We start from the raw sequence: 141,367 nt of genomic DNA on the forward strand, positions 1-141,367 counted from the left end.
GCGTCACCAGGAAGGCCCGTCTATCGTCTCGCTTGTACATAAGGTCTACGCCGGGCGTCGAAGACAGGTCGACAGTCAGGGCATCGGTCCGTCGCAGCCGTCAGGAGGCGGGAATCTTCGCAGGGAAAAACTTCGGGCCACTTATTTCGACAACAGGATCGATGAAGCGGGGTGCACCTTCCCTCGGAGATTTCACACGAAGTTCCTCACGATCATCAGGCTTTGGACCGGTACCGCTGAAGTCGCCCCACGTTGGGCGCCAACTGAAGGACTGGACTTTTTAACAATACCAGCGGTGCCAGGGAACAACACCTATAACCTTCATGGGATACCTGTTTCGGCGCACAAACTACAGAGACACGGGACACTTCCTTCGGCGTCAAAGATTCAAGGTTTATTTACTGCAGGGAACACAGAAGTCACAACAAGTACAACCCGTGCAACTTGGGGAGACTGCTTCAAATTGGTTCTGTGGAGCGCTCCTTTTATACAGAATTTACTCATAGGACAACATGGTACACAAAAGTTTACAACCTGGTTCCCATAATTATCCCCCAGAGGGGTCGCTTTGGTCACTTTGGTACACATAAGGTCCGGAACATAAGTGCGGAAACATTTGGCGGTTCCCAACTGTAAAAACCCATCTTCCCAACATTAGTGAATTCCAATCGGCAGTAAAACAGATCGAAATAGGGACAAAGACAGGTGCAGAGGAAGATGGAGACAGTGGGAGATTGAAAAGGGTGAAAAAGGGGAGGTATCGGGAAACACGAGATACAGGCATCAAAGGGACGTGCCTAATGAGATGCACGGCTGAGACAATAAACCGGCACGGCAGAAACGGGGCCATCTGCCTTACAGTATCATCCCCCTCATCGTAAAAGATACTTACAAAGAACATGTGTCTTCCACAAATATCTTGAAAGTCCCAGGGTAACGAAGCGGACAGTGTCCGTTCGCTGGCTACTTGAGGGCAAGAGACAAAATGGATGCCGTATCTAAGATGGAACCCGTGGGTACAGATGAAAAACCCACATATCAAACGAACGGTTTAAGTTAGCACAGCGAAACTGCGCATACTTACTAAACTCGTCATTTGCGGTTCTTAGATACCAGACTCGACCATATTCGTGCGAGTCGAAAACATCACTTACAATTGTCACGGAACCTCAGTGCGGGTGGCGTGACACTGGTACCACCACCACCACAGGTAACTACTACACCAACACGACCTACAGCTTCCATATTTTCTCTTCAGAAGGGCCGACACGGACCTCCGTCCAGCTCGACCTCCATTACCTCAAGTAGTGGTGCTGTAAGTACACAACAGAGTCAAATTCTCATCTCCCAGTTTGGGACTTCTTTAGTATTAGCAAAAAGGTGGAAAACCAAGTTATTTGTTCAATTTGTAAACAAGTAGTTAGTCAGGGTAAGCTTGGTACCAACTATGGTACCGGAGGCCAGAGAAGTCATCTCCAAAAACCCCACATTATCCAGCGGGAGGCGCACCTAAGTAACATCCGGAAAGCCAAAAGTACAAATCCAAATGTAGCTATTGATATTGCATCTGATGACGAGGAGCTGATCATTTAGGGGGGAGGTGAAGAAGCGAGAGACATTTTTTCTGGTACACACAGTACCCCTGGCAGCAGCACTACTGCAGTGGAAGCGCCCACATCCTCTACCCCAACAACATCCAGGTGGCACAATTTTTCAAGCTACTCGGAAACATGCAACAGTAGCCATGTTTGCCATAGAGAAATCTCATACATTTTAGAGGAGTTTAACAGTACGATCTTTGAATGGCTGCAGCCAAGAAGGCGCATGATTGGTTATGTTTCCATAGATAATGGCAGTAATATAGTTAAGGCCATGGCTGATGGTGGCTATTTCAGAGTGCTGTGTTTGGCGCACAGCATTAACATTATTGTTCAAGTTTTCTTGAAAAAAGAAAACACAGTCAGCAAGTTACTGACCACCTGCCGAAGAATCTGCACACATTTCAGCCATTCTTTTAAGGCCCGGAAGCAGCTGAGGAGCATTCAACGTGACCGTAGAGTGCCAGTCAGAGTACTCATCCAGGAGGTGGCAACACATTGGAACTCAACCTTCTACATGCTTGAACGTCTGTTTGAGCAGTACTTGAGCAGTACTTGATAATAAATGAGTATGTCTTTCACGCACAGGGTGCTTCTATGAAAGACATGAGGCTAGAGGTGGAGGAATGGGACCTAGTTAAAAGCCTGACAGACATGCTTCATTCTTTTGAGGTCTTCACGCGTGAAGTCAGCAGGGAGGACTGTACTTTGGGCAAAGCTATCCCATTGTGCTAGAACACCAACTGAAGGTGGTGTCTTCAACGTTCCGAGTTGATGCTGAAAAACAAGACGCTTTTCAGGTGGCGGAGAGCTTATTAAGCCGCCTAGTTGACAATGCAAGGCTTAAAGCAATACATTCAGAACAACATGACATTTGTGCCACTATTCTGGATCCACGGTACAAAAAGGCACTGGCCAGCAATACATTCATTCCTTTTTCTGAAGCAGATGTTTCCAAGTACAAACATTGGCTAGCTCTGTTAGCCACTCGGTTAAAAAAAGAGCGGCAGGAAATTGAAGGAACCACCACAAGTACTACTGAAGCAGTAGGCCATCCGGCGTCACGGTCCACTTCTGTGGCCGAAGGCAGTCACTTTCCCTCAGAGCCGTTACCGACACCAGCAACCGTATCATCACCTGCACCAGTCCCAGCCATAATATTGTCTGAAGCAGATTGGATAACTCATCAAGGGTTTGCTCGTTCCAGTGTTGATGCAAAGGCAACAGATGGTATGCAAAGAGGAGCACCCCTGGAGGACCTTGAGTGGATGGTGCAGGCCTATCTGGATGACCCAACAGAGGTCTTCTTTGATCAGAACCCATTGGTGTATTGGTATGGGAAAAGGCCTCAATGTCCACTGATCACCAAGCTGGCTATAAATTATTTGGCTTGCCCACTCGCAAGTGTGTCTTCTGAACGCGTTTTCAGTGCCGCTGGTGCCATTGTAACTTCAAAAAGGACCCGCCTCTCACCCAAAAATTTGGAGAGGTTAACAATGATCAAGATGAATCAGCACTTCATACCACCAGATTAAAAAATATGTGATTCCACGCAGGAAGAAGAGGACACCGACTTAGGTGACGAAAGTTCTTCTCTGTTAGATGACCTACTCCCGGTTAAATTCACAGAGTTTGAGGACGAGCTTTACTTCCCTGACACCTAGGCTTTAAATACGTACTTTTTTTTTACCGTCCTTATTCACTTTTATTTCTGTGTGTCTTTCTTTGTTTTGCAACTTTTAGCACAACAAGATTTAAACACAACAAATCCAACAGCAGCACTGTCTTTGTCTTATTTCCATATTGAAGGTGCCGCTGTCTTAATTCCTGAAGTTCACAACTCAGTCATGCTCGTCTATCCTCTTCCTCCAGACTCCCCCTATCCATTTTCCCTCAAGGCAGATGCCCGGATTACGCAGAATCAAAAAAACTGTCGCTTCGTAGACGAGTCCCCTCAAAAGAAGTGGGACTGGAATGACTGACTATGCTGACTGTTACTTTTGAAATTGACAGGAGAGGCTGCCCTGTGGCCCTTCACTTAACAATAAGATGCTGACAAAAAGTGGAACAGGTAATGAATGATGAGATGGCATGCAGTGGACAACACTGGCTGTCTGGCTCTGATGAAAGCAATTGCTGTTTGTTTGTTGTGCATGAAATGGATGTATGACCTTACAACGCACACTTTTACAACGCCTACCTTTACAACGCATTTTTTACACCGCAACATCCATTACAACGCACACCATTACAACGCATACCATTACAACGAATACTTTAAAACTACTTTTACAACGCATTCCACTACAACGCATAGTACATTTACAACGCATACCATTACAACGAATTACACTACTTTGCATATAAAGTAAGTGTTGGATAGTGTAGGGGTTAAAATTACTATTCTAACTCCAGGGGGTGCAACAGTAGGGTAAATATTGGATAATGTAGGGGTTAAAATTACTATTCTAACTCCAGGGGGTGCAACAGTAGGGTAAGTGTTGGATGGTAAGTTATGCGTTGTAATGGTTTGCGTTGTAATGACTGTGTTGTAATGGTATGCGTTGTAGTGGTGTGCGTTGTAGTGTCATGCGTTGTAATGACTGCGTTGTAAATGCATGCGTTGTAATGGATTTTGCGTTGTAAAAGTTTCGTTGTAATGGTAGTGCGTTGTAAAAATTGCGTTGTAAACGTTGTATACCGCATGAAATGAATCCTATGTGGTCTGTTATTATTTAATCTTTTACACACTAAATTTAACTCAAGTCTACTCTGTTTACCTTGTTTAATACAAATTATACTTCTACTGCAGGGGCCACTACGTTGCATTTTTTAATATGGAAAAAGTCCTTGGACTCACTTTGTGTAGACTGTGACTGCATGAACAGCATTGAGTTTGCCATCACCATGATGATGATGAGTCATGATGACCAAAGTTACATAATATCTTCACAGTCACTCACTGGGATGGACGGATCATCATCGTCGATTATCAGAAGAACTAGTGCCATTTTGTGAGTGGCAAACAGGTAAACAAGTCAACAACAACCACAGAAGAACTACATGTCTGTCTAGTCGTGGTATTGGGTGGTCGAGCCAGTGTAGTGTTATGCCAGAGTCCAGACAGCGGTTCATGTAAAATTGCGGCTATGTGGCTTGCTGTATAAAATTAGGTCTGCTTTGTCTGTCTGTGTCAAAGAGGTATGCTACATGGAGGTTGGTTCACTCAGTGGTGCCTGCCTTGACTGTCTGCATGGCCCTGGCCGGCTGTGTGCTAATTATTATCCTGGAAACAGAGACTCATAGTAGGCACTTTAGAAATGATGCATGTATGTAATACTGTCGCCTCTGAAAGTGAAGATGTTATTTTTGCACTACACACCGTACCTTATATTTTTCCTCCGGGGTGTTTTAATATCCTTTTCTGCTTTTCCATCGACAATTACAGACCGGCACTTACCCTGTGCGATGGGAAAAACATTAACTCAGGCTTACCATAGCAATCCGCAATTCCGTATCCGCCAGGCAGGCAGTGGACAGTGTGGTCACCAACATTGATCACGGAGCACCCAATGGAATGGAGGAGTAGCGCGAATTGGAGGAATGGCTGGATGCATGCAACTTCCCAATTTGACCAGGACAACTACATTATACAGTTACAGTATCCACTTCACTTGTCCTTATCTTTTAAATAATGTTATTGTTGTGAACTTCTATGAGTGCGACTCTGTGCGTTTGCTCTCTGCTTCAAATTCATCGTTACAGCTATTTGATAAGTTTCTTTGCGATAGTATTTTTAAAACTAATGTAATGTACTACTAAGTGTTTATTCTCTCTGAGGACAGAAAGGCAAGTGAAATTGCGTAATTACTGCAGCCCTGTACTTTCTAATTGTTTAGTACTAGTTAGTAAGTTGTAGTAAGTACTACTTTTCAGTAACCTAACCATCCATTTAGCAAACAACTTTATGCATGCACTTCCTTTATGTCCCTTAAAAGATTTATGGATATCTTCGTATCCAAAGATTTGTTTTTCTTCATTTGTTGTTTGTCCATGCGTACTGTGGTTTTTTTTCTCTCTCCAAAAAACTTTCCCAAAAACTCCCATTCCCATCCATTTTCAAACCCTAACCCTCTTCCCCCGAGCTGTGTGGGTTTCATTGAGGTGTGACTAAATGATGCCAATAATTCCACAAGTTTGCTGGGGAGGATAAAGTCAAAAGCAACAGAAAATCAATTTCAAGGCAGGTCAAGGAAATCCAAGGATATATTCTTATTCTGCTTGACACAAACCCATGAGTATTTGCAAATCAATTCAGAATTTCATGTCCGCCATCGAGTGGATTCATCATCAACAACATTCTCCTAGACGTGACTAAAGCTTACGCTGCTGTGTCCTTCAGTACTAGTTCTTGTAGTAGCCATAATCCACGTAACTAGTAGTTAACTTTTGATTGAATACTTTAGCATTGCTTAGGCTACAATTTGTGGCACTGTTCTTGTGTACTGTACTATCGTACTGTTCTAATGATCCTCTCAGGCCACTCAATGTCTCATTTCCTTTTTTTTCCTATGCTGCTACTGCCAGTGTGTACCACTACTACCACCACAACAATGCCATTTCATCCATCCAGGATTCCATAGCCAACCTTAAATCGCCATTTGCCATGCAGCCAGCCCCGTGCCTAGCCCTATTCTCAAACACGAATCACAGGCAAGATATTCATTTTGGGGGAAGAAGAATAATGGAGTAGGAGGAGAGAAGAGACTGACGGTAGTACTAGTAAAGTAGTAGGACAATTGAATTCACTAACTCTGTCAGTGGCACTTTTGTACAAATTTGGGCGATTACTTAGAAAATTTGAATCAACCAGCCAGTTAAGTTTCAGGAAAACAAACGTACAGTTACCCCCCCCCCCGGCTCCTCCACAAAACTGTAAAAATGCATATGCTATGTTTAGGTGGAAAATAACAAAAATAAACTATCCCACAAGACCCGACCCAAACCCCCTCCCTAACCCCAACCAATGTCCATGAAATAAATGTCCCCAAAAGTTCAAAAACCCCAACTCCCAATTCCCACCCCCCCAAAAGTCTTTAAAAAAAGGACAAGGGACAGTCTCTACTTTGGCCGGCGGTGTCCTGCGGCCAGGTTTTCCTGCAGCTCTCTCCAGAGGGCCTTGAGCAGGACTTTCTGCCTCTCCACCTCCTGCTCAAGGTAGGCCACTCGCAGAGTTAGGCGGTGCACACGCGCCTTACAGGTACAGTGGGGGGCAGCTGTTGTTTGAGCTGTTCGGCGGCGGCTGGTGGCTGCCGGACCACAGCGCTGTACCACTGGAGGATTGTGCCGGCTGTATGACCCAGGGGCAGTGGAAGAGGATGCAGCTGTTGTTGTTGACTGAGATGACTCCTCCTCCTCCTGAGCCACCAGCGGCCGATATTCGGCGACAATTGCCTCCAGCTTCCGGCACCTGGCCCGGATAGCCAACTCTTTCCTCGATGGTTTAGAAGGAGTATCAATATGAAGAAAGAAAAAAATACTGTAACCAATACTCTTTAAGATTAACACAAAATATTTCAACAGAAAGTTGTGTCACAGTAGCACTAGCAACTTGCAAGCCCAGTACATAACATTTGTGGCATGTATCTATCTAACCTCCCACTTCGTCGGCCTCTGCTCTAACATTAGTGGGAGTTTCAAGAATTCTACTAGCACTTTGGACTCACTACATTAGACTCAGACAGTACACCAGTCTTCTTCTTCTCTCTTGTTTAGCAAAATTAGTACGTAAACTTGTGGAAGCCATCATAATGCCAGCGCAGTCAGCTTGCCCCCAAGAAAAACAGACGCAAGCCATGATGACGCAGACTCGGGTTACTGTTACCAGTACATGCAGGTGGGGAAGCTCTTACTTTTCTATTACGGGTGGCACTGGCCATACTCTGTTACAACAAGGGCTACTGCTCAATTAATTTAACTTTCACCCTGCCCTGCCCCTGACTACTACAAAAGGAAAATGAAAGAGATAATATGATCATCTATCCCTTCACTTGATATTTGCTTATTTAAGGGATGACTTTAGGTGCTTTGTTTTTATTGATTGAGTGAACACCGATAGGCCACACATGAATGACAGAGTTGAAAAAAAATTATCAACATAGGTAGTGAGTGGTCCCCGTAATTGCCGGAGGAAGGCACTTGTGAATTGACTTGATAATGTAAACTATACAATATAGATATACAATATATGCTGTGCTTGGAAACTACTGTTAGTCAAGGGAGTATTCTGAAAAATTACAACTTCTACTTTCCTCGGCTTTGCTACTCTGGCACGGACGTGGGGTGTTACATGCTCTTCAAACTAACACTCTTCATCAAGTGACCATCTACTCTGTCTACTCTACATACACCTATGCTATCTATGAGGAAGATACCATCCAGGCATCCATTCATTCAAAGTAAATGTCAATCATTCTTCTTAATGTCTCAACTGGACAAACCTTATTTTTTCTCACCAACGAACACCCTTTTTATTTTATGTTGTAAACCACCACCCATGCATCCGTGCTTGACTTGCATTTGAATTGACCCAAAGGATATATTGCGCACACATACAGTTTCTGTTTCACCCACCCAGGCAGTCCTCTTTTCTTTCTCCTTCCACCCATCCTTGCTTCAACCGGCCATGCATCAGATTCCTACCAGCCACCTCTACCTGCATTCTAAAACACATATCATTCTTTGCCAGTCATTAATTTAACTTGCTTGTCCTTCCTCCTTCCTTACACCCTTCTTTCCCTTTTTGTTCATCCCATCCATCAAGTTCATCTCTGATCTGACTTGGCTTCTAGATAAAACTTTCACAGCTGAGTTGAAGTCAAATTTAGAGGAGGCCATTGGTTACACGTCAACTCCCGCCGCTAATGCTATTGCTAATGCAAAGTCAAGGGTGACTGTCTTCTACCTGGTTGACAAAAACTTAGTTCTAAATTTGTAAGTCTTCTTAACAGTAAAGTGTACTTGTACTGTACAACATACACCCCTGCAGCGAGCCTACTCTGCAATCTCATGAAGTAAGGAATATAATAGCTTACTACTGCCCGCCACAACCGAGGCATCCCCCACAGCAGTTCCTGCTGGCACTGGTGGCACCGCATCCGCCCCTGGAGTGACCACCTCCGCGCTGGCCCCGGCTCTGGTGGTGGTCTGTGACGATGGAGTTCCACCTAGAAAATACATTTCATATTTTTAGATGCCATATACACCACTCCCTATTTTGTCTAGGAATGAAAAAAATGTTTACTACATAAACAAATGTAATTATTTGTGACTCTCTAGTCTAAACTATTCCCCTTTCGGAAGTGGAGGGTGTTTTTATTTATGCTTGACCATAACATGCTACACTTTTTGGCACAACTGATGAATGCTTGCTTTTTAACATGCACCATTTTTCTCATAACAGACAGAAGATTCCCTTCTACGAACAAGAGCAATATGTTACTCATCATCATCACCACCAGTACTTTAAGTTCCAACCAGGTGAGGGGTTTCTCACAATTAATGAGCAAATCAGCCGCTGTTCAGTTTTCATGAGTTCACCGTTTCTCTTCTATAAAGTTGATTTTAATAAATGTTTTTATATAATGCATAATTGAAAATTAATATACAGAGTACACACAGAGCTAGACTCTGTGGTTTTTGGTCATGAGTAAGTGAGCCAAAGGGTTTGCAATTTGTAAGCATGATTCCGTGACTCTGAGAGGCCGGGACTCTGATTCCGTAGTCTTATGTTCTGGGTTGTATAATCATTGTTGATCATCGCTGCATTCGGGAGCTAAATAATGACTCTGACACACTAGCTAGTCAGTAAGGAGATTGGGGGTTCAACTTCTGTTATGACTGAGGTATGTGGAAAGTCTAACTGTGCCTATTATCACCAATGCCCTATTTCTTGTCCATAGTTCTGTATTTGCAGAATAGTCCCTGCAACAGTAGTAGTATGTCCTCCTATCCAATCAAAAAGTAAACTAGTATCTTATTCTTGGTGGCCATTAACATTTTATTGTTGGGAATTGTCAAAGCATAAACATTAAGTAGACTTCAATAAACATTATGGACAACCCAGAGGACTGCACTCAGTGCCTAGAGCTATTGCTGATTAGGAGTTTTGTTTAACACCTTTTGCCAACTGTGCAAGCTTAGCTAGCTGCACAGACAGACTAATAATAATAAATAGTAGTAGCACAGAGAGTCATAGTAGAGGCAGGATAAGAATTTAGAAACAGCCTACAAGAAGATCAAAGACGATTTAGGAAAAAATAGAATTATGATAAACGTTTGGAATAAATAGGTGCTGTAAAAGTTAGGGAAGTATAATTATTAATATTAACAGGAAAACTTACTGGGGCTAGCAGAAGAGCCCTCGGTGGACCGATCCTGGGCTTCCTGCTCCGCCGGCGCTGCCACCTCTGTCCTCATCCCCCTGGGAGGTGCTGATGTACATGAAAGAAAGACACAAACATGGATGATTGTTGTCAACGAGATCAAACATTTCAAACAAACAATAACAAATTATTTCGGGGAAATAAACAACAATTGCACTAAATTTATTGACCGATCTGATGTGGTCTACTAGGATATTAGTATTGCTGGATTCGCGGACCATCTACTTGGAAAGTTATGTAACTCACTAAACCAACTACAAAAAGGTTCTACTAGGACTGGCAGCACTCAGCAGCAGGCGAAGTGACAGACATAGTCCGTCATGATTGCAGACCACTAAAAAATGTCCAGCTAAATAACAAGTAATAATATACTCAACCTATCAATCCACCACCACTATCTCTTCTTAGTGGCAGGAGTACAAAGGAAGGGCTGGACTTGAGTCTCTAGTCTCTAGCATTACACAGTTCTGTAAAGTACACTCATACATAATCACTCAGGCCAAATGAGCACAAAATGTAAAACAAGTATGCATAGTAGCACCGCCACTGAGCAGGTGAGCACCTGCAATCACAGAAGCTTTTGAAACATAATTTACCTGCAATGTAATCTGCAGCATTCTTGCTCTTCGGAAAAAACACATATTTGCAATATAACACAGAGCAGAAGAAAACAAAGTAGTTATTAAATAGCTACTAGTACTCACCAAGCCCAGGGATCTCGACGCCAAGCAGGTCGAGCAGGGCTTGTTCCCATTCCAGTATGTCAAACCACCGGTGCGTCACCTGGTTGTAGGTGCGCCGGACCCCTGACTCCCGATACATGGCCCGGCACACCTTACCCCATAGCTGGTGACGCTCCTGGAGGCCGTACCTGGTACCAGGCCTGCCACCTGCTGCGATGGTCTTGGGGAGATGGCGCTGCACAAAGAAGACAAGTGCGGCCACCTCCACTGCGCTGAAGATCTACCTGGGACTTACAGACGCCCCCCTTAAACGCCCGCAAGGGAGCCGGCTGCGGGGTGCGGCACTCTTCCCCTTGGACTTGCTGGCTCCCTTTGCCATGGTCCTGGGTTAAAGGAAGGAAAAATAAATAGGAAAGAATAGGGAAAAAGTAAATAAAAGAAAAGAGTTAAAAAAGTAGTTATTAAAGTAACGAAAAGTAGAAACAAACACAAAATATAGATATACAAAAATAGAGAGATAGATAATTAGTAAAAAAGATTTTTTAAAAGTTCAAACAAACAAAGGATTACAAAGATTGAATCAGGATAGAAAAGGCATGCCCAGAACCATAGCAATGAATGAAAAACAAGATGGCCGCGCCCATTGCAACCACGTGGGTAAGTTCGTGCAATATTTTCGTTGCGAGCAAGCAAAAACAGACGCGAACACGCAACTGCGACCCAGAACAGGAAATGCGCAATGCGAGCATGCAACTTGTGGCCGGAAACGGAAATACGCAACTCGAACAGTGAAAAACAGATGGCTGCGCCCATATAAGACCGCATGGGTAACTTCGCGGTAGCCACAGTGAAAAAAATCCTGTGAACTTGCAAAAATAAAAACATTCGCAATCTCACGAAAGTTCGCGTACTTTGCTAACCGCAAGTACGATTTTCCACAAATTTGCGTACCACGAATTCACAAAATTCGCCCATACTTTGCGTCCTTTAGTTCCATTCTGTCCAAAGCCTTTCTTGACTCCAAGCAGGCACCCAAATATGAGGGGTACTGGGACATAATTTCATCAACCAGAGACAGGAAATTATTCCATCAGTTTATGGTGGGAACATTACCCACCAAAGCTTTCACTGCAAAATGGTGTAACTCCAAAACATGCAATTGCCCCTTCTGTCTGGACATGACTAAAAGAACCAGGTCATATTTTCTTTGTTTGTCCAGCATATTGTAAACCCCGATCTAGATGGATGAAACATGTTCTAACCTGGGTACCAGGTCCAGCAGTGAGGCTTTTAGAATCCTCAAAGCAACAGTGGATGGACCGATTGTGGTTGCTATAGCAAAGTTCCTAGGTTGGGTGTGGGTGATTAGATGGAATGAAAGGAGGCATAGGTAATTGTCTATGTTATGTCCTGTACCCCTGCTTTCTGAAACTAGCACTATGCAGTTTCCTGTATTGACATGATGTTCCCATTGCATACTCAAAGTTTAAAGCTGTTTCCCAATGTAGGCTGCCTAGCATGGGTGTGTTTTGAAGTTTTTTATTCTATTTATTGTTTTATCATGAACATCCAGGATGCTCGTTCTTAAACCAAACTACTCTACAACTCTCTTCTTATAAAAACATGTTGGATTGTCCAATTGGAACTTTATGTATATGTTGTTTTAACTTTTGTGATTTTTTAAAAATCGAAATAAAGTTTATGAACTGAACTGAACTATTCCTCAAGTATAGCACATACTGGTTGGCTTTGGCACAAGGGTGAGTGAAAGGTTCCAAATGTATATTTTATTAACAAGAGATTGCACTAAAAATAAATGAACTGTTAATAATTGAACGGTCAAACCAACAAACCATTGACTCACAGCTCTTGAGCTGTAAAGCCATGACTAGGCACCAACCACCTTACAGGCTATTCATCATCTTTCATACGGGACACACACAAGGCCATTCAATTCATCACCCGCGGGACCAGCACATTACAACGTTCATTGCAAGAGACAATGTATACCCTGGCATAGAAAGAAAGGAAAGGACGATTATTATTGCACAAACATATATTCATCAAGTAATCACACATACTGGTTGGATTTGGCATGAGGATGAGTAATGATTCCATATATAACATTTTATTAACAAGAGATTTCACAATAATGAAATACACTGTTAATAATTGAAAGGTCAAAAAACTGAGCCGGCTACTCACAGCTCGTGAGATGTAAAGCCACGCCAAGGCACCAACCGATTCAAAGTCCAGTCACACACCTTTCAAAAGTGACACACACAAGCCAATTCACCCTGCCAGCCACGGGCCCAGAAAATTGTAACACAACAACAGACAGGGCCATTCAAGGCCCCATTCCTTTCATACGCCCAAATGCCTGACACAGCAACCACACTGGCTGATGGAGTGTGCAGACTGGTTTTTGGCTAGCATTGTGTGTAGTGACCAGCAGCAAGTCACTACTCACACACTACCGGCCAAGCACCAGCTTATACACTCTTACAGCCAAGCACCAGTCCACGCACACCGCCAGCCAATTATCGGTCCATGCACCCTGCCTGCCAATCTCCAACCTACACACTGCCAGTAAATACCGAACTATAAACACAAAAACTCCAACTAAATACATCCCACTAATGCCAACTGTGAAACTGAATTAAAAAAAAGTAAAACAATACAGATTTAATTATATGCTCATGGTTACACCCAAAAACTCTTTGCATGTGGTACATTCTAAAACAAGCAGGGACACACAGCAGAGGTTAAGAAGGACAGTAGGGGCAGTACATATGACTCTCCTTCTGTGCATCTCTTTGCATACAGATTATACATCTCTTACGGGGAAAGTCTTTTTTGGGTGTGGGAGTAATGTGATCAGTAACATGGCAATCTTTCAATCCAGCTACATCCTCCACCACTCCAGTCCTAGGAAGACGTGCCTGTTCCACTACAACAATGCTGCCTAACACAGACTCCTGAAACTTAACAAATGTGATCTATGACTCTGGAGAAAAATTCTTAAATACAACAAAAGCATTAAATGTTGCTAAGTGTAAAAGATGTACAGCCAAAGTGTTATACCAAATGTAAGCCTTGCGAAGAGCAGTATAAGGTTCCAACATCTGATCTGATCTGCTCTGTCAGCACCACCCATGTGCTTATAGTCTAAAAGGCAGACAAGTTTGCTCACTTCCGCTACCTGACCCCAAACAGTCACAGGTGAAGTTCTTTCATCATGGATTGTAGTCAGCATGTAGACACGTCTTCTGTCTGCAAATTTCGCAGATAGAAGTTCATCACTACGCAACACACTGCACTGTCCCCTTTCAAGTGTTTTACAAACAAGTTATTTTGGGTAACTTTTACAGTTAGAGCGGATTGTGCCACAAGCAACAGTGCCCACTTTGACCGATTGCCTTAACAATTGCACACCATTGTAGAAGTTATCTACATATAAACGGTGACATTCATTAAAAAGGCTTTACCAAGTTCCCACACAGTTTTCTCACTAATGCCGAAAGTGGATGGACAACCAGGTGGGTCAATCCTGGGTACACCCTGAAATTATAGACATATCCAGTACTACTCTCAGACAGCATATACATCTTAATTCCATAACGTGCCCTCTTGCTAGGATTGTACTGCCTAAAAACCAAACGGCCCTTAAAAAGGACCAAAGAATCATTCACAGCTATTTCTTTCCCTGGAACATAGATCAGTGCAAACCAATCTACAAAGTGATTAAGGACAGGCCGACTATCACAATCAGAGTGATCTTGTGGCAATGTTAAACCATTACCAACAAAATGCAGCATCTGAAGCAGAAGCAAATACCAATAATGACTCATGATTAGTGGAAATATAGCTGTTGCCTTCAAGGGACTAGTAGACCAATACGAAGACAGCCACAGTTTCCTTATCAAGTCCATCAAAAAAGTTAAACCCAAGAACTTCTTCAAATCATCCAGATTTGTGGGACTCCACCAGGTAGCTCTAGAGTGGGGCTTCAGTCTGTCACTTTGTCCCTCAAATACTGTTTTGGCTACAAATTAGTATGCTCAACAATCTCATCCATAAATACATCATCCATCAACAATTGAAAACATGTATAGTAAAATGTTTTCAGTATTCACCAGTAATGGCAGGCAGCACTGCCTGCACCATGTTTGGGGCAACCAGGGGTTCAGCTCTTCTGAAACCACAGGCTGCAATCCAGATGCCTCTTGCTGCACTATTGGAGCATCAGTGTCTCCTCTAAAAGAGACACTTCCTATGCACAGAGAGTGGCTTTATCATCTTAGGATTCCTCTCAGAGAGAAAATTCCCTGCCAGAATCTTCCACTTCCTTCTCTGCCTCACATGCAGAGTCAATTTCATAATTATGGTCAGAGGACGACTCGAAAAGCATACCAACAACCTGCAGAGTAGTCATCCAGTGACTAGGCATAATCCCTACTAAAAAAAGTTACTTGAAAAACAAGTCAACAACAGCCAACACTGTGTAAAATACGTAATACACAAAGTGAGGTTTAATCACAAAGACCTACATACTCAAAAACAATACCACTCAGTTGCCAGAGACTGCTAGACTCAGCAGCACCTACTCTGCACCAACACAGCAAGCACAAGCGATATCCCACTAGAAAGAAAATAAAAATGTATTCACAATGCACAACATGCACACATGCAATGAGAATTTTACACACAATAAAAGAGAAGCTAAAGATGCTGCTATTATTACACCATTTACAAATTACACCATTTACAAAAAGCACATTCATGCAGTTTAATGATACTCATTTAGAGTACATAGTAAGAAAAATAATTCTTACCAAACATGCAACTACACAAATTGCAGTGAAGATACTGCAAGCAGAAATCACAAAGCTTTGACCTAAAATAAGAAGGTGTAATAAAATATTACAATTACAAACGCAAATGACCAAAAATAAAACAATTAACATTATAAAACGCTATTTCACTACTTAAATGCTAGTACACTCACACCATCAGCCAAACGCTACTTCACACACACTGACAACCGAACTCCAGGCACAAAAAAATCTTTCCCTGGTGTCTAGTGGATTTCTGCCCCCCTTTGGGGCAGACAGGCTTAAATATAGCCAATCTGTCACCAAGATAGACAGAAAAATACCAAAAAGTAAATAACACATGCCTCCCCAATTGGGGCAACCTTTACCCAAGTGGCCATCCCCAAACATACATACGTACATATCCCTGGTGCTAGTGGATTTTCAGCCCCCCCCCCCCCTTGGGTCAGCAGGACATCCAAAGATGGCCGATCTGCCACAGGGCAAAATAGAGCAAGAAGTAGATAAACAATGTCATCCCCAATTGGGGCAACCCCCAATGATTAATATATAAACATCCATGGTGCTAGTGGCATTTCTGCTTCCCGGGGGGCAGATAGACCTCCCAATAGGCTGATCTGCCTCCGTGGGTGTTTAAAACAGCCAAAAGTAATAAAAGAAATTAAAACATTATTATCCCCAATGGGACAATCTTTACCCAAGGGTCTTCACTCATATATCATATAAAGATATCCTATTTGCTACTCTGTTTTCATCCCCCCACTCCCCTGAGGGCAGATGGTCCTCCAAATAGGGCCGATCTGCCCTCAGGGAGGGCAGAAAAAGGACAAAAGACATTTTAAAAATCATCGCCAATAGGAGCAATCCTTGCCCAAAGGACGCCCCCAAACATAATATGAAGACATCCCTGGTATTAGTGGGTTTTCTCCCATCCTCCTGGGGGAAGATGGGCCTCCATATATGGCTGATCTGCCCCCGGGGGAGCATAAAATGGCTGAAACAATTCACCAACTATTTTGGAAGCAACACTTGCCTAAGGGGTTGCTTCAATCACCAAAACCATATCTCTGGTGCTAGTGGTGGCCTTCCTGCTGCACGATTGCGACCCCATGCATGCTCATGCAGCAAGAATGTCCTGCAAAGAGACATCAGGGGAGAGGAAAAACTCTTTCCTCTCCCCCAGTGCCTCTGTCCATGCTACAACCCCCCCCCCCCATTGCAGAAAATGGCTTCCCCCCATCCAGTGGCTTTTCATGATGGCACATGCTGACGTCATCTGATCGCTGAGCGGGACCGCGGGGTGGCAGCAGAACCACTTCTGCTGCCATCCCTGTTTTGGGGGAGAGGTTACATGGGCGGCCCATGGGGGAACACCAGTGCTTCTCCCATGGGTGGGCGTGAGGACGGAATGGTTCCGTCCTCAGTACACGCCCACCAGTGCTCATGATGAAACGATTCCATCATGAGCATCAAAAGAGTTAGGTAAGTTTCTTTAATATATAAATATGATTATGCGCAAAGTAGGTATAGGTATCTCAAAGGTCCTAATAATACGAGATCTTAAAGGGAAGGAACTGCTAATATACCGGCCTCCATGTTCCTGCCTGCTCCAGGACAACCAACAGAGGAACTCTGCTCCTGGAGGCATGCGGGGAACATGATTTCATTATCCTCAATGTGAGATTGCAGAGTGGCATTCCAGCCCACCCCACCCATGTCACAGCTATTTCAACTGCCATAATCGACTATGTTTTTTCCCCTGTTTATCGGAACTAAAGGTGATAAATGATATTTGGAGTAATCACAATATCCAACTTCTTACTATCAATGAGAAGCCAGTTGACGTACACTCATGGCAATTCTCGAAGAGTGATTACTTAGTGCTATGAATGGAAAGATTCTATGGACTAAGAAAGATAAGCTGTCACTATCAGTAGAATTAAAGAAAATTACTGAAACCCTTTCTCCATCAGGTTGGTTACCTGTTGACATATTTGAGGAGCATATGGAACATTTGTGAGGGTAAGTCCAAATATGGTATGTAGCCAATGTAAATAATCCATAAGGAAGTCTAGTAATTTCAATAAATCTTTTACTTTCAATGAGATCCTTATTCGTTGACAAAGAAGACAATACAAGTTTTATTCAAAAAAACGTAAGAGGTGGATCTCTCAACTGAAAATAGGAGGGTAAGAATTCAAACAAGATTTAACTCTGATACACCTGGGTAAAAATAATAGAAGTGGTGAAATGTAAAAATCAAAAAGCCTTCTGGAAAATTATAGGGGAAAATACTGGCTTCTTCTCTAACCCCAAGATAAATAATATTACTAGCACAAAATGTCAGAAATATATAACTTTGCTTTATGCTTTGAATAAACACAGATGGATAGTTACACTTCCTTGGTGAGATATCAGATGGACGTTGTTCTCCCCTTCCCCTTCCTTCTAGATAAGAGGTGTAACAATATATTAAGGCTCGCAGGAACACCGGTGTAAGAGGTCATAATCAATTACAAGTTATCATCATAAAACTGGATCTGTACCTATGGGCCTCTTACTTAGTGGCATTCTTTAGTTACTGCTATTATACAAGAGTTGTCCCTAGCTCTTGGAGGGGTAGTATTATTCTGCAGCTACATTAAAAAGGCATCTTAAACAAACCAAGAAATTATAGGCAAATCACCCTGTTGGATGACACACAAAGGTTTTTTTTCTAAATGTGTATTATTCAACCTACTTGAATGGGTAGAGGAAAAAACATTATACCACTGGAGCAGTCAGTGTTCAGAGCAGGCCCTTCGACTATGGATACTATAACTGTAATACATCTGATATTGGAGAAATGCATGACATGGAGGCGGATACCTGTCTATGCAGCCTATGTTAATTATTTAACTGCTTTTGATCACGTAGACAGGCAAACCCTCTGGAGGAAGTTGACTGCCATGGGAATCACAGGGGTCTTTGAAAACTCATTATTGCTTTTTAAACCCCTACATGGTGTCATGTTCTATTATGAGGTAGGATGGATATGACCCTAAAAATCACCACCAGAAATGGTTTGAAACAGGGATGCCCGTTGGCCCCCCTTCTTTTCTCACCACACATGTAGTATTTGCCCAATGTATTGACTAAGGTAACCGGTGATGCCCCCAAATTAGGCTCTTTCCCTTTAGGTACACTCCCCTATGCGGACTATATCGTCCTGTTAGCCTGACTCCTAAAGGCCTCCAGAGACATCTCAATACTCTTTCATCAAACTCAGAGACTCATTTCCTGAAGGTAAATATAAATACAGCTACGATTATGAGGTTTCTTCCAAGGTGTGAGATAAACACAAAGAATAAGTATTTTTTCAAAACATCTATTATGGATGTAGTAAAATAATATCCATAATGTTGGAAAATGGCCCTCTCTGAAGAGTTACCATAAACCATTTGCCTTCCTCCTCCTCTTTTTCCAACCTTGTTTTTTTTGCTTTAGGACTCTGAGCACTTTATCACTGCTAACCAGTGCTAAAGTGCATGTGCTCTCTTCTCTAAACATGTGTGCAATTTATGTACACCTGTTTGGCCTATTTAATTTGCTTGTGAGTCCTCTGTAAGATGGTATGTCATATACAGTGAAATAAGAGAAATCCCATGGGGTAAATTTCTGTAGCAGCACTCGATAGTCTCCCACTCTCACTCCACTCTACCAGCTTTCTCTCCCTACACACCAGTAGATTGTGCCATATATATCAGAAGGACTCCCATAAAGAGTAAAAATTGCACAGTTATTTTTATTTGTTACATATACAAAAATACAGTTTTCGTAAAAGTGCATAGACCTAACACATTTCTAAAAAGTCCAGGGTTACAAAACAGTAATACTACAACAAATAAATTAGCAAAATTAAAAACACATGTTCTAGAAAGTTCTAAGGTCAGATTGATGGGAGTCCTTCTGATATATATGGCACAATCTACTGGTGTGTAGGGAGAGAAAGCTAGTAGAGTGGAGTGAGAGTGGGAGACTATCGAGTGCTGCTACAGAAATTTACCCAAAGGGATTTCTCTTATTTCACTGTTCAAGTGCCCTAGTCCCACGGGTTGAGTAAGGGGCTCCTCTTAACTTCTAACGGTATGTCATATACACCCTTACAAGGGATGTACAATTAAGGGCTTGTAAGTTAAATGCTACTAGTGGGCTGTAGCACAGATTGTGCTACCCACAGAGGTATGCCCTGTGTGAACAGGTTACTGCCACTGCAACTTGGCATTTAAAACTAATTGCCAAGCCATAAACTCCCCATTTATTACACATATATCACTCCTAAGGTAGGCCCTATGTAGCCCTAAGAGCATAGTGCTATGTAAGTAAAAGGTAGGACATATACTGTGATGCTTTGCATGCCCTGGTAGTGACAAACAGCTACATTTGTTTTTCACTACTGTGAGGCCTATCCCTCTCATAGTTTAACATTTGTAATTCCCTTATACCCTTTTAGTGGTAATTTCTCATCAGAGAGGAGTAGCCTTTTCATGTTTCACATGTTTTGAGTGGTATTGATAAATTCTGCTCACTGGTGAAGTTGGATTTAACAATGCTATTTTAAAAATGGCACTTTTATAAACAGCCGGGAAGTAGGAGGAAGTAGCAGAGTCATGGAGAATAGTACAATGGGCTGACCGCTTTTTGAAAGTAACCCCAGACGAAGAGCCAAGAAGGCTCAAAATGCATTGAGTATTTCCACAACGGGTCAACTTCAAATTGTGATTAATTTGCGCGTACCAATGTATAAAGCCTGGAATGGTATACAACTGCTATTGAAAGAGTTAAATAAAGATTGTAGATTCCATTACACTGTCTCCGCTGTGATGAAGACAAATAGTGTACAGATTTAACATTGGATTTTTAAAACAAAAGGTTATGTTTACAAGAGTTTACATTGAAGTACTTGGATTAATAAAATACATTAGCAGGATTGATTCCCACTTTTTGCTGTACGACAGTGAGGGCGCGAGAGGAGTGCTCTTTTTCGAATACTTGAGTATTGACTGTGGTTTGGGGCCATCCACGGACACTGGACGCACGCATTTACAAACAAGATTTTGAGCTTGGTTTACAAGCAAGGGAAGGAGTACATGCTCCATTACATATCTTCTTGACTTTTATAAAGTGGACATTTCTATGCACATACTGTTCTGTGTGCTTGACTGCCTGTCTCCAATACACATTTGGGGTGGGTGACAGCTACATTTTGTGCATTCCCTTCAGACTGCCACAACACAAAAAGGATAGGTGTGTCTGAGTACCCATTTAAATACATCTGCATTCTGATTGCCTTGCCTGGTTTGCATGGAAGGGAGGGGCTAACGCTTAACTTGAATAGGCTGTATCCTGTCCTCATATAAAGGAACTGACTATCCCCCACAGATAGCCTGGCAGACAAGACTGGGTTGAAAGGAAGGGATCTTTGTGCATTTCAGAGAGTTGCCTTGAAGTCACCCTGCACATTGAAGGAACATTTGTGTATAAGTACTGGTTTGCTGATCCCTAAAATCAGACATTACTGGACTTGTAACTGAAGCTCTGCCAGAGGAAATGCTGTGCTGCCTAAACTGGGAATCTTTTCTGGAAGGACTGCTATTTTGTTTGTTGTCCTGCTGCCTGCTTCTCTCTGACTCTGTTGAAGGAGAGCTAGACTCTGCCATCTGCCAGGAGAACTCCAGGAGCTTATTGGCTTGCCTCCTGTTCAACGATTCTCAGGGACAACAAAGACTTAATTTTCCCTAGACTCTGGCTGGGCACTGTCCACATGCCAGAGTGACTGTAGAGCTTGTCTACGATTAGCACTTCATCCCTGAGTGACAGCGGAGTTGATCTACGACCAGCACTTCATGCCCAAGTCACAGCAGAGTTTGTCTAGGATGAACGCCTCATGTCCTAGTGACAGCAGAGTTTGTCTACGATCAGCACTATGTGGACATTTCTATGCACATACTGTTCTGTGTGCTTCACTGCCTGTCTCCAATACACATCTGGGGTGGGTGACAGCTACATTTTGTGCATTCCCTTCAGACTGCCACAACACAAGAAGGATAGGTGTGTCTAAGTACCCATCTAAATACATCTGCATTCTGATTGCCTTGCCTGGTTTGCATGGAAGGGAGGGGCTAACGCTTAACTTGAATAGGCTGTATCCTGTCCTCATATAAAGGAACTGACTATCCCCCACAGATAGCCTGGCAGACAAGACTGGGTTGAAAGGAAGGGATCTTTGTGCATTTCAGAGAGTTGCCTTGAAGTCACCCTGCACATTGAAGGAACATTTGTGAATAAGTACTGGTTCGCTGATCCCTAAAATCAGACATTACTGGACTTGTAACTGAAGCTCTGCCAGAGGAAATGCTGTGCTGCCTAAACTGGGAATCTTTTCTGGAAGGACTGCTATTTTGCTTGTTGTCCTGCTGCCTGCTTCTCTCTGACTCTGTTGAAGGAGAGCTAGACTCTGCCTTCTGCCAGGAGATCTCCAGGAGCTTATTGGCTTGCCTCCTGTTCAAGAATTCTCAGGGACAACAAAGACTTAATTTTCCCTAGACTGTGGCTGGGCACTGCCCACATGCCAGAGTGACTGTAGAGCTTGTCTACGATTAGCACTTCATCCCTGAGTGACAGTGGAGTTGGTCTACGACCAGCACTTCATGCCCAAGTCACAGCAGAGTTTGTCTAGGATGAACGCTTCATGTCCTAGTGACAGCAGAGTTTGTCTACGGTTAGCACTATGTGTCTGAGTGACAGCAGAATTTGCTTATGATCAGCGCCTTATGTCCAATTGGCAGCGGAGTGTGTCCAGGAGCAGCACTTCGTAGCTGCGCTCTAACTGAAGTCACCACACTGCCGTAGCCTGCCTGTATAAGCAGAATCCACGCTCTGTGTGTGCTACACCGGTGGCTCCCCTTCCACCCTAGAGGCTCGATGACATGGGCCCTGCATCTAAGGTACTGTGTGCTGCAGGACCTGTGGGTGCCTGTAGCCAGCCTTCATTCCCTCGTGGGCGGCAGTACTTGTAAACGTACCTTGGTCTCAGTGAACGGAATTAATCATTGAATCACTCATTACTTTTGGGCGCATGGTTTCATCGCAATTGGGATCAAGTCTCTCTGATGAGTCTCTGAAGGATTTGTGTCATATTACCCCAGTTTGCATGACTGCAACTAACCTTTTTGAAACATTAGAGACCTTGAAGCAGTGTTTCACAATTACACTTTAAAGAAGCTTATTGTGAGATCCACTGGTTAGATTTTTGACATGTTGGTATTATTTTGATGAGAATATAACAATCTATATTTCCAAACCATGTGGAGTCTTTTGTACTGTATTCATTGTGTGTGTGTGTGTGTGTGTGTGTCTGTGTGTGTGTGTGTGTGTGTGTGTGTGTGTGTGACAAATGCTTTACACATTGCCTTTGTAGATAAGTCTGACTGCTCTGTGCCAAGCTATCAGAGGGTGAGCACAGGTTATCTTATCTGTATTTAGCTTACCCTGACTAGAGTGGTGGTTCCTGCCTGGCATGGGAGCCTTCCTCAGTCAACCAGGAATCCCAGTTCTAACACATATCTTAGAAGAATTATTTCAGCAAACTTGGGTGATATCGATCATATTGCACATATATCATACTAGCAGCCCGTCCAGAAGTTGTCCGGGAGCAATCAGGCTTCTGGGCCCCCGCCCGCCCGACGTTGTCTTAGGCTTCAGGGCCCCCGCCCACCCCGACATTGTCCGTGGGTCCCCCCGAGCGCACCCACCACTTTCAGGGCCCCCAATGAGCCGCACACGGACCGCTTCACCTACCTCAGCCGCCACTCCACCCCGCCTCTCCGCCGCTCCTCGCCGCTCCTCACCGCTCCTCCACGCCAGTCCGCCGCTCCTCCGCGCCTGTCCGCCGCTCCTCACCGCTCCACCCCGCCTGTCCACCGCTCCTCCCCGTGCTCATGTCCGCCGCTCCTCCTCGCGCTCCTGTACACCGCTCCTCCCCGCGCTCCTGATGTCAGCACGCACGTCGCGGCCGGCGCTACTTCCAAGGGACTACTTTTTTTTTAATCGTAAAGATTTTAAAGAACGTATATTTTATTTTTTTATATAGCCTATGTCCATCTGCAGACCCTGACAATTACAACGATGTATCGGGTGTTTGGATTGGTGCTGTGGTTCCCGAGTTTACCCGCCTCAAAGGTTCAAAGTTCTTTCTTTATAATAGTAGTATAGATTAGGCGTTTGCCCATGGAAATGCACTAAAGCCACTTTATGTAGCAAAAGATCACAGGAACTTTAGATATCTCTTAACAGTATATACTATGAATATTCCATCAACACTTTATATGCTCTTGAGACAATAAAAATTAATCATGGGTGCTTTATGCATAAGGTGGAGGGGAAGGTTCTTAACAATATTTGCACTTTAAATTCCATTGTGTTACTAGAAGCTCTAAAGTTAGAATTAGGTCAGGTGACCACTTTCATAGGACGTTTGGCTGCTATATTACAATTGCATGATTGTCTATTACATGCTAAAGAAAAGTCCTTAAAGAGTCTAACGGCTTCGGTATGTGTTGCTCCAACTATAGAGACTGGATCATCTTTTAGCTAATTTCATAACTGCACTTCAACACTATTGTTTGACTAGATTAAATACTTAGAATATAGATTATGTTCATCATACAAACAGTCTAAAATATACTATGAAAATTTGCTCCATGGAAATTAAGATAGAGATATGTAGAGCAAAGCATTGTTTCTGTTATTTTATTCAATCTTGAGGGGCAGCCGTGCCTCAGATGTATTTGAACTGGAACTTGGAACATAGAGTGCAAAGATACATAATGCTGTGTAGAATGAAATGTTTACCATTAAAAACTGTGATGGATGCATGGTAGAATTTAATATGGGAGGAGGGAATGTGCACCTTATGTAATAATGATGTGCAGACCAATGAACATGCTATATTTGCTTTTCCTGCCTTAAAAATGCATCAACAGAGATTTTTAAGACCACTTTTTAATAAATATGTTATTACAATGGCAAATGATGCTTTGGAGATAAATTACACATTTAATGAATGAATGTGTGATAAAATGCTATAATTTTTTTTTTCCTTTTTAAAGTTGTAGTACGGGATGTAATTCTATATATTGTGGTTCTCATTGTAAGAACAAATCTCAAATAAAACCCTTGAACATTGACTCTGGCACATCATCAGAGCTCTAAAGTAACTAAGGGGCTCATTAAAATGGTGGGCGGAGACACAACCACGGTGTTGGCAGTGGCGGAAAATCACCTTTTCCGCATTCCAGTTGCGGTCCTCGCTCCTGCCATATTACAATGGACAAACATAGCCCATTTTCCCTCTGCCGCAGAGCGACGTGAACTGGCAGAAATTTCTGCCTGCCACCGCGGTGGAGGGAGCCAATAGAGACCCACTGCCGTGCGGAATGATGTTCCATCCACTGTACAAATCACGATGCCCTAACCAGCCCATCACACCACAGCGGAGAAACCACCCTCCCTGAGATGGTGGAAGCACAACACCAGAGCGCGAAACCAGACACCCCGTCCCTTCCACCCGGTCCAGACCGCAATGGATCCAGCACTTCAAGCCTTTCCGCTGCTGTACCTCATCCACAACCAGCAAATAATGCACCATCACGGACAACACCGTAGGTACGCATTCACACAGCTCCGCACACAACCACAACACACAACTACTGGGTTTAAATATGGTTCCTGTCCACATCAGACACTCTGGTCGGGACAGGAAAATATCCTCCAGTGCACCCACACATGTCCCACCTGTCAGAAAATCCCCCTTCCGCACCCGGGTCACACATCAACTGCAAAATCACTGCAATGTCCTGGTCACGTCACAGCAGCAGTGAAGACACGGGAAAACCTGCGCACAAAGTAGTAGGCAGGGCCGGCACCAGGCATGGACAGGCAACAAAGATTCACAGGGCTCCACTTCCACCATGCACACACCACGCTTCCCATACCTATTTGGGAACATGCTGTGTGCTCCTCCTGTGCCCACCTGCACAAGTCATCTTCCAGGTGTACCCAGACCCTGCATCTCACACACCAAATGAAAAGGGAGCCTGTTTTGGAAGGTGGGGGTGAAGAGGAACACCCTGCACAGAAGCTCAGGGGCTGGATAACCCTCCACCTCATGCCTACCTCACACTCATGTGAAGCAAACTGAGTATAATCACAAAATGGAGACTCACACTATACATGAACATCCAATGAACTGCCTGTCAAGTCACCCACATACACACCCCACACTGACACTCATACCATAGGTCAGCAGCAAAGGAGGATAATGAATGGGCCAGCCAAAAGTGACGTGGACAGTGCTAGAAAACCATGGAGCAAGCCACATAGCATCTGTACAACACATGCAAGAGAGGGAACATATCAGCACACACTTGACAAGTGTATGTCATCTGCACAACAATCATGGCTCAATATCACACTCCATAACTGTCAAACACAAGTAGGACCTTCACACACACCCCTCCTCCACCCACCTCACACGTGCAACACCCAACACAGTGTTAAACACACAGAATGGTGCAAATGAAGATCTGTGGGTTCACTGACAACCAATCACAGTTCCTGGGGTGCATCCACAAACATCACACCCACACTCAGGGATGCATGAACCAATGCAGACACAAAAACAATGGCTAAACACAAAGCTCACAAACAACATACACAGAAGTCCAACAAGCCCACATATGGCCAGCCAAACAATGGAAAGGCAATGGGCCCCAACAGAACAGGAGTACACAACATTGTCGCTCAGGACCAGTGCACAGACACCATACCCCAACACACACAAGATTTGCAATATCAAAAATCAATCATGAACACTAATTAGAATAAACACGACAATCAGCTAACACAGATAGAGACACCACACCACCAATCAAGTCAACATGGTGTCATAGTGTACCAAAAGCATGCACATGCACAATCCTTACAAGTGACAGGTCAAAAATAGAAGGACAAACCACCAATGTGCACTCAAAACAAAATCAGGCACAAGAATCCACCTTGCTGCATGTGACAGGCACACAAGTAATACACACTACACTTGCAACACACATCAGAATGTATCACAATGCACAAACTACTCACAGACAATGTCATGCAAATAGAACATCACACACATAGAGCATCTGTCAGTAGAAAGGGCCATCACAGGCCAAACACTGCATACATCCACAACAACAAAACAACAGATGCACAGACCAATCCATCACATTGCAAACTCAGCTGGACATCAGGGGGATGAACAACAAGCAAGAACAAGGCAACATGCACTGACAACACTGCATTCTCAACAAGCAGTGTGTGCACACCAACAAAACCAGTAGCACACACATCTGAGTGCCACATCATGTACTCCCACAACACAAATCATCACAGCACACAGAGGACATCACACTCAGAAAGGGTAGCAGTACCTCAGCAAACACACATACAGCATAACCGTCACCCACAGATGCGCAACTCAGGGACACCCAGGTGCAAACAACATGACCAGAGGACTGTGCTACACAAACATTTGCAGTGCACATGACTAACCATGACTGAAAAACAGTAAAAGAAAATAGCACATAACTAATTGGGAAACTGCCCTAAGTAGCACAGTGGTCCTGTGCACTGATCAGCACCACAAAGCCTAGTGTAACAAATTAAGTGGTGGGGAAGCTCACACCCAGGCAAGACATGGGGTAGGTGACATGAGATTGAAGTGGTGTGTACATCAGTACTGGACAGGTGAGGAGTGTACTGTACACAAATACATAGAGGAGTCACTCACAATGGATAGGCATCAGAAGTATAGATAGGAGATGGTATGACTCCACATCCCACATACCATACCTTTTGGCCCACAAAGCCTGTTGCCACAAGCTGTCCAGTAGATGGGAAAAGGTCTTAGTGGAACACTTTAAGGATGCTCACCAGTAGCAAAGGGATAAATCTTGCAACAAGCCGAGACAACTTGAATGATGTGACAAATGGGCAAGCATGGCTGGAATAAAGAAAACCTGAGACAGCACATCACAGTATCCAGTGAGCAAAGGACTTTCCTTAACAAGCATAACCTAACTGTGATTTTAAGCGGCAATGAATTTTCTACCTTTGGCTTAACTGTTTTTTAACAAAGATGTTCTGTAGCAACTGTAAGAACTAAAAAGGCAGTTAAGGTGGAGGAAAGTATACTGAATGTCTACTTAAAATTTTGTATTTTATTTATTCTTTTAAGTGTATTATTGCAAGGGTTTTAGTTAACTATGCAAAAATAAAATAAACTTAAACTTAAACACATACCACACTGGATCCAAAAATGGATCAAGTGACAGCAATGCATGAGAAAACTCACACATAATGTCAGTGAGGCTGAGCGGGTCTGCACAGTAAGCACAAACAGTAACAAGACACATGGCTGATCAACAAAACACAACACAGACATTGCAGTCAAACACTCTGCATACTCACAACTGGCAGCAACAACTAGTAGGTGCCCCCCAGGATTGCAAGGACACACCAAATCTACAACTCCTACATGTGCCCACAATCAGAAGCACATGGCAGACAATTCAAACAAACAGGCACTCAGCTTCTGGTTTATACATGTATGCAGTTGGCATTGAAGGGGCACACACACATCAACACTACTGACAAAGTCACCCCCTTCACACGTCATGACCACTCAAGTGCACACATACAAATGTACCCATGTGACTACAAAGACAGGCCATCATAAGATGACCACGCATCAACACTGCTGTTCACCTATCAAGAAAGATCACACAGATATGATGGACCCTGGCCAGCCTGCAAGTAATCCTGTGTTTAGAATTCCCCTCTGTTCTGGTATTGCATCCTAACATGACATGTGTACAATTTAGCAAACATGACCATAGAAAGATTAGAATAACAGTAGATCATCACAAACAAACATCATTGCACCCTCAAGCTTTGGAGTCCAGAAGAACTAAAGTGCCTGTCACCTCTGGCAAACTCTGAAAAAGTAAAACGAGCAATGTTAAAGTGGCATACAGAGCATGTGTCACATGAAACCATACACATAAAAAACTTTTTATTTAGCAGGCACATTGACAAAGCAGACAACAAGAGTAACTGTCTTAATTACATATCACCAAGATAGGCATTAAAAGTAGACAAGAGCAAGGGCATTGGCCAGTCTATCAATCAATCATGGTAATTTGTATAGCGCGCTACTCACCCATTAGGGTCTCAAGGCGCTGGGGGGAGGGGTCCGCTACTGCTCGAAGAGCCAGGTCTTAAAGAGCTTCCTGAAGGAGAGGTGATCCTGGGTCAGTCGAAGGTGGATGGGGAGGGAGTTCCATGTCTTGGCTGCTTGGTAGGAGAAGGATCTTCCCCCGGCGGTGGCCTTGTGGATGCGTCGTACGTCAGCGAGGGCGTGGCTGGTCGATCGTAGCTGGCGGGTGGGCGCGTAGAAGGTCAGGCGGTTGTTGAGGTACTTGGGGCCCAGGTGGTGGAGGGCCTTGTGTGCGTGGGTGAGGAGCCTGAACGTGATCCTCTTGCTGACGGGGAGCCAGTGCAGGTCTCTCAGGTGGCCGGAGATGTGGCTGTGTCGGGGGATGTCCAGGACGAGTCGTGCGGAGGCATTCTGGATGTGCTGGAGTCTTTTCTGAAGTTTGGCTGTAGTTCCGGCGTAAAGGGTGTTTCCGTAGTCCAGCCGGCTGGTGACGAGTGCCTGTGTGACCGTCTTCCTGGTTTCAGTGGGGATCCATCAGAAGATCTTGCGGAGCATGCGCAGGGTGTTGAAGCATGATGATGAGACGGCGTTGACTTGTCTGGTCATCGAGAGGGAGGAGCCCAGGATGAAGCCCAGGTTGCGTGCGTGGTCCGTTGGTTTGGGAGTGGTGCCCAGTGCAGGGGGCCACCAGGAGTCATCCCAGGCGGAGGGCGATGATCCCAGGATGAGGACTTCCGTCTTGTCTGAGTTCAGTTTCAGGCGGCTGTTTTTCATCCACTCTGCGACGTCTTTCATCCCTTCGTGCAGGCTGGTTCTGGCGGTGGCGGGGTCGTTGGTGAGGGAGAGGATCAGCTGGGTGTCGTCGGCGTAGGAGATGATGTTGAGGTTGTGTTTGCGTGCGATGGCTGCGAGAGGGCTCATGTAGACGTTGAAGAGGGTTGGGCTGAGTGATGATCCTTGTGGTACGCTGCAGATGACTTCGATGGCCTCAGATCTGAATGGGGGAGGCGGACTCTCTGGGTTCTACCGGCGAGTAACAAGATGATCCACTCCAGTGGCTTCTCTTGGACTCCGATGTTGTTGAGGCGCTGCACTAGGGTGCGGTGGCAGACGGTGTCGAACGCTGCAGAGAGGTCCAGGAGGATGAGGGCCGCTGTTTCCCCGTTGTCGAGCAGGGATCTCATGTTGTCAGTGGCTGTGATGAGGGTGGTCTCGGTGCTGTGATTGGCTCGGAAACCGGACTGCGAGGGGTCGAGGGTTCCATTTGTCTCGAGGAAGGCGGCGAGCTGTCTGTTGACAGTCTTCTCGTTGACTTTGGCAGGAAAAGGGAGGAGCGAGATGGGGCGGTAGTTCTTGAGGTCGGTGGGGTCTGCAGTTGGTTTCTTCAGGAGGGCGCTGAGCTCGGCGTGCTTCCAGGTCTCCGGGAAGGTGGCGGTGTAGAAGGAGGTGTTGATGACCACCCGGAGTAAGGGTGCAATGATGGAGTCGGCCTTGTTGAAGATGTGGTGGGGGCAGGGGTCGGTTGGTGATCCGGAGTGGATGGTGCTCATCGTGCGGGTGATGTCTTCAGTGCTGACTGGGGTCCAGGCGCAGAGGATGGTGGTGGGGGGCGTTGGTTTGGTGGTTGGGTGCGTGGTAGGTGCGCCGAAGCTGTTGTGTATATCGGCGATCTTGTGGTGGAAGAACGAGGCGAGTGAGTCGCAGAGGTCTTGCGAGGGGGTGATGTCGTTGTTTCCGGCGCTGGGGTTGGAGAACTCTTTGACGATGCTGAAGAGTTCCTTGCTGTTGTGGGCATTGTTGTCCAGTCGTTCTGTGAATCCTGTCTTCTTGGTGGTGTGGATCAGCTGGTGGCATTTGCAGGTGGCGTGCTTGAGGGCAGTCATGTTGTCTGTGGTCTGGTCGTAGCGCCAGGCTTTCTCGAGGGTGCGGCAGTTCTTCTTGGAGTTCTTGAGTTCGTCAGTGAACCAGGAGGCTTTCCTGCTGCCGGGTCTGCTGGGAGGGTTCTTCAGTGGTGCGAGGTCATTTGCGCAGTTGGTGAGCCACTGTGTGAGGTTGCTGGCTGCTTCGTTGGGGTCTGTTGTGCTGGCGGGAGGGTTCTGGCGGAGGGAGGTGGTGAGCTGCTCGGTGGTGATCTTACTCCAGCTACTGCGAGGAATCTGTAGCGGGTGGTGGTGGGTCGTTGTTCTTCTGAAGCTGAAGTGGATGCAGCTGTGGTCAGTCCAGTGGAGTCCGGTGGAGTGGCTGAAGGAGATGTGCTCGCTGGAGGAGAAGATGGGGTCAAGCGTGTGGCCGGAGTAGTGGGTGGGGGTGTTCACCAGTTGCTTGAGTCCGAGGTTGGCGAGGTTGTCCAGTAGGGTGGTGGTGTTGCTGTCCTTGTTGTTCTTCAGGTGGTACATGTGGGCCTGAGAACCTGCACAGGGAATGGGCATCAACAGTTACAAACAGTAAGGCCAGTGGCCAGCCCATAGTTCAAAGGAGGTACATGTATGCATGAGAACCTGCACAGGGAATGGGCAACCAAAGTTACAAACAGCAAGGCCAGTGGCCAGTCCATAGTTCAAAGGAGGCACATGTGTGCATGAGAACCTGCACAGGGAATGGGCACCCAAAGTTACTAACAGCAAGGCAAGTGGTCAGTCCATAGTTCAAAGGAGGCACATGTGTGCATGAAAACCTGCACAGGGAATGGGCACCAAAAGTTACAAACAGCAAGGCCAGTGGTCAGTCCACAGTTCAAAGGAGGCTCATGTATGCATAAAAACCTGCACAGGCAATGGGCAACCAAACTTACAAACAGCAAGGCCAGTGGTCAGTAAATAGTTCAAAGGAGGCACATGTGTGCATAAGAACCTGCACAGGGACTGTGTGATACCGTAGACTGCCATGGTAAGCAACACAGCTAAGGGGATAACAATGGCCAGTCCAGGCACCGCTGTGGGAAGAGACAGGTTTGGGAGGGGGACTTTGCCTCAGACTTGGCTGTCAGTCTAACTGGGAGGTGGCTGATTGTTGGGGCAAGTTGGAGGACTGGACCCGGGCGAGAGAGGACAAGCTGAGCTCCACTCATCGCTGAGCCAGAACCCGCCAGCCGACACCGCCAACACCAACAACGCAGCCCACAACCTCGCACAGTGGATCACCAACTGCGCCGACGAACTCGCACCACTGAAGAACCCCCCAAGCAGGACCGGCAACAGGGAAACTTCATGGTTCACAGACGCCTTCAAAAAATCTAAGAAATCCTGAAGATCCCTCGAAAAAACCTGGCACCACGAATGAACCACAGAAAACATGACAGCCCTCAAGATCGCCACCCGCGAACACCACCAGCTGATCCGCACCACCAAAAGGACATCATTCAAAGAGCGACTAGACAACAACACCCACAACAGCAAGGAACTCTTCAACATTGTCAAAGAGCTCTCCAACCCCAGCGACAGCAACAACGACATCACACTGTCACAAGAACTCTGCAACTCCCTCGCCACGTTCTCCCACCAAAAGATCGCAAATATGCACGACAGCTTCAGACCCCAGACTCCGCCTCCACTCAACGAACCAGCAACCCCCTCCACCACCCTCAGCACCTGGACCCCCATCAGCACTGAAGACACCACCAACGTCATGAACTCCATCCACTCCGGCTCCCCCATGGACCCTTGCCCCCATCATATCTTCAACAAAGCCAACACCATCATCGCACCCGATCTCCAGAACGTCATAAACTGCTCATTCGCGTCAGCCGCCTTCCCCGAGAGCTGGAAGCAAGCAGAAATCAACGCCCTGCTGAAAAAACCCACAGCGGACTCCAAAGACCTCAAGAACTTCCGCCCCATCTCTCTCCTCCCCTTCCCGGCCAAAGTCATCGAGAAGACTGTCAATAAACAGCTGACTGCCTTCCTTGAGACAAACAACTCGCTTGACCCATCCCAGTCCGGATTTCGAGCCAACCACAGCACTGAGACTGCCCTCATCGCGGCCACCGACGACATCAGAACCCTGATGGACAACAGAGAAACAACCGCCCTCATCCTCCTGGACCCTGTCAGCAGCCTTCGATACCGTATGCCATCGCATCCATATAACCCACCTCTTCAACACTGGGATCCAAGGAAAGGCCCTGGACTGGATCACCTTGTTCCTCTCCGACAGAACCCAGAGAGTCCATCTCCCTCCCTTCCCCTCAGAAGCCACCGAGATCATCTGTGGCGTACCCCAAGGCTCCCCGCTCAGCCCAACCCTCTTCAATATCTACATGAGCCTCCTCGCCGCCATCGCACGCAAACACAACATCAACATCATATCCTACGCCGACGGCACCCAACTGATACTCTCCCTCACCGAAGACCCAGCCACCGCCAAAACCAACCCACAGGAAGGAATGAAAGACGTCGCAGAATGGATGAAGCTCAGCCGCCTGAAGCTGAACTCAGAGAAGACGGAGGTCCTCATCCTCGGACAATCCCCATCCGTCTGGGATGACTCCTGGTGGCCCTCAGCACTGGGCTCCGCGCCGACACCATCGGACAACGCACGCAACCTGGGATTCATTCTGGACTCCTCCCTCACAATGACCAAACAAGTCAACGCCGTCTCGTCGTCATGCTTCAACACCCTACGCATGCTCCGAAAGATCTTCCAGTGGATCCCCACCGAAACCAGAAAGACGGTCACCCAGGCCCTCGTCACCAGCTGACTGGACTACGGAAGCGCCCTATACGCAGGGACCACTACCAAACTTCAGAAACGACTACAACGCATACAAAACGCCTCAGCACGACTAATCCTCGACATCCCTCGCCATAGCCACATATCCGCCCACCTGAAAAACCTGCACTGGCTCCCCATCAACAAGAGGATCACATTCAGGTTCCTCACCCACAGACACAAAGCACTCCACGACATGGGCCCCGAATACCTCAACAACCGCCTCTCGTTCTACACTCCCACCTGCCAGCTCCGATCCGCCAGCCTCGCCTTCGCCACCGTCCCACGGATTCACAGAACCACTGCCGGAGGAAGATCATTCTCCTACCTGGCAGCCAAAACATGGAACTGCCTCCCCGCACATCTACGAAAGACCCAGGACCACCTCACCTTCAGGAAGCACCTCAAGACCTTGCTTTTCGAGCAGTAGCAGCACCCCCCCCCCCCCCCCTCCAGCGCCTTGAGACCCTCACGGGAGGGTAGCGCGCTCTATAAATGTTTTGATTGATTGATTGATTGAGATAGAGGCATCAGTGGCTCTGGTAGCCGGAGGGCTTCTTGGACTGGGTGGCGTGGTGGCACCGGGAGTTGGAGACATGCTGCTGTGAGACACTATGTGTGAGGGTGAATGTGGAGGGCTGCCTCTCCCCTTTTTGGGGATTCAATAACCCAGAACCGTCTTGGTAGGAATGGGAAGTGGGGCAGGCACAACAGGCACACTCTCCACCAAGGGTACATCAGGTGCAGGTGGTGGCCCTCCCTCTGGGGAGCTGCTAGATCTGGCGGTATGTTTGGCCTGGCCTTTCCCCCTCCATCCCCTGTTGACCAAGTGAGGCCCACACAGTGCCCTCCTATCCCAGCTTCACAGGAGTGTAGGTGGGAGTTGAGGTTGTGGGTTCACAGCAGGCAAGGCAACTGTTTGCTTGTCTTTGGTAGCCGCTTTTGGGATGGGAGTGTTCTTGGATGTGGCTGGTTTAGAGGCATGTGAGACAGAGGTCTGCTTCTTGGCTTGATGCCCCTGAGTTTCACCTGCAGGGCGTTTGCCTTTGTGCTCCTGTGTGGCTTTTGTTTGTTTGGGGGATAGCGTGTGCATTCTGTGCCGCTTGGGGTGCTGCTGTTGTGTGATGCATGCGGAGACCCCTGGAGCCTGAGGGCTGTGGTGTGTGGTCACTCTTGTCAGATGTTGACACTGGCAGGGGGGTTGCCAAAGGGCCTGGAGCTGGAGTCTGAGTCTGTGACAGCTGAATGGCTGCTGTCACTGTGGAGCACAAAGACTGGACAGCTCTGTGTATCCCATCCATGTCAGAATGAATGCCCTCCATGAAGGCATCTACCTGTGCCAACTTCTTGTCATGGTCTTGGAAGGCATTCAGGAGAGCTGTCTGACCCACACACAGCTGACACAAAAGGTCCACAGCCTCAACACTGAGGGCGGCCGGGGTGACAGGGACAGCAGTGCCTGGGGGAAGGACAATCTTCCCTTCTTACTGCTGCAGGCATGTGCAGCACTAGTGGAAGTAGCTGGGAGGGTGGACCACTCCCTGTGCCCACCAACATCGAGGAGTCACCGCTGGCATCAGATGAAGTTGAGGTTGGTGTTTCTGGGTGTGATTCTTCAAGGGCACTCTTGTGCTCCTCCGAGGCGTGGGTAACATCAGTGTCAGTGAGTGATGTACGCTCCCCAAAAGGTGTGTCAGATCCTAGTTGCATGCTGCATGCTTCACAACCTGGCCTTGCGCAAATAGATCCCCTGATCCTGGGTGATGATGAGCAGCTGAGGCAAAACCACACATGTCCAGTGACGGGAATAGTGGAGGGGAGGAAGGTGTCGATCTACGTCAATAGCTCATCAACCACTACTTCCCTTGAAGGTGAGTGAAAGCGTATAACAGTGCCATTGTCTGCTGATTTTGTTGATGGTGAAAAAACCTATGTTAGCTTTGTTACTGCTGCCTGTTGTTGGCTCTGTACTGGCTGCTAATGTCGAAAGGAGGAGACGAAGAGCTCCGTGAAGCTCTGTATGATTGACGAGACAATCGCAGGGGCCAATTAATACAAATAAAGACTCACATGAGGAGCTAAAAGATTCCCCTGTTCAGCTGGTACGAAAAAAGTGTGCTGGCAGAGGTCACAGAGAACAAGGTGTCCAACATTGGTGCGGTGACAAGGTGTCTAGCCCTGACGAATCTGCCAAAGAATTCTAGAGGCAGAGAAACATGTTGGCAATAGGTAATGGTATGCGGAGTTAGCTACCAGCCTTTTTAATTCAACAGTTCACGCCTAATAATCCAGAATAAAGTTGTACGAAAGGTGTGCCTGTCGATTTTAATCACTACTTGTCACGAATGGAGTGAATACTTATTGCTCCATTGCACTTTTACACTTTTTGGTTTTGTTTTGGACAATTTTATTTTTGAACAAAATGACTACCTATGATGAGAAAAGGGGCCCAACCTGGTGAGTACCTGCCAGTTGCCCCGAAGGTGATGCGCCTGTGAGGGGTCATTTTGTTCTCCACACATTTTACTTGATTTTGATTTTGATGTACAGTGCAAACTTTTGGTCCAGACATCCTTTTGTCCTCTGGTTGACTGTCTCTTTGAAGTTTGCAAGGAATTTCCCCCTTTATTAGATAAAGAAATTTGTACGAGGTGCAGTAATACAGCCCAAGAATAAATCACTAAGTTTGGTGGTGCAATAGTAGAAATTGATGGTTGGCCTCTCTACTGCTAAAAACAAATACCGACATTTATCGTCTAAGGGACCGGGTTTTTGTGATATTGATGCTAATGTTTCTTAGACAGGGTAGTTATGCACAGCTACAGGATGTCTATGTCGGTACTGTTGCTCATCATAATGTGTGTGGATTTGACTACCTTGATGACAAGTGTTGTGTAGTGGCTATGATGCAATCACCTGACAAGTGAATATTGTTTTCTTGTGTTTTCCAAGGTCCCTTAAGCCTCTCAGTGCTTCAAAACAATCAGTGCTTCTGGTACATTGTAATCAGAGTCAACATTGTACATCCTGTGGTTAACATGGAGCTGACACAAAAACATAGGTGTGTAAAGATTGTTCATTTACAATGGGTATATCTGACAGCAAAGTGAATATTTACAAAAAGGTGAAAAGGGAATCAATGAGTTGTCAGTGATGGTAGATGAGACAATTGAGAATTGAGTATTCACCACATTGATGTGGTGACACAGTCCAACAGAAGCCTGTCATCAACATGGCAGGGTGGGTAAGGACAGTCAACAAAGTCAATGGCAAGGTGAAGAGAGGTGCCATCATGGCTGGCTCCCTGACTGGCGTTTGGCTGGTGCTTTGCCATGTGATGCTACATTGGTTTTCCGTGGACGGCAACTTGATCGTTTAACAGGGGGTCCTTTGTTGCAGGCTCAGCGGTGTCTGAGGACTCACCCCTCTCTGTTGCCGAAGAAGGGGTGGTAGGACTGTCATCCTGCGGGCCACTGGAGGGAGGTTTAGCTGTACTTTGGACAGCAGGCCTGTCTCTGAGGACACCCACAAGCTGGCCCAAGAGGTCCATGATTTAGCCCATACGTGTGTCTATGGACCTCAGCAGCAGGCAGAGCTCACATGATTCTTCCAGAGCCTGGCCTGTGTGCCACTGGGCTTGTTCATATGCCCCAAGGATTTTGGCGATGTTGGCCAGGGCTTCGGTCCCAGTGTCCAGTTGATTTTGTTACCCAGTTGCCCTACCACCTGCCCTGCTGTCCTGGACCTGTGGCGTAACCACTCAATGTACCCGCATACTCTCCCTACCCTCCTCAGATTGTGGGGTTGTGTGAATATCCTCTGAGGCAGGGACAGTGTTGCAGGCAGAACTGGTGGTGGTGGCGGTGGTCGTGGAGGCCACACAGGTCTTTACAGCTGTTGCTGAGGTGGTGGCGGTGGGGACAGTAGGGGCCTAGGACCTGTTGCGCCCTGGCAGGCCTGATGGGCCAGCTTCTGAATCCGCATCCAAGGAATCTAGGGAGTATGCATCCGGGAGTCCATGTTACGGGGGGTGAGACTGGGTGTACAGGTTGGTGTTCTCATCTGCAGCTGCCAGTTCTTGGTCACCTGTGGAACAGAGGGGAAATGGTCATTGAAGTGCACCCCACACGCTTTGTGTTAGATCTTTGGCTGTTACATGTTATATACCACACTGTTTACATTGACATCGGTAAACAGCGTTTACAACGCAACTTTTACCACGCACTACCTTTACCAAGCAACTTTTACAATGCAATTCGTTACAACAAATTGTGCTGGGGGCGCTGTAGGATAGGTAATAGTTTAATTTACTATCCAACACCTTCCCTACTATCCACGGGGACGGGAGTTGGAATAGTAAATTAAACTATTCACTATCCAGCGCCCCCTAACGCAAGTCGTTGTAATAACTTGCGTTGTAAAACCTGCGTTGTAAAGGCATGCGTGGAAAAAGAATGCGTTGTAACGACATACATCCTTAGCATCACTTTGTATGGCTGCACAGTACTGAGCATCATGCCATGATGTGGAGGTAGATACATTACTTGTCCATGGTGTGAAATGTCAATAGATACCATGTGCCACGTATAGATTGTGCATTTACAAGGACATGTCCTCATCTAACAACTAGAAGCACAATTACTTTATGAGAAACATCTTTGTTGTCTACTTGCATGGAAGATATTACATCTGAGCATGAACCAGCCATTGTAATCTCATGCCTACCGTTGTCATATCATGTGCTTTCCTTTCTTTTTACTGCTGACCATGCTTGTTTTGTCTTCATATATGCCTTGATGCACTGACCCCATTGCACACACAGATATCATTCAGTGCTGTGCATAATTGTGCCCTGAATTTTTTCAACATGTGGTTTGGTGAGTCACACTTTGGTTTCGGTGATAGGTACATACACTTAGCTGTCTGCACACTGGAAGTGGCTATTGGATCTATGCCAAGATTGGTGGGATGTGAGGGCTGGTGTGGTCATATGACTCCATGCTTTTTGATAGAAATGTCGGGGTGCATGCACTGTCTACTTACCTGTTCTGTGGCATATTTGGGGGGAATGTCTGACACATCTTTTTGGGTGTGTGGTGGAGTGCTCCATCATGCTGAGCTTTGTGACAAGGGGGCCTGGTGGGAGTTGTAGTGCAGGCTTCCTCACCACAAACCCCCCTCCCTGTGAAGATGGCTATCTACCTGTGAGTTTGGTTGGTGAAATACAATGACTGACATATGCTTCTAGGTGTGGGGGAGTGCTCCATCGTGCTCAGCTGTGGAACAAGGAGGCCTGGTGGGAATTGTGGTGCAGTCTTCCCACCCACCAACACCCCTCCCTATTAAGATGGCTACCTACCTGTTACTTTGAAGTGAAGAATGCAATGGTTAACACATGTTTCTGGCTGGGGGGTGGGAGTACTCCATCCTGCTCAGCTGTGGTACAAGGGGACCTGGTGAGAGTTGGAGTGCTGGCCCCCACCCACAAACACCCCTCCATGTTAATATGGCTGCCTACCTGTTAGGTGAAGGTGAGCAATGGAATGTCTGTCACATGGTTGTGGGTGGGAAAGTGCTCCATCCTGCTCAGTTGTGTGACATGCTAGTCTGGTGGAATTTTGAGTGCTGGCCTCCCACCCACAAACACCCCTCTCTATTAAGATGGCTACCTACCTGTTAGTTTGATGAGGGCAATGTAACGCCTGCCACATGCTTCTGGGTGGGGTGGGGTGCTGCATCTTGCTGAGATGTGAGACAAGGAGGCCTGGTGGGAGTTGTAGTACAGGCTTCCTCACCACAAATCCTCTCCCTGTGAAGATGGCTATCTACCTGTTAGTTTGATGAGGGCAATATAAATGCTGCCACATGCTTCTGGGTGGGGTGGAGTGCTCCATCTTGCTGAGCTGTGGGACAAGGAGGCCTAGTGGGAGTTGTAGTGCTGGCTGCCTGTACACATGCACCCATGGTAATGTTGCTAGCTACCTTTGAGGTGAATCATAGGGAGTGAATGTTGGATCTGTGAGACATGTGTTGGGGAGAGTGTGGTGCACATGAATGGAATTGGGCCTAGGAGGTGTAGCTTTGTAGTTGTGCAAGACAGTACATAGCAGTGTGATGGTAGACATGTGTTTGTACTTACCAGCCTCCACTACCCCGGGTATATCTGTCAGACTCTCTGGATGCAGTATGGCAAGCACCTTCTCCTCCCATGCAGTGAATGTTCTTTGTGGAATGAGAGGGCCACCACCAGTCATCTGAGCCAGCTGAGGGTTCTTGTTGTTCCTCTCTTTCACCTTGCTCTTGAGGTCATGCCATCGCTTCACTATCTGCTTCTTGGAGCGTGGGGTGGTCCCTACTGTATTGACCATGTTGACTATCCTTGCCCACATTTCTGTTCTGGTGGCTAATGGTGTATGTTGGACCAGGTTACCAAACAATTGTGGTTCTACTCTGATTACCTCATCTACCATGACTGACAACTCACTGTCAGTAAATTTGGGCATTTCCTTCTGTACTATGGTGTGTGATGTGCAAATGTGTTAAAGGTGCAGGTGTGAGAGTGGTGGTGATGTAAGTGGTGTGGTTGTGTGTTGTGCTGCTGAGATGTGTGGTGGTTTGCCTCTCCTTTGTACTGTAGGGTTGGTTCCGTCAGGGGTGGAGTATTGCAAAGGATTCTTGTCAGGGAAGGGGCTGGTTTTATACTCAGCTATGTGGGTGGGTTAGAATGGAGTATTGCTGTCAAGCTGTGTTGTGTGGGTTTTCCTTGGATTTGTATTTTTTTAGTTGCCATAGGGATGTGTTATTGAGGTGTGTTAGGTATTTTTGGGGGCTAAGTTAGTTTGATGTGCACACTTGGTGGCCTTGTTGTGTGTTTTTTTTTGTCGACTGCCATAATTGTTCCAGAGCGTCCGCGGCGGTGGGTATGCAACCGCCCTTCTGCCGGCTCTCTCATTCTTCATTATTTGTGATTGCGGCAGTCGGAAACAGCAGATCATTCCGTTGTCAACTCAATGGTATCCTAATTGGACGTGTGGTCAATCCACTGGCTGTGCAGCGGTTTTGGATTTTTCCGCTGCGAATCAGACAGCCACAGGCAGATTTTCACCTACTCTCCCAGCTACCAGCAGTCTTTTGTGGCAGCGTTCCACTGCGGTTGGATTTTTCTGGCGGTTGACCCTAATCTGGCCGCCGGTTTTGCCTGCGGTATGTGCGGATAGTTAATTTCCGCTACCACGGTGATCGGACTGATTTTCCGCCTGCCTTCCTAATCGACCCCTTATTGTAAGGTGTGGTGCTCTACAAAACACCTTTACTAATAAATGAACATCTAAAGCATAAATTATCCCCATTACAAAAATTAGGCTCCATCTGATTTTTTATTCAACATCATTCATGAAAGTGACATTAAGGCCTCCCAGTGCGAGAAATTAGGTTTTTGGTTGACTGGGGTGTGAGTTTAGTCAAGAAACAATCACAATCCTTGACAGTAACCACAAAAAGTCACTAAAATAACTTATGCTTAACCCTGAGTAGCTTTGCACAACAAAACAGTCATGCTTAACATAGTGGCAATATGTAAATATTTATACAGCACAAAAACAGTCATAACGTCAAAACACAATACTCAAAAAATCCCACACCAAAATAGAAAAAGAAAGTACATTTTAATAAATTATTTGACAACTAAACGACAAAAACAAAATCAGTAATACCAGAGTTATGAATCTTAATTTTTTTAAATTCAAATCTTATGCCTAAAAGATTAAAGCGCCAACTGCGGACATCTAACCACGTGAGACTAGGTCAAAGTAAACTGACTGTGATAGAATTTGGGTTAGATACAAGAAGTGGATTGGACCTGATCAGACTTAGAAGAATTTTCAAGGAAAATGTTTTGAGAAGGTAAAGTTCAGCAGGGCAAGGCTGCAGGTGGTGTTCGAGGAGGAAGTCCATGGACAAAGTTGTGGTGGAGATTTCTACGTTCAGGCTAAATCACTTTTTTAGAAGTCAACAATCTCCAGAACGAATAGGAAGGAGGCTGTTGCAGAAGAATATCAGGAGGCATACCCCTTTATTGAAGGACAGCTGAACAGGAATCGCCGCTGCGGACAAGAATCTAGTGGGAGCAGCCATGAAGTCAGATTAACTGGCTATGCACCTTGGGATGATCTACCAGCAGGTTGGTCCTGGTCTTCCCCTGGTTGTTGGAGCAGTTTATAGCCATAAAAAGTCACAGTCCTAGGTTTTGGAATTTGGGTATCTCGGCACCTTTAGCACCACAACCAAGGGCCTAGAACTGGCTGGAAACATTTTGGGAGTTCAATATTCATTCGGGCTAAGTCCAGGTGTGGGTTCAGGTTGGTAAGAGCCATGTATGTCCCTGTGGATCTGAAACGTAGGCGGGCAAACTAGCCCTTGGAGCCCTTCTGGTAGCCCTAGTTTCAGGTGAAGATGGAGGGCTCAAACAGCAAGGCTGACCTCTGAGGGTTCAAGGCTTGCTCCAGGCAGCAAAGTCCTTCCAGGTTCAGCAAAGCAGTCTTGTGGAGTCCTCTGAGAGTCCTACCGCAGGTCCAAAAAGCGTTTTGAAAGTGGGTCCGAGAGCCTCTTTATATCAGGTGACTCCTTTGAAGTTGGGAAACATTTTTAGAGGTTTCTCTTTGAAGTGCTTAGAATTTCTTGACTCCTGTGTCCTGGCTCAAAGCTGGCTGCAGACAATGTGAAGGCGACAAGCCCTTTGTGCGAAGACAGAGCACAGACTATTCAGTTACAAAGTGGGCTGTGCCCAGCTCTGCAGACCTAATCCATATATATTGTGTGCCTGTCTGAGAGGAATACACAAATTAAAACTGCCATTTACACCCAGTCATGTGACCCAGGAGAGGCTGCAGGCACCAATTGGCTAAGGGGAGGAAAATGCCAAATTTCTAAAAAGAGGCATTTTCAAAATTCTAATTTAAAATATGACTTTATCATTAACGAGGATTTTATATTAAAATTTCAAACATACCAAACATGTAATGCTTATCTGTCTTCAATCAAATGTTACCACTTATTAAATGTAATAAGTAAAACTAATGCTATCTTAAAGGACAGATATATCTTACTGTAGTGAAAAATTAATCTAGGAGTTTTTCCCTACCAGGACATGTAAAACCTAAATGTACAGGTTCAACCTTTTAATTGCAAAGCACCATGTCATATGGCCTACCTTAGGGGTGGCCTTTATGCAATAAAAGGGGAGTTTAAGGTTTGGCAAAGGGTTTATATTGCCAAGTCAAATTGGCAGTTTAAAACTCAATTCAGGCTGCAATGGCACACCTGGGACATATTTTAAGGGGCTACTTAAGTGGTTGCCACAATATGTGTTATGGACCCTTTAGCAGCATTTAATTTACAGGCCTTGGGCATATGGCATTCCAATCTTCAAGGGACTTATAAGCAAATTAAATATGCCAATCAGGTGTAAATAATGTTTATGGTAGTAAGCCCAAGCACTTCAGCACTGGTCAGCAGTGATAAAGTGCATGGAGTCCTACGGCCAACAAACACAAATTTCAACAGACAGATGGAGGTAAGAAGGTAAATGTTTGGGGGAAGACTACCCTAAGGAAGACAGGTCTAACAACTAGTATGTAGAAGCTACATTGTTGAGCACTTGCCTATTCTGTACACCCCATGGCGCCTAACATTTTCTTGAATAGACCTCTCTTGAGTATTAAATTAAAAGCAAGCAACAGATCAGGAGACTGCACTGAGGCCAGTCAAAATACACAACAAATATGAATAAATAAGCATTACCAGCATGCCCCCAAGCCAACAGTTAAGAAAGCTGACTCACTTCTGAGAAATGAAAACGGATATAGCGAAGAGCTTAAGATTAAAAGGCTGTGTGCACATGATATATAAACCCCTAGAACATTCCACCAGAGAAACTTCACTTTGGAGGAAGTGTCTGTGAGATCATCAAAAAATCAGAACAGAGTATTTACAGCAGTGAAAATGGCATCAGGATTAACTTTGAAAAACCTTTATGAGAAATATTTTGATGCAGAAAGCACTATTTCAACATATTTCATGCCAAACTCTGAGTTTAGGCATGATGTATTCACAGAGCGAGGAAACTTCTTTGCCAGCATCTTCAGTTCAGGTACGTTCAGTGTTTTCCCCACATTTTTCCTGCCTATGATCAATGATTTGAAGTGTATAGTAAGTATCTACAGTTTTTGAAAGTAAATGATCAGTACTGAAAAATATGTTCATTGATAACCTTAATAAATACCTGATATTAAGGCCACAAGCCCCTTTTTTGGGGGTGAATCACCTCACAGAAAAAGGGGTTTACAAGACATAGGGCCAGATGTACAATGCTTTCATTTAGCAACTTGCAATTTTGCGTCGCTTTGCGATTTGCCATTTGCGACTCGCAAAACGCAATGTACAACAGTGTCTCAGACACTGTTTGCAATTCCCAATGGGGTCACAAATTGTATGCATCCTCAATATTCATGAGGCAAGCGCAATTTGTGACTCCATTGGAGATGGCTAGCACTCCCAGGGATGGTGGTCTGCTGGTGTCAGCAAACCTCAATGTCTGGAACAGCTGTTTAAATAAAAAAGTTTTTTTTTAAATGCAGCTAGTTTTCCTTAAAGGAAAATGGGATGCATTTAAAAAAGAAAAATGAATCTTTTCAGTTTCATTTTTTAAGAGCTGGCAGTGGTCCATGGGACCACTGCCAGCTCCTTAAAAATATTTTCTCGCACACTCACAAAGGAGAAGAGGTCCCCTGGGAACCCCTTCCTGTTTGCTAGTGAATTATCACCTACTTGAATTAGGTGATAAACTGCAAGAGTTTTGCGGCCACAAATGTGGTCGTAAAACAACAGTACATGTCAGGGAGTCTTGCTATTGGGAAGGGACCCCCCTTGTTTCCAAACAAATCATACACATTTCCCATTGACCAATTATAATGCCGGGAAAATGTTTCTGCAGTCCAAAAGGCATTCTGACTGCCCAAGTCTTTTGGAACCAAATCGTACAGCTCTTTGGACACAGTTTCCGAACAAGCGAGTATCATGACCGATTTGCATAGCTGTTATGATTTGGTCAGCCCGACACAAAATGGCTGTTGGAATGTGTCTTTGAGTGCCTGTTGCGGGCCCCCTTCACCCAGAGGGGTCCGATTGTGGCCTGTGTGGGTACCCAAGGGACCCTTCTTCCCAGCCATGCACAATGTGGCAGGCACCAAGTCAATGCGAGTCCAACCGAACGATGTTGGGAAGCATCATGATCGGTCATTCGGACTCGCACAACCCAATTCGTTTGAAAAGCTTTCCGGGCGACATCGTAATCAGGCCCCTGGTCTTAAACATGCGATATGGGGAGAAATGTTTCATATCTGTTCGTATTTTGCTCTTTTCACTTGTGCTGCATTCTGCAGCACACATAGAAACAGCCAATTGTCTGTAAAGATTGTTTATGAGCAGTAAGGCATCTCTTCCTGAATGGTTCACTAATAGAATATTGACAGACAATATATCTCATTACAGAAATATGGTGACCATGTCAGGGAGTCTTGCTATTGGGAAGGGACCCCCCCTTGTTTCCAAACAAATCATACACATTTCCCATTGACCAATTATAATGCCGGGAAAATGTTTCTGCAGTCCAAAAGGCATTCTGACTGCCCAAGTCTTTTGGAACCAAATGTGGTCGTAAAACAACAGTACATGTCAGGGAGTCTTGCTATTAGGAAGGGACCCCCCCTTGTTTCCAAACAAATCATACACATTTCCCATTGACCAATTATAATGCCGGGAAAATGTTTCTGCAGTCCAAAAGGCATTCTGACTGCCCAAGTCTTTTGGAACCAAATCGTACAGCTCTTTGGACACGGTTTCCGAACAAGCGAGTATCATGACCGATTTGCATAGCTGTTATGATTTGGTCAGCCCGACACAAAATGGCTGTTGGAATGTGTCTTTGGGTGCCTGTTGCGGGCCCCCTTCACCCAGAGGGGTCCGATTGTGGCCCGTGTGGGTACCCAAGGGACCCTTCTTCCCAGCCATGCACAATGTGGCAGGCACCAAGTCAATGCGAGTCCAACCGAACGATGTTGGGAAGCATCATGATCGGTCATTCGGACTCCCACAACCCAATTCGTTTGAAAAGCTTTCCGGGCGACATCGTAATCAGGCCCCTGGTCTTAAACATGCGATATGGGGAGAAATGTTTCATATCTGTTCGTATTTTGCTCTTTTCACTTGTGCTGCAGTAAACAGCCAATTGTCTGTAAAGATTGTTTATGAGCAGTAAGGCATCTCTTCCTGAATGGTTCACTAATAGAATATTGACAGACAATATATCTCATTACAGAAATAAGGTACTTTCTAGAGTATATAGATCTCTCTTCCACCTCCCAAACAACGCTTCGCCAGCACAAATGAGACTGGAATTTGGTTTGAACAATCAAGAGTTGGCAAGAAAAGGCCAGTTTATTAAAATGTGGTATAGGTTTAAGAATGACCATGATAATCAAATTTCGCAAACACTCTGGCAAGAAGTAAAAAACAACAAAAAATCGCTTGCCTGGAGATATCTTCAAGAGGCATTAGAAGAGTACTCGCTGATGCCTATATGGAACAATACGATTAACAATGGATCATTTAAAAAAATAGTGAACCGAACAACTAACTACCTATCGCTTTTACATGACAAAAATGTGCTGGCAAAAAGAAAACACTCGTGGACAGTAATAAATGGATATGAAAAAAGAAAATACAAGAATACCTGGAGATACCATGGTCCGAAAGAAGTAAACAATGGTTTATGAATGCAAGATTTGGAATTCTGCCAGGCCTTAGTCATGCTCTGCCATGGAAAAAAACTATCTCCAGTCTATTGTGCAGACTTTGCAAAGGTGGAGAAGAAAATATTGTCCACCTCCTATGTATCTGTCCTGGACTTCGTAGGGAAAGATGTGCATTACTCAAACCTCATTTCAATCTCCGGGGTATAAGAACATGCAGGCATGCACTGAAAATGTGTCTTCATCCAAATGATATAGTCATGAACGTTGCCTTTGTAAATTTTTTAAGGATAATAACTACTAAACTAGAAAAATAAATGAGGAAAAAAAAAATAATAATAATTAATTCTTAAATTTTAAGCATGTTTTTAAGATCTAAGCATCTCATTTTTAAGCACAAAAATTGCCTATTTTATTTTTACTGTATTGTACTATATTAACTGAAAATGATTGTGTATTGGAAATATTGTAAGATTTTAAATAATCAAACAATAAAGAATTTACTTACTTACTTCATTACAGAAATATCGTGACCAAAATATCGATGTCAAAAATATCGACTTCCTATATTTATAATGGTTAATACAAAAATATCGGAAACAAATATTGATTTAATTAATATCGTGCTATTAAATATTGTTTTTTTAATATATATATATAATAATTTAATAAATATTAAATAGAATAAATTGTAATATTAATACATATATATAGATATTTAATAATCAAATAGAACAAATGCATTTAATTAAAAAAACATAAACACAAATATATAATAATTAATATATACATTTACATATATCTACTTAAAACAATTATTAAACTAAGACATTTTTATTCATATTATCATTTCACATTTTTTTTAATATACAAATATAACAAAAAAATATATCCCATTAACATTAAATCTTTAAATAATAAACCATTCTAATTAAATTAAAAATTAAATTAAAAAAGTAAACTACTTACAAATCTTACAAATTTGTAACAATTATTTTACACATTAAAAACATTATTAAACATATTTTAATTAACAAAAAACATAACTATATAAATTAATGTAATTCAAAATCATGAAATATAATATTTACCATATACTATTGAACTACCTTTTATACAAAACTACACACATTATTATAGTAAGTATATATCAAATGTTCTAATCCCACTTTACACAATGCAAAAATAATAAAACTAACTAAAACTTGCAAATATCCCTCCAGTAAATACAGCAGTAATGAAAGTGTTGGATTGCGGATAGAAGGTATTTACTATACCCATTTCAGCCAGTACAACAATAAACAATCTATTGGAGTGCAGATGGGAAAATTTCCTATTCCCACTCCAAACAGTACAACAGTTGGGAAAATGTTGGCTAGTGGAGGGGTAAAATTTACCATTCCCACTCCAGTCAGTATGACATTAGGGAAATGTTGGATTGCGGTTAGGTAAAATTTACTATTCCCACTCCAGTCAGTTTAACAGTAGTGAAAGTGTTGGATGGTAGAGGGGAAAAGTTTAATATTTTCACTCCAATCAGTACAACAGTTGGGAAAGTGTTAGATAGCGGAGGGGCGAAATTTACTATTCCCACTCCAGCCAGTACAATAGTAGGGAAAGTGTAGGATTGCGAAGAAGTAACATTTACTATTCCTGCTCCAGTCTAAGCAACATGAAAAAGAAACAAAATATCTTGAACAAAAGAAACTTATTTAGAAAACAAAGTAAATAATCAAAAAAATAAATATGGTGTGAAAAAAAGTACAAATATATTTAATATCAAAAATATTAAAAAAGTAAAACAGATTACAATGTTAAATACATGCCAGAAATTCTGACTCCACACCCTTTACCCCTAGTAACCCCACAACCAGCACGTAAAATGTTTTAATTAAACAATAAACATTATTATCAATTATTTGATTAACATAAATTAACAACTGATTGTCAATTGATTAAAAATAAATTAATTCCCAACCTTTACTCATATAAACCCCAAAACGCACAGCTAAGAAAATTAAATTAGACAATTAAGATAATGATCAATCAATTAATTAATAGTAAATAAAAACTAATTATAACTTAATTAAAAATAAATGACTTCCCACCCTTTACCCGAAGAACCCCACAACCTGTACCTGAAAAGAAATTACACAATTATCATAATTAATTATTAATAAAATAATGTTAATTAACTAATTATTAATTAAAAACAAATTACTTCCTACCCTTTACCCCTATAAACCCACAACCTGCACCTAAAAAAAAACACAATTAACATAATTAATCAATTTTAATTAACTAATTATGAATTCATTAAAAATAAATTAATTCCCACCCTTTACCCCAATAAATAATATAAAATAAAAAATGTTCATTAATTTATTATAATTAAATTACTTCCCACCCTTGACCCCTGTAAAAAAAATCACCTAATTTCATTAAATTAAATGTATTACCTACTAAAAAGTTAACAAACTTTTAAAATACCCTAAACAATAATTATACAAAAAATTAACGCTGTGCTCTTCCACTTTTCTTGCAAATAAATATGACCGATAGTTTTGCAATGAACTTTTAACAATGTTGTCTTTAAATTGTAAACTTCACTCAACCTTATTTTAGATTCTTGAATTCTATTATAGTTTTCAATTGCCTAGAGTCCAACATATTTCCTACACGCAATTATAATCAACATCTTCATTTTTAGCTTGCACTTTTGTCACAGAATGATTGTTGGAAACCAAAAATGTTATAAGAAGCATATATTCTTTCAATCTTTGGATTATTTGCTTCCCAAAAATTCTGGGATTAGTGAAATTTACAAAAAAATGTTGCTACAAACTGTAACTTGAGCTCTTGTTGGTACGGTAAGTGTTATTATGATAAAGGATCTCATCCAATAGGTGGTGTGCTATTTTGTATTATGTCTGTCTCAGGGGGAGGGGATTAAATAATATTTCTTTTTAAAACACTGTGGGGCATATTAGCAAGAACCTTGTTAAACTTATCGCTGTTTTAGCGTCAGGAAACTGCCGCTAAAACTGCGATAATGGGCTTGCTAATATGCGTTATAGAATTCCAATAGAAGCCCAGGTTAGATGTCCTGCACATCTAACCTGAGCTTCTATGGAAATTCTAGTACGCATATTAGCAAGCCCTTTATCGCCATTTTAGCGGCAGTTTCCTGACACTAAAACAGCGATAATTTTAACGAGGTTCTTGCTAATAAGCCCCTTACTTTTTCCGCCACCTCTCCTCGTCTCCACTTCTCTTCTCTTCCTGACTCCAGTCCGGAAAAAGCTGCAGTGAGCACCCAGGCACACAGGCTGCCCTGAGCCAATCACAATGCTGCAATGCAGCATTGTGATTATTCTGAACGCCGTGGATCGGCACTCAGATGGGGAAAGAGAGCCTGTGCATATTCCCCCCTAGGCTGTGCATTACAGCATGGTGGAGAATATACAAAGTGTGCATTAATGTTTGGCTGGGCTAAGATGCTGGCCAAGCAGTCATGCACACAAACCACTTCCAATCCCTGAGCGACAAGCTCGCCCTAACACAGCCATGCAGTAACGAAAAATAATGTTGTCATTATCATTTTATTTTTCTCTTTTTCACTTCTCTAAGAGTAGTGGGGCGACCCTCTTCTGTCTTGGCAGAGGAGCCGCCACTGACATGGCTAACATTTTTCAACACTCAAACTATCGATCTTAGTGCTTTGAAAGTGATTTTTTGATTTGGGAGTTGGCGGTTTTACTATTATTTTCATTATGTTCACTGATTACTGTTTGGATGAAATTTTCGATATATTAATGAATTGTCCGGTAATTGTATATACGCTAGAGGGCGGAGTCTGCCTGATTCCAAGATGGCTGTACCTTAAACGAGCTCCCGGTGCCGGCCGTAATAAGATCCTTAAATATCCTCCAAATGTCTCTGGCGCTCAAGCAGTAAGTCACTCACTGAGGGACGATACCCCTAGGCCTCCTAAACCGTCTCTCTTGAGCATGTGACATCGGAGGCAGTCAGAAGCGACTGGCTCCCGTTGCGGCATACCGGATCATCAGTTCTGGTGGAAGAAATGGCCGTTACCTGCTCTCTGCAGGTGACGCGGAGCCCCTGCCTTTCCTGACAGCCTGGTGGACGCTCTCGGGAGAATTCGATTGAAGTGCTGGCAGGAGCAAAGCGAGGGATCCCGATGGGCCCCTTTTATGTGCTCCAACTGGATAGCGGGTACTGTGCGGGCGAGGGGAGGTGGACTACGCTCAACTGAGGTGAGCCACCAGACAACCAAGGAGCCACCTTGCACCTCAAATCTCGTTTCAGGGGAGCCGGTGGCTTGAGCTCACACTCCTGCTCCCGCGATGTGCATGACGACCCCACTGGGCAAGGCCTAGACAAGCCGGGCCTACTATTACTAAGGAGATCCCCCGGCCTGCTGGTGCTTGTCTGGGAGAGTCTAACCCACCACAGAATAGAGTTGGGGCTTGAGGCATTTATAAACACACCGAGCTGCTTGTACAATATATAATATTAACGCCAAATTAGCATAGGGGTCTCATTGGCTGCTGGGTACCAGACTGCGAATACCTGGCTGGACAGGCAGAGAAAAGGCACAGGACTGCCAACGCTCCTCTAACCCTCACGCCATGCGAAAGCCAGATAAGAACAAGCCTAAATTAAGCTTTGATCAAAGCAGATTGCAGAGGGTGTGAGACGAAGATGATACTGTTCAGGACCAGACAGACGAGGCCGCTGAACGTGAGCAAGAAGCCGCAATAAAACAATTGCTAATAAATATGAAGCAAAGCCTAGCTGCCACAGATGGGAAGATTGACTTTCTCTCTTATCGCATGGACTGGATGTCCAAAACAATAGATAAACATATTGAACAACTTGATGTAGTTGAAAGCTGCATCACGGATGTAGAGGATACCTGTGAACAAACCACTGAAAGTCATAAAAAGCAGAGAAAGCACTGGCAGCGCTATAGAGCAAGACCGAGGACCTGGAGGTGCGCTTCGGCGTAACAACCTACGCATAGTTGGCCTCGCAGAATCAACGACTACTGGTAAATTTGAGACTTTTACTGAAAACCTTCTAACTGGGCTACTAGGCCGGGATACTTTCTTGGATATGTTTATTGTGGAGCGTGCCCACCAGTCGCTTGCCCCACGGCCGATACCAGGGGCACTTCAGCGTCCAATCATAGCGAGAATACTTAACTATCATAACAGGGATGCTGCCCTGTGCCATGCAAGAGAGCTTAATACACTTAACTATTAAGGCTCTGAAATATCACTGTAGCAATAATTTACTCCACAGGTGCAGGAAGCCAATTTGCCCCTGCAAAGAGGAAGCACCGTGAGATTAATATGGAATATGCTCTGCTATACCCAGCGCAAATGCAAGTAATTGTGGAGGGTAAGCCAAGAATTTACACAGACCAAAACTTATAAAAAAGTTGGACGCCGCGAAGAAATGAAATGCTGACACCAGCGGCCTGGATGAGCAGGATGAATAATAACAGCCAACAGGTTCAACTGTCGACGGATCCTGAGAATAACTCGCAGATACAGATGAAAAACCCACTGCCTACAGGTCTTGCAGAATTTTTGCCTTGCATACCTTTGGAACATCCAAAAACTTAGAAACAGTATATAATCGTAAGGGCTGGAAAAATAACTTTGAATATTATGGAAGACGGCAACAATATATCTGCCATCCCTGCAAGAGTATCAAGATATTCAAAGATAATTGCTGTAGAAGAGACAGGACAAGAATATGAACACTTAACATTATCGTATTAATGCAACAGTGAAGACATGGCACTCAGCCCCCTTGAGTACATACCACCCATTTACTTTAGTTGGAATGCTTCTAGTTTTCCTTTCCTTACTCTTTCCTTTTTTCTCAAAATTTTCTAAAGTGGCCGAATCGAGGGGGTCTCTTGTTGAGAGACGAGGCGTGGGTGGGAATGGATGGCAAGTATTGGGATTTAATGTTGTTGTATTGCAGTTGTTGGCAGAAATGACACCCACAATGGGGAACGTACTTGACAAGGCAAGACAAAGGTAGACCTAATGGGTGACATGACTGACACCGCAGGCCCAGCACAGAGGTATGGGGTCACATTAAGGTTCCTTACATAGAACGTGCGTGGCCTTAACGACCACCGTAGGATATGCAAAGTGGTAGCATACCTCCACAGGCATAATATAGATGTGGCTATGCTGTAAGAAACACACCTGGCCCCTAAAACTATTCTCATATCGCAGCCCAGAATGAAAGGAGACTGTCTGGCAGCCGGGTTTACTTTTCATGCCCACGGAGTGTTGCTGTGGGCAACACGGAACTCTGGCATTACACGCTACATGATACCTTCTGGTACAGATGGCAGAGCAGTGATTGCCAATTGCCAGCAGGGGCACTTTGAAGCCTTGCTGATAGGGGTATATGGCCCTAACTACGATGACCCTCATTTTTATCAATCGCTACAAAGCAAAACAATTGCATAAGCTCATATATTGCACTTGTGGGGCGGTGATTCCAATTGTGTACTGTCTCCAGAGATTGGCAGGTCCAAAGGCCCTCATGCAAAATCACAGTGGCAGCTCGAGCCATTCATGTCATAGCAGAAGCAGGTGGATGCCTGGCGCCACAGTAACCCCGAAGGCAGAAAATATACACATTATTCCACAGTCTATGATATTCAGACGCAAATCGATTATTGGTTAATATCCTCCTCCTTGTGCCATACATGGAGTCCTGGGTGCACCTTCCCAGGACTTACTCTGACCATTTCCAAGAGCAGCTTACCATATGAGTTCTAGATATGCACCCGAAAACGACACTGTGGAGTTTCCCACAATACTTACTTCTCAAGTGAATGTTCTCAATATTTTACGAAGAAATAGCGCAAACAGTTGACGAATACTTTAACATTAATACAGGAAGTGTTGCAAACATGTCTACACTCTGGGAGGCCTTCAAGGTGTATATATACGCGGTATCACCATCTCCAAGCATGGGGTATATTATGCTTCATTAGGGACCAATGTCATAAGCTGGAAGGGGAGCTGAAAAAAATGGAAATAGAACAGTCAAAACAGTGAAATCCTAGGCTGCAGGCACAGATTAAAACTACTTTAGAAGAATATAATGAGCTATCCCAATCTGAGATTTTGCATCTGGTAAAGTATGCTACAGCCAGGGTGTACGGGGAGGTTGAGTGACCTAGTGCCATGCTGGTAGCCCTAACTCAACCACATAGGACTGCAAATGAAGTGCACAGCGAGCAAGATAAAGGAGGCAAACTCATTATTGGATCGGCATCAATAGATGATAGATTCCATGAATATTACTCCGACCTCTATACATCTCGTCCCATCCCGTCAGAGGCAGACATGCTGGATTACCTAGCTCATATTAAAATGAGATGGCTCACTGATGAAGATAGGGAGCTCCTGATGGCCCCTCTTCGCCCTACAGAAATAACTGCGGCGCTCAAAGAGATGCCCAATGAGAAGGCTCCCGCAGATGACGGCCTCACGGTAGCCTTCTACAAGGAATATCAAGATGAACTGATTCCCCCACTTATTCAATCTTTATGAGAAGATGGCCCGAGAGGGAACTATCCCTTCCACAATGCGTCAGGTGCTGCTTATAGCAATAAGGATACTAGAGAAGCCAGAAGAGCAGTGCTCTTCCAACCGACCCCTGTCGTTACTCAACACGGATACAAACATATTTGCCAAAATCCTGGAGAATAGACTGACCCCCCTGCTCCCACATATTGTTGGCCCAGACCAGTCTGGGTTTGTTCCTGGATGAACCCTGACCAGTAACCTTAGAACACTGTTCGGCGCAATCACCATAATAGATACAGAGAATCTAGCAGCAGCAGCGTTCCTGGACTCTGAAAAGGCGTTTGATTTAGTAGACTGGCCCTTTATGTGTGGGTACGCTGCAGCAAGTGGGAGTTGGGGAGGTCTATATTAAATTGATACGAGTTCTATATTCAAATCTCATGGTGCTCATCTACAGGAAGACCGAGACCAGGAAGACTGTCACCCAGGCCCTCGTCACCAGCCGACTGGACTACGGCAACGCCCTCTACGCCGGAACCACCGCCAAGCTCCAGAAGAGACTCCAGCGGATCCAGAACGCCTCAGCCAGACTCATCCTCGACATCCCACGAAACAGCCACATCTCCGGACATCTGAGAGACCTGCATTGGCTCCCCGTCAACAAAAGAATCACCTTCCGTCTCCTCACCCACGCACACAAAGCCCTACACGATCAAGGCCGAGCTACCTCAACAACCGAATCAACTTCTACGCTCCCAAACGCCACCTCCGATCAACCAGCCACGCCCTAGCCGCCGTCCCCCGCATCCGAAGAGCGACAACAGGAGAAAGGTCCCTCTCCTACCTGGCCGCCAAGACTTGGAACTCCCTCCCGACCGACCTGCGCCTGACCCAAGACCACCTCTCCTTCAGGAAGAAGCTCAAGACCTGGCTGTTCGAGCAGTAACGGCACCCCCCCCCCCAAGCGCCTTGAGACCCAACGGGTAAGTAGTGCGCTCTATAAATGTCTTTGATTGATTGATTGATTGATCTCTTCTCCCATAACTGTTAGGCGTGGTAGCCGACAGGGTTGCCCGCTTTACCCGCTTTTATACATGCTGGTTGCAGAACGACTGGCATGTGCCCTGCACGATTAAAACTCTCACCATAATTAGGCATAAGGTTTCCTAATTACAAATTAATTATATCGGCCTACGCTGCTGCCACACTACTATACGTCAGAGTCCCTGAACGCATACGACCACCAATACTATGTGAAGTAGTATGATTTGGTGGTCACTCAGAATTAAAAGTTAACTGGAAGAAATTGCTGATATTCCCGCTTACACCAGTTACTACTCCCTCCCTGACTGAATTCCCACTGGTATGGGCCACCGAATCGGTGAGACATCTGGGAATACAAGTGCACACTGACCCTGCTGTAGTGATTAGAGAAAACTATGGTAAAGCAGTACACTGCTTAACAGAAGCAATAGAACATTGGATACGGCTACCCCGCTCGCTGCTGGGCCACATAGCACTAATGAAAATGATAATCCTCCCCAGGTTTCTTTTTTTGTTTGCCAACATACCAATTCTGCTGCCAAAATCGGTGTTTTAGTACGCTGTGCTCGCTCATGATTTGCCTTGCTTCGGCTGGGAAACAACGCGGGTGGGTTAGAGCATGCTGACATTCCCCCACACGCTGGGCGGATTAGATGTTCCCGACTTGGAAATATATCATAGAGCTGTGCAAATTAGGCATACATACTACTGGATTCATGGGCTGCTGGATATCCTTCACTTACACCTAGAGCGGGTGGCTGCTGCCCAACAACGCTTCCACGCTCCCTCCTGGCTGCGGCAAAACATAAACTTAGAACGCTGGCCATAGTAGGCACTATGTTACCTATTACAAAGAACAGCTCTTACTCACCAAGACTACCTACAGAATGGTGCACTTGGCTCCCGTGTAGCGCCGAAGGAACGGTACTGCGAGCTTTAAAACAGGCGGGCCTCATTTATGAGGCTGTGCGTCACTTTTACGCCGCCAGTGCGTCACTTTTTGTGACGCACCAGTGGCTTAAAAAATGCGCCTTGCTACGCCATATTTACAAAGTGACGCATCTATGTAGATGTGTCACTTTGTAAACCCCTGCGCCACATTATACCTGCTCCAGGTATAATGTATGCATGGGGGCGTTTTGACGCAAGAAAGGGTCAGGAAAGTGACGCAGTGAAATCTATGAGATTTCACTGTGCCATTTCATGGCCGCTAATGCGTCAAAATCTTACGCCTGCTTCATGGCAGGCGTAAGACTGACGCAGGCACTAACAACATGGGACTTGCCCATGTGAAAGTACACATTGCTAGAGTTGCGTCACTTTTGTGACACACTCCAGCAATGCGTCAATTTTGCGCCTACAGATACGTCGAAATACTGTCGTATCTGTAACTCCTTGCGACATTATGCATCATATTATAAATATGCGCACTGAGATGTGACACATTGCTGCTTTCACGCAGCGATGCGTCATTTCTCATAAATGAGGCCCGCGAAATTTAATATTATGGGCGGTTTGCTGAGGCCCAGGAAGGAGGTTCTAGAACTAATTCCTTCAAATACGCTAAGCATCAGTACAATTGTCACAGGACACACCGATCGCTTTGCATGCAGCTAGGGGCAGACAGAACTGAAAAATTAGAAATAGCTCCCTTGACTTACCTGTTACAAGCAACTTCCCCAGCACACGGAACTTCCACACTATACAAGTTAATACGTCATACAGACAGGGGCGTAACACAGGCCCACGCAGCCCCCGCGGTGCGTGTGGCCTCTAGCTCCAAGGAGCCCCCTCGACACTGCACTGTGGCCAGAGAGCTCCTGATTGAGCCCGGAGGGGGCCCCTCTAAGTACCATGCATGGAGGGCCCCTCTCTTTTCGTTACGCCATTGCATACAGATGACGCAGTCGGCAAAAAAGCACAGCGAGAATGACAGACTTGAACGTACCGATCACAGACAAACAATGGATGCATTGCAGCTCGCTTACTAAATCCGTACCACAAAACAGCAAGCATTGACTGGTGCATTTTAATTACCTCAAAAGAGTGTATTATGCCCCTGCCAGATTTTATAGATACGGTTTGTGAGAAGACAATAGATGTATGCACTGCAGCATGGAGGGGGCTGGATTCGCATATTTAGCCTGGTTTTGCCAGAAGATGCAGGCATATTGGATGAGGGTGACAGCAGAGCTGCAAGGAATGTTAGGCCAGCCAGTACCAGAATCCCCAATGCTAGCCTTACTGGTAGGTAAAGTAAGTAAATTTATTATGCATGATTATTTAAAACCGTTGCATTCAGAACATTAAAGGTAAATTTAAAAAATATTGCATGAATAAAACAATTTAAGATAAAATACAAGGTTAAAAATGGATTGGTTTTGTGTTTAAAAGACATAAAATTGTTACAACTGTGTTAGCACTGCTGGCGCAGACATGAAGGCCTCTGTAAAGTCAATTATGGAAACGTTCTTGGTTGTCCAGTGATGTGGTCCAGATCTACATCTTCGACTCTGTAATAGATCTTAACTGTTGGCAGCACGTTTTTTTTAGCCTTACTGGGACTGGACACCGGGATCCCCAAGCAGGATCGGAAACTAGGGCAGTAGGTCTGTTGCTGGCCAAAAGACGAGTAGCAATGCACTGCATAAGCGGCCCAGTGCCGACAATTGCAGAATGGCAAGCAGACATGATCCACTGTGATACGAACACAGATAACTACAATGCACTGAGGCTGATTCGTAGTAGACCCCGGAATACATGGAGGCCGTTTCAAACCAACGTATGCAATATGACCAGCACTGACGCTGACGCAGATAGTCATTATTGTAGGGATGCTGGCCAGGGGTCACAACAGATAACGGTAGGGAACTATGCCAAGAGCTTATACATAAATAAGTGTACACACACTGTGGTGGTCGGGTTGGACAGGAAGCCATGAGCGACCTCCGCCCATTTATTTATAGCCTTCTGGCCACGCCTGGCCAGAAGGTGATACATTGTGTGCTGGTTCTTCCGGGTCTCAGCCGAGACCCGAGAACCACTCGACCGCTACATCCCTTCCCAAGTGAGGGCCCGATTCACAGAATGAACTTAAGACAAAATCCTAAACTTACTACAATTTGGTATTCACAGAATGCACTTACTACAATTTGGTATTCACAGAATGCACTTACTACTTTTGGAATTCACAGAATGCACTTACTACTTTCGGGATTCACAGAATAAACGTACTACTTTCGGTATTCACAGATTGGATTTAAGACAACTAACTTTACGTCCGCCGCCGGGGAGTAATTTACGGCTCAAAATCGTAATTTACGGCACTGTGCCGTAATTTACGATTGCGGGGCGTATATTACGATTACGGGGTGTATTTTACGATTGCGGGGCGTAAATTACGCTTCTGGGCCGTTGGGCATGTTAGCTAAGGGGAAACACCTGGCCAAGGTCCACCCATCCCCCAGCATGGATCAGCTGACACACAGCAGCCAATACCAGCCAACAGCTCCATTTTGCCATGGTGTATGCTGCCACTGCCTACCATCCCCCACCACACTCCAGCTAAAGCCAATTAACACTAATTGGCCAGTACCACAACACACATAAAAGCAGCACACAGTGAAGGAACAGGTTTGGCCACTGAGAGACTGTTACAACAACGCTTCCAGTGCCAGAGACCATGGAGATGCGCAGAAAGAGAAATTTCTCAGCAGAGGAGACCACCATGCTCGTGGAATACATAGTAAGGCACCACAAGCGCCTATATGGGCTACCACCATATTGCACCAGTGGTGCACAGAAGCAACAACTATGGCAGCAGATAGCCACTGCTGTCTCAGCCCTGGGGGTGGAGAGGCGAAGTGTACAGGACATTAAAAAAAAGTGGCAGGACGAAAAGCAGAGAGTAAAGGAAAAGTTCTCCAGGATAGAACTGAGGAGAGCCCTCCCTGCTGCATGCCCTGGACCCCGCATCCAGCTCACCCCACTGGAAGAGGATATCCTAACAACTATACACCCCCACTTGGTCCATGGGCTGCCTGTTAGTGACGTCCGCTACGTGGTACCAGGTAAGTGGAATGAAAAGCAAAAGTGCATGAAGAGATTGTCTGTGTTACACTGTCATAGTGATCATGGAAATTGTCCAAAATGCATAAATATATATGGTTAGTCAGAGACTCGTGTGTCACCCACTACGTAGCACCACAAGTCCCAGAAACCTTTGCTTCCGAAAAGGCTAATACCCACTACCCTATTAAAAACATGTGCACAGTACTGATGCCATACATACCCAACCCAGCTAATTCAATAACTGTACATAATGACAGAAAATGTGCAATGACAAATGGAAATTGTAAATTACGTTACATAAATAAATTAGCTAAAGACAAACATTAGCAGGGAAGCGCCAGTACCAATGTGACATGCAATTCAAGCCTTGCGCAAACACGAATGTGTCGTGTACATATGGTGGTGCACTGTGGTGCAGGGATAAACAGATGTGTGTTGAATCTGATGGTGTCTAGGGGGGCTTTGCTGAAGTTGTGTCGCAACAGCATTGCTACTCCAACAATGTCCATGCACTGCCCATACCTAACGTGCTGTGCCACTCCTTACGTCTGCTTCAAGCAGGCGTAAGGTTGCGTCGCAGCGGCCTCTGATAAGTGATACTGTGAAATCACGTAGATTACACTGACTCACTTGGACGCGGCATATCCCAAAGGAGTGCACACCCTGCCTACCTCCAAGCTGACGTTGCGCAGGGCCTCACAACATGACGTTTCACCCTAGTAGCGTCACGTTGCAAATAATCCTAAATGTGTTGTCTGTTGTAAACCACTGTCGTGTCACAGAAGTGATGCAACAACAGTGTAAATCATGTTTCTAGGGGGTCGTAAACCTGCCACAAAATCTCCAAAAAGTACTTCACCCTGTGCCAGCCTAAATCACAAAGTAGATGGTGAGAGTATCCTCTGATGTAAATATGTCCAACACATATCCTGTTGTCCAATTCCCACTCTGCCACGCCATTCCATCCCCAACACACCACTGTTCCTACCTGCCCTGTCTGCGGCAGTTCCGCACAGTACTGTTATCACACAGAAGATATGGGCAAATCCCCGAAACGTTACAAAAGCACTTTTCCCATTTGTCAACTTTTCTCTCTTCTCACCCATTGACACATCCAGCCAGATCACAGACAACTGCAGTAGCAGAGGTCACCGCATCGCATAGGAGGAATGGGCAACGTACCGAGGAAGGCATGTCAACCACACTAACTGGTAAGTCAAAGTGGACAGGAGATGGTCAAAATGTAGATATCGTCAGAAGTCGACAGAGGGACAAATAGTGGCCAGCTATGTAAGTCAACCATTTATGCTACATTTGCTGCATTACAATTGGAGGTGTCAATGGACATTCACCTTTAACATATGACATTTGTGAACAGCAAAAGACAAATCATAACATGTCTTGGCTCATCATACCTTTGTAATTGTGGTACCCAACATGTATTACACCAACAAACCCAGAACGGGGAAAGCAATCCTGTAATCGAGGGCCACAACAAGTAAAAAGGGTGTACACACCATATTGTAATAGTGTCTGTAGACCTAATCAAGAAAGTCTATTTGCACCGATACGGAAATGAAGACCAAACAGTGAGATACCAGTCTCTGTAGTATTGACAATGCATACACTGTCCAACTGCTAATCTGTCATACATACTTCATTCAGCACAGTCCACACAGCTGATCATGTACTGCGTACATTGGATGGATAATTTCCGGACATCAACAAAACACGATAGTGGACTTAACCTATGGATTCGTAGGCATGTCATTGTGACGTAGGTAGCATCAAGGTAGTGGGCCCAATCTAAGTTATATGTGGGATCACTCGTTACATATTGTATGACACACTTCTGCAACGGTGGTGACCATGACTGCTTGTGCCCGTCCTGTGCCAGAAATTGAATGCATCACATGTGGCAGCAGGAATGTAAAGTTGCTAAACAAACTTATCATTGTAGGTACAATGTTGTCCTCCCAGAACCCCAGACGCCCACTGACTTCTGCTACTAGGTTGGACTTGACATCTGTCCAGGGACCACCTACTGCTCCGGTTCAGGGCCACGGTAAGTCAAGCTTGCTGAATGCTTATTAATTGTGCCTTTCACCTCCACCGTATGTGTTGTACAACATTGTTATCCTGCATCACAATATGCTCACATAGGGCATTTGAACACATGGCTGATCAGACCCTGGTGGCAAATGAGATGCTGACACAAAATGTATGCCAAGTGTGTGCACAATGGAGATACAATAGCACAATGTGTCATAAGAAATGTCCACAACACAACAGGCTTGCAATTCAATGATATGCTAAATCCCTAGCAACATTAACATGGTCAAATCAACATGAAATTGGTATGGCTGAGGCACACACTGGTGCCAGTTGTGTACCTGTGAGATGGGTGTAGGGGCTGCTAAGGAGAATCTTCATGCAGTTACACCTGCTAAATGTTTTTGCTGAAGGGCAGCAGGATAATCCTGTGCAGGTGGGAAGATTCAAAGCTACTCACCTCATCTGCAATGTGTGATCTAAACCAAATGTCTTCAGCATGCCTCCCTTCTACCATATTCAAATGTATAGGTAAGTGTATGAAATATGAGGTTTGGATGTCTGCTGCACAAGATACCATCTGTTGTCATGTAAGTAGTACCATGATGTTGGAAATGGAGCTTGGGAACAGAGAACACTCAAAGGATGGACATTAGTAATCTGTGTTCGCTCATTCAAAAATGAGCTGTGTGACCTCATGGGTAGGGAAGCACAAATGGGCAACATCAGGCCCCTGACAACTGCAAATCTTACACATGTACTCCTTTCTGATTTGTCAACAGACAACATTACACCCATGGAAAAAGTCTGTCACAATGGTAAGGGTGAAATCAGTAACCTTCTCATACAAGTTCGTCAGTTGATGTGTCATCTTATTGATGTCAGTGCTGCATGGCTGTAAGCTAGCAAATGCTGCTTGTGAGCAGGTGCCCACATGTTAAGTCAATGAGCTACACATGCTGCACATCGTCCTTGATTATCCACAAATGGCTAAAGACAATTTATTTGACCTCATAGCCACAATCTGTTGTACTAAAATATGGACATGTATTTCTCATCACAGGTGCTGACAGGATGAGACGACTGCAGCGGACACCATCCCGGGGCTTGCATGACATAATGGCTGCAGCTGTGAAACCGTCGCGCACCTGTCCCACAGGTAAATCGGGCATGAGGAGTGTCAACAGCTTAGATTTCAAAGCCTTTACAGAGATCGAGATCCCCTTTTACATGGAATCAACAGTTGTTGATTAGAAAGTGAAATACAGACCAGGAGTGACACATATGCAGGTCTGTCATTTGGTGAGGCAGATTGTTGAGAATGTTGTTTCTACCCTCTACAGCTATTTCTACAACAACTATGATGAGACAGGTGCAGCAGGATACACCAGGAGGGAACGCAAAGGGACAGAGAGTTGGGGCTGGAGCTGGTGAGTTTGCTAGTATCATGTAGATCTCCGTGTAACACCTCAGTGCTATGGTGTGAGCGGCCATTTGTGGTGGTACCCTAACATGATCACATGATCCTCATCTGCTGATGCAAAGTGCAGTAAATACAACCCTGGTGTTGCTGCACATGTAATACCTGGTCAATCACTAATACAGTTGCAACCTCTGACTTTCAGGTGATGCTGAGGGAGAGGCAGACAGCCCGACAACCAGTGGTGGCCGACGGGCAATCCAAGGGGAGAATCCTCTGATCCTACAGGCAGCAATGTCGGCTGCAACTCATGCCCAAGAGGAGGATGATGATGAAGATCAAGAGGACGTTGACTTAGAGGATGATGAGTACATTCCTATTGACTCCGGGGATGACAATACTGATGTCCTGGACTCACATCCTCTGACAAGCCACGCCCGTCCGCCTCCTCTCAAACCATCAAAAACACCGCATACATCAAACCATCCACGGCTCCCACACATCCACTCACAGATATCACTCACTCACAGCCCTCACGTCCGTGACCGACATGGTGGTTCCCCTACCCACTCTTCCCTACGCAGTTTATCCCAGCCATTCTCTCCAACAACTGTGGGAAGTACCAGCCCTGTTGGGGACCTGGTATCCCCTGGGCGCTCTACTCCTGCCCACAGACTTCTACCTGCCCCCCCCCTGTTGTTGGACCTGCTCATCTCATCCCTGGCAGACACCAGCAGAGGGGGTCTGCACGTGGCGATGGTGGCCAGTGGGAGCAGGACTTCATCCAACAGCAGGCAGATGTGAGGCAGGACATTCGGGCCATAGGGGCTACCCTGTCCGACATTTCTGGGTCCCTGCAGGACATGGCCCAATTCCCTCAGGTGGTGGACAGGATGGCCCATGCTTTGGATGGGATGAATAGCACTTGGCAGGAAATGTCTAGAACTATGAGAGACCTGATATCCATCCAAAGGGAAGAGAGTGCAAGACACCATGCCTTGGCCATAAAGATGATGGAGGGCATGGTGAGAGTGATCCAAAGTCTACCTTCACGGCCAACGCAGGGAGGGGAACAATCATGTCGGCCTGTAGGACAGCACATCCCCACACCTGTAACACCAACTGCACAGCACCACAGCCAAGGTACCCAAACACACCTGCACCCTGCACAGTCACTCCCAACACCCCCACTACCTGCCAAAACACCACAAACCTCTGCACAGACACTCCCACTACCTGCCAAAAAACCACAAACCTCTGCACAGACACTCCCACTACCTGCCAAAAAATCAAAAACCTCTGCACAGACACTCCCACTACCTGCCAAAAAACCACAAACCTCTGCACAGTCACTCCCACCACCCCCACTACCTGCCCAAACACCACCAACCTCTGCACAGTCACTCCCACCACCCCCACTACCTGCGCAAACACCACCAACCTCTGCACAGTCACACCCACCACCGCCACTACCTGCGCAAACACCACCAACCTCTGCACAGTCACTTCAACCACCTGAACAACCAGCCCTTTTCCAGCCACAGACACCTAATGTGCAGACACCATTGGCACCTGTACCTCTTGATCAGCCTGGACAACACCCACAGACACGAAGGCGACCACCTCAACCTCACCCCTCACCGCGTTCCTCCCCCCCACTATTGCGGAAACGCAAACATGACCGCCATTGACATGGCCAATTTGTTTTGGGCTCCTTAGGAGTATTTAGACAATAAATATCTACCAAAGTAATATCCTGTTGTGTACCATGTCCCTTCTGACAATGTAGGCATGTGTGTGTGTGTGTGTGTGTGTGTGTGACAGGTACAAGTGTAACACATCATAGCAACACGTTGTCATGTGCATAGAATGTGACTTACTAAATATGTGTCTATATTTGGGGATAAACATTCAAAATGAAGTCAAACTAGTCAGACAAAGTCTAATTATGCAAGTTATTTATGTAGGAACACAAACAAACCGTCCGTTTGGAAGGGAGAAAGCAAAACAAATGATTATCTTAATGCAGAAGGAGAATGGAACTTGGATTTGGGTGGGGCAAAACAAATATAATACGTCAGGTAGCGTCATGGGAACCAGTCTATTCACAAGGGGAAAAAGAAATCTCCGTCCGAAACAATGTCTCAGTCCAACAGTCAAGTGTCTTTCTGGTCATCCTCCAGGACCACAATGTCTAGATCCTCTGGGTCGGACACATCCACACGGCTGGCTGATGCAGGACCAGGCACCACACGGGAACGTGACACACGAGGAGTATGGGGGGAAACAGTGTGGGGCAACGGACAGGGGGACACATTGACAGTGGTATGGGAAGGCACTTGGGAGATGAAAGAGGTTATGGCTGTGTTCATGGACTGGACATGGGTGGTGAGGTTGTCCAATGATCGGACTATGTGCGCTTGCATCGAGCTTATCTCCAGACACACCTGTAGCAAGATGCGAGCGGACATGTCCAATTCACCCTCGACCATCCAACTCAAGTCCCCTGGCACAGCCACGGGAGGAACAGCACCGGCACGGGGGGGACCCAGAAGGGATGTGGTGCCTCAGGTCCAGAGCGGATCGGTACGGCTTGGCGGCTACGAGGAGGGGGACAGGTATCAGGGGATTGAGCTGGAGCCCCCGATGGCATGGGAGACGCTAGAGGTAGGGAGGGGCTGATGGCAGGCCCAGGTTGAACATTGCCCTGCCCCGGGGACACCTCTTCTTGACCCACTGGTGAGGTATGTGTGGCTGAGTGGCCATCCCCCACATCATGGTCGGAGGTGTCTGGTTCTTCAACCCCCCCTTCAATGTCCACAGCCTCCACCCGGGACATAGTACCAGTGTCATGTTCTTCTTCATCCCGGGTGGGTGAAACCCCCTGGCCTGCAGATGTTGAGGGCCCCTCGTCCTCTTCCTCCTCCTCTTCATCGCTGGTGGAAAGAGGGTTTAGCCTCCGCCGAACTGATGGTCTCCTTCTCCGGACTTGTTCCTGCGGATCTCCTGTCTCACCAGCCGTGCCTGCAGAAGTGTAAGCAAAATCCTGATATGGTGGTTGTTCCATGCATGACGCTACACATACATTGAATAGCCTAGGTCCGAATTTGTTTGCCTCTGATCAGACTGTATAGTTATCAGGGGCCAATTTACAACTACTGGCGCTTCTCGCTAATCAGCAGAGGTGTGTCTGATGAGTTGCAACGCATCAGCCCACCCGTGCGTCACCCCTGATGGCCCGCATGTACAAAGCGGCACAGCGTGGCGCTTGGGTGGCAGATGTGTGATGCATCCCCGGTGGAATAGCCGGGCTTTGCTGGAGTGCTGACATGCTGCGGCAATCCTTACACCTGCTTCAAGAGGGTGCGTAGATTTCAATCCGTTTGGCCATAATAGTAACTGAGTGAAATCTTGTAGTTACAATCAGCCACTTTTAGGATGCACTCCTGCACCGTATGCGTCACGTTGTAATAATCCTGCTGCATGGCGCTTTGTGTGCTCCGCCGCTGCGTCACTAAAGTGACCCTATGGCAGTGCGCAGGTGCCTTGTTGATCTGCCCATCAGTCCTTATGGACTCAATGGTGGTTGGGAGCACACTGCCTCACAGTCCCAGCACAGTTTGCCCCCTTTGCATCCGGGAAAATGCTGTTTACAGTACTAACTTACTCCTGAATCATCTGTGTTTGCAGGGAATGCTGCCAAGTTCCTCTCAGATCACAGTAACACTCACAGGCACACAGCAAACCCAGATGATTTACTTTGCTCTCTGAAACTGCTGCTCTCTACTGATGAAGCGCTCATTACAGGAACATGTGTCTAGAGACATACAGCAAAGTCAGCTGCAAAATTGGTGTATGGCTCCAGATTATTCCTAAGTAAGTTTGAACTGTGTACAGCATTTACCAGGATGCAAAGGGACAAACCGTGCTGGGACTGTGAGGCAGTGTGCTCCCAACCCCCATTCTGTCCATGCACTTACATTACATGTATGCACACTGTCATATACTGATTTGAGTTTCACATGGACATCTCATGTGTATTATTGTGGCTTGCGCAACTGCATTATCCAAACCTCAACCTTTGCATTGTTGTAATCTGTGTGTCGTGTCACTGCTGCATGTGCCAGTTCAACTACAAGTCCACCATAGGAGAACATGAAGAGTCCAGACATGATAGGTATTGGCCATTGATATGGATTAGCAGCTATTGAAAGTCTGGACAAGTGTCATCTGCTTTGTAGCATTGTATGGGACAAGACAAATGTGGGTCACACATCCACGTGGGGTCTGGAGTACTCCTCTAGCTGCATTGTGTGTCTGGCCTTTTGATGTCCCCACACATCTTCGAACAATCCAGTGCCACATAGTGCCTTACTTGACTTACAAGGTAGTGCAGTACACCGCTGAACAGTGGTGGGCGGTTGTGACAGCTACCTGTACATGTGAAATGTCATATAGGCCACTGAGGGTGAGACGTCTTTCAGTGGACACACCTTGCCAAACTATGTAAACTTGTGAGTGATGCAAGGATCTCAAAATCTGTCATGACTCCAAAGCACATGATGATCTGTCTCAATTGGAACACAACGCTACAGGTGCAATGCTAATCACAACATCCAATCCCCTATGGCCTGCCATGTGCAGACTGGACAGTCTCTGTACCATCGCTCATCCAATGCACACATCTGTTATGATTGACTTGGTTCAATTGTAGTGGTGCTGGCAGAGCAGTATTCAATATGGATGCATGAGTGTGGCGCATTTACCCAGTTGTCATGAGAAAACTACAACTCCCAAAATGCACCCTGGCCTGTATAGTACATATGCCACAGTGTGCCTCTTGAAACCTGGTGACTGCTGCTTGGACATGCAATTGGCTAATGGAGGCATGGAACACACAATGGTACAGCACTGTTTCACTCACATCATACTCCCAGACTCATATTGCATATGATGCACTTACTAGGTCCATGCTGCTCGTGCTCCTCCAGCTGAGCATGGAGGGTCGGCCAAGCTGCTCTCAGGACCCTCCTGTACAGTGGTGACAGGCGAGGACGATGTACATGGTGCTGGGAGGACAGGCCAGCCAGCTCGGTAGCCTTGGTACGGGCCCACCGCTTCAGGTCCTCCCAGCGCTTGCGGCACGCCCTAGGCCTCCTGCTGGCCACTCCCACTGCACTGCAGCGCTCGGCGATGTTGGCCCATAGCCTGCCCCGGGCTGCAGTGCTCAGCTGCTGCTCAGGGTCCCCATATAGCTGAGGGAATTTCTCCAGCACCCCCTCCACCAAGATGTCCAATTCCCTGTCTGTGAAAGGAGGGGCTCTCTCCTCATATTCCTTAGCCATTATAGGGAATTAGGTGAGATGAGAGCAGCAGGATGCCTGAGGATCTGATCAGTGATAGAGGATGACTCAGAATGACCACAAAATGGCTGCCAACTACTTCCTGTGATGTATTTCCTGTCTCCCACTTCATGTATTTGCTTGCCTGTATGAAAATATGTGTTCTAGTTTATTTTCGTAATTTACGGCACGAAATCGTAGTTTCCGGTTCCGGATCGTAGTTCACGCGCACGCGCATTACGACGCGGCCCCGGAAACTACGATTTTGCGCCGTAAATTACGATAATGACCCGGAACACATTATATCATACAGGAAATGTTATACAGGTAGTGGGAGACAGGAAATACATCACAGGAAGTATTTTGCAGCCATTTTGTATTAATCCTGGGCCATCCACATTCTGTACACAAATCCACTGCCATCCTGTTGTGTAGGGGAAGGTGAAATGACAATGCAGGTGTGTATCATGAATATGTATGAAAAGGGGGAACAGGTAATTTCAAGTCATTTATGCAGTGAAGGGGGTAGGGGGCTGACAACATCCATCCCACTTTCCTAATCTCATACTTTGCATTATGGGACATGTAGTTCATATTGAGTACTCAGTATCAGAGTTGAATGAAGTGTTATGTAACATTGGTGTGGATATGTCAGATACATATGGGGGCAGCTATACGAGCCGTGTATGCAACTATTGCGCCGCAGCAGCGCTACGCCACTTCCATGCTGTGGGGTATCTTCAACATGACGCATCTGTGAAATGTGTCATATTGTAAGGCCCTGCACCGCAGTTGTGCATTCCTGCACAGGGGGGGCCTTCCAGCACACAAACACCTCTGAACAGTGGCAGTGTGAAATTTACCAATTTACACTCAGTCATTTTCATGGCCATGCTGCGTCACAACCCTGCGCCTGCTTGTAGTAGGCCTAAGAATTGATGCAGCATGTTAGGCATCGGATCGCCGCTTGCCTTGCTGGAGCTGCATTGCACTTGCGACCCAACTCCAGTGGTGCTTCACCTTTATGACAGCATATGCTTCACGCTTCTGTCTATACTTGGCCCACAGCGCACAGCTTTGTAAATGCGGCACATCCATGATGGCGCAAGGGATGTCTGCTGTAAGGCACAATTACTGGGGCATCCCTGCTGATATGCAGAGGTTCAACTGTTGTTGTGAACCTGACCCATGGTGCATGAATCTCCCATGACATCATCACTCACATTCTGTGCCCATCATCTGTGGGTGAGTCAAATCTGTAGTGGGCATAGGCCTGAGTATGCAACCTTTTGTGATTTGGTGACCCATCCTTATGAGGTCCAGGTATGTCTCTCAGGACATGTATTGTTTGTGATCAGCGTGAATAGTTTGTTTTAGGGCTGTCCACTACGCTGCTTGCTGACATGGGCACATGACCTGAGGCACAATCCACCTTTTGACTTCTGTCAGCAGCTGTGACTTGCATGCAGTTAGTGTGGTTTGCAAAGTCGTCTCAGGGTGGCATTTATGGACACTGTTGTGTCTGTCCACATTTCATCATTGACAACAGACAGCAAACCACATGTTGGCCGTGGCACTACAGGTTGCTCATGCAAAATACGTGGCAACGAGTTGATCACGGTCTTGCATGCCCTGACGTCGGTCATGTGCAATAGCCCGGTCTCCCACATTCAGAGCTAGTCGAGGTTCGAGAGGCATGTTTAAGCCATGCATTAGAGCAATGTTGTGCAAAACACAACAGGCTAGTATGATCTTGCACTCAGCAACGGAGGCCAGATACTCACAGATTGAGAGGGAGGCGTTGGCGGTGAAGTGGGCCTGCAATCATTTCCACTTATATATCACAGGACAACCATTCCGGATGGTTACCGACCACCAGCCTTTAGTGCCGCTGTTCAAAGGTACGGCCCCACATCCGCCGCCGAGGATTGAAAGATGGGCCATCCAGGTTCAACACTACCAGATGGACCTAGTCTACAGACCCAGAGCTAAGAACCCTGACATTTAACACTCCGCTTAGTCCTGACAGGATCTCTTTAATTGTATTTTGAAAGATTTCAGCTGCCAATGTGATGCCAAAGTTAAGCCTCTTGTACCTCCGTAAGCCAAGATGCGTGGAAAACGTTGTGATGTATCTACTCTCCTCCGCAAGCTTGAGTTGATGGTACCCCGCATTGAGGTCCAACTTGGAAAACCATTGTGCCCCATTTAAGTCTGTTAGGATGTCGTCCACTGTAGGAGTGAGATGTCTTTCCCGTTTGATTGCCTTGTTCGGCATCCTCATGTCTATGCAGATACGGATTTGTCCCGGCTGTCGAGGCTTCTCCGCGATCACCATTGGCGACACCCATGGTGTAGGTCCCGTCACTTTTTCAATGACTCCCATCTCTTTTAATTTCACGAGTTCTTGTTCCACAGCCGTTCTCAGGTGAAACGGTATCCTCCTATGTCTTAACGTGATAGGTTTAATTGCTTTGTCTATATGTAGCTTTACTGGAGGCCTCTTGATGGTGCCTAGCCCTTTAAACACTGAGGGAAACAGTTGAGGATCTCTTCGGTGTGGAGCAATTTCAGTGCATTTGCAAACGTAATGAGTTTGAGGTCTTCCGCCGTATGGCTGCCAACCAACAGGTCCGCCTCTCTGTCAATTACATGGAACGTTGTTGTTAGTTCTTGATCCTCAGCTTTCACCTGCACTGTCATCTTCCCTCTCACAGGTAGTGGGGTTTTGCTCCCGTAGGTTCGAATGCGTGCCTTCGATGGCATTAGTTGGGTCTTGGACTTAGTGCTTTATAGCCCATGACATTAATCGTTTCTCCAGTGTCTATGACTCCTGTTACCGTCGACCCATCGATTTGTATTTGACACTTAGGCTGTGGCCTGCGCCATTTCTTGAGTTCATTGACAAATGAAACGTAGTAGCACTCCTCCTCATCATCCGTCGACGAGTCATCCACCCGGTTTGGGTGACGGGATGGTGGTCTGTTTCCTCTAGCCGAGTACCCCTCCCGTGTGTCTTCTAGGGCCAGCTGTCTAACTGCTCTGGTTGGCACTTTCCTCCCTTCCGGTTTTTGTCCACGCGAGACTGCTTTCGCACCCCCTCTGCACACGCTGGCAAAGTGGTTGTTTCCTCCACACTTGTCACACGTTTTACCACGTGCCGGGCAACTCTCTCGGTTATGCTCTTTGTACCCGCAGGATCCGCATTGATTACGTCTCTGTGTTCTAGTCGGCCATCTTCCTCTTCCCCCACGGCTGGTGCTCCTTACCACATCCACTCTTTCCGTCTTCACTGTTACATCAGAGCTTGCTGATGGGTTGATAGCGGATTCCATCGCGGCGGCCCGCACGTCTGATAGCTCATGCGACCGAGCCAGCAGTAGGATCTCGTCCAGCGTTATACGCGGTTGCCTCAAAATTAGTGTCCTCAGGTGTTTGTTCTTACACCCCTGAATTAATTGCGCCGTGACCTCTTTCTCTTGTTTATCGTCCGGGCATGTGCTTATCAATTCCCGTAGACGGGCATGGAACGCATCCATGGTTTCTCCCTCCCGTTGTTGGGATTGTCTAAATTTAAACCTTTCATAGTGGGGATTAAGCTGCGGATCAAAATGGGCATTTAGGGCCTGGACTGCCCCATCGTAGTCTGTGGCCGCCCCAGTGTTTGGCAGGTGTAGAAACAATTTGTAGAGTTCGTCACCCCCAAAATGTAATAGCAAGGATCTTTTCACTTCATTGTCCTTTTCCCTCGTTGCTGTGAAGTAGTTATTTAAACGACTCAGCCATACCACCCAGCATGGAGCTGCCGTGCCTGGATCCGCCAGCGCATTGAACGGAGGAATGGGGTTGATCTGGGCATGCGGTGAAGGCTGAATCATAGCACCTTGACCCAGTTGCACCACTGGTCCCACTTGTTGTGCAGGGGCCGCTTGCTGTACTGGAGCTGCGAGTTGTTGTGCCCCACCTGCGGCCGCTGGGCCTTGTTGCACAGACATGGCTGCGTTGTCCCACACCTATCCTCAGTGACCTTGGTGCATAAGCTTCAATGCACGTTTCCTTGTGCCTGGCGTGCCACCTCCCTTTCGCCGGGCGTCGTGTTTGGGATATTTTAATCAATATAGTGTTCACTTGCCCCTCAATGCACTCGCCACACTCCGTTATGCTAATGTGGTCGTCCTCCGACCTCACCTGGGATGACCCCACAATGTATATTGCCCGTTAGATATTTCTCAATTACAGCAGCCAATGCTTGTTTATTTATTTTTTTATTTTTTTGAATGAGTCCCATGCAGCCGATCCCTTCTCCGGGCCTTCGCTCCTTGTTCCGCTCAAATCACCAGCTCCTGGGGGCCTTAGCGCTGCCTCTCGCTCCTTCGATCATGTCCGTTGGGCCTCAGACGGGCTTCCTGCGCACTGCGCATGCGCGCCCCACCGGTCGCAGTAGTTGGGCCTCGGACGGGCCTCCCGCCACATGCGGGCCTCTTCGCTCCTCGCTGACCGCGCCTTGCCGAACTCCGGTCCCCAACGCAGCACAGCCCACGCTGCTTACTGGAACACCAGGCACGGGGCGACTTCCTCGGCGGCACCACGTGGGTCACCACGCAGCGCCCGGAGCGCGCTGGAGCAGCCGACTTCACCACACCGCCTCCGGGTTCTTCTTGACTGCCTGGATCCCACCCTCGTCGCCAGTGTAGGGATGCTGGCCAGGGGTCACAACAGATAACGGTAGGGAACTATGCCAAGAGCTTATACATAAATAAGTGTACACACACTGTGGTGGTCGGGTTGGACAGGAAGCCACGAGCGACCTCCGCCCATTTATTTATAGCCTTCTGGCCACGCCTGGCCAGAAGGTGATACATTGTGTGCTGGTTCTTCCGGGTCTCAGCCGAGACCCGAGAACCACTAGACCGCTACAATTATGACTGTCTACTAAGAAAGAAATGTTGTAAAATGGACCGAATAAAAATTATTTAAATAAATACATTTTTTGATGTGAAAAAAGTAACTTATTTGTGGAAATGGGCGGAGTAGAGTGTGTAGGCAAACACTGTGCCACAACAAAATCTATGGACATTAATGCTGTGTGTGAATATATGATTTGCCCCTATCATCTATCTTGCTGTTCTTGGTTTCAGTATCAATGAGCCAACAGCCCCATCTTCCCGGAACCAGCCCTTTTTAGACCCACACCACCAGTGGCGGCTGGTGAGGTTTGTGAGTGGTGAGTGCTGTGCCTAGTGGGGGGGCGAAGGCGAGAGGGGGAATCACAGCGTTTTTGGGGGAGGTTAGTTGCAATTTCCTGTGCAAATCTTATTTAACAAAAATGGGATTCAAAACTGCATTGTTCAGCCAGATTTTTTACACAAGCTCTCTCTCGCCCTCTCTCTCTGTGTCAGATATCAGTGTTTCTTACTAGGTGCATTATTAGAGTAATCCTGCTGGTCAACCATTGACAAGCGACAGGGGAAGACCACCTGCCATACTAGAGATCCCATTTCTGTATTCTCAATATAAGTTCCAATGACGCACTCCATGTGTGAATCAAATTTGAGTAGTGTTAACCAATGATTAGATATGCAGCAGCAAAAAATTATCAGTCAATTCACACAACTCAATTCACACTGCATTAAAATCCCAAAACATAGCTGTTTCACATGATGAGAAGTTCTTCTACATATGTACAGGAAGCTCCTCTGAGCATCAGCTTACCTAAACACTAACAACAAGTGAATTGCTTAATGCTGTCTTTGTTATTTAATTGATTTTTTGTCCAAAAAAAAAACAATGGTCAAGGACACAGTGACCTAGAAAAGGCAACCAACTATTACCATTACACAACTGCACTTCCAAAATACTATCTTCCTTGACAAGGACTGTAAACCCATTTTACCTCCGAAAACTGCTGTACTTTACATTTTTAAGTTATTGTAAGTTAATTTTTCACAGAGGCTCGCTATATAAACACATTGTGTAATAATATGAAGACAGTTGTGAGCGCAGTGGAGGACATTTGCTATCCAACAGTAACATAGATGACTGGCAGAACAAACTGGGTCTAATATTCTTATTAAAAGAAACTGATGCAGGTCACAAGAATGATATAAGAGAACAGTTCTTTCCAAGCTGCAACTGAATACATCTAGCATATCCTAAAAGAGACATAGTAAGAGAGTACGGCTCACTCTTATGGCTGTCACTGCACTCAGCTCTCACCAGAAGTTCATAAATATTAATGCAGGGCACAGTTTGGCCTCCTCTCTGTAGGCCATGGTCTGATGAGGTTTTAGGTACATTATCTCAACGGTATCAAAGAGCACCTATTTAACCATCCAGCTTGCATTTACAAGTCATTAAATGTCATGCAAGACAACACAGGAAATATGTGACATTAAAACCCAGCATGTCTTTTAATTTGAGCTAATGTCTTCATAATTTATGATCTCAAACAAACAGTTGTCAGCTGTATATAAGTTCATTGGTCAAACTCACGACCCCCCATGGAGGCGAAAACAGACACGCATTGGCAAATCCAGCACATGACGAGAAATAGCAACACACCACCCAAGAAGGAACTGTATCCTCCTAGCAAGACATGGACAAGGCCTGTTTAGCCTCAAGATCAAGGGCACATGCACCAGTTTTCAGTATTTTGAAATGTTCATCCCAGGTGATTAGAAAATGCAGATTCAGCTGAGAGTGTGCAGCACCCCTCCCCAGCCTGGAGCAGACTGACAAGTGCCTCTCGAGAATTTTAACTCTTTGTACTACAATTCCCATGTTGTTTTTCCTGTACATGAACTTTAGCTTTTGATCTAAATAACAGTTTTCTCATGGCCGGGTACACATGAACAAGGAGGAGGCCCCAGAGGTTTTAAAGAGCCACGAGTTAGACTTAATGCAAGAAATTCCACAGTGAGGGGAATGTCCGAGGTTAGCCAAATACTTTTCTAAGTGTTTTGGTTAAGACTCCACATTTAAAAGGAAGGTACCAGTACAGCGATGTCAGTGACAAAAAGGAAACACACTACATGCAAATGAGCTCTATTAACAGCTTGTCTGCACTTGAAGAGTTAAGGCACTGAGACCCTCTTTAAGAACGAAACTCACAGGGAAGGAAATGACAGGGCCGCCGCAAGGACAGTTTGTACTTCTTTTACAGCGCAAAAAAACAATACCTATCACGAGGATGAATGCACATACCAGAAAGAACGTATACATCTATTGCAATCACATCTGGAGTCCAGAAGCTTGTTGCTGACCGGATAACTTCTACGCGCCTTTCTGACTGCCGGGTGCTAAAATGGCGCCCATCAGCTTTGACTTGCGCAGGAGGCAGACACCTCAAGTCCAGTCTGCGCAGTGTGTCTTAAGTCATGATGACTTACTGCGCATACTCAATACCTTGCCTTCCAGCACTCAAACGTCACCTCACCCTTTCCCAACTCGTCACAGGGTCTCACCCTGTGATGAGTTGGGAAAGGGTTGGGTCACAATGCTCTCCACTCCTTGATTGACGTGGAGGCTTAGCTCTACATGGCTGGGGTCAAAAACGCCCAGGGCTAACTTTGCCTCCACGTCATCAGGGGGTGGAGACGGTCCTTGATGTTTGGTATTTGCCGAGCTGATGACCTCACAGGTATCAGGGCTGTGAGATTTTCAGCCCGGCAATACTGCAGCCTAGGGGAGCGTGTAGGGAAAGTGCTAGCTTGTGACACATCACACTGCACGCACTAGTTTCAACATCACTGACAGACAGTAACAAAAGTGAGTCTAGTCGTAAATGGCAGACACTGCCTCTATTATTGTTTTACTTTTATGGGGACTGTAAAGGGGGCGGAGCCCTAACGCCCTAACGCAGAAACCGCCACTACACACCACATAAGCGTTCTCATACTCCTTCATGTCACATTTCAACCCTATAAAACGCCTGTAGAGCCTTCTTGAGAGGCAGGGATTTGTGTTCATAGGTTCATGTCTAAGTGTTATATGCATTCTTTCTGCATTTGCCGTTTTCTGCATTGCCAACTATCCTACCTTTCCTGTGTGAATCTCAGAACACGGTCTGTAATTATGTTGAGGGTTTGTTGATGGAGCCTTTCTGTTAGATCTGAATGGAGAACTATAGCCTCATACAGAAGAGATGTGCCTCAGACCTTCTTAAACCTAAACATGGAAATCCTTGATGAAGATGTTGCCAAATAAACTATTAGCATTCACAAACATGGTGTATCAACTCAGAATTCCATTTCAAATCTAAAATGAAATGTAGACTTTCCCACTTTACTTTTAGGAATGTCTGAATTGGATAAAAGCTACAGAGCCTAGCCTTATGCATGCACACATACCCATTAGCTGCCTTTATAAGCATGCATCAGCATCAAAATTCCAGAAAAAGAATACCAAAATAGCCTGTAAAAACTCTTATATGTAACGTAGGAGGAAGATCCTTCTCCTACCTGGCGGCCAAGACTTGGAACTCCCTCCCCATCCACCTCCGTCTGACCCAAGACCACCTCTCCTTCAGGAAGCAACTCAAGACCTGGCTGTTCGAGCAGTAGCAGACCCCCTCCCCCTAGCGCCTTGAGACCCTCCGGGTGAGTAGCGCGCTATACAAATTTCTTGATTGATTGATTGATAGGTCATAGCTCTCTATGACAGTCTTGTGGAAGTCACATGTTACTCTGTAGTAATTGTGTCAAATGATAACACTGAGCTTGAATCATTATAGAGGAGGTTATTAACATGGGGTTGTCTCCTTTGTGGCTTTCTGGAGTTTCACAGGATTCAGCAATAAATAAATACATTGACAGAATAAAGTATTTTAGATCATTGAAAGACTACCAAGTAAAGATTCAAATGAATATTGTTTTGCTTTGTTTTGTGTGGTTATATCATTGTCAATTGTGCCTACCATGTTTGCATTTTCTGACATTGGTCACATTAAGAGCACCAATTTAAACTGAATATTAAAGATAATAATGCAATATATCCAATATGTTGTGTTTACTTTAACCAGGAGATGTGAAAGGGGATATCCTGATCAAGTATGGTGGAACATTAGTAGCTTCTTCACTTTTGCCAGCCTGTGAATCTTTTAAAGACATCTTCATTGTAGATTTTTTGGACAGTAATCTAAAACGTGTTGATCAATGGTTGAAGAAGGAGCCTGGGACAATCGTTCCAAGTGAGCTTGAAAAAAAAGACAGGTAAGATTATTGTGTGAACTGTATTTGTGTCTTACATTTCTTGTCTTTTGGGAGTACTTAACTTAGTTGCCGAATACTGGAGACTGTTATGAGTCCTTTACATATTTCAGATGTTCCATACCATTTTGCTGTGGCACAATTTAAAGATAGCATATCCAATCGCAACAAAATCCAAAAATGGCTGACCCCATGGAGCATATTCCATGTTATATATGGTAGTAATTCTTTCATTGAGAGAGTATTTTTCCCTTTTGGTATTCCCTTTTTTAACAAAACCTCATTGTCCAAGGTAAAGCTTAGGGTCTGAAAGTGATGTTTTAAGCAGGCCTTGAATTGAGGGGCAGGGATTGAGAGTACTAAATCTGGCTCCAGCCCAAGTTGGGATCCAACGAACTTGAAATTTCTGTAGACTAGAGTCTTGTCCTTCTTGTCTACAATCATTTTCTTTCTCATGTAGGCTCCTTAGGGAATCACCTTCGCTCTTCTCAAGGCAGGCAACCCATCAAAGAACACCCGCCAGACCTTGGACATAATCACTTTTAATTCCCATTTTCAACCTTAATGCTGCCACAGAAACTGAGGTATTACAGGAGTTATGTCTTCTCAACACCTGCCCTTCAATGTTATACAAAAATCCCAATCTAGCAATATCTATAAACTCCACTGCATATATTAGTGTAGTGGGGATTTTAGCCCGATATACCACGAAATGGTGGAGAAAATGTCTTCTACCTGTAGCCCCACAGAATGCACCCAACCCCTTAGCCTGGGACTAGGCTTTAAACGTTTTATTTGAGATGTAATCACTGTCATTAAATTTGATGCACATTATTTTCCCTAGAAAGTTATGTCTTCACGACTTCCAATTTTTGAATACCTAAATGCCAGGGGAATATTGTTACACTCCCTCCAGTTGATTATTGAGACTCTTAGGGTTAAGATCCAGGATCACTATGTCGTCCACATAAAGGAGACATGATACTAGATGTCCCCCAATATTCGGTGGTAAACCTGTACTTTGGAATACGGAGGCAGGCAGATCCAAAATATATGAAGAAAAGAGCAATGGGGTAAGCAGGCAGACTTGTCTGAAGCCATCTTTGTTGGAATTTCTCTTGAAAGACCACGATCGCCCCCTAATAGTACTCTGCAACAGATGGAGGAATGGAGGGCAATAATTAGGTGCAATATGGTACCTGGCATGCCAAGGTCCAACAGCCTTTTTTACAGCACCTGGCAATCCACTTTGTCAGAAGCCGTGGAAAAATCTAAAAATGCAGCATATATCACACCACCTCTAATAACCACATAGGTTTAATTAATGAGTTGTAGAACAGCAATATTGTCTCGGGTTCCATTCTTTTTCCTAAAGCTAGTCTGCCCCACTGGTATGAATTTGCTGCTCCTCTGCCCAGGTGTTAACCCTGTGTCAACAGACATTTGGACAAGACTTTGCCAACTGCATCTAATAAAGCATTCTGGGGATAGTTTACATGGATTTTACAGTCCCCCTTTTTAAAAAGAGAAACTATAATACTTCTAGTCCAAAAAGTATTCACATGACCTATTCTCTTAGCAAAATTTAAAGACCGGGAATAGTAATGTAGACCAAAGGGTAGCTTCCTGTTTTACCATGGATATTGGAACTGCATCTGGACCTATGGCAGCAGAAGAGTGCATCCCTAAACTAGCGGACTCAATTTCCTTCATAGTTGGAGAGTTATTGGAGGCTATACTTTGTTCCAAAACTAAGAGACTCTCTATCTTACCATTTGCCGTATATATAGTGCAGAAATGAAAGTGACCAAATGTAGGAAGGGTGGCTAAGGATACCTTTTTAGATGAGCAAACTTGGGTAACTCACTTTACTAACTTGTATAGAAAATATGAAGATGCTCATATAGCATCCAATACAGCAAGTAATGTAACCCCAGTAGATCCGCTTGTCTTTACCTTGGGGGAAACTGAGCTGGCTTTAAGCCAAGTTAAAACTGGGAAAGCCCCAGGTTTGGATAAAATCCCTGGGGATCTTTACAAGCACGACTCAAAAATATGGGCACCCTATATCAATTATCTGTGCAACAAATTTTCATTTAGTTTAGAATTTCCTGAAAGTTGGAAGGGAGCTGAAATTGTTTTAATATATAAAAAAGGAGACAGGAAGGATCCCTGTAATTATCGGCCAATAAGCTTAATGGACATCCTACAAAAAATCTACTAACGCCATATTTTACTACGAGTGAGTAATTGGCTGGATGAAAATTCATTTTTGACTAAATTTCAAGCCGGGTTTAGGACAAAAGTCAGCACCATAGATCAGTGTTTTAGATTCTGCTGCCTCTATTGGAAGTACGTAATGATAAAAAAGGCCCATCTATATGTTGCCTTTGTTGACTTAAGGGCAGCATTCGATCTGGTGCCACGTGATCTTCTTTGGAAAACGTTGAGTGCAGCAGGTATGCCAAATAATATAGTAGCACAGATCATAAAATTGCATGAAGGGAACTTTGCGAGAATCAGATGGGGTCCAAACGGCGAACTATCCGGGAAAATTCCAATTGAACGCGGAGTTCGCCAAGGATGCGTTTTGGCCCCCACGCTTTTTTCTATTTTCGTAAATGATATTCCCTCATACTTAGAAAGATGTAAAAATGATGCACCCAAATTGAATGGTGAAAGGGTAGCATCTCTACTATTTGCTGACGACACCATTCTGATATCCCAAACAAAAAATGGCTTGCAGACCTTATTGAACACTTTTAATGATTATTGTAGTCAAAAGGGGCTAGAGATCAATGTTAAGAAAACGAAGTACATGGCCCTGAACCCAACCAAACCTGATAAGGGGTGTTTAATGTTAAAAGGAGTGAAGCTGGAATCAGTGCCTCACTTCTCATATTTAGGGGTGACACTAGATTCCAACTTCACCTGGAAAGCTCAATTGGAAAAAAGCAAATTAATATTTGCTCAGAATGTCAAACCGATACTTAGAGAGCAAAGCTTAAGTACCAGTAAAGCGGTGTTTCCAGTAATGGAACTTTTTAAATTCAAAGTCCAATCATCAGTGCTTTATGGTGCAGAATTGTGGGGGTCTGGGTCTAAGGAGACCTTCAATGTCCAAGATAATAACTTCATGCGAAGCTTGGTAAGGGTTCCGAGAGGAACTCCATTGGTACCTCTGCAACTGGACCTTAATTTTAAAAGAACAGACCACCATGTTCTTATTAGACCACTTATGCTATGGGTGAGATTGTGGCATGTCCCTGAACTCCAAGTATATAGAGAGGGGCTGATAGAGATCATGGCGCTGGACAGCCAGAAAAAAATCCCATGGCTTAGACATGTTAGTATTTGGTTTAATAACATAGGTCTGAAACATTTTTGGGAGAACCCTGAGCTATTACCATCTAACCCCAAATTAGTCCTGAAAAAGGCCTTTTGGACATATGTAGCGAACATGACTGTGAATGCCATAACTAGTGGCTCATTAGTTTTAAAATTTCTAAACTTTAAGGATGAACCCTTTTATGAGACCTTTATGGACGAAATAGAGCCTCCACTTGCCAAAACATTATTTTTAAAGTTTAGATACGGTAATCTTTTACTGAAATCAACTTTGGCTCGCTGGGCAAGGAACCGTGATCCATCTTCCGAGGCATTGGACGAAGTTTGCTCACTTTGTGAAAATAATCAAATAGAGAATGAGCAACATATTTTTTTCTTCTGTCCCTTGTATGGCCAAGAAAGATCAAGATGGATCAAACCAATATGCCTTCTATTAGGCCTGAGATCCTACCGTCAGGCTCTGAGAATTTTGACTACAAACACTTCACAGCAGATAATATTTAGTGTTAGTAGATTTTTACTTTCTGTTTGCCACCGCAGGAAAAAAATGGGTCATCAGCTGTAACCGAGTTTCCTTTATCTATGGACTTGAATTATGGACTTGAATTTGTTTTTAATAGCACCACTTAACTGAAATTGCTTCTAAAATCATTGATGTGTCCTTCAGTCTCATATGTTTTTATTGTCATGCTCCAAGAGTCTTTCTACATGTGTTGCACAGTCATATAGAATGTTCTTAATATTTTAACTGAATGTTACTATTTTTCTTTTTAATGAATTGTAATGTTTAAATTGCTCTTTTATGGCGTCAAGCCGAAATAAAGATTTAAAGAATTAAAGAAAGTGACCAAACTTCTCCAATTGGGGAAGTGGTAGATCTAGCCCCTTTCCCACACCCTTCTATTACTTCATCCCAGAAGTTTCTCATATGACACTTGGAGGCAGCCTCTCTTAGATCTATCCAAATCTGATCATAAGCTAGGATTTTTAAGCTTGCCTTTAAGCGGCTTCTATGCCTTTTCAAGAAACACAGGAAATGAATTATCTTAGTAGAGTACAAAATAAATCTGTTTCCTGACCAGACAACGCATTTCTTTATTCACCTGGTGGATTGGAAGAGGAATTTATTTTATCAGAACCTTGGGGAGTTTTCTGGTAGAATTTGTTACAATCTGCTTCATAAACTGTTTAGAAAAGTTCAAAATGTTGACCTCTCAGGAATCCACATTGTTAACTGCATTTTCTAATATACCCTTAAGATAGATATCAATCTGGGGTCCCACTGGTATGACCCTGAATTTTTATTACATTTTGATGTGGCCTTATCACATTTTCAAGAGCTAGCAGGAGTTGTATTTGCCTCTATGATAAAAAGCAGCAAACGATGATCGCTATTAATGGAGTCGATTAATTTTAATTCACCTAACAAGTGAAAGGGGTTATATCCAACAATAGGATAGTCCAAAAATAGCCTCACCCATCATGAGAGATTTATGGGTATACTCTGCAGGAGAGTCAGAGGGCATCTCCCATTACCAATTAAGCAATCATTGCTTCTCAATTGGTCAAGGAGAATCTTTCCTCTCATATCACTTCTAGTTTTAGATGGAAAGGATATGGGTTAATAAACAAAGCTTCCTCTTTTTCTACTTCATGAAATAAATTGAAAGCATGGTTGAAGATTTTACAATGTAAGCCTCCTGCCAAGAAGACATGAGGGGCATTCGCCTTATCAACATTAGTTTTAATAAAAGTAAAAACCTTCTGCACAAGTTCATTATACAAGGCATTGGGAGGAATATAGGTGTTTATCACTGAGATTGGTGCCAACACTTCTCCCCTGCATTAGGGAACAATGTTATTGCTATAAAAAGGTTAGAGGAATCCCTGTAGCTGTCATATTTCTTATTTGTCAAAAGAGTCAATGCCCCCCCCGTTTACATGGCCTTTCCCAGATGGGGGGGCTTTACATTATATGGAGAAGAAATCATCACACTGATGCTCACCAGCACACAAGCTCTCCTGGAGACAAATTATGTCAGCATTTAGATCACTCAAAAATAGCAGCTTCTATTTACTTTTCTCTATTCCTGCCACGTTCCATGAGACCACTTTCAATTCATTGCTAATTGTAATGCTGTATTGAGGGGGTGGCTCATTGTTTAAATTCACCATTTTCATAATCAGCGTGAACATTAACAGATCGGCCAGTAGTTGCAAGTCTTCCATTTGTTCCTATGTGAACTTTCAACCCTTTTGGATCCAACACAAAACCCCATGTTAGAGAAGGAACTTATCAACCCCCCCCTGTTATTATAAAGCGAATCAGACCCCTCATCCTGGCCAATGACTCCCTCATAAGCGGGAAACAGAACGATACCTTTTCGTTCAAGACATTCTCTGTTTTCCAGTACCATGTTCATAACAATTTTAGAGTGAAAAATGACCCTTGTTTTATCCCCGGCCCACTATGGGACAGGGAGACCAATGAACTGTCATTGCTTTCGATTAAATTCAAGTTCTTTATTTCTGCAAAACAAGCTAGTAAAGATGCACGATTCAGAATTATATCAGAGTTAAAGAGGGGGACAAAATCTCATATGGAGGTATTAACATCGCTGGGGAGAGAAGGGTAATCTTCTTGGTCAGATGATATCAAGGTTACTTTTGCCCTACCTGAATCCAAAAAGGGACAGCTGTCGGATTGAGTGAAGAGGGACCAGCAATGGGTGAAGGGGAGGGAGACACAGTAACTGCCCCTGGATCGCTCCTCTCTACGGGGGAGATGATAATTGGAGCGGTGGGTCAATATTTAGCCATTTCTGTTTTTACCCTTAAAAGGATGCCTAAGTCCATTCTAAAATGTTCTCTCCATCTCAAGCAAACATTTTTTGGGCCTTTTTTTTTTACAAAATTTGCTGATTGGATCTGTTCGCCCCTCTCCATTTTTTTGTTTTGTCCTTACACTTAAATTAAGTGTTCCCGTTGAGGCAGCCACACTTAACTTCCAACTTCATGTTCCAGATTTGGTGATTTCACAGAAAATCCATGTGCTACAGGCTCCACAGAACAGGGTGTCAAAAGGGGTTAAATCAGGGTTTTCTGCCTCAGATCCTTTTTTGTGGAAATTCTTGGGTGCTTTAATCAGTGGCTTTCCTGCTTGTGAGCAGAAGTTAAGGCTTGGAACCCGAGGAGTTAAACCATTAATCTCATCTTCTGCAGTCACCCGAGTAAATACCCTTTGGCGGGTAGCTCTCAATTTACCTAGAGTTATCTTTTCCTTATCTTCTTTAACACTAGTTAGTACCTTCAGAATCCTGGTGACACTATCTTGAACAGAATCGGACCCTGCTACAAAGTTATCTAGGAGGGCCTAGATGGAGGATAGAATTGTCTCTAAGAAGAACAGTTATTCGGAGACTTGTGCCTCCTGGCTTGGAAGATTACATCACAAATTACCAATCAGTTCCAAGTCTGGTCTTGCCTATATTTGAGATACTATTGAAGGATGTACCAAGGGTGTACTACTAAAGAGCTGCAGGCCAGTTATCAGTGAGGGTGTAACCGGAGTTCTGTAAGATATTATCCATCTTTTGCACCCTGCACCTGTGAATAACCTCCAGATCTATGTCCGGAAGTGTAATATCTTCTCTTAGTAGACAGGGTGCTTCCTCTTGGGTTAGTACTTCGATATCCCCCTCAGGGGTAATTGGGTATTGAGAATGCACAGAAGGATTATCAACACTTTGTCCAGGAGGATATTTATTACTGCACTTCATATCATCTTGGGTTGTTTCTTACCCTTTAGTGGGTTAATGTGCGATGATCTGTTCCTCATAGAGTTAAATTTAGTTTTGACCCATGCCCTTGACATGATCAGGCAACTGGAGCAAAGTTTCCTTGCTGTCATTTTGGTCCTTCTCCCCCTATGTCTACGTTGTTTGCCAGATAGGGTTAATCGCACAAGAAATTCACTCTAGGCAAAACCCAATTATTTAAAAGGCAGTCCTTGAATAGGGAAAGAGAATAGATAGTTGCAAAGTTCTTTCCTGGCAGCTTATTATTCAAACACTATTGTCTGAGACAGCAAAAGGAAGTATGTTGCAACTAGGGGTGCGCAGGATGGCAAACCACACCAAGTTTTAGCTCGGTTGCTTCCACTGCGACACACTCAAGCCCCTGGTGAGGCCCCCATTAATGAGGGGCTTATGCTGTGTTTAACAGTAACTTCACCTCCTTGTTTTTTTCTCCACCTTCCACCACCAGGCAAATCATACCACCACGGCCTGAGCAAACTTGTACTGGTGGCCGGACCGAGAACCAAGAGAGCCGCTGCAATGAATTCAGGCAGCCAAATAAAAGTGGCATTCCAGGAGTAGCCCTCCTACGGTTATTACCCCCTTCGGTCATACTTGTGGCCTCTCTGGCGGTCTCGTGGGATTTTGTCACAGGGCAACAGGGTTGGAGGGAAGAGGGAACCAGCTAGTTGTAGGACTCTCTAAAGGCCTCCCAAGGGTGTTGCAGGGCAGGAAAATGTGAAGCAAGAGGCTTCCAACTCGTTGGAGGGGGCAGGGGACAAGTCAGACGAACCCCGCTCAATCCACCCCACACTGCTGTGAGCTTACCAAGCTCGAGAACGGTCTTGAAGGCAGACTTCATTGCCTCAGAGTGAGCGGTCCATTCTTCTGTTGGACCAAAGCTGGCTTGGAACCAGGGCTCGATGGCAAGAAGCTCAGACAGCACCACTTCAGCGCGAGCAGCACAGGCGGCCTTGCATTGCTCCTTGCATTTCATTTCTTGCCATGCCCACGGCACAGAACAGAACTGTACATAATTCGCCTTAAGTTTCTGCAAACTACAACACTAACTGTTCCTCCTCAGCTCATTGTCCTTGAGATTATTTATGTAATAAAAACTTCACACAAACAAAAGCGCAAATTCATGAACCACAGTGGAAAATACTGAGGCAAAGATTTTTTAAATCATATGAAAAGAATCTTAGCCCCCCGCACAAGTGACCACATTTCAAATATGCCAACATTTCCATGTTATAACATATTTAGCCCTCTAGGTTGCTCAGTTGACTAAAATAGAGTACCCTTGAGCAAGAGGACCATAAGGCTTTTTCAGAAATTAGAACTGATTAGGCATGGTTGTATCATTGCTGACCTGATTGTAGGAGAACCATGACTCTATTTCTAAATGCAGCTGATTAACTGCCCTAATATAATTAATAAGACCTTTACAACCTCACTGTGAAACACTTATAAGATATAAAAATCAGCATCCCTAAGCCCAAATTCTTAAGAGCTATTTCATCATGAGCCAAGCAAAACATTTAACTATTATCAATTGAACGAAGAAAGAAACAAATTGAATGAATTCAGGAGAGGGAAATGCAGCAGAAATGTTAAGTGGTTATATTTTCAGTCAGTCAGTCAGTCAAAGTAACTTTATTTTGGTCAACATGACGTAAAAAGTACAGAATTTAAAGCGTTAATTTACGAAAATACATCAGAAGAATTAGAATAAAAAATCATGACATTTAAGAGAATTAAAAATACACTATAAGCAACATTGAATAAATACCTAAAATCGAGGGTTTAAAAAAAGCAGGGTGGCTAGTATACAGTGGAGACACGTCACATATTCATAATAATTTCGTTGAAAGTGCATACCCCCAGATTCATCATCGTCCTCTTTTGCGAGTCCTTAATAGCGATTTTTAAGGAATCCCTATTAAAGACTAGCAAAACGGGATGCATATAGAAATCGCATTTTATTTTGCGATTTCTACTGCTTCCTTATTTGCGATTCGCTAATTGCGAATCGCAAATAAGGAATGGCTTTCCCATTCATTCCTATGGGCCTCAAGGCCCATAGGAATGAATGGGGAGTCATTCCTTATTTGCGATTAGCAATTAGCGAATCGCAAATAAGGAATTGATTTCATGGGTGCCAGGGTGTCCAAAGGACACCCTGTAGCACCCCTGAAATGCAAATGTACACTGGTGTTGCGCACACACATGTCCAAAGGACATGTGTGTGTGTAACATACAACTTAGAAAAATGCACTAAAGTGCATTTTTCTAAGTTTTCGCTATTTACCACGAAGTTACACTTCGCGGTAAATAGCGGCCCAATATTGCAAATTCGCAATTTTTAAAAGGTTCATGAATAGCATTTAAAGAATCTCTAATTGAGATTCCTTAAATGCGATTCTTCGCAATATAGCGATTTCTAGTATAGCGATTTTTGCATTTGGGATGATGAATCCCAAATGCAAAAATAGCGCTCGCAAAGGGCCAGATTCTCAGAATCTGGCCCTTTGCGAGCCAATTTTAGTATGATGAATCTGGCCGATAGTGCTTATAAATAGGTTGTTGTTTTGTTGAATTACTTTATTCTATATATTTATATCATAAAAGTATATACATTCCGAGCCTAAAATCGCTATTTAAAATAAATATATCCAGTTCACAAATCTAAAAGACAATAAAAGTACTATATACAATTATAAAAAACCTGATAACAGGAATTAAAGTGTAACAGCAGTGGTATACATATGGACTTTCTATGCAGGCAAGATCTAGGTTTTATTTGTATTTATCAGCATAGTACGTGTGAGCCAGGCACTTGTTAAATACTTTGCAACCCCACATACGATAAACAAAGATGTTGTGTCTGATGAGAGGATGCATAGGGCAACCCTATAGTCACTGACTCCCAGCTCCCTGCATACTGGTTTTAACCATCTTGATCTAGCCCTCTTGTATGCTTTGCAGGCGAACAAGAAGTGCTGTAAGGATTCAGTCACGCATGAGCAGCTTGGACAGATAGGATGTGGAACCCGCGTTCCTTTCCAGCCCTCGGTGAATTTGTTAAGAGGGAGTGTCCCATACCTCATTTTCAGGAAAAGTGATCTGTCTTTTGGGATTTGGGTGAAATCTAAGAATGGTTCAAGCTTCCTAGTGGGCTTATGTTCCAAAAATTGAATCGTTAGGGCTCCCCACTTTGTGCTCATTAATTCCTCGGCATGTACCCACTCCCAATAGATTTTTTTAACAACTTGCTTGGGAGATGGGGACTGGGAGATCCAAAATTCAGCCAATCCCAGCTTCATCACCAGCTACCTCAGTTTATTAAGCCACTGTATCTTATTCACACTATTCAGAATGATCAATTCGTCCATCACCAAGGTGTAATTTGCCAGTTCTGGTGTCCTTCTCAGGCGCACCCAGAACAGCAAAGGGCGGAGGCGAACTATATCTGAAATCGAGCGTTTGCCCATATCATGAAAAAGGGGCTTCAATGGAGAAGAGGTAGGGAGGGAAACTAAGTCCCTCAGAAACGTATGCTCGGCTCTAACCAAATCAACCGTATTCTCACAGCCCCATAGTTCAGACCCGTAAACTGCAGAGGCTAACGCCTTCCCTTCATAAACAGCAAGAGCCGGAGCTATAGGCCTGCTGACGGACATTCGCTGGTTCCTCAGAATTACTTTAGATACTCTTTTAAAGTTTAGGAGCATTTTGGCAACATGGGAGTCCCATTTCATTCTGTTGTTGATCCTGACTCCCAGGTAGTCAAATGCCTCCACCACCTCTAGCGGTGACCCATTGAGAGTGATATGAATTCTCTTTGCTTTTTTTAATGGGGGCAGCATCATCAACTTTGTTTTAGTGTTATTGATGGTCAGCCCACGTTCGTCGCAAAACAGACTGAATCTGTCCAACAATTTCAGGAGTCCCGAGGGAGTTTTGGACATCAGGAGGGTATCGTCTGCAAAGAGGAGGGTGGGTGTTTTCTCCCCTGCCAGGACTGGGGCATCGGCAGTGTCCTCCCTCAAATGGTCTACCACCCCATTAATAAAGAGGGAGAACAATGTCGGGGCCATCACACAGCCCTGGCGCACCCCCCTGTTCACAGGTACCCTCCCTGTTAGCTGCCCCTGACTCCCCCATCTAATTCTGGCATAATTGTCCTGATGAAGTTTAACAATAAACTCCAGGAGGTATCGCGGGAACCCCATGTCCAACAGCACCTTCCACAGTTTATCACGGGGCACCAGATCGAAAGCGCTCTTCAGGTCTATAAAGGCCAGATATAAATTCCCCTTCAAGATGGTCACAGATTTCCAGTATATTGCACAGAACCTGAAAACCTGGTCCATCGTACCCACATTTTGTCGGAAGCCCGCCTGAAAATGAGTCAGTATGTTCCCTTCTTCAAGCCAAGATCCTATTCTGTTAATGATGACCCTGCCAACTACTTTCTAGATAGCATCGATTAAACTAATCGGCCTGTAGTTGGCAGGGTCCTTCCCTATCACCTTTCTTGTAGATAGTTACTACTTCGGCGCCCTTCCAAGAATCAGGGACAGGATGTCCATGAAGAATTAAGTTCATTAGAAGGGCAATGAAGTCAGTCCACAACTTGGGGTCATATATAAATAAATCACCCGGTAACCCGTCCGGGCCTGCTGCGTTGGAAGGGGTTATACTCATAATGGCATCATGTACTTCCCAGGTTGCAAAGGGTTCTACAGGTATATGCTTCTCTATAATAAAATGATTTTGTGCCCCCAAAGTTTGGCCTGTCTCAGCCTCATCACAATACAATTTTGAGAAATGGGAATGCCATTGCTGCTCGGTTATATGGTTAGGGAGGGGCTCTACTACTCTCCTATCAAGTTTATTTATCAGATTCCAAAACAGGGTAGAGTCCTTCGAACAGGCAGCGATCTTAAGTTGTTGCCAATGCTCTTCCTTCCAATCCTTCTTTGCCCTTTTAATGCAATTATTGTATTCCTTTCTGGCCACCCTAACTGCTACCGCATCCTTCCTCCTAATGGAATTCGATATAGCCTTTCTCCTTTTCCTGCATTCAGCCGTATACCATGGGGTACCAGTTATAGTTGGATTATTTTTCATAGGCCCTCTAGTATCCTCGATAGTAAAAAATAAGCCAATTTTCTCTATTAGGCTCTTGTAGGAGTCCGTAAGTTTAGAACTTTGTTCAATGGCCTGGACAGAATTATGGGGTAAAAGTTCTCTAGTCTCTACTTCGACTAGTTCTTTGATGCTGATCAATTTGTCTTCTTGGCACATTACCCTATTCCATTTTAGTCTACATTTACAATTAGATGGAACTACCTCTTTTGCAAGCATTAATGGACCATTTGGTGCTTCCCTCCCGCTCCCCCATCTTATTTTCATACAGAGCGGATTGTGGTCACTGTCCTTCGACTGTCTAACTTCCATATCCACTAATCTGCCCCAAGATCGGGTGTCAAGTAGAATATAATCGATACGGGACGGGCAACTAAGTCTATTATAAGTCATCGCACCATTTGGATCAGAAATGGTCCTACCATTCAAAGCGCGTAGATTATATTCTAATGTTAGCGCATTTAGTTGGATCGCTCTAGGTGTCCATTTCCTAATTGGGGCCAAAGTCAGGGGCGGGATAGACTGTCTTGAATCCTCTTCGCTAAATCCCAGGTGATCTTCTTCGCTTAGGAGTTCATATGTACAATTAAAATCTCCCCCTACAATAACATTAGACAAGGGGGGATACCCGCTAGTGCCACCTCGAGTAATGCTATAATAGGTCAAATTTGACCTCCCGGGGTACCTCTAGCATACACATTAAACAGCTACATAGAACTTCCAATATGGGGGCCCTTAACGGAAATATGTAATATGTCATCAGTAGATAAATTATGCACAGTGAGTGCCCAATTCAGGGCCACACTAATCCATACATGAAGTCCTCCCGATGGGCGGCCTTTCCCTGCACTGATTGCCGGGATAAAATGGGTGGAATACCCACTTTTATGCAGGGGAATCGTGCTCCAGGTTTCCTGGAACATACAGATGTCATACATATCAATAAATTCATTCCATTCTTGATTTACCTTTTTTTTTTGGAGACCCGCTATGTTCCATGAAAGCAAATTGATCACATTGGTGTTTGCAACCATCCGCCTAGTAGATACTTCGGGAACCGTTCTCTCTGCTACTATTCTTAGAGGGCATCGAATTTTACTAGTGTCATTATTCCTTTCTTCCCAGTCAAGGGGCACCTCGACATTAAACGCCATCACCTCCATATCTATATGATTTATGGTGTTATTAACCTGATGCTCGGACATGCACATATTATGTGTTTGTACTGCATTATTCAAGTGGTTATCCTTTTATAGTCAGTCTATTTTATTGAGATCCGAAACATCCTTAGGCCTGGCTTTGGACCATAACGGTGCGTGTCTAATTTGTATATTGGAGTTCCTGGGTGGGCAAGTTCTATACTCTAGCGCCACTAAATTCTCCGCAATTGCCGTATTACCGAACTGTATTTCAATGCAGTCTGTTAGAGAGCTAAACAGGGACAGTCTTTTTACAGTAATCATGTCTTCCCTGATAACTGATCTGCACCCTCTCACATGGCGCAGCCAATGAATGGCTTTATTGCGGATGGATTTGCTGCACTCATAGGCATTGGCAACACCAAGCTTAGTGACCCGTCATGTAGACAGTGGCATTTGGGGATCTATATGGTGTATTAATCTGTTTATTACCCCAATTATCCTCAACATTTACCTCTTTAATTGCCTCTACCGAGTCACTAGAATTTTTTTTACCCCCATGTGAATCCTTACACTTTAATGTTGGTCCCCACAGTTTTTCTGCCTCAGCGTAGGAAATAGGGATGTTCTGGCCGGCGGGCATACTAACTAGAGAAGTTTGAGCTGAAGTCTTGGATAGTGGCCCTCCTACTGTTTTAGAAGCATTCAATGGTACTGCTCGTGCATTAGGGGCTTTTGTCAGTTTGGACACAAATAATGATTGAGGGCTCTTCGTCACATGTAATTCCCCCTGCTTTATTAATTCCATCATCATTTTTTTAATAAAGGCTATGTCCCCTTCCAAGCTTTCCATTTTCTTCATAATTGTCCTATTAAAATTCAAACATCTGGAGCATTCGCCTGTACTATCCAAGACCTCCACAACCTCCCCAGGTCCTTGTAATAATACCTCGCTTAATTCCCTAGATTCCCCTTCCAACACAGAAAATGGATTAGAGCAAGTAATACCCTTTTCACATGGTCTCTCCTGCAGGGACCGGTCTATATTTTCAATGGATTTAGCCAGAAGTTCAACCTTACTATTCAAATTACCCCCCCTTGGAGTCTCTATAACATTTACCTCAATAGGATTAACAGGGGTAGAATGCATTTCATCAGCAGGACGAGTGTGCTTTGGCTTCTTTGAAAAAATTGCAGGGATCACTTTACTCCTTTTCAGTATAGGGCCATCGAACAGGGGATCGTGATTTCCCGCCTCTTTTATGGATGGGGCCCCCAGTAAAATATCCTCACAATCGTCAACAATAGATTCAATACTTGTTAAAATACAATTAGTAGCAGCATGTTGCGACTTTTTGCCTTCTTCCCTTTTTTTGTAGTAACAGGAGCTCCACCCCCCTCCATTGCCTTTCTCTTACCCAGTGCTTTTCACAGACCCTCCTAACTCGCTTGAAATGTTATCCCACAAATCTGACGTGTCCCACAGACTATATCAGGTAGCAGTTACCCCTCCCGAGTTCGCACCGTACCTTGTTAGTGAAGATGGTCCTGTACTTCACACATTAGAGGGGAAGCCCTGCCTTGTCCAGCCTGGGACGGCCGCAGATGGCCCAACCCTTATCCTGGGCTTCACCCGGGGCTTCCCGCGCGCGTCCTCGTGGGACGAGGGGCCACGCAAAGCTTTATGCGCCTCCTGGCGCGGCTTGATGAACGTGGCGGCAGCGTGGCCTGGAGCAGGACTACAGGGCTGCTAGAAAGTGTATTTCCGGGCCGGCGGAGCTGAGCCCGGCCGGTGGAGAGGTCAGAGGGAAAGGTGGTAGCGTGTTCTCAGCAGAGCTAAGCCCGGCCGAACACAATCTCCCCCAAAACAGCTGCTTTATAAATAGATAACACAGACTAAAACGTTTTATAAAAAGGAGAAAATAACCCTACAGTTATATGATATGTAATATTATAAAAAGGGAGATTTTACCAATTGCTAGAACTAAACTTAACAACTACTAAAACTTATCTGGTTGCCAGTTTGGTGTTTTAAGAAAAACCCTTTTTGCACACCGCATACAAAACAGAAATCCTGTAACTGAGTAAACAATTGGAATATTGAGATCATACTTCAATATCCTAAACCCTTCAACTTCAACCTGCTACCCAGGTTTCTGAAGATCTGCACCAACCATCTTTTTCTCATTTTGCTGTATCCCGGGCAACCAAAAAAAACATGTTGGTCTGTTTCCTCAGGATAGTCACAAGCAGGACACCTATCCTCGTTTTGCCTTCTTCACTTTGATGTAAAACAACGGCGAGGCAGAACCCCAAATCTAAATTGCAGATAGAGTTTTCTGGCAGTCGCAGAATTAATGAGGTCGAGGACCTTCTCATAGACAGAGTTATCCTTTATTTCCAAAAAGGTTGTAGTTAATCTACCTATATTGGAGTTGGAATGTAGGAAGGCCATTCTATAGTTCTCATATTTGGCCTTCATTTGGGTGCATGCTAGCTCTGGATCAGAGCAACATCCCCAGACCCATGTCAGTTGACAGATGTTTAATATGGGAAACCCAGGGCAGTCTGGCAGCACCCCTGATTTCTAGAACTTCGGACAATTCTTCTCTGTATGGGAGGAGTTCAGGTGTCGACCATAGGCGACGCCAATATAGAAGGGGTCTGAGACATAGGACTTCTTCCAATTCCATCAAACCCAGATCTAGACGTAGTGGAATTACAGGAGTACTACGTGGCAATCTGAAGAGGTTCCTAATGTATTGGTTCTCAACCTGTAATAAAGATTTGGGCTTACAGTGGCCCCAGAGTTCTGCGCCATATAGTGCACCCCGTGTGCCTGAACCTTATAAATTTCTAGCGCCGGGCTGACAGCGCTCTTGTCTGATTTATTAAAGACCTTCAAGATGCCCCCTGTTGACTGGGCTAATTTTAAAGTCGACTTCACTATGTGTGCCCCCCACTCCATGGTCTCAGTGATTGTAATGCCAAGATACGTAAAGGATGTTACTCTTTCCAGAGGTTTACCATTAAGTAAAGGATTTGGACGAGTACTCTTTGGTTTGTTAAAAACCATAAATTTCATTTTCTGGAAGTTAATCTCAAGGCCTCTTTCCTCACAGAACAACTGAAATCTGTCCAATATCCTTTGGATCCCCATAGGTGATTTTGACACCAGGAGGGTGTCACCAGAAAACATCATAGCCGAGATCCTACGTGCAGCTGGTTTTGGGGCATCTAGATCTCTTTCATGTGACAGGGTGTTAATCAGACCGTTGATATGAAGGCTAAACCATGTTGGGGCGAGCACGCAGCCCTGGCGTACACCACGTTTGATAGGTATGGTTGCTGTCAGTTTTCCATCCCTGCCATATCTTATTTGTGCAAAGTTGTTTTCATGCAGGCGTCTAATGAGATGCGGATCGCGAAATCGTCAAAAATCCGCAAATTCGCCCGCAAAACGGATTTTACGCCCACGCTTAGTTGATAGTACTTATGTGGAAATCACTGACTTCCTAATGGACATTGACAGAAAGATTAGTATTTTGTTAGGTATTCTCAAGGTGTTGTAGGAAGAGGAGACTCCTGTGTTGATTTGATTGCTTAAAAGTAGGCGATCATCAATGATGACCCCGAGACTTTTGACTTTCCTGGTAGGGACAGGAAGGAATCCCATATCTGCAGGCCAGCAAGGGGCAGACCAGAAATGTGGGTTTTTGCCGAGTATAATCATCTTGGTCTACCTGGCATTAAGCTTAAGGCAATGCTTGTTTATCAAGCCGTTGATATGTTTCATGCAATTATGAATGTGGAGGCTGGTGTTGTATACATTAATTGAAGCTGATAGCACGATTTGCCTGTCATCTGCATACGAAGTGAGAGAAAACCCGAGGGATTGAGCCTGTGGAGCCAGATCTGCAACATAGACATTAAAAGAAGGTGGGACTAAGTGAAGAGCCCTGCGGAACACCACAAGGCAGGTGGGAAGAGTTCGAAGAGAAGGCATCAAGGTTGATAACATTTTCCCTGTCTCACAGGAAGGAAGAGACTAATTTCAAGGCAAGGTTTTTAATACCCTTTGCTTCCAGACAGTGAATCAAAATGGAATGATCCACCGTATCAAATGCCACAGACAGGTTCAGCAAGATGAGAGCAGCTGATCCCCCCCATCCAAGATGAACTTTGTGTCATCAGTAGCCTTGATCAGGACCGTCTCAGTGCGATCTCCGATCCAAACCCGAATTGGGTGGGGTCTAGGCAATTGAAATCCTTGATGAATTGATTTAGTTGAATGTTCCTCACTTTTTAGGCTATTTTAGCAGGAAAGGGGAGTCTGGAAACTTGCCGGTAGTTGGCAGGATCTTCAGGGTCCATATATTTTTTTTTCAATAGAGGCAAAATGGAGGCTTGTTTCCATAGGGAAAGAAAGATGCCTGTTCTAAACATGTTGTTGAACATGTTTGAGACGTGGGCTGCAATAATGTCGGGGACCAGCTTGACAGCTGAGGGCGGGCACGGATTATCCGAAGAGCCTGATTTGGTGGTCAAAATGAGATCTTTTATTGGTGTGGTAGAAACAGGGAAAAATGAATCGAAGACATTCGTGGACAGATCATTATCAGGGATGCCAACCCTGTTGTCTTGAATGCTGGATGGAGAATGATAGTGAGTGTGATCAAAGGAGTTGAAAATGTAATCAATGTTACCTCTAAAATGTGAGGCAATCTCATTGCAGAAGTACTGACTAACCCAATTGCCTTTATAATCAGGTTGTTTAGTAAGCTTATGATGACTTGCTAGAATTCTTTAGCTGAGTTTTTGACAGATTCAATTTGCGATGAGAAGTAAGCTGCTTTTTCTGTAATCAAGAGGGATTTATATTTGGTAAGTGAGAGTTTGTAAGTTTCTCTCTCATGGGAGTCATATAGGGCTCTCCATTTCCTCTCTTGGCGTCTGCAACATTGTTTTTCAACCCTAAGGGCATCTGAAAACCAGGAGCCTGATTGATGAATCCTGCCATGGCCTCTTTTTAGGTTGAGCCTAAACAGCGCTTGTGCTGTCATCTTTACTTTCTGGGGTTTGACTCCTCCCACACTTTGGAATGGCTTCCCTTTGTGTCCTTAAAAAATTGTAGCCTGCAAATGGCTATTGGTGGGTGCATGTCCTACCTTTTCTGGCAAGTTCACTCACATGGAGTATTGCCATGGGAGCGAGCAGGCACACGCATGCTGTGTGCATGCCTTTATCTTCTTATTTTCTACTGCTGATGACTGATCCGGAAGCCTGTGTATATGCTGCCCTTCTCCTGTTACCAGACGACACCCTCCAGGCCCCACCCTCTGAGGACAAACTGTCCAATATGGGTACCTTGAATCACGCTCATCCTCCTTTTGCCACCCACCCTCTTTAAAGTTCTGCAAAGCTCCTCCTCCTCCTGACCTCGCCACTCTCACTGCAGTGGGATGAGGCGATGGATTTCAGACACTAGTGCCAGCTGCGGCTGACTTTCCTTATCAGTAGTTGGTGAAGAAGATTCACTTTATTTGTACCGATATTTGGGTGGGTGGACAGGTTTGCCCATATTATTGGTGGAGGATATGGATCCGATGCCATTTCATTATGGACACGAAGAGAGGTATAATTACAGCGTGATCTTGCGGTGAATACTAGATATAAACCTTGGGGCGGTCCGGGTAGAGAAATGGCCGCGATGTGGAGAAATGGATGATGTATTGTTTTGGGAGGTGCACATGGGTACGGTCCACCATTGCTTTCTGGTATTTAAATATTGTTCAAAGATGACGCTCTGGCAGAACACTAGGATCGGAGTGTACTAGCTTGGTTTTTTTTTCAAGAGGTAGCATTATCCTAAATCGGCACGTAAATAGATTGGGTGGATAGACTCCATTTGTGAATGAGTATGGAACACATGGGGCATGAAAAACTCATGGGATACATGTTTTTACAGGGAGGATGTTCCCATCAACCTTATGGGGAATTCACATTGGTAACATAGAGAGTTGATCGTATGCCACACTAAATGAAAGTGGATAATTGATTGATTAGTGATATATGGAGCTAAAGATGATATTGTGAGGGTATTATGTGAAGGGGTATATGTAATAGGACCTAATTTGTGGTGGTTTAGATTTGGTTGGATTAATGTTAACACATTATAAGGTTACTCCAGGTCAGATACTGCATCCAGGAGTCAAGGTAGGCAAGGTGGTATATGGCAATGATGTTCCTTGTGTGGATACTATAGGTGGACATTTGAATTGATTGTATTCTCCCTTGCAGGAGAGGTTGACGATATACACATGAATATAGACCAGCACCAATACGTAGGTGCTGAGATTGGGAATAACACGTGAGCTGAGAATTGCATAGTTTATGGGACTGCACTGATGAGATTGGGTACTGACAGGCTTGACAATGAGTTGATGGTTTGGTAATTAAGTATGATTTCACTAGCCCCTTGCTTAGATGGGTAGCTGAATTGTGCATGGCAGGTTACTGTATCCATGTACTTTTTTGTTACTTTTCCTTATAATATCAAGCCTTGGAAGGCATCTCAGATTACAGATCGTTTACACCCTACTTGAGCTCAGGACAGTGGTGTTCATCGTTGTGTTGTTCCTCCCTTCCTTCGAAGCAGCTTCCGCCCATGGCTGCAGGATAAACCCATGCACCAGGAAAGAAACATGGGTAATCCGATATCCCTGCTCTCCCAACCTCCATGCTTCAATCATCCACCCGCTTGCCGACAAACCAGGTAGGTCAGACTTGTAAGCCAACATCTGAACTCTTTTACATTATTTCTAAATGTATTTTAAACTTCCACAGACCCCACATTAAAAATCCCACAGAGACAGAGACCTTTGTTTATAGTTGGAAGCGTGCAACTGTTCATAGTACTACTGCCTCAACATCAACAACCATTGATCCTAAAATAAATAAATAAAATAGGCCCGTTGTTAACCTGTACTACTGTATATAATGCAGCATGTTGCCCAATAGCATCAAACCAGCCTGGAGTCTCATGTGTTCCAGTTCGGAGGGTATCTGGCTTGATGTTTCTGGCAGGACTGTTCCTATTGCTGCAGGATCAAGGCTGATTTACATATAGCTAGTCTCTGAAGTGGTATAGCAGGTGAAAAACTATGGACTAGAATGCGACCCCAGCAAATATCAGCAGCTAAGACTTTTGCAAGCATTCCACCCAACTGCGTTGTTTTTTCCTTAGCATCAATCAAGAATCTCAATATTTAAGAATGATGCAATGGGGACAAATTATTACTGTCCTTTTAGTAACTTTTATTTTTTTTACAATACCCAAACATAATGAGGGTAAAAATACCAAACGTGGATCCACAGGAAAAACCATCATCTGCATAAGGAGTCTACATGTCCTACAGATACCACGGCCCAAGCACTCATACAATGAAATAGCCAGCTTGGACTAATGTATGACTCTAAAACCACACCCAAAGGTAGAGCAGGCAGAAGAGAATGCATTTATTTCAGTACATCATAGTGGTGCAACATTGCCTTGCATCCGCTTTAGGCAACTAGTATGAAAGGTATAGCACAACCCGAAATGGAGCATGTGCCCCTATGTCGTTTAACTCAAATCTGTGCACAGAACCCCCCCCCCCCAAGTCTATAGAATTCAGTGGTAGAAAGTTCTCGGATATGGAGGTAGTTTGGCCCTGTTTTCTCACTATGGTTCAGGTCATTCAAAGGTCTGGGACCCAGACTCCCAGTGATCTGCCTCAGTATTTCTTGCTTTGTAGATCACAAATAATGTGCACTACCATAAGTTCCTGGTCAAGCCAAATCCTTTGCTCTAGGGATCCTGGTGGACAGTGGTTACATTTTGACTGTTATCCTTCACTCCACTATTTCCAGTGGAGGGCCAACAAAACTAGTTTTACATGTCAAAATGAAAGAAGATAAAAAAAACAATCAAGCAACAATTTGGCTGCCACATTACACAAGCGTTTGCAATGCAATAGGTCTTGCATTTGCAAGAGTTTTAGCTATTGGCATTGTAAATGAAAATGCCCTTTATTTATGTGTTTTGAAAACCCGCAAGTGGTGTGTAAACATGCACTTCGTACTTCTAGTCCTTGCTTACGAGAAGCACGGCTAGCAGTAAAAGAGGCACAGTTACTGCCAGCCCTGTTTCTTGTAAGCAATGACTATAAGTGCATAGTGGGTGTGTACTCACCACTTGCAGGTTTTCAAAACACATAAATAAAAGGCATTGTCATTTACAATGCCAATAGCTCAAACTCTGGCAAATGCGAGACCTATTGCATTGCAAATGCTTGTTTTTATAGTGTATATTTGAGAAGAGTTGAGCCAATTAGAATAAGACTCTGCTGTGACCTACAGATTTTCAACAGCCCGGGAGGTTGATGAAATCAGTAACTTCTGTAATTGATTTTAATCAATTTTAGCCCAGGGTCTATGCTGAGCTGACATATGCCTCTTAATCGGGGCTATATTAGCTGTAGGGCAGTTAATCGTAAAAAAGATGGCTGAGTGATCCCACCAGGCCAGAGGATGCACTTTGAGACTAGTGATATCTTTGTTATTAGAAAACAATGCATCAAGTGTGTGCCCAGTGCTATGTGTGGAAACCGTGCTAAGAAGCTTAAGGTCAACATCATCCATAAGTTCTAGTAAGGAGACAGCCTTGGACCCAGCCTGAGTGAGTCCTGACCCTCAAAATGGTGCTTCACCCATCCTGGACCCTTGTAAGTGGTACTAAAGGTACTGATATAGTCCAAATACAAAACCTTGGACTTAAGACATTTTTGGCCAACACAAGTGCCTGTTTAACCAAGAGGAGACTAGGACTTACCCACTTATAGATCTGCCCAAGTTGCTTCGCCAGTCTGACTTTGCGGCAGCTCCTGCTAAGTAATTCTCCGCTGCAGCAAATCCTGTTCAGTGGTTCCCCACAGAAGGAGTTTACGACTTTGTGGAGCCCTCATTGGCTAAGGCCCGCAGCTTTGTCCCGCAGGAGATTTCAACTTCAAAGAAGGGACTAAGTGGGATCGAGACTAAGTGGAGAAGGAGCCGCTGATAAAGCCCGACTTTATCAGCGGCTCCTTCTCCTCAAGCATCACAATCTGCACCTTATCTTCTCAGACAGTTTTTCTTGAAATTTCTTTTAAGTCCACAGGTAAGTGTAGACTAGCCCAATTACCTTTGTGTATCCAAACCATGCTCCATCTCGGTTGACCATAACTTTCAACTTTGCCTCTGTATCGCACGACTAGGGGGCATATTACCAAGGGTGGCGATAGGCAATTATCGCCGGTTTAGCGGCCGTTTTCGGCCGCTAAGCGGCGATAATTCTATTGCTCTATTAGCAAGCTGTCGCTAACTAATGTTAGCGACAGCTTTTAGGCGATAGTGAGCTGTTTGTGGCCCGCTTTGCATGTAGCGATATGATATTTATCGCTAATGACATGCAAAGTGGGCGTACCCACCCTGTTAGCGACTGAAAGCTGTCGCTAACGTCGCTATCGCCTATTAGCATGGAAGGCGTAGCGATGGAAATATTCCCGCTATCACCAAAAAACAATGCCTGCTCAGACCAGTTCTTAGCCATGTTATCCAATGGGAGGTGAATAACATGGCTAAGAGCATTTTGTCGCTAATGCGTGAATATCGCTGTATTCTCAGCGATATTCACACATTTCGCCTGATTTTTATCGCTTTTGAGATAAACCTTGCTAATAGCAAGTTATCTCAGCGAAAAAAAACGGTGATGCGCGGCGATAAAAATATTGCCTCTAACCCTACTTAGCGATAAATATCGCTATTTGTTGGTAATATGCCCCACGATGTTTACAGTTGGCGGTTTGATCTTTTAGGTGCTAGTTTTCACTGTAAACTTTAATAATTCAAAATTCTGGTTCTACTGATTCGATTTTTGCTTTTTTAATGTCAAATACATTTTACAAATTTACTCTATTTTTCTAAATTTGTGTTTCATTTTTCTAGTGTTGGGTTTTCACTTTATAACTGATTGTGTGCTGCATAAATACTTTACACATTACCTCCACGTCAAGTCTGTCTGTTTTTGCACCAAGCTGCCAGAGGGTTAAGCACCAGGGGCCTTATTTATGAAGGCCTTGCGCCACCGATGCGTCACTTTTTCCCATGTTAAAAGTGAAGCACCGGCGGCGCAAGACCTTCATAAATAAGGCCTCAGTTATTTAGTGACCATTTGAGGTTCACCCTGACAGGCTTTGTGGCTGTTGCTTGAGAAGAGCTCACACTATTCACAACCAACAACTCAATTTCTCACAGTGAACAAAGCATAAAAGTTCAAATTCAAATCAGTGCCTGTTTGTTTGACAGCATTAAAAAAAAACATTGTAATGTGTATTATAGTCCCATATTGCCATCCCAGGTTTGATGTATTTTACATTTTGTATTTGTATATGTTGACCTATTTTTCAGTTAACATTTGTCTCGTTTTTCTGTCTATATTGTCATCTTCTTTTTCTTATGGCATTTACAAAGCACTTGGGCCCCGATGTAGGTAAATCCAATTTATCGACTCATAAATACCGAATTTTACCGATTCGGTATTTATGAATCGGTAAATTGGAAGGAGGCAGATGTAGGTAATTTTAAAATCACAATTACCGAATCTGTAACATACGGTATTTATCGATTCGGTAAATACCAAATCGGTATTTCCCATTGATTCCTATGGGCTTTTAAGCCCATAGGAATCAATGGGAAGGAGGCAGATGTAGGTAATTTTAAAATCACAATTACCGAATCTGTAACATACGGTATTTATCGATTCGGTAAATACCAAATCGGTATTTCCCATTGATTCCTATGGGCTTTTAAGCCCATAGGAATCAATGGGAAATCAATGGGAAATACCAATTCGGTATTTACCGAATCGGTAAATACCGAATCCTGGCAGGGGGAATGGGGAGTCACTTTGACACCCTGTAGCACCCCAATTGCAGGCTTGTGTGCCATGTGGCACACATACATGCCCTAAGGGCATGTCTGTGTGTCACATGGCATAGGTGTACTGGCACAGATGTGCATGTACACAGGAAATCGGTATTTTACCACCCAATAGGATTGGGTGGTAAATACCGACTCCTAAAGGGCCTGTTGCACTCTTTGAAGTGCCACCTACATCTTGATTTACAGAATCGGTAAATTTACCGATTCGGTATTTTACCGATTCTGTATATTTACCAAATCGGTAAATATACTGATTCTGTAAATGAGATGCCCCCTACATGCCAAATCCTAAATACCGGTCGGTAACGGCCGAAATCGGCCGTTACCGACCGGTAAATGGCGACCTACATCTGGGCCTTGGTCTTCCACCTTGTGGTTTATGATATAACCAGAATCTAGAATAGAATAAGATAAGGTAAGGTAAAATAAGATAAGATAAGATAGTGTTTCCTGGTAGATAACTACTTTGCTCCCAGGAGGCTCCATGACCCAAGATAAATACAAGTACAACGCTGATGACGATGCTTCTTTCGCAACATTGCTTGGATGTTTTTTATGCATGCAGGCATGCAGCTACATCACTTCAGTATTGTGCATGACTGGGGAGAGAATCTCGCCTAGTGAAGAGACATGAAAGGCTATGATTTGCATCTAAGCATCAATGTATGAAGCAAGTGTATTTACTAACCATCAGCCATGGTATTGGGGGCAGGTTGGGGAAAGAATAAGATGGATGAATCTGAGACCCAGGCTCCATTAGCTCACTCTGGCCACATTATGGCGGAATGTAAACCTTAGTCAGTCCATGGCAGTTTACTTCAGTGGCCTCAATGCACGCCTGGCCAGGAGCTAGAGTAACACATGTGAAAGTTATGAAAAGAAAATGGCATGTTTACAATGATATCATGTCAATGTTTTTTTTTTTTACAGAGAAATGTGGATTGAGAAAGAAGAGAAGGTTAGAAAAGCCATAAAAGATGTTTTCAAAGGAGAACTTGCTGAGTCTCACCCAGTAGCCCCAGCTCTTCCTGCTCAAGCTGACTGCATTTTGAGTGAATTTTGTCTGGAATTTATGAGCACTGATAAAAAGGGCTACTGCAAGGCCCTGAAAAGTATGACTTCTCTGCTAAAGCCAGGTGGCTGTCTCATAATGTCTGTTGTACTCGAATGCACCTTTTACATGCAAGGCAATGCCAAGTTCCCAGTCGTATCCTTGGATGATGAGTTTGTGAAAAAGGCTTTAATAGAAGAAGGCTTTGACATAAAAGAAACACAGGTCGCTCCTAGACTTATAAACAGTTTGCATTCGATCAGCGATTTTTCAGCTAAATTGTTCCTTTTTGCACGTAAGGGAAAGGACAAGGAATAGTTCCACAGGGGACCATAAAAAAATGCAAGTTGAAACAAAGACGTAGACTATTTTGTGTTCTAATTGAGCTGTGTTCACTGAATTATGTTAGAGATCTAATTTTAATATCCGCAAGAAATATTTGGTGTTTATCTAATATCACAACTCAGTGTTGAAGGGCAGCTCATATGGTTGGATATGATTGTAAATTGATGGTAAATTGAACACTGATTATTATTCTTTGTTAAGTATCAAGATCTATACATTCTTATTTTTCCTGGATATTGCAGTGTCAGAGGTTGAGACTTTGGGGCAGATTTTAAAGAAAATTGTGCAATGCAACTACGTTGTGTAGGGTTAAAAGCACAGCTCACAGCCATATCTACAAAGATATAGCGCTGCTACTGTGATTCCCCGCACTCACACTCAAACAGGCTGCCTAGCACCATGCAGCCACCTTTGCAACATAGCATAGGATCTGTACTGGAAGGGTCCCTTGCATGCAAAATACTAATTTTGAAGCTTTTCCTACATTGTGTGTGTGCTGTACAATGAAGCACACATGCAATGTGGAAAAGGTTTGGAGACGTCAAATAATTTGTCCAATTTAAAGCCTGTGGGAAATATTTACAATAAGTGGCGCATCCCTGCATATCAGCAGGGATGCGCCACTTATAGTGCACCATGCCTCCGCCACAATGGATGGGCCGCATTTACAATGCGGCGCACCATGAGGCAAAAACGGCACAGATGCGTCACGCATCTGTGCTGTAAAAGTGGCGCATTGCTGGAGTTGCGTTGCCAGTGCGACGCAGCTCCAGCAAGGCTCCAGGGTGCCCTATCCTTCAAATGCTGCGTCAATCCTTACGCCTGCTTCAAGCAGGCACAGGGTTTTGACGCAGCATTGGGCTAAAAGTGATTGAGTGAAATCTTGTAGATTTCACTCAGCCACTTTAAGGAGCCATTCCTGCGCAGGAACGCCCCCCCCCCTGGGCAGGAACGCCTCCTTATGGCATAGGGCTTTACAACGTGACGCATCTCACAGATGCGTCACGTTGTTAATACCCCGCACCATGGTGCATCTTTTGCGCCGCTGATTGAATTAAGCACAGGGCACTATTTGTGTTACTTTAAGCCTACTTTGCAGATCAAAAAATATTTTGCAATATAATGTAAATACCATATCACAGTAGCATTTTACATTCATTTTTGTGATTTTTCACCTGAACAAATTAATTCTAAATCTGCCCCTACCCTTAAAGGGTCAGATTTGTCGAGGGATTGCATTGCTCTAGCATCACGCAGAATGTCACAAGAGCAACACAATCCCTAAGTCAGATTTACCAAGCAACACATGGCCACCTTGCATGGCACTGCATTGTTTGGTAAATGTGGAGTAACGCAAGGTGGTGCAAGTCGCTGCCTTGCGTTACTCTGCCCTGGGAAGGCTTTCCATGAGTTGAGAGTGGGTGTTCCCGGGCATCCACCCATGGATTTTGGTGCCTTCTCAGATTACTGGCAACTCTGAGAATGCTTAAAAATTGTAAACCATCCAAGGAGAGGCACAATAATGAGAAATATCTGTATTTCTCCTTGTTGTGTCCTCTATCTAAGTGTGTTGCTCCCTGCAGCACACATAGAAAGAGAAAAATGCCTCCGAGGATTGTTTTTGTGCAGGAAGGTGCCCAATTCTGCCAACAATACAGTCATCACAGTGAAAGGGTGCCTGCATTGGCACAAGGCAACACAATGTGTGCCAGCACAAGGAGAGGACAGGAGTGCATCATATAATGTTAAATGTGGCGCGTTTCTCCCTTCTCACTTTCATGCAGCGCTGCACAGCAAGGTGTCTTGCTGTGCTTCACCGCGTGAAAGGTTGATAAATCTGCCCCATTTTTTTACGCCTTCCGCTGAGTGCTTGGATAAGTTACCACTGCAATCTAAAGTGAGGAGTTTGAGTACAGTAATACACCACAGTAACAGCAATAGAGTCTACTAATGGATGCAAACCTAAGAAAACAACAATGCAACAATAATATAACAAGAAATATACACCACAACAACTTGACAAAGGTCAGGGACACAATCCAGTACATTAGCAACACAAAAGCACAATTTAACAACACCGCAACACAGTAGTACAGTGAATATCAACAACATGAACCAACACAGAAACACAATATAATAATACACCAAAACAAGGCAATACAACATCAAACATTTGCAATATAAACAACAGCATAATACAATGCACAGACAAAATGCAACAAAATAACAATACATTGGCAACAGGAAAATGCAACTTAACTATACAACAATGCACTGGGTCCAGAGATTTTACCAACTCAATATACCAACACAATAACACAACACAACACAAAGACAAAACAACACAGCAGCAGAATTGTGCAATTGTGTTATGATGTGATTGTCTGTTCTGGTGTTCTGGCACATTTCATCATGATCTGTTGTGGTTGTACTGTTTTGTTATGTTGTGTTGCTATGTTACAAATTATTGTGGTGGTGTAAATATGTGTTATGTATTGTTAAATATGTTATTATTGTATACTTTCAGTGAATGGCATTGATGTATTTGTTGGGTCTCCATGTTATTATCCTCTTGTTTCAGTGTGTTATGTTTGTTTGTGCTGCATTGTTGTGATGTGTTTATTGTGGTGATACATTATTTTTGTGCAATTGAGTTGCAGTTTGTGTTGGTCGTGATTTATTGTGCTTTTTTATGCTAGTGTGTTTTTGTGTTGCATTATTGCATTGTTTTGTTATTTCTTATTTTACTTTTATAGTTGTGTTGCACTCTGGTGTGATTGTTTTGTTATGCCCTGTTATGATTTCATGTTCTATTTTGCCTTGTGCTATGTTTGTTTTCTATTATGCTGTGGACTGTAAATACTACACAGACCTCAGCAAATACTGCTAAATATTCACGCAAAAGCAGCAGATTGCTCAAATATACAGTGACAAATAACCAGTAATCACTTTCTAGGGAGGAACATACCAATGCTTTAAATATTTAAGATATCTGTCAGTGACATACTGCAGCAGAGACAAAGCCCTAAATTAGCTGTTTTCGATTCCACGTACAATGTGGCTAATTGTGGTTAATGTATACTAATTTCACCTAAAAAATGCAGAATCATTTACACAGATCTCATGTTAGAAGTTATTTCATATTCACTGCTGTCTAGGATGTTTTCTAATTGTATGTCATGCTTGTGAAAATAAACAGCTACAATAACACACATCATTTGGAACAAGTGTAATAATAATAAAATATAACTCATTACCACAGTATGATGGTTAAATTATGGAATTACTATTTGCAACATAACTGATTTGAGAACTTACTATCGCCTGTTTTGTATGTCACCGTAACTTCACATAGGAAATTGAATCTTCTTATAGTCATGTGGCCTATACATTGTGATTTTAGCGCAATGCACTGGTTTGACCCTTTGCATCCCGCTTCTCATTAAATATCTTTGTTTATATCTACAATATGGGTAAAACAGCATGGCATAGAAGTTATGCAGATCTTTATTGAGTTAAATGCTATTTATTACAATCATCGAGGGAGAGAAGGGCTGCCTTACCCCTGAGGCTTTCTCTCTCATGAGTCAGGTCCGCTCTCGACACTCAGGAATATTAGTGAATACCACTACATCATATGGACTACATTGTCTTCCATCTCCTCTTATATTCCAGGTTTTGGGTTATATTATCGGTGGTTGAGTACTCATAACCCATGCACAGAGCTTTTATGGACGTGATTTTCAAACATAGGGACCTATTAGGATGATGGACGGACCTGCATCCGTCCGCCACCCCAGAGGTGGAGGGCCCGTCCGCAGGGGCAGCGGTGGTCCCTCCGTGCGAATTAGGATGTGACCGCCACCCTGGCGGTCACATCCTGTAACTTTAACATTGCGGCGGGTGCTGCTTGAAGCAGCACCCGCCGCAATGTTAAAATTGCATGCATTGCATTTGCATGCACAAAGCGGCAGGCACCGCGCGGTGCCTGCAGCTTTGTGAATGCAAATGCAGGGGGGTACCATAGGTTAGGTTGGGGTGCACATGGGGGGTACCTATGGTACCCCCCATGTGCACCCCAACCCCCCCTTCACACAAGGGCCCCCCAGAAGCAAAGGTCCACATGCTTTTCCACGGTGGAAAAACCGCCGCGGAAAAGCATGTTTACACATGCTTCCTAATTTGGCTGGCGGTGTCTTGCAGACACCGCCACCAAATAGCAGGCTACATCCCGCGGATCAGCGGCGGACGGACCTGCCGTCTGCCGCTGATCCTACCGCCATCCTAATCTGGCGGGGGGTCTTTGTAGCCACTGCAGCGGTGAATCCGCATCCTCCGGGCCGGCGGTGGCTTCCGCCGGCCCGGAGGATGCGGATTCACCGCAATCCTAATCGGGCCCATATTTTGGAAATGTATTCCTGCAAGAGTTTTGAATAACAATTTTTTTATTATATCCAGGTACTTCTTGGAAACTGCCACTGACTATTCTTTTCAGTCAAATGTTATTATATTTTCATACATATGTAAACGTAACAGGTATAAATGCATATTTGCAAAAATATTATTCTGACTTATTTGTAAATGGTTGTTTGCGCACAGACATTACAACTAGTGCATATATTTCATAGAGACCATGCAGTTATCCTGTAAATTTTTTCAGTTAAAGCCAGGTGAATTTTTCTCAGGGAAAAACTGCAATATTCTTTGGTTTGCAGCTTAAAAGATGTCAAATCGTTCAGTGTTATCATATTATCTCTCATTCTGACATTTAGAATTTTGAATTAAGGTTTAATGCGGCACATGAGTAAAACCAAACACCATACATTTGGTGTTTCCGCCTCCATTATTTCCTTTTCAGCATTGTCTTTGTTCTTTTAAGGACAACCTTAGAGCAGGATTTAGGATTGGGGTTATGTTTAGATTATGAGTACGTGTTTGCTTTAAAATTAGGTTTGGAGTAATGTGAATGTTAACTTTTGGTTTTAGAGTTTGGCTTTAGGGAAATTTAGAGTAGGTCTGAAAACTTAGGGTTGAATTAAGAGAAAGGCTATGCTTGAGGTTGCATTAATATAAATGTTAAGATTATGTTTTAGAATTTTGAATTAAAGTATTTAGAGTAGGGATCAGGTTTTGTACTTGTGTTTTGGGTAAAGTTTAAAGTTAGGGTTGTGATAGCGAGAACAGTGATGTAAGTGTTGGCATTTGATGTCCAAATCATGTAGAATAGTGTTAGAATTTGGTTTAATTTTGGTTTAATGGTAAGAGTTAGGTTTAGCATAAGTAGTGGATAAAGGAGACTTATAAGATTACCATCAGAATTTGAATTTAGAACAGATTTAGATTTAGGTTTACTATTAGGGTTTGGGTAATGAGAACAATGAGATTGACTGACAGGATTTAGATTTTTAAATAATTTAGGGTAATGTGCAACATAAGAATTAGGTTTAAGTGTATAGTTATAATTAAAGGCCTGATTTAAAGTTTGGCAGCTTGTTTACTTTATCACAAATGTGACAGGTATCTCATTCATTTCCGCCACAGGATTAGTGGTGGGTGGAACTTGTGGAGCATCACTCTGTGGAATTCCATGGAGTTACATAAAAACTCAGATAAATTCTGCTAATGGGCAGAAAATATGCAGCTTGCACTGCTTACACTGTCATTTAGCAGCAGCAGTGCAGTCAGCTCTTAAAAGCAGTGCGAATGGCACCATGCATTGCTCTACTAGAGCGGCAGCAAATCTACTATAACACCTGCCCACTGACACCAACCGCCCGCGTTAGAAAATCGTGCTATGGAGTGCCAAATCTTGCTTTGCTTGCCAGCTCGCATTTTCTGGAGACTCACAGGAGAAACATTCTAGCACAAAGCAATTGGTGGAAATTGGCCAGAACTCTGTGTTAAAGAGTAACGAAGAGTGACCAATTAAGTGGGTGGAGCGGAACATCAAAACATTCCACTCACCCCTACACAGGATATCATGCATTTTTGGTAAACCAGACAAGATATCCATCACATTTGTGCCAGATTAACCGTCCGTCAAGCTCCAAATGAGGCCCTAAATTTAGGGTTAGGCTTGGGGTGTTGGATGCAGTAAGATTAAGTATTAATATTTGGATTCATAAATGATTTACAATAGGGAGTTGGGATAATGTTTAGGGTTAAATTAAGGACTTTGGATTAGATTTAGTCTAAGAAATAGAGTACGATTAGCAGTTTAGATAAGATTTCCGGTTTTGGTTAGATGCTAGGTTTGGGTTTCTGTACTGGATTGTACAAAGGTCAGAATTATGGTGATGTTAGCTTAGGTGAGGGACAATTTACTTTATATGTTCAATAACAGGAATACATGTTAACATAATTGACATGGCTTTATGTGTAGCTTTAATCCAAATATGTGTTCTAATGGTAATATATGGTGTCCAGAATTAGATTCTTTACTATGGTATAGTATTTACCATAAAGATCATTTTGCCCATCTCATCACCACCTTCTCCTTCATATAGCACACCATGAAGCCATGTTCAGTCCGAAAAATGAATATAATGGAGGCTTGGGTATTTGCCATGGATGAGATCTTTATGTTTTATAACAATGAGGAAGAGATGCGTAGATATAGGGCAGTAAGTAGGTGTTTGTTGGTCGGCTGCATTCAATTTGGTGCCCAATTAGAGATGAAGACATGATGAGTGTAAGTATGCTGAAAAGAGATGAAAGGGGATTAAAGCAAAAATGTAGATCTGAAGGAGATTGGAACCTTCATAGCAATAAAGACAAAGATTTGTTGTTTTCTCTATTCATGTACATTGATGATTACTGCATTGATAATGGCTTGAAAGTTGTTTCTGTTTCACATACACTGTTATGAATGAAACATTTTTTTCACAGAGACTCTTAGCAATCTGACAGTTTTTTCCAAAAAGATACTGACTAGTTTGATGAGTTCCTAACATATTCATCGTATGTTCAAGGTGTTATCTTTGGGCCCATTTCACAAAGTTAATTTTGTCCTATACATGTTTACAACCAAATGTACAGTTTCCTGGTAAGCATAAATAAAGTTACCTTGTGTTTCTCCACCACGAATGGTAAAATCCCGCTGAAGGGGTTGCATACTCATGTCACTTTACCAATTCATTTACATAACATGAAAAAAGATAAATTTGAAAAAGGATTACAGGTTGTCATGAAATACAAACTGCAAGAATGTGTTGTGCAAAATTTGCAGTTCTGGGTTGTCCTTTAGTTAGGTTTGTATGCTGGCTTGTGGTTTGTGGTCTGATTTATTGGATAGGAGGTCTGTGTGCTAATTTCATAGAGTAATGGCATTCTCAAGGGTTTAAAAAGTTATTACTGCAGCCTGGATTGTTATGTTTGGAGAGTTAAGGTTACTCCTGGCCCGCTGTTATTTTGCTCACCTATTACTTCATAGTAAAATGGCGTTTGAGCCAGTCTCCTTTCGGCTATGCTGAGGTATCTTGTGAAGTGGCAATTTAGTTGAGTGGCGGTTGTTTTGCAGAAAAGCTTCATTCCCTGGCTACAGGCCCTAATGCCTTTGTGATTGAAGAAGTTAGCGTGGTATTGCCCATCTGATGTCCAGTAGGCTTGGGCAGATGCAGATTATATGTACTAGATCCTCACTTCCATTTCCGCAAAGATGGCAGGTGTGATTTCCGGGTTTCCTTTGCAGGGAGGTAGGGTTGGGAGTATTGGAAGTATGTCCAGGTGGTGTCTTAAAAATTTCTCCTTCATCGTAATATTGATTCCTGCACTCAGGTATGGTTGTGGTTTGAACACTGTATAATCATTGGGAATAGTCCAGCTCTGTGCCCTTTTCACCAGAATTGTTTTGCCTTTCATTTGGGATATTACTTTTGTGGGTTTTGTTACTGCCTTTTTGAAGCTCATATGAGTTACTGTGATCTTCCATAAATAGAGTCAGGACTAATTTCAATAGAAAATCTAGGAGGTACTCTCTGGCTAAAGAGTTTTCCAATGTGGAAATTCAGCACATAGATGCGAGTTTAGTGACCCTTGCTGTGCTCCCCTGATCGTATACCATCTTTTTACGAATGGCCCCCTTCTGGCCATGATCTGTTTCTGTAGGCCGAATTCTAGCCATTTTTGAGCTGGGGAAGTGTAGTTTGGGAGGCGGAAGATCATTCTATTGGCACCAGGACGATTGCGTTCCTCCCTTGCATTAGCTTGCTTCCGTAGGTTAACACTGGCAGTAGCTTATCGTGGAGGCCCTCAAGTAGTAGATCTTAGGTCAGACCTGGTAGTGCTTTTTTTCAGAGGCTTCATGGTGAATGTTGTTGTAATGCCTTTTCGCCACAGGGCCCCCATCTGGGTTTTGTGAGAGGCTTTTCTGTCTAGTAAGACTCCAAGATATTTGTATTCAGTTACTGGTTCTAGGCGATGCACGTCCAGATGCCAGTGCAGTTTTTTCTTTTTAGTGTAGCCTATTGCCATTGTTTTTGTTTTACTTAAATTGATAAGTAGTGCTACGCAAGCAAATTGATAAGTAGAGCGTTTTCTTGTGAGAAATCTTTAGTAGTGCCTAATAGGTGCTGTAATCCGATTGGTGTTCTACTTATTAAGACTAGGTCATCCGTGTAGAGGAGGTTGGAAAAGGACATGTTTCCAAGTTTCAGAGCGTGTGATATGCTTTTATCTAACGTAGCTGGGAGGTCAGCCATGAAGAGGTTAAAGAGGGTGGGAACTAGGACACACCCTGGTGAAAAATATTTTCCTAGGGAGAATAAAAAAGAAAAAGTGTTTTTTTTTAAATTTAAGTCCTCATTCGCCTAGAAAAAACTAAGAACAGAAGCGCACTCTGGGTCCCCCCTTAACAAAGCGCCATCCAGAGATCTTTGTTTTGGGCCAAGGGCAAAGCACTTTGCACAGAACTTCTCTGTTGGAGGACTGCCCACTCCGGCACAGCCGTTGTAGGGCAGCCACCAGAGTAGTGTAGTAATAAAGGCCTAATCATAGGACTTTATTTGATTCCAATGTGTTTACTCAGTGTTTACACAGTACCCAAAATTAATTTCTCTTACTTTTCGCAGCTCTATCTAACTGGATCGTGTATTTTACAGAATTGATCCAGTCTGCCTTGGTAGAGGGGATAGCTTTTATGCAATTTTTGCAGATCTCCCTCCGGGTAGGAAGCACCATATAAAAAATATCAATTATCTTACTTTAATCGGTACCAGCTCATAATCTGTCAGGACCCCAAAGAAACCCAGCACTCTGCTTACCTGGAGCTTCATGCCGAGTATCTCCGACATACAATTACTCATGTCTGACCAGAAACTGTGATTCCTGGGACACTCCAGAAACAAGTGGATATCGTCCACCTTTTCCTGATCGAATTTTGGGCATTTTGGCGTGGTTCCTTTTCCCAATTTAGACAGCCTTAGCGGAGTCCGGTATGCACTGTGAAGACAGAAAAGGTGGTTCCTCCTTAAATTTGCAGCACAGACTGTGGAGTACAGAATGTTATAGGATACTTGCCATAAGTCTTCTAACTCCGTCCCTGCCTAGTCTCTTTCCCACAGTTCCTTTGGTAGTTTAAATCGATGTCTGCCAGATCCACCAAGAGCCAATACCAGTTTGCCAGTTCCTTCTTCCTTTTGATATTGCTGGCCATCATAATCTCTAATTCGTTCGAGGAGCCAATGTCTATCTCAACCGAGTGGTACCAGCTTTTAATTTGTAAATATTTAAACCTGGATAGCTTGTTGTTGGTAAGCGCCTGACTCACCCCAGGCAGCAAATAGCTTTGCAGCCTGCCTGAAAGATCTGGCAGGATGGATATCAGATAACTGTCTGAGCCTGAATGGCAGTAAGACAGAGGTGCTAGTAGTGGGAAACTCCCCATCTATATGGTCACCGTTATGGTGGCCAACTATGCTAGGACCTACTCCCGACCCCAAGACGGAGGTGAAAAACCTGGGACATCCTTCCTATGACTGCCAGAAAAACCCTAATCCATTGCCTTTTTACATCAAGAATGGACTATGGGAATGTACTGCTTCTGGGTGCAACAAAAAAGGGTCTTCAGAAGCTGCAATCCATACAGAAAGCAGCCGCCCGTTTGGCCCTGAATTTACAGAGAAAGGCACCATCTAAAAATGCACTGAAACACTGTAATGGTTGCCTGTGCAGAAGCAGATTCAATTTAAGGCACCGTGTTTTGGCCATCGTATTTTGAAGGGGAAAGGCCCTGCCTACCAGCACAACCTACTCCTACCATATAAAACGGTACGTCAGTTAAGATCTACAGGGTCACACCAAGTAGATGTCCCGAAGATAAGAAGAGCACGCATGGGTGCACGTTCATTCAGATACTTGACAGCAAAGAGCTGGAACGAGCTCCCCATACCTCTCCAAGCGGAACAATCACATACAAACTTCTGCAAGAGATTAAACACATGGTTGTTCACACAGGTGAACTGAAAGCAGCATAAACTGCATGAAAATGGCCCTTGACGTTACCAGTTGAACTTGAAAGAGCGCGGGGACACACCAGCTGGTGTAACAAGGCGCTTCATAAACCCAAACTAAACTAAACTAAACTAATTTCTCCCATGGAATCCAACACACATTGACAACTATCTGATCTTATACTTCTGTCAGTCAGTCAGTCAGTCATTAAAACTTTATTTGGGTTGTTACGATCATAAAAGTATACACAATACATTTATAAAACTTTATAAAAACACAAAATATGTAAAATTTATAAAATTGCAATTCAGTCCTTTCCGGGAGGAAACCCCAATAGCTTTGTTATTAAACAGTATCCTGCTAGGATGTTAAAATCACAAGGGTGAACATGAGAAAACATATGTGACCAGGCCTTCCAAACACAATACATACATTAAAGTGCAATCTCGTTACCATACGCCTATACCTCTGTACTCTGGAGAAACCCCCTGACTCGGCTCATGTATTTCCCCAAAGCGCAGGCTATATCCAGATTTACCATCCCCACCAGGAGATCTGCAGCTTGCTTTCTATTCATAATCCTATAATTTTTTAATAGCGGGCCTAAAATCTCCTTACGTATATCAAGGGTCATCCTGCAGTCTAATAAAATATGAATAATATCACAGGAGGTACCTAACGTACATGTGCAATTGCCATTACTATTTATCATGTAATTTTTAACCCTGGTATTTACATAACAGGGGTTTATGCCCATTCTCAGTTTTAAAACCTCTCTTCTTAAGTGCTGATTCGGCAACCTATCCAAGTAAGGGTAGGAGTGGTCTTCTGAAATCCATACTTGGATCATATGGGACACCGATATTTTTTGCCGGAGATACTCTTGATCGCATATGCGTGACACATCCGCTCCCAATGACCGTAGTTCTTTTTTGCCTATATTGGTGTGTCCTAACTGGGTATCTAGTTTTATTCCTAGCTTCCCATAAGCTTCCTTTAGTGAGAGTCTTGTTTCTTTAGCCCACGATAACTCACTGGAGGCAATTTCCTCCCTACACCACTGTGATATTTTTCTGGGAGGTTCCCCTGTCTCCAGACGCTGCCAGAACCGTATTAGTGCCATCCTGGATGTAATTGCCCAGGAAGTGACTCCCATCTCCAATCTTGCTGCTTGTACCATTGCTGATTTCGGCAACAAGAACAAGCTTTTTAGGATCATACCCTCCTCTTTTTCCCAACCTTTTTTCCCACTAAGGAGGAGAACCTCTGATCCATATAGGAATTGCGCGGGGACCATTGCCAGGTAGGCCTTTATAGCCGGCCCATCTGACAAGTCTCCGTAGAAGCTATTAAACCTTTTTAAGCCCTTTATAGAGGCTGTTGCCCTAATTTTTAACGCTTCCAGATGGGTGGTCCATTTCAAGTTACTCGTGAACCATACTCCCAAATATCTATATTCCGTTACCTTCTCAAGTTGTTCCGTACCTAAATACCGATGGAAACGGGTCTTACTTTTGCGGAAGCATAGGATTTTGGTCTTTTCCATATTTACTACCAGTTTTTTTTTAAGCAGTATTTATGGAACATATCTAGTTTCCTCTGCAAGCCTATCTCCGTCTGGTCCATGATCACCAGATCGTCTGCATAAAGCAGACAGGATATATGGTTACCCCCTAGCTTTGGGCTAGCCCCTCTAACCTCTTTTAGATTCCGAGGTAGGTCCGCTATAAACAAAGAGAATAGCAACGGGGCTAATACGCACCCATGCCTCAGGCCATTTCCAATCTGGATCTTACCAGATAATCCACCATCCTCGTCCAGGACTACCTGGGCCCAGTTGTCTGTATGCAAGGCCTGGATAAGGGCTAACAGGTCTGCGTGTAACTTATAGCCTTTCAAGGTAGACCATAGCTGTTCCCTGCTTACAAGATCGAATGCCGCGCGGAAGTCTACAAAGCAGCAAAACAGATTACCCCTTTGCTCTATAGGCTTCCGCGCTACCGCCCAGAGGGCAAAGCAATGATCCACTGTTGAATGACCTTCTTTAAAACCCCCCTGTTCGGGAGGTACTATATCATTATCTTCAGCCCAATCTTTTAACAAACCCAGAATGATTTTAGAGAAGACTTTTTCCCCAATGTCCAAGAGATTTATCAGGCGATAGTTTTTAGGGGAGTTTACGTCACCTTTTTTGTGTATGATTCTAATAATAGCCCCTTTCCAGCTATCTGGTAACGTTCCTGTTTTTAGTATTCTTAAGAACGTCTTTGCGAACAAATCCGCCCACCAATCTATATTTGTTTTTATGATAATAGCGGGTAGATTGTCTGGACCAGCAGCTCGTGTTAAGTTTAAGTTGGCTATCACAATTTTAATATGACCTTGGGAGAACTGCTCCATTACTTCACCCCTCACTCCTGGCCAACTAGATGGTACTATTGCCTCCCTCCCTGGCCAATTGCCGTAGATCTCCTCAAGGTAGATTACCCACTTATCCTCTGGGACAGAACATTGCATGGATCCTGCTGTTTTCCCCGCACATTCCTGTATCAGTTTCCAAAAGCCTTTGACATTCTTTTCATCGATTGTCGCTAGTAGGTTCTTCCAGCAGTTTTCTTTGAAAGATCTTTTTTTGTCTCTAAGCGATGCCTTATATTTTATCCTTAATTTCTTAAGGGCTAGAGATTCTACTTCATTATAGCTACGCCTAAGGCTTCTTTCACTCTTTCTAATAACGGCCTTTGCTTTACGGCAACCTGCATCAAACCATGGGTTACTAGTTGCATTTAGTGGGAGTTTCCTTCCCAAGCTATGCTTCCCCCGTTTAATGTTTATTCTGAGGCATTCTACGAGTTGTCTTATCATATCCTCATACCAGGGTATCTCTTCTCCCTTTACTAGGTTTCCTAAGTCAGCTACTATCTGAAGGTCCTTCAGTTTATTTAGATGTTCTTCACTTATCCGGGTTGTAAGTCGCTTGGGATATTCAACCTCTACATGCAACACCTTCTGTCTTGGCGGGACCTTATTTACATACATTTCTATCAATAGTGGGAAATGATCGCTGCCCTCTACTTGAAGTATTTCGAAATGTTGGATTGTGTGGAAACACCAGGCCTGGATAAATACATAGTCTATTGGGCACAATCGCTGTCCTATTTTAAATGTGCGCTTGGCGGGCCGATCTGTTTCTTTCCTAACATTCACACAAACCAGACCCATGGCCCCCAGCAGCCGTCCAACCTCCACATCCTGATTTGAGAGCACGGTGCTGATAAACTTTGCAGACTCTATGTTATACGCTTTTAGTATGTCACTATTCCAGGCATCCGTTTTTATGGGATTCAATCTATGATTAAAGTCTCCCAGTATTAAAATCACATCTCCTGGATAGAGTTCATGTAAGTACTCTAGATCCTTTTTTAAACGATCCCGCTCTGCTTTATACTCACGCTTTTCCCCTTTCTGTTTGTACACGTTGAAAATACAAAAACCTTCACCCCTTGTGTTGTTATTTAGGATCAGCACTCTGCTCCCCAAGCCCAGATACATGTTAAGTCAAGATGGAGGATATCTCTCACTAACCTTGTGGAGACCAGCGTCATCTGGCCACCTGACGCCCTACCCATTTTATACTTTCTTGCAGGTTTTATGTGACTAGCAAAACCTTCCGTAACGGGGGTTTCGTCGCACAGCCATGTCTCCTGTAGGAACATAATATCGGTCTTTCCAAGGAGATTTTTGAAAATCTCTTGAGGCCATATTCTTTTATAGCCATTAATATTCCAAGACAAGATGCGCAGGCTGTGCGACGACCCAGTTTCCTAATCGATGTTACTCAGATTCCCCTCCTCCTCCTGGTCTAGGTAAGCCAGCTCTGTGTACCTGTTCCCCTCCAAGACATCTTCCTCCCCCCACCCTAACTTTTTAGGAGCAATTGTAATTGCCAGGCCTTCCTTGTTACTCCATCCAGATGAGATAATTTTTATTTGCCGTTCTCCCAACCCTGCATGGTTTCTAAGGAATTGGTGCCCTTGATTATCCAATTTCAGGTCCTCTCTATTTACTATTCTGATTCCTTCCTTTAACATCTCAGCTTCCGCTTTTTCCATTGCGACTTTTATCAAAGCTGAGTGGAGGAGGACCTTTGTTATTTCCTCACCTTTAGCATTAACCAAAAACCCCACTTCTTTTAAGTCATCTGTACTGACATATTTTAGGCTGGGGCATTTAGCAAATGAGAATAGTAGCTGCGAGCGGTTTAGGGGTTTTAATTTCTTACTCCATTTCCTCCCATTTCCCTGGCCCAATGGTTCTAGGTATAGCCAGGTGTCCACAATCCTGGATGCCTGTAATGGCTTATGGCTATTCTCTGGACTTTAATCCCTTCTCTTCAAGTTACTTTCTGCTCTGCCACTATTCATCCAATTGTTCACTGGGGATGAGTTACTGGGCCCTGCATCAGTGGACGTTTCCATTTCCCATATTGGTTCTAACCCCTCTTTTCTCCCCCTGGGCATCCTCTTAGGGGCCCTAATATTCTTGGCCAAGCCTTTACCTTGGTCCCAACATGATTTTTCCTGGGGACCAAGGGTGCTTGCCCCAGGGTCTACTGGGGTTACATTATCCATTTCTACTCTAACTGCCTTGCCCCTGGGCCTTAGGTCATGGGGTACCTGTTTCCTGTTCACCTGTTGTGCAGCCTGACTGACCCGTTGGACCTTTTTCGCTTTTCTTCTCAACAGGCCGCGCCTCCTTTCGCCATATCTCCTTATAATCATGGGACAGCGGGAGATGTACACAGTGGGCTCCTCCTCATTAGATGTATTTGCCCTTGTTATTTCTCCCACCTCATCAGCTTTGTTCTCTACAGTTCATACAAGGGATGGCATTTGGGCTTTAATCTGCATCAATTCCCCAATTATGTTATTAAACTGCTTACTATGGGTTTTTAGAATTTCATTATTCACCACTGAAACCTCTAGGATTTCTTGCTAAGTTTTCTGGAGCATCAGCATAACCTCAAGCATTGATGAGCTTGAGGTACCCGTTACCTCCAAACTATTCACAGGTAGGCCTGATAACACAGTATGGGCCATATTTACATTTTCCAGGCTGTCTTTAACATTTAGTCCAAATTCTTCTTCGGCAGCTTCTCTCTCTGGATGTAAATCGCTCAGATTTTCATTTTCATTTTCTTTTTCTCCCCTCCTCTCCCTCTGAGTCTTGGTTTTATACTGATTGAAACAGCCGTGGGGAGGAAGACAGTCGAGGTACTATCGAAATATTAGCAATGTCGAAATTTGTCTGGTTCAGGGAATCGGCATCTGATACCTGGATCTCAGTCAATTTTGGGTGCTCCACTGCCTTTGGTTCCCTTTCTGGTGTCTCCTTTTCTTTAAAATGCTTACCAAAGAAGTCTTTAATAGATTTTGAGACTGTAGAACCACCTTTTACACCTGCAGCCTTAGCGGACATCGGCCCCTTCTGTTTATTTGTACTTGAGGATGCAGTAGACCCCAGTACAGATGTTTTATTTCTGGAAGGTGTCGATATCGCACTTTCCAAGTCAATGGGTAGTTCGGTTATGTCCTCTACTCCATGACTTGTATTTCCTGGAAGTTTAGAATTCTTAGATACTTTCCGATGTTTATTCCTTACTAATGCCATGTCTTTAAATTCTCTCTCTCCGCTTGCTTGTTTCCAATGGAGCAGAGACTTTCCGGGCTGTTTTCCTTCGCTTTTTAGGTGCACTACAGCCGGCTCTGGCAATATCTCTTTGCTAAAGATCCTCAATTATAAATTTCCACTTACCTCTGTCCTGTGGGCCTGCTTTCTGCCGCTCTCTGTTCCTCCACCACCTTTTCCTCACATCCTCGGTCTTTTCAGGTCCACGTGCACTCAATCCTGTCCAGCCTCCCGTGTATTTCTTGCAGGTTATAGGTCCAGGGGGCACTATCCTCCCCCTAACCTGCTAGTGGCGACCTCCAGCAGCCTCCGGCAACCTCCGGCCACCAGTTGGCACTCAAAATGCCCAGAGACAACTGCCCCCCCGTGGCGACTCCTTTGCTCTGTTCCAATGGGGGACAATGAGGGGATAGCGCCAAAGACAGCCCACGCAACGCCGCTGATACTGCCGAAGGCAACGGGGGTCAATGAACAGTGAGGGCGACACACCAACACACCAGGGCGAAGGCGAACTCCGAGGCACCGCCGAGGCCGACCCGGAACCGGAAGCCCAGAGACGCCAACAGTGAAGGTGGGAGGGAACAGAGAGACGATAGCCGGGCAGAGCAGCAGCGCGCTGCACACAGGTACAGAGTCTGTCGTTTTTAAGACTATGGCAAGGCTATCCTTAGTTAACTCGGGAGAACCTGGAGTATCCCAAATAGGAACCGCCCGCTATAATAGCTGAGTTTTGTCTTGATTTTGATTTTATACCATGTGGCAGCAAACACTTGCAGAGTCTTAAGGCACACTTTTTAAAAGAATCTCGGATCTCCAAATTAATGTAGGAAACCTTGCGCTCCCCCTTTTACCTTCTGTAGCATTGCCCTGAACATTTTCCCAACATTCGATCAATCTGGATCATTCAGGAGCATTCTTCCATTATTTAGGAGAAAAACCCAAGCATAGTAAGATAAATCTGGTAGACAAAGACCCCCTTATCTTTCTTTCATCTGAGCTTCTTCAAAGAAATCTGTACTCCTTTAGAGGCCCAAATAAAACTAGAGATCTTAGCCTGAGCCTTTTTGAACCACTCTTCCTTAAAAACCCTAGGTATATTTTGGAACAGAAAGGTGAATTTTGGAAGGATCAACATTTTTGCAAAATTCACCCTTCCAATAATCATCAATGGAAGGTGGGGCCCGCTTGATTACTCACATACTTCCTTATTAATATTCCAGGAATTAACTTCCAGAATTCTTTCTATATCTAGTGTAATTCTGATGCCTAAGTATCTCATTTCTCTTGTGATATGTTCTTGCTGAGTACTTATGTGCCAGGCCATTGTTTCCATCTTAAGTTCATTCACCTCGTAACCAGAGATGTGCCCAAATCCTGAAGTTGTTTCGTATATTAACGGGATAGAGGAAAGCAGATCAGAGGTATAGATCACCAGGTCATCCGCATACAGCCCCACCTTCTTCTCCCAACCTCTATGCCTAAAGGGACATATTCCTTCATTCCCCCTAATTATTATTGCCAGGGGTTCAATATATAGGCTGAATAGGAGAGGAGACGGTGGGCAAACTTGTATAGTTCCCCTTGAAATTTTGAAAAGTTGGGAGAGATTCCCGTTCACCAGGACCCTAGCTGAGGAATTTTTATGAATCAGTTCTACTATCCTTCAGAAATTCTCACCCAGGTTGGTCCTCCTAAGTATTTTCAAAAGATACACGCAGTTCACCCAATCAAATGCCTTGGTGACATCCAAAGTAATAATCACCAGGGGGGTGTTATAGGCAGAAGCTATATCAATGGCTCCTATTAGATTATAAGTAAGATCTTGTATCCACCTCTCCCTAACAAAGCTCTTTTGGTCTTCATTTAATAGACCTCCTGCCACCCCATTTAATGTTTCTGCTAGTATTTTCGTGAAGATTTTATCATCGCAATTTGGCAGCAAGATGGATCTATAAGAAATGCAGATATTCAACGGCTTATCTGTTTTGGGTATCAGGGTACATGTAGCCACATTCCATGAGGCTGGCAACTCACCGCTATTCTTAAGGATTGCTCCAAATAGCTTTGCCAATACTGGTAAAATAAATTTGCCCAATTTTTTATATACCTCAACAGGTAGTCCATCCAGACAAGCTTCTTTACTTAGTTTTCCCCTGTTATTACTTTTCTGATCTCACCCTCTGTGATACTGCTATTAATGGCTTCTCCCTCTGTCTGGCTGACTTTAAGGGGGGCATCCTCCCCAGCCAATCCTCAACCTATTCCTCGGTTATGGTCAGATCTTCCTGATATACTTTCTAAAGTTGTTTAAGGAGGGCCTCTTCAATTTCTTCCCTAGTCAAAAGGGGAATTCATATTTCTTCATACTTAATTTCTTTAATAAAACTTCTTGCCTGGCCTTTTTTCACCTTCCAAGATAAGAGCTTTCCACACCCTTCTCCATATTCAAAATGGGCAAGTCTGCTTGCTTTTGAGTAGGGGCTGTGTAGTGCACTCTTGTTATCACCACTTGTTGGTAAACTGTTATTCTCAGTTTTTAAGGGGGTGTGCTGGGTGGGGAGGAGGAGCCACCCTCCACTGTGATAATGTATGAATTTAAACTAGTGACAGACGTCATAAGACCCTACCCGCACTACTTATGGCAGAAAATCCATCTGCCTGTGTAAACTATAAGATTCTTAGGTTTGTATATTTAGTCCGAAGTTTATTAATCGTGACCAATCATTTCACAATTTCAAATTTTTAAACATCATATATATACATATAGAGTAAACAATCAATGTTTCTTGAACCTGTTCTAGACATTGCATTTAGCTGTCTAAACAAGGAAGGTAAATTGAAAATACACAAATAATCAAGTCCCAATGCATTTCGGGAGAAATTCCCTTCATCAGGGGCGCTGAAAAACATAATATAGAATACATGTGTAAACATAATATAAACAGACATTCAGCACTTACATTGCTAACATAATTTGAACATATCCAATGATACACAAATACATTCACGAGAGGCTAACATTGTGGTCTAATCTAAAGGGATGGACCTTAGAGGCATCAAAGAACAATTGTGTGTCCCACATGTAGACAACAGAAAGACAGGAAAAATCACAGGGTACATAAAAAATGTGAAACATGCTTTGCCTGAAATTAAATAGGTGAGATATATGAAAACTATTGCTACACGGTTAGACATTAATAACTAAAGCAGACGCGCTCTGTACTTTCCCTTTTTTTCACAGTAACTCACATATTTCAGACGTTTGCCTTGAACAGCAGTCTCCATTATAAGTTCTCTTCAGCTTCCGATTTTTTGGTAAGGATAACCCTAATGATATATAGTACAGAGCGTGTCTACTTTAGTTATTAATTTCTAACTGTGTAGCAATAGTTTTCATATAGGGTCTTATGACGTCTGTCACTAGTTTAAATTCATACAAGTCTGCTTGCTTGCCATCTTTTACGTACTCTCTCATCTACTACACCAACCAGGTCTATTTTTAGGGCTTGAAGAGCTGGTTACAGCTGTCCCTGCCCCAGCTGTGTCCCGCACTTTATTAGCTGAATTTCCTTGTGTCGTATATTATTCCCCTATCTCAGCTATTTTTTGCTTTTAAATACTTGAATGGAGGTAATTCTCCCCCTTAAGAAGACTTTATATGCATTCCAGACCACCCCCAACAAGGCACTATCCCAATTGCTCTAATAAAATCTCCTGGAATTCTAAGCCTAGTTTCTCAATTACCCCATCCTCCAGTAATATCGTTCTGTCCATAGTCCACCTCCTCGGCGGTATGGGTTTAGCAGCCTCTATAACTAAGGTTATAGGTGAGTGGTCCAACTGATGTGCTCCTACATGCCTTATTTCCTGAGCCTGGTCTTTTAATTCCTAATGAATCAAGAAGATATCAATCCTTGATTGATGGCCATATGTTTTATTAGTGAAGGTAAAGTTCTTCATAGCCCCCATTTTCACTCTCCAAATATCACACAACCCCAGCTGTTGCATGGTGGTTTTTATTAAAGCCCATATCTTGCTCTTTACTACCACTCTGCTCTTGACTGAGTGGTCCAAATTGCTGTTGAGCACCACATTAAAATCCCCTGCTAGGACAATTCAATCCGGGAAATCTAAAAGATCTCTCAACAAACCACTAAATAGCCCAGGGTCATCTAAGTTAGGGCCTTAATACCAACAGCTGTGTACATCTGCTGGAGGCACTTTACTTTAGCAACGGCCAATCTGCCTAACTTATCTGCTCTACTATCCTCGTTTGTAATGTAAGGATTTTTTAACTAGGATCGACCACACCTTTTGCAGTGACCTGTTGGGAGGTAAAAACTATTTCTTGCACTTTAAAGATCTCACTCATCTCTTGACAAGTCATGTGGGTTCCTGCAAAATCATATTCTGAGCAGGCACATCTCGTAAATACTGCAGGATCTTTTCCCTGCTATAGTTTACTCTAAGTCTGTTTATGTTCTAAGACAGAAACTCCACCTGAGCGCTCTTCTCCAGACTCATCCCTTGTCCCATAACCTAAATAAATTGGGGGTACCTAAGATCATAGTTGAATGAAGAAGACTTATGTTTTTTATATTTTCTCCCACTGGTCCCCACCAAGTGACCCTACCCTTCCTGTGACTCCCCTTACCCCCTCCCTAGAGAACCCTCCTGCTGCCGAGGCCTATGTGGGTCCCCGGAGTAATGAAAATACAAAAAGCTGTTCTTTTTCGCTAGGACTAATTACCGTTATGCTAATCTTATCACTGCACCGAAGGGGTGATAAGGTGTAAAGAGACCCAAGAGCCTGAATGCGAAAAAGGGATAGAAAAAGAGATCAATTATGCTTTTCTTGGCTCCCTCAATCCCCAATAGAGTTGCTCTGTGTTTTATAAAGACTTTACAAACTCCTCTGCCTCTTCCACACACCTGAAGTTCCACATCTTATTGTTATGCATTACACGAAGGGTGGCGGGGAACTTAAGTTGGGCCATGGTGCCTAAATTTCTGAATGGGTCCAGCAGCTTTCCCAGCTTCCACTACTTATTTGCTGTTATCTGTGATACGTCAGACCTAATCTCTAAACTGATGTAATCTACGGTTAGCGTCTTCATTTGTAGGGCCTTGGTGAGAATTTCTTCCTTCATTCTGTATATATGAAAGTAGACCAGGATTTTCCTTGGTTTTGTTATGTTTGGAGCTAATATAAAGGGATCTCTATGGACCCTCTGGATATCGTTCACTATGTCCTGTTCCGTAAAGTTCATCTGGGTCCCTACTTTAATCAGTCTCAGCACAATTAATTTTACATCGCCCTCCTCTGACCCCTGAGGCACTTTTAACAGGCACAGATTCTTTCTACTCTGGTTGTTCTCTAGAGATTCCAATTTAGCTTGTAACCCCATTCCGTTGTCTTTTAACAGAGTGATCTCTTTCTTGTTGGCTTCCGTTTGAAGAGCCAATTCTCTCACTGAGGTTCCCAATATTGAAGTTCTGACAGTAAAGATCATCCAGCTTCTTCTCTATTTTGTCGCAGGCTGATCTAATCTCCATTTTATTCAGTGACTTCGGTTGTTAGGAGCTGGATTAGATCTGATACTGACTGTGCCTGTGCTGGTACATGAGTGGTAGGTGGACCTGTCTCCTGAACTAACCGCTTATCTGAAACATCATGTCCTGTTGCTCTAAGCTGTGAGTCCCCCCAACCCACTGTCTGCTGGGATAATGCCATGGGTCACAGTCCTTATCAGCCGCTGACATCATTTTCCTCCCTTCCACTATCAAGGTATCAGATGCAACCATCACCGCAAGTTGAGGAGCCTCAGCCAGAACTTAGAATCTCTTCTGGCCTGCTATGCCATCTCCCAAAGACAGTAGGGTGTTATACAGCGAGGAAATACCTGAATGTTTTAGGGTTAAGGTCTTTGGCATCACTTTGAAAAAAGTCCTCAGAGAAGGGGTTATTTTTCATTTCTGCATTTGTAAGTCTGCCTTTTTCTTTCTGGGTCTCTTTTTTTCTTTTTTATAGGAAGAACCCAATCCCCAGCTGCAGCTGCAGCTACTGCCTGCTCTGAGTGTAGACCTATGGCTTCCCTTACGAAGTCCACAGTCTTGCCTTTTGCTCATTTTACTCCTTTTAATTGCCCTCTACTTTGCCCTCACCAACCCCCCTGCCTTTAGACTTCTTAGGGAATATATGTGCAGAGGGGTAATATTCTCATCTACTTTCCCACTATCCAGTTTTCACTCTCACTTGCACTACCTTTCCTCCTGCCCCTCCTTGGCTGCTTTGCCTGTTACTTGTCTTCACCACTGTTTTAGAGTTGTTACCTTCACTTCCAAAAGTGTTTATAGGTTTTCTGGCCCCCCTATACTGGTGTCCTCCTTACTTGGCACGATGATTGTAGCCCTCTTCTCTACCTCGTCCCAAGGGCTAACAGTCCTTGTGCTGCCTCTGCCTCTGTTCCCCCGAATCGAAAACTGTGCGATGGCTATCCGCCCTCTACCCAGCTGGAGAGCAGCTTGAGCCCAGTGAGAGTCCCATTTCAGTAGCCCTGCTGAGAGCGGGGCTGCTGACAGAGAAGGGGGAGAGATTGAATTATTCATCCAGCCCATGAATGAGGTAAGCAGCTTGCTTTTTAGACCCCCACAGAGGAGTTAAAAGAACCGTCCTAGCGAAGAGCGCAGTAAATTATTCATGGCTCCCAGAGCCTCCGCGATCCGCTACTCGCCGGCCACCATGTTCCCCGAAAAAGTGAATATTTGCACAAGGAGCTTATTTCTCCCATTTTAGACTTAGGGGCTGTGGAGTGCTCCATACAATTGAGCAGAAGTCCTTGGGAATAGTCATGTGACATTCCTTGAAGAACAACTGGAAATCTGCATGTGATGTTGCTTTCCAGGCATATTACATGGAAAGTTTTAGATTTCCAAATTTAAGTAAATTAGAATTCACACATAGCCAAAAATATATAGATGCATATTTACCACATCTTTCATTAACTGGACCCATTGTGTTTTGTTTTACATTTTCACAAATGTTATTTGAACTGTGCAAGTTATTACAGTATGTCTGTCTGAAAATGGTGTTGGAATTATCCAATTTTGTATAAACGTTTTCCAAGTTGCCTACTCAGTTTATTTTCCAAATCATCTTTAAAAACACACTGTGATTGTTGTTAACATAGTGCATAGGGCTGTGCGGCACATTCAGTTTCACAGTTCCCTCAAGACATTTTCTGCTCAAACCAGTCTCCACTATGAAAAAATTATGTAGGAAGCATATTTGAGAGACAAAAAAAATTATGCCAAATCCCAGTAATTGGTATTTACGCAAGATTATATTTGCTTAAAAAAATCACTGAGGCCTAATAGCAATGTATCATCTTTGAAAGAATGCATTAATAATTTTACCAATATTTAAAAAGTAAATCAAATTTAGCAAATAATATTTGGGATATAAATACGATAAATATTCAACATCCTAAACATAAATAAGTAAATACACATTAACCTGCTACTTCTAAGCATAGTACTTTAATAATTTTATGAAAGAGGGAGATTGTAGTCAAATTCATCTCTATTAGAAGGACAAGGAGGCATTCTTTAAACATTTTCAATATGAATCGCTGCTCATTAAAAACTGAACAAACTAAAATCTAATATTAAATGTAAGTAAATGATTTTAAAAGTAACCACATTTTTATACATTTGTAAGAAGAGTTAAGAGGAGGTTCAGTTGTATTGAAAGGCTATTCATAGAATAATTTAATTAATCTACATTCATTTGATGAACTAGAGAGACATGTTGTTAGAGAAACTATAAAATACTTCACTTTATTAGTAAAGTAAGTGAAGAAATATTAGCAGTGTGTAATCTGTAATGATAGCATATGCCTTCCATTGGTGGTCTATAATTTGCTGAAGGATAACGTTACTTAAAGATCTAGGGGCATATTACCAAGGCAGGCGAACTGAAATTATCGCTGCTTTTGCGGCCGTTTTCGTCGGCACAGCGGCGATAATTTCATCGTCCTATTAGCAAGCTGTCGCTAACATCAGTTAGCGACAGCTTTTAGGTGATAGCTAGGGGTTTGGGGCCCGCTTTGCATGTCAGCGATATTTATCGCTAATGACATGCAAAGTGGGCGTACCCAACCTGTTAGCGACTGAAAGCAGTCGCTAACATCGCTATCGCCTATTATCACGCAGGCATAGCGATTAAAATATTCGCGCTAAGCGCGAATATTGCCAAATCATAATGCCTGCTCAGACCACTTCTTAGCCTGTATATCCAATGTGAGGTGGATATTCAGGTTAAGTCCCTATTATCGATAATGCCTGAATATTGCTGAATTTCCAGCGATATTAACGCATTTCGCCGCTATCGCCGGATATTTTATCGCTTTGGAGATAAATGTTGCTAACAGCACATTATCTCTGCGATAAAATCCGGCGATGCGCGGCGATAAAAAAAATGTCCCTAAGCTTATTTAGCGATAAATATCTCTAGTTGTTGATAATATGCCCCCTTGTCTCTTAAGGGTAAACTATACCAAAACTCTTATAGACTACCACCAAAAATATTTTGAAATGGCAATGCATAGTCAGTAGTGAAAATATCATTAATTTAAGCCCAAAATTATTTAGTCCAAAGTTTAAAAAAATTGACAAAAATGCCTCTGTTGCAAAGTACCTTGTGAACCCGACCAAGGCCAAAACTTGCTCTTTCACTGATGAAGAATTGTTTAGATTTAGAAATCTTTAAAATCTGTACATGAATTCACTAAAAATAATCATTATATCTTCCCGTCCTATACTAGGTATACCACTTACATTTCTCAGTAGCACATTGCACACAATCCATGAGAGAATCCTTACTAATAGTTTCTCTGTCCTATTATGCACCCCCAATTTTACAAGCATTGTTTCTGAAGCATGTACATTTAATACCAACATAAAAGAGGGAAAGAGAGAAAATGACACTCGCCTTTCTCACTTTCATCATCATAGTGGCAAGTGAATGATAGTATAATCCCTCAGTGATAAGTAAGAAGATTTAATTGCAAAAACCTTAAACATAAATGTATTTATAGTGACTGCAAATACTGGGGTTGCCACTATCCAGATATTTCTTCTTACTCTGATCATTTTTTATAAGTCAAATAGATTGTGCCAACATTGTGTAGAATAATGTTCTCCTTAATTTTTTTCATAAAAATGCTTAATAGAATCCTTCATAAGTCTAGTCAACCTCTCAACATCAGATCAGGGTGCTAGTTGTCCTCAATCAATAAAATAATACCTAATATACTTTAAGAAATGGAAGTTTCATACAGTTATCTTTATTCAAAAGAGCTTTAATCCCATCTTGATACACACCAGATCTAGGACTTAATTACTGACATACAAAACATGAATGGCCTCTGAGTAACATTGAAAGGCACACCAGAAACCTCCAGCTTCTTCCTTAATGATATCATGGATGAGAATGTAGGAATGACTAAGACTGTACATAACAACACATTTTGACAAATTTATGAGGGTGTGCTGTCTTCAAAGAACAAAAACTACCCTTTTTGTAATGCCGTCAATTCTAGTTTTGTCTGAAAAGTGAAAATCAGGACTTCCCTTATCAGTTTTAAATTATAAATAGAATATTCCACCAGAATATTGAAGTCAAAAGATTCTTGGGCCAAAATATTAAGGCCTAAATATAAAGAACCAAAATATGGTGACCTGTTAGGTGATAGCGCGCTTTATAAATTAAGTAAATAAAGTAAGCATATATACCTATGCACAGGGTTACTACGCATAGCTTCAAATATATGTACCGTAAAAATATATAACTTTAAGGTATGTATTAGAGGAGTTACAGCCACCATAGCGGCTACCAACAACCTCTGAGCCCTACTAGACAGAGAAGAGACTGTAGCTCTGATCCTCCTAATCCTCTCAGCAGCCTTTGATACAGCCTCCCATTACATACTCATCACAAGGCTGAATAATATACAAATCCAAGGAGCCACTCTCAGATGGATCTTCTCTTTCCTTACCAGGAGAACGCAAAGTATTCCAATAGTGAGGTAGAATTAGAAAACGGCCGCCGAAAACGGTCACCATATTGAAGTGGTGTTTCATGCACGCGTGATTCATACATAATATAAAGCTATGAGTGCATCGTAAATATTATATTAGTACAGAGGGAAGTGCTTTTATTGAAAAATACTGCTGGAACATTAAGCCGATGGTGAAAAACCAAAGTATTAAAGTACCAGGCAGTTGAAAAACAAAGAAGTAGGAGTTAACAATAAAGCTTGTTGAAAGCTTTGACATTAAGGATTATTTTCAAAAAGAATAAGGTGCAAGCATAAGAAGCAGTTGGAAAAGGGGACAGAAATTAGTATCAAAGCAATGAAAGGAATAAAAAAAAAATGATAAAAAAGATGATAAAAAAGAAACTAATACAAGGAAAATAAAGGCAGTTGGAGAAGGGAACAGAAATGACAATAAAGGAAATGACAGCAAATTTGAACGAAAGAAATGAAAGAAAAATGATAAACAAGTTGATAAAAAAGATGATAATACAAGGAAAATAAAGAGGGTAATGGAATTAGGAGTTTGAGAAGTTGGAGAAAGAGGCTTGAAAAGGATGTTGGTTAAATATAACAGCTGTATTCAACAAAGTCATTTAGACCATGGGGCATCAAAGTGTTCATCCTCTTAATCCAAAATGTTTCAGTTGTATAAGGAATATTCGGTTGTCTTGTCTTTCTTTTCATTCCACCATTTCCAAGACCATGAAACGCAGTTGACTGATGCAATGGTTGTGCTCCATAAAATGTGTTGTTATAACTGATTTGATGTACTTGTTTCAAAGGTTAATTTTATGATAGTTGATTCTTGTTTTAATTTTTTCCAAGTTTTTCCAATGTAGGTGAGCCCATATGGGCACTTGAGCATGTACACTAGATGTTTAGAGTCACATGTATCTGTTAAGAAAAGTCTGCTATTGTGGCCTTTTGTTGGATGATTGACGGTGTTGCCGTTGAGGATGTTATTGATGTTACTGCAGTTTAAACAAGGAATTGTACCTTTATTTGTCTCCACGCTGGTATGAGATCTTTTGGTTCTTAGCAATTTGTTAATGTTTTTGCTCCTTTCGTAATCAAATAGTGGTTGATCTGTGAAAGCATTTTTAAAGTCGGGCTCTAACTGCAACATTGGCCAATGCTCGAGGATAATCTTCCAAAGTTTGCCACTCTCTGTAGAAAACTTGGAGACCATTATGATTCTGTTTGATGATGTTTTTTTCTTTTTAGATTTGGTCAATAGTTGCATGCGGGAAACAGCTGTTACGCGATGTGTAACTGATGTCAATATATCAGTAGGATACCCTCTTTGGTTGAAATGATCCTTCATGTTGGTGATGTTAGATGACAGTTGTTCTGGGCACAACACAATTCTTTTAACCCTAAGGAGTTGTGAATATGGTAGGTGGATCTTAAGAGCATTTTGATGAAGCTGCTAAAATGCAACAAGTTGTCAACTTCTTGGATGTCATTATCTACATCATGGATCAGTAGCTGGAGACCACCTTATACAGGAAGGAGACATATCCCAAACAAAAGAAGGTCAGAAAAATAGGAAGAGGAAAGCAAAAATTTTGGGGGGGAACCTTCAGGAAGGGCTATTTCCAAACAAACACCAAGACCAACTCCCACATCTACATGACTGACGTCACCAACTGGATGAAGGACAACTGCCTGAAGCTCAATGTGGACAAGGCAGAAGTACTGATCTTTGGAAACAAAAGCTCCCCATGGGATGCATCCTGGTGGCCCCCGTAACTCTGACCTATTCCTACCCCCACTAACAATGCTAGGAACCTAGCCATCACAGTGGACAACAAACTAACCATGACGACTCATATCAACTCCATCTCCTGCTTCTTCAACCTTGTAAGATATCCAAATGGTTACCCCAAAGTTCATGATGCACCATTACCCAGGCCCTCTTCTCCAGCCAACAGCTTACCCCCACCGACAACTACAGACCATACACACCGCCGCAACCAGATATGTCCTGGATCTCCCTAGATGAACCCACATCTCCATACCCTTGTATCCCTTCCACCCTCCCTTGGTGCTGTGACTGCATCCCCCCTACGACCCCACTTAATGGAACTCTGCTTTTCTCTATATAGGGATAACTCTAATCACTAGTATATGCAGTAGACATTTGTACTCTCTACCATTCCTATGTGACTCTTAGAGTATATCCATCCGTACACCTTCCATATGTATATAGAGATAACTCTAATCACTAGTATATGCAGTAGACCTTTGTACTCTCTACCATTCCTATGTGACTCAGAGTATATCCATTTGTATCCCTTCCCTATGGTTATAGAGATAACTCTAATCACTAGTATATGCAGTAGACCTTTGTAATCGCTACCATTCCTATGTGACTCTTAGAGTATATCCAGTTGTATCCCTTCCCTATGTATATAGAGATAACTCTAATCACTAGTATATGCAGTAGACCTTTGTACTCTCTACCATTCCTATGTGACTCAGAGTATATCCATTTGTATCCCTTCCCTATGGTTATAGAGATAACTCTAATCACTAGTATATGCTGTAGACCTTTGTAATCTCTACCATTCCTATGTGACTCTTAGAGTATATCCAGTTGTATCCCTTCCCTATGTATATAGAGATAACTCTAATCACTAGTATATGCAGTAGACCTTTGTACTCTCTACCATTCCTATGTGACTCTTAGAGTAAATCCATCCGTAACACTTCCCTATGTATATAGAGATAACTCTAATCACTAGTATATGCAGTAGACATTTGTACTCTCTACCATTCCTATGTGACTCTTAGAGTATATCCATCCGTATCAATACCCTATGTATATAGAGAACTCTAATCACTAGTATACGCAGTAGACCTTTGCACTCTCTACCATTCCTATGTGACTCTTAGAGCATATCCATTCGTATCCCTTCCCTATGTATATAGAGATAAATCTAATCAGTAGTATATGCAGTAGACCTTTGTACTCTCTACCGTTCCTATGTGACTTAGAGTAAATCCATTTGTATGGCTTCCTTGAGTGACTCTACTATTTGTACATCTGCAATTTCTCTTTCTGTTTGTATCTCTTCCTTATGTGACTTTGCATCTTGTGCATTTGCAATTTTTTCTGTTTGTATCTTTTATGTAACGCATGTAATCCTAAATCCTTATGTTTTGCAACTGGTTCCTATGTAAAGCGCTCTGACACCTTCGGGTAAAGTTCGCGCTGCATAAAATCGCATCAAATAAAATAAATAAAATAAAAAATCCCCACCTCAGGGAACTCCTCTGGCTTCCTGTACAGAAAAGATGCCAGTTCAAGCTTCTGACCCAAGCATACAAGGCCCTACACCACTACAGTCCGCCGCCTTGAATCACCACCTGAACTGCCATCTGCCCACCAGCATCTCAGCTCCACTTCCCTTCCTCTAACCCTCATACCCTGTAGGAAGCTGGCTCTCTATATAGTGCACTAAAAAGAAGTACACTGTGCAGAGAGTCCAGAGAATCCCCAAACGATATGAATAGGTAAAAACAGATTATTCTGATGCTCTTTATGTGGTAGTGTATGTGAACAGTTAAGCTTATCAGAGGGTAGGGCTAAGCATTTGTTGTACTCACAGAGGCAATAAATGAGACACACACTCAATAATAAATCCTAGACCAATTTATAAAAAATCGATTTTTATGTAATTTTAAAGACCAAGAACACAGTTCTAAGGTAAATACTTTTGGAGTTACAATTTTAAATCACTTTCCTTTTTTTAAACAGTTTTTATTAGCAACAAACTGCAGCAATAAAGACATTATTTAGACATCTTTGGCAAAGTTATACAAGATTTCAGCATTACACTACGACCTTCAAACCATCAGGAGCACATAGGATTACAAACTGTAACAGCCTTACATTAATTATGAGAGTTGCAACTATGCCCCCGGGTCAGGAGAGCAAAATAACCCCCCACTAGGTCACCACCAAATCTCATTATTCTTGGTTGCTCTGAGGGTGTGCCACCACTGCCTCATCCTCACCTTCCAACACCGACAGTCTCTCCCTCCTCAGTATCACCTTAGGAGAAATGCAAATCTCACCCCTGTATTTTTTCCAGCTTCCCCACTTATGATCCCACTTACGTGGGCACCCACTTCCTTTATGCACTGTTTTTTTCTGCAATCATGGCATGGTCCATGTCTTTTGCGCAGTCCCGAAAATGCCACCCCCACTTCTGCGGAATATTTTGTTTTGCTATACTCCACCCCATAGTGACCCACAACTGTTCTGCTTGTGTAAGGTCAGTTACATCCCAGATATTGAGGAGACATAGTGTGGGAGAAGGCTGTATTGGTTTGTCACACGTCCTGATCAAATGTTGGGTGACGTCCTTCCAGTATTGTTGTGTGTGGGGGCAGTCCCAAAGGATGTGTATGAATGTGCCCGTCCGATTACAATGTTGGAGGCATAGTAGATCTGGCCTCCTACCTAATCTGAATAACAGTATGGCGTCAAAATATACCTGGTGGAGAATCTTGAGCTGGACCAGCCAAGGTCGCATTGGAATGGCAACCTCACGGGGGGAGGCCAGCGCCTCTCTCCAGTCCTCGTCGGCCAGTTCCTCCAGGTCTACTTCCCAACTCTACCATAGTTTCAGCATTGGGTCGGTCCTGTTATTGACCAATTTCTTATATGTGAGGGAAATGGCCTTATGGTCCATTGGATCCAGCAAAATTCTGTCCTCAAGAAGAGAGGAATCCAGGAGGGGGTTATCTGTCAGGAGGGCAGAGTCAATGGCATGGCTGATCTGGAGATAGCAAAAGTTCTCTGACGGTGCTAGTTGGTACTTATATTGGTGGTCTGCAAACAATGCTTTCTTGCCTTTAACCCACATATCCCCCACTGTGGAAATCCCTATCATGTCCAATTTATCAAACCCCGAACAGGCACTGAGTTGCCCCAAAATGTCTGGTTCCCACAGAGGGGTAGCCTTCGTTGCCACCCCATCCGCCGCTGGACTCAATGCCACACTTCCACAGTACGCTTTGTGGGGCCAGTCAGGCGTAGCTTCTCTATGGCTTGTGTATAATGCTCTATTGTAGCCCCCCTTACCCATTAGCCAGTGCTTGGTGCGGAAACTGGGGTCGTCGTGACCCAAACACCCATCTATTGATGGCCGTTAGCTGCGAAGCCTGATAGTAGAGGCGCATGCCCAGCAACCCAATACCCCCGTCGTACCATCCCATGGTGAGCCTATTTATGGCTATCCGAGGCGGTCTATTCTTCCAAAGTAAGTCCTGCACCGCTGCTTCGATCTGCAAAAAATAAGAGTTAGGAACTGGGTTAGGCGTATTTTGTATGGCATAAAGAAACCCTGGTAGGGCGAGCATTTTGAATAAAGACGCACGTCCCAGAAGAGTAAGGTGGAGTGTCTTCCAATGTGTGACATCCGATCTAAACCTCTGTAGCGGCCCCAATAGATTTTTTTCATCGAACAATGCTGCATCAGTTGTTATAAAAATGCCCAAATATCGAAAACCCTGGGTCGCCACTGGAATATCATAACCTCGAGGACTTTGCGGGGGTCTCCCCAGAGAGAATACATCTGGGATTTGGACCAGTTTATCTGGTACCCGGAGTGCGCCACAAATATATGAAAAATATCTAGTACGCGGCGTAGCGAGTGCGCTGGTGAGGCAAGATAAAGCAAAATATTGTCCGCATAGAGTGAAATGTGTTCTTCATGTTCGCTCGACCATTTAATACCTTGGATGCCTGGGTCCCCCCTAATCCAAACCGCTAGTGGTTCTAGAACAATGGCAAAAAGGAGTATCGATAATGGGCATCCTTGCCTTGTGCCTCGACAGAGGAGGAAAGAAATGGAGCGATGATTATTCACTGATACGTGCTCGGTGGGTTGTGTGTATAATAGTTTGATCCACCCAATCAACTTGGGTCTGAACCGGATGCGGGCAAGAATTGCAAACATATATTCCCAGGCTATAGTGTTGAATGCTATTTTGGCGTAGAGCGCCAGCAAACTCCCTTCTTCCTTGAGCGTATCTACACGGCCCAGTGCGCCGTGCACTCGACGCAGATTTTGCGCCGTATTCCGACCTGGCATGAATTCGGACTGGTCCGGATGAACCAGGTCGGTGAGATAAGGGAGCAAACGGTTAGCCAACAATTTGGCCAGAATTTAGGCCTCCACTGTAATCAGCAATATGGGCCGATACGATGTGCACTCATCCACTGGTTTACCGGGTTTGTGGATAACCACGATGGTGGCCACGTGGATATCAGCCGGGAGAAGGCTATTCTCATAGCTTTCGTTATACAGATTGAGCAGATGGGGTGCTAGCTTCAGTGCCATAGATTTGAGCAGTTTGATAGGGAGCCCGTTAGGACCAATTGCTTTACCCGCACGAATGTCCTGAATTGCTTTCTGAATCTCGTCTACAAATATGTCTTCGTCCAAAGCCTCCCTACCCTGTTGGGAGATACATGTTACCTCGATAGTGGCGAGAAGGTCTGCCGCCATCGAAGCTTGTGAAGTTTGCAGAATTCTGTACACTCTTTTGTAATGGGCCGCGAAGGCATCGGCAATGCCCTGTAGGTCAGTAATCTGGTAGTTGTTAGGACCCTTGATTGCACGTACCCATCTCGCAGACTGTTCCTTGCATTCCAGCCATGCCAGCCGCTTACTTGTATGCTCGCCCTGCTCGTAAATCCGGTGACGAGTGGCAAGGGAACGCCTGTTGGCGTCTTCCAGGAGCAACTGTCTACAATCCTGCCTCTTTATATTGAGACGGTGCTTAGTATCAGGATCAGGGCTCTGGGAAATGGCGCCCTCAAGGAGTGAGATCTCCATTTCTAATTCGACCACACTCCGATGGCGCTCTGCCCTATGCCCACCATCAGTGACAGTGCCCTCCCCTTGATCACTGCACCGTAAGCACCCCAAAGTGTAATTGCAGACTTAACTGACCCTATATGCTCCTCAAAATAATAATCAGTGTATTGCCGCAAATTTTCCCTAATGTGTGGAATCTTTAGTGCCCATGGCTGAATCATGATCGGACCAGGTTGTGTGGTGCGTGGAGCACCGAGGATCGCCAGAACAGGGGAATGATCTGAAACACCTCGCGCCAAGCAAGCAGAGTCAGTAAATTTGTGTATGTGTTGGGCATGGGTAAACAGATAGTCAATTCTTGATTGACTGCTGTGTAAACCAGATTGAAACGTAAAGGGTGTGTCATGGGGGTGCGACCATCTCCAAATATCCACCATCACCAAGGCGTTCGTAAAATCACAGAGTTATGAACAGTGTGTCGAGTCGAGTCTGGGCGGGGACCAGTCCAGTAGGCCATCCATCATCAGGTTAAAGTCACCTCCCATAACCAGGGTTCCCACAGGTAGGTTTAGTAATAGCACCCCTACATCCATCAATGTCAAGAGTTGTAGGCCCGGTGGGGCGTACACAGAGAGAACATTAGGAACTCTGCCCTCCTACATACCAGTACACGCTGCGTTTCTACAATGTGGATCCGTCTAAGTGTTCTCCACCACGTAGGGGCACCCTTTACGAAGGAGAACCCCCACCACTCTGGACCCAGTAGTGAAGCCTGAGTGTGCTATCATGTGATATTCCTTTCTATTGAGGGCCAGAATTACCTATCAAGCCCCTGACGATGAATATATTGCAAAACAATGCCTCTCTCAATTTTGTCTCCCAACCCGTTGACATTCCACGTGGTAAATTTAAGTCCCTGACCTCTCGCCATTAGCCTCAAATAGTAGTGCAATGGTATTCATGCAGAGTATGTATTGCACTAAACCCTCCATGGCATCCTTCAAGGTGGCACCTGGGCCGTTGATTCACAATACAATGCCTTGGAATATTACATTGGTGACCTGGATGGTGATGTCAACTAAAATGTACATATACAAGATACCACTTTGTCCTGTGGCAAAAAAACAATTGCTACAAACCCCCCAACAAATCAAACCCAAACTTGCCCATCCCTTTAAGATCTCACACCCCTCCCTGCCTCCCTGCTTGACGGGACTAAAACCGCCCGCCACCCCCAACATGCAGAGTGCCTGTCTCCCACCCATAAACAACTCTAGGGAACATGAGCTACCCCACTCCCATTCTACCCACATCCAATCAGTAGATGCTTTGTCTCCCAGCCCGACCCTACCCACGAGACAAAGGACTGTACAGAGGCCCGATGCTGCACTCGACTATCATCCTGTGGTGCCCCTGATCAAGAACAAGTACGTCAGTGGCCCCAGTAAAAGAGACAACAACCGTAAAACATCTGAAAATGATTAAAGCGCATACAGATTGAAACCTTAAATAGTCCATTCGAGCACTAGGCAATCCCTTAGACAACAGTAAGTCACGGTACATATCCATTGGGATCCCCCCTCCGCCCCACCGGCCAAATCCATAGTCAGTGTTCCCACAGAGAGGAGGCTGCGACTCCTTACCCATGCTATGAATCGCTCTATAAGGCCTCCATGGTCCTGAATTCATACCACATATTCTTATCAGACTCCAGGGTTAGCGCCCCCCTGTGTGTCCCTGGGAGTCAGAGTCACAATGTGGCGGAGTGCGTCTCTGCTGGCGCCAATCTTCAGCATCATCAGCAGCCGAGAACGCTTTCTCTGCCTTCCTTTCAACCGTGCGCCAGCCTTTCAGCCAGTCCCAGGTGTCCTCAGGACGAGTGAAAAACCACGATTTCCTGTTTGCTTCCACTCTCAACCTGGCGGGGAACATCATTGCCTATTTAACTTCTTGGTCTCTGAGGGCCCGTTTCACCTCCAGGAAGCTACATCACTGTTTCTGCACTCTCAAGGTAAAGTCCGGAAAGAACATGATCTTGCTGTTCTCGAAGGTCAGCGGCCGGGCCGCTCTCCCTGCTTGCAGAATGACATCACGGTCTCTGAAGTTAAACACCCAAGCAAGGCGCGGCCTAGGGGGCGCACCCGTCTTCGGCCGGTCTCCCTGCACACGGTGGGCCCTTTAAATCTAAAAGCATTTAGAGAGTCCTCTGGGTTGTAGATGTTTAAGGACCAGTTCCTCAACAAAAAGGTCAGCTGCCTGCCCCTCTGCGCGATCTGGCACGCCTAGAATGCCGGCGTTGTTCCGCCGCATTCTACTTTCATAGTCGTCCAGCTGTAGGGCCATCTCCTCATGAGAAGAGCGCAATTCGGTAACTTGTCGCTTGAGCAGGGCGGTGTCAGTGACCAGTTCCTTAGTGGTGCTCTCTACTGCGCCCACGCGCTCCGCTATTTTCTTCATATCTTCCCGGATCAGTGCCACATCTGTGGCCACAGTGTTGATCCTCACCTCAAGGGAGGTCCGTATCGCCATGATTGCATCGAGGAGATCTTTGTTAGGGGGCTCCGCCATGCCGCTCGAGGCCGCCGTCTCAGTTCGGTCATCTTTCTGCTGCTTTTGCCAAGCAAATTTCTCCAGCTTGGCCTGCGTCATCGGTTGGTTGCTACGTCCGGACACCATGATCCTTGTCCAGAAGGCACTACTTGGTGTCGGGGTGCGATCGCTACTCCCCGGCCTGTCGGTTTTTGCAGGAAGCACCCCAAGCACAGGGCTCTGTGTCTGGATTCGCTGCACGAATTCAATAGCGTTTTAAATTGTCCAGTGATACGTTGCCTCTTTTCTGAAATTAAGATGATGTGAAAACTATGGGCCTGATTCACAAACTGCATTTTGTAGCACACAAAGTAGTTTGACTGTAGACCTACTTATTTATTACAAAATGCAATTTACAAACCTACTAGTGTGAATCTCCACCACCACCCCTCCTATCTTTTCCATGGGGAGATCCTTGTACATGTACGTTTACTCGTTAGCAGTAAATGGGGGAGGGACAAAGAGGAGAGCCAGGAGAAAAGGGAATATTTCCAAATGTTAGGGTTTATGAAGGAGTACAAAGCTGTTTAAGGAGGGATTAGGGACACGCATACACCCACAAAAGAGTAAGCTCTTTGCTATTTGCAAACTGCACTCCTAGAGTTATTACAGACTAAAAGGACACAAAACAGTAGTAAATGTAATCCCGCTCAGAGCTGGAGTAAGTCCAGCACAGCACATGGTCAACCACTGGTACTGCAACAACCAGCCATAGAAAATGATGGCAGTAGGAACTTAATGTAAAACCCATGGAAAAAAAATGTTAGATTTTTTACATTTATTTAATGTTAGTCTAAAAATTAAACATTCTTTAGTATAAAATATTTTAATCAACTTTTTTGAATTTGAAAATCAATTTAACATTAATTTGTATTAAAAGATGAGGAAATTACTTTTAATAAATTCTGTACATTGCTTTTAAAAAGATGTAATAACAACTGTTTTTTAAAGAAATGTGCTCTACATTTAAAAGAAATGTATATAATATTTAACATAAAATGTACTTTAACCATTTTTTTAAAGTTTGATAAACTGTTGTTTCTCCTATATTTTATCATAAAGAGATCTCAGCCACTGGAGTGGATATATCACTATCACAAAGTATAGGAAACATTTAAAAAGTTTATTAAACTTTAAAAAAAATTAACATTTTAAATATTAATGTAAATAAATGTTATATATTTCTTTTAATATAGGGCACAGAAAATGATACTGCACAGTTGACTTGTGAATCAAATATTTAATTGATTTAAATGTTTTAAAATATATAAAAGTTTATTTTAAAAAGTCTCACCTAAAGTAAAATGTTAAAATGTATTTATCATGCATTAAAAATTACAAAAGAGTTATCTATATAATTACATGCATTTAGTTCTATTTTTAAATTATCTGTAAATTAAAGCAGGGTTATCAAAATATTGTATCATACAATAATATATTTTTAACTATATATAACTTTGTAACATGAAATAATTATATAAATATATGTATATGCAAACACTTCCTGACCGCCGGTCTGCAAGATGGAACCACACAGGCACGGACCTCTTGAAGATTGTCCCACAAGAATAACGGACTCCCACACTTCCTTAGTGTGTAAGCAGTGCAATCTTTATTTTCGGCATATAAATTGATCGACACTTGTCCTCCATGACGCGTTTTGCTCCACTAGGGATCTTGATCACATGATGAGTCTCAGTGAATATGACGTTTTTAAAATTGAGCTGAGTGCATAATCAGCCATAGAAAGTGGACTGATTGATCGCTGTGCATATAAAAATAGAAAACAGACTTTGGCATTCAATACATGGTGCAGTAAACATTCTGATGTAAAAAAATACAACCCGCAAATGGCAAAACTAAATACATAGAGCAAATAGAGTCAAAGGTAAAAAAACAATAAACAGGTCACTGTGAAAACGCCAATACCGGCAAATGTCACAACCGCTTTTGAACTACAATATTACATGAGGATAAAAAGAGGTAAAATACCTAATACCCTATACAGTTTAAAACTAATCTAAATGCAAAGTGCAAAATAAACTGTTCGCATTAATGTTTTCTACATTGTTGGCTCTAAACATAAGGGCAGCAAAATTACTCTATGTTCAATCTCGACCAGTGCCGGAAAGAGTTCATCTCAGGTCATAGTCACCTGCACTTTTGACATCATTGTTATACAAAATTAATAATGTGTAAGGCAAATTTATGTAGCTTTGATCTGTGTATAAAAGTTATAGTTATTAATATATGTTATTAATATAAGTTATTATATATATATCTATATATATATATATATATATTTATTTGTTTTTTAAGTCAAAATAAGTCAATTTAATTTAATATTATTTGCCATAGGGTTCCATTTTAAGTCCATGTCTTCCATTTTTTTCTATGAGAGGGTTTTGCAGTATCAGTAGATGGCCATGTATAGCGCTGCTCCTTTTTGGCTGTAGTAATTTACACTCGTAAATTTGGCTCCATGCCCTGTTTCAGACAGTAGAGACGTACATCTAAACCTCTGAGAAAACTTAACATATGTAAATGTTGAATAGCCTGAACTTGTAAAGTTAATTGTAAGTGGAAGAGCAATCTTACAAGTTTAACTTACTCTCAGGTACAAATTATCTTTGTAAATAGCCTAAACATTTTCTACAGAAGTAGACTCACAAAATATTTGCTTTCATTCTAAACTGCTTTTTATATCTGCGTTGGAGCATGGTACCAGGATATTGTGGACTGTCGTAAACATCAT

The 141,367-nt window shown here is 43.9% G+C and overlaps 1 protein-coding gene across 1 annotated transcript; it reads left to right on the top strand.

Moving 5' to 3' along the window:
- Window positions 1–43,492: 43,492 nt before the first annotated feature.
- Window positions 43,493–103,537, top strand: LOC144825013 (indolethylamine N-methyltransferase-like). Its single transcript, XM_078683928.1, has 3 exons — window positions 43,493–43,711; window positions 76,911–77,100; window positions 102,485–103,537. Exons 1-3 carry the CDS (start codon window positions 43,564–43,566, stop codon window positions 102,921–102,923), a joined length of 777 nt encoding a protein of 258 aa, XP_078540054.1. The 5' UTR covers window positions 43,493–43,563; the 3' UTR covers window positions 102,924–103,537.
- The last annotated feature ends 37,830 nt before the right edge of the window (window positions 103,538–141,367 follow it).

This window comes from Lissotriton helveticus, chromosome 3_1, assembly GCF_964261635.1.
Source record: "Lissotriton helveticus chromosome 3_1, aLisHel1.1, whole genome shotgun sequence".
Taxonomy (NCBI): Eukaryota; Metazoa; Chordata; class Amphibia; order Caudata; family Salamandridae; genus Lissotriton; species Lissotriton helveticus.

Excerpts from the sequence above, each read along its gene's own strand:
- LOC144825013 (XM_078683928.1), top strand. The coding sequence starts at position 43,564 with ATGGCATCAGGATTAACTTTGAAAAACCTTTATGAGAAATATTTTGAT. Across the intron at positions 43,712-76,910 it reads TGCCAGCATCTTCAGTTCAG|GAGATGTGAAAGGGGATATC; the intron begins GTACGTTCAGTG and ends TACTTTAACCAG. Across the intron at positions 77,101-102,484 it reads GAGCTTGAAAAAAAAGACAG|AGAAATGTGGATTGAGAAAG; the intron begins GTAAGATTATTG and ends TTTTTTTTACAG.